Source organism: Hemitrygon akajei, chromosome 22, assembly GCF_048418815.1.
Source record: "Hemitrygon akajei chromosome 22, sHemAka1.3, whole genome shotgun sequence".
NCBI classification, from domain to species: Eukaryota; Metazoa; Chordata; class Chondrichthyes; order Myliobatiformes; family Dasyatidae; genus Hemitrygon; species Hemitrygon akajei.
The window spans coordinates 40,928,424-41,038,723 of NC_133145.1; the positions used below are offsets into that span (position 1 = coordinate 40,928,424).

At 39.5% G+C, this 110,300-nt stretch overlaps 1 protein-coding gene across 3 annotated transcripts; it reads left to right on the forward strand.

Moving 5' to 3' along the window:
- The first annotated feature begins 37,814 nt into the window (after positions 1-37,814).
- LOC140714652 (casein kinase I) lies at positions 37,815-86,889 on the forward strand. Of its 3 annotated transcripts, none has more exons than XM_073026073.1 (10): positions 37,815-38,203; positions 56,875-56,985; positions 62,071-62,219; positions 63,390-63,618; positions 64,105-64,275; positions 66,064-66,212; positions 70,130-70,298; positions 72,880-73,019; positions 76,787-76,832; positions 85,082-86,889. In XM_073026073.1, exons 1-9 carry the CDS (start codon positions 38,128-38,130, stop codon positions 76,817-76,819), a joined length of 1,227 nt encoding a protein of 408 aa, XP_072882174.1. In that variant the 5' UTR covers positions 37,815-38,127; the 3' UTR covers positions 76,820-76,832; positions 85,082-86,889. The 3 variants fall into 3 exon arrangements, with proteins under 3 accessions (XP_072882174.1, XP_072882173.1, XP_072882172.1); XM_073026072.1 differs by lacking the exon at positions 76,787-76,832 and adding an exon at positions 81,587-81,649; XM_073026071.1 differs by lacking the exon at positions 76,787-76,832.
- Positions 86,890-110,300: the final 23,411 nt, after the last annotated feature.

Consider the following 110,300-nt stretch of genomic DNA (forward strand, 5'->3'; position numbering starts at 1 on the left):
GAATAGTCACTTTTTAAATTGGTCTAACGATTTAATCATCAGGGAGGCTTCCTTACACTGCGGGATAACATCTTTTCTGACCGGGGGGTTCACTCTGCTTGGCATGTGAGACTTGTGGCTGTGGAATAATCTCAGTTCTCCTCTGTGGCAATTGTAGGAGTTGACTCTGATACTGTAGGAAGTGGTTCTAACCGCTCAGGACCCTTTCTTCTCCTTTTCTTAGCTTCTCTCTCTGATCTACTTTGATCCTTTTCTTTTTCTTTCTCATGTTCCTTTCTTTCACACCTTTCTATTTCTTGCTTACAGTCTTTCTATCTCTTCTTTCATTTTCAAATTCATGTCTTTCTTGTTGTCTTCTTCCTTTTTCTTCTTTCGAGGAGGTGCATCTTGATCTTAAGAAGGTGCATTTAGTTCAATGGAATATTCACTTATTAATCCTACTATTTGTCCCTTTACGATCTGATCTTTCCTATTGGTTTCCTCATCTACAACATCATCTGATGATCCTCTGTTTTTGTATCTCCATTGACTCCTTTCTTTTTGGTCTTCCATTCATCCAACTGGACTTTGGGCTTGGGATCTATTTTTACGAGCAGCTTTTGTCTCCCACTTGAAGTTTATGCAGTAACCTTAATGCATGCAGAGTAGATTTTGTTCCTTTATACTCACAAAAACCGAATTCTTGCAACTTTCCTGAAGTTCCTTGAACTCTCTACCCGCTTAAGACCAAGCCACATTTCACAAGCAACTGTCTGATTATCGTATCAGAGGTGATATCATAATCTACAGAAACTGTTGTATTCGGACCATTGCTTTTGTCACTTTCACACTCCCTCTAAGCAGCATAGTCTCTCCTTGGTCCAATATGTTTTCCAATAAGAGGCACAAAGACACCTGTTTCCCCTCTGTTGGGCAACGATTCATGGTGTACAGCTTGGAGACAGTTGTGGCATCATCCAGCATCTTTATTAATTTGTTTTCAGTTGACTGTGTTATGTTTGTTCTTAATAAAGTCAAACTTAGCATGGGCAAATGCTAGAAGACTTTATTTACAGAATGGCTTCAGCCCAACACTGAGACTGCATAAGCAGATCACTATTGAAGCTTCCAGTTTCAGGGTGAACCACCCACATTGCCCACTGGGAACTGAAGTTCTTTATTATGTACACACATCTTCCCCCTTTAAAGAAAAAAAACAAACACAATACTATGTTTTCATAAACCTGCAAGGAACAATAATCCTTTCCATCAAAGATATGTCCTTGAACTTCAATTGCAATGAGCAAATACAGGCCCTTATTCACCCTCACTTTCAATCAGTCTCTGAGGTGGCTTGATGAGCCTTGATCTGCTCCTTGTCTCCATAGATGTATTGCTTTCACTTGCTGCATTAATAGTGTCTCTGAGAACTCTGAACAACGTGTTCATTTTTTACATCTGCTGGTCCTTTTGATGTACTGACAGATGAAGTGCCACAGCTATGGATTGGAAATTGTGATCATAAATCTACACGGTTGTGGTGAACTACATATACCTGTCTGGACACGCCCCCTGCTGACTGCTCCTGTGGCTCCTCCCACAGACCCCTGTATAAAGGCGATTGAGGTCTGAGCCCGGCCTCTCTGTCTCCAGGATGTAGTATAGTGGTCACTCACTGCTTGTTCCTTCTTCTAGTCAATAAAAGCCGATATCTCGCCTTTACGTCTCAGAGTGAGTTATTGATGGTGCATCAACGGTTCCTTCTCAGAAGTGTCCCTCGCTTCATCTGGACCTGGTAAGAATGTGGAGTTACTTCTTCTTACACATATCCTTGCATGGACCATGTGCTGAAATCATGATCTCAGAGTTGCAGCAGATCCCCAGGCTTCAGGACTGGTAGGCTCTTCACAGTCTTATTGTGATACCGTTTGTTATTCTTTTCCTTTCACCTTAGCCAATTTGACCTTGTCTGCTGCTTTAGGTGTCAACAGGTTTTCGTGCGTTAGAAGGTTAGTGCATAAGTGTCAGCCCATCAGCATTTGGGCTGGGGAACGGCCATTCTGCGGTGGAACATTTCTGTAAATCATTAGACTTTTGTGGAAATCCTCTCATCCATCTTGTGCTTTCTTCACGAGCCCCTTCACTGCCTTGACCGAACTCTCTGCTAGGCCATTAGATTTTGGGTGACTCAATTAAGTCTCCGTCTTCAGGTAACTCTCTCCTCACCTTTTAATTTTTCTTTAAAACTCCCTCTTTTCCCAACCACTCTTTATTACTTGTCCCATTATATTATTATGTGGCTTCATGCCATGTTTCATTTGATTAAAATATTCATGAAATGTCTAGAAACATTTTACCATGTAAAGGGCACTACAAAAATGCACTGATAGCTGCTGCTGTCTATGGTAGATCCACTTTCTATCTCTATACTTTTATTGCATGAGAGCTGAGCATGTGATCATAGGTAGAATGTGATGACAAAATATTGAAAGTATGGTCGCCCTGCCCTCTTCCTGCAGATTAGTAGTGAAAAGCACATTTGGGCTGGTTTAATTCTATCCCTGGGTCCATTTTGAAATGATCCTTCCTGGAAAGATAATACCAAGCTCTGGTGAAAGATTCCGGGGCAGTGCTGAGATGGGGAAGGAGTGTGACAGAAAGTTTATGGGCAGGAGTCATCCCATCAGCTTTCCGTTCTCCATCATAAGCTTTGAACCAGGTGGGCAGAACCACAGTCTATGTCAGTTCCAGAACTGAGCAGAAGAAAGTCTGTTCGGGGACAAATTGAGAGAGGGGGTGATGTGTACTATACAATTAACTTGCTTCCTACTCTGACCTGTTGCTCCTGTTGAAATTGTGCCGTGATCTATTTAAATAACAACAGAATTCAATGCTTCCTGAAGTTGAGTAGCCATTGATAGTGAAGCCTGGGACCTTTCTACATCATTTAGCTCAGCTTTCCATTGCTTGGGACTCTGAGCTGTCATGGCGGTGTAAGGTACTGTGTTCAAAGTTCTGATTAAGGATAAATACGTAGGAAGTCCATCAGCAGCCCCCTATTCTCAATGAAACCTGGAATCAATTGTTTCTCATGTCCGAACCAAGGAAACAGCTTTAATATCGCACTTTGCAGCCTGATGTCAAAAGCAGTTGATAACACTGGTGTTTTGAAACATGCTGTTGTACTTCCCCTTCATTTTGTGAGGCAGAGCATGGGAAAGGGTTGAGTAAGTTAGTAAGCTAACCTCACATTTATGATATGATCACTGAAAACAAAAAATTAAGGTCCATCGGTTTGAAAATGGCCATGGGGAAAGGTATCAAAATATTCAATTGAAATTTTCACTTTCCTTCTTTTTGGTAAACAGAATAATGTTCTTCAAAATATGTTGCTTTTCCTCATGCCATTTTTAATATTCACATCTAATTCTTGCCTCCTTTGACTCTAACCTCTGAAGTTTGAGTTGTTAAGCCACTGCTGGTTTAAATGAAGAACAAAGTGTAATTTTCCATAAGACCATAAGACAAAGAAGCAGAATTAGGCCATTCAGCCCATCGAGTCTGCCCTGCTATTTTATCATGGCTGATCTATTCCCTCTAACCCCCAGAATTTTTCATACCTCATAATTTTCATTTCCCCAATATCAGGAGCAAGTTTGTGCATTTTGCATTTTTTACAATATATTCATCTTTGTAAAAAAGACTGGAGAATACAAGCATTTGCAAACAATAATTTTCTTTTGTGGGTTAAACTGGGCTTTGTGTGCTTAACAGCACTTCTTCTTTTAACCTAAAAGAAACAACAATGAATTTATATTAGTCTTTTACCATGGCTGTTAGGTAAAATGTAACACGAAGTCATATAGGAAATTATTTGTGCAGATAGCCAAAAGTTTGGTTAGGAAGATAAGAATGTATAGAACTGGAGAAATTTGGAGAGAGAATCCGAGAGCTACAAACATACAGCTCATGACAAGGATTGAATTTGGAAATGCTCATGAAGCCAAAGGAGGAAGAGGACAGACATCTTAGAGGATAAGAGTACTGATTTGATGTATAACAGCAGCCTCCCAACGTCTCTATAAAGTCGTCATAGTTTGCATGAGAATCTTTACAGAAGTTTGCACTTCAGGTCTAAACTTGTTTCTATTCTCACGCCAATCCACATGAATCCCAGGATTGTAATTAAAAGCAACAATTCACTCATCTGCTTCAAGACTCGGAGACAAATCATTGACCTGGATTTTGTGGTAGTGGAGAGCTAAACCATCCATGTTCATTGCAATTACTCAGTGAAGCGGACAGCAACTTCATAAATTGCTTTAAAAATGATTTTTTGAAAGGGCCTCAGTTTCATTTGCACAGTACTCAAGAGAACTGACACTGTACAGATTTCTTAAGTGATTTTTGTGAATGCTTCTAACTTAATGTCACCTATTAATCGGGTATAAAGATGCTTTGACACTGCCCTCCATTTACTGTTTCACACTGGCAATCTTTCCAGCAAAATCTTGACCTTCAAGGTCGATTTACATCTTTTGCCTCCACAGATGGAGATTGGCCACCAAGTTCTGTTTATAAAGTCCATCAACTTTTGGTGCAAGAATGCCATGTACCCTAAATCTAACATCTTACCCATCCAAATGTTGCTAACAATTGTGCAACATTCCAAATTGTCTTCCGGTGATATGTTCAATCTCATTGGTGTAAATAATGACTAATGTTGTTCACTTATAGAGGAATCAACTTCAACTAACAATGAAGGCTCACAATGAATGATATTTAAGGGGGCAGGCACAGTTTGTTGGATCTATGACAAATAAACACAAGTGGAAGAATTTTAATGGGGGTTGGGAGGTGGTGGTGATGTGGGATTACATGAGGTGACTGGCACAGTTAACAAGACTGAAGAAGTCGGTCCGATTGTGCTGGAGGCCTCGTTGCTATGGCTTACTGTTATTGTAAACCATTAAACTACTTTAAAATATTCGTGATGATCAACTGAATTTGGATAGTTAAAAAGAAGAATATTTAATCATCAGTAATTTTAAGACATTTTTGGAGTACGTTTAGTTGCCAGATCAAGCAAAGTAAATAAAAACGCTTATCTATACTTAGCCTTTCTATCATGATTGGTAACTTGATTCACGTGAACAGGATCACATCACACAAATTGGTTGTCGTAAAGCTGGGGACCCAGACATGAAAGATGTCCATCTCCTGTATGCAGCAATTGACCTCCACCTCATCTCTGACATTTGTATGGGTATGGATAACAGGAACAAGCTGACCTGCACTCTCCTCTTAGATGGTGGATCGCTACAGAACTGCCAACTAAAAATAAGTTAGTCCCAACCGATTGGTTTGACAAATATCAGACAATCTTTGAAGATGAGGAAATTCAGACCCTATGTTTCATTACTGGCAAACAATGGAAAGCAGGAAATAAAACTGGCCTGTTTTTATCGCATTATTTCATAGCAAACAGACTTGGTGCACTACATGCTACAGTACAGTAGGTGGTGATATCTTTCTGCACATGGAAGTTTTCTTGTTATTTGAATTTTTAGCACATAAGAGTAAATTAAGACCCTCAGACTAAAATAACACTAAAAATTAAACACAGTTCACAACTTTGAGATTTACAACTTCTAGATCTCCTTTTCATAACTAAATATGACGAAATACCAATCAATCAAATGCAAAACAGGACTAGCAGGTTCACAATTGGCATTGAAACCACTGTTTCCTGAACAATAAATCACTCCAGAACACAAAATGCACTTTGGTTGCATATACAAAATGTATCAAATTTACTCTGACAACACTTCGAAAATCCATAAGACCATAAGACATGGGAGCAGAATTAGGCCATTTGGCCCAATAAGTCTGCTTCTCCGTTCCATCATGGCTGATTTATTATCCTTCTCAACTCTATTCTCCCTCTTTCTCACAGTAACCTTTGATGCCCTGACTAATCAAGAACCTACCCAGTCCTGATGAAGGGTCTGGACCCGAAACATCAACTATTTACTCTTTTCCATAGATGTTGCCTGGCCTGCTGAGTTCCTGCAGGTTTTCGCTTGTTTGTGTAAGAACCTACCAAACTCTGTTTTAGATATACCCAGTGACTTGGCCTCCACAACATTCTGTGGCAATGGATTCCAGATTCTAATGCCAGCCAATGGCGTGGTGGCATCCGCACCAGACTTCCAGGTGAGTGACCCCGACTGCCCCCTTGCACTCTTTCATCTGTGCTAGGTTGAGCAATGAGCTAGCAACTCAGCCTTGCAAAACAAAACAGACAAAACTGCTAAAGAAACAGCTAGGTTGCTGCCAGATGCACCACAAGGCATGGAAGAGAACAACAATCCTCTGACTAAAGGAATTCCTCTTCAGCTCTTTTCTAAAGGAAAGTCCTTTTATTCTGAGGCTCTGCCCTTTGACCCTAGACTCCCTGACTACTGTAAACATGCTCACTACAACCACTCTATCCAGGCCTTCAGCAGGGTTTAATGAGATCACACCTTCATTCTTCTAAAACAGTAAATAAAGGCCCAGAGCCATCAAGAGTGCCTCATATGTTAACCCTTTCATCCCTGGGATCATTCCCATAAACCTTCCCTAGACACTCTCCAATTCCAGCACCTCTTTCCTGAGATAAAGGGCTCAAAACTGCTCACAATACTCCAAGCAACACACACAAAATGCTGGTGGAACACAGCAGGCCAGGCAGCATCTATAGGGAGAAGCACTGTCGATGTTTCGGGCCGAGACCCTTCGTCAGGACTAACTGAAAGGAAACATAGTAAGAGATTTGAAAGTAGTGGGGGGAGGGGGAAATGTGAAATGATAGGAGAAGACCGGAGGGGGTGGGATGAAGCTAAGAGCTGGAAAGGTGATTGGTGAAAGTGATACAGAGCTGGAGAAGGGAAAGGATCATGGGACGGGAGGCCTAAGGAGAAAGCAAGGGGGGGGGGGGTGGTGGGAAGCATCAGAGGGAGATGGAGAACAGGCAAACAACTAAATATGTCAGGGATGGGGTAAGAAGGGGAGGAGGGGCATTAACGGAAGTTAGAGAAGTCAATGTTCATGCCATCAGGTTGGAGGCTACCCACTACTTTCAAATCTCTTACTATCTTTCCTTTCAGTTAGTCCTGACAAAGGGTCTCGGCTCGAAACGTCGACAGTGCTTCTCCTTATAGATGCTGCCTGGCCTGCTGTGTTCCACCAGCATTTTGTGTGTGTTGTTTGAACTTCCAGCATCTGCAGATTTCCTCGTGTTTGCTCAGCGTTGTATCTTGCTTTTATCTCCAAGTTCCTTGCCTCTATCTGTGAAGACAAGCGGGGAAAGATTATTGAAATATGCAATCTGCAGATTCTCGTTCAAATCGCAAGCCATCCTGATTTGAAAATACATCACCATCCTAGATAACTGGATCTTAATCTTCAAACTCCCTCCCTAACAATGCTGTTCTTCACAAAAGGATTGCAGCAGCTCAAGAAAGCAGAGCCCGTCCACCATTTTTTTCCAAGTGCAATCGTGAACAATAGCCAGATCAGAAATGCTGATCAAGTCAACTAGTTCCCAAAGAGAACTCTGATAGGCCAATCAGATGCTTCACTGCTGCTCAGCGATAGAACACAAAAAAATCATTATGTACAATTAAGAACCATTTTTAAAATAGTAGAAATACTAGAGTCATGATGATCATGATGAAGTCTGCTGGAGAGAGACATTTATACACATGCTCTCCTCCATAACTCAGAGAGATTGAAGGATAAGTTTACAGGGTGACAAAACGTGACAGGAGCACTTGGAACTAAAAACTAATCCCTACCGGGAGAAAACAGCACCTGATCTTTCTGCACTGTTCTCCAGCAGTTTAAGGACTAAGTCCAGCTGGAACATAACTCGCAAGTGCTCTTGAAAGTCAGGTATTAACGCTCCCTGCCAACAACCAAGCATTGCCATCCTGGTCCCCTTCATGATAGCTTATGGAGAAGCATGTGACTTCCCTCCCAGAGATGATAGGTGTTTGTGCACTCGACTCTTGAAGGCTTGGCCCTCATTGTCGCAGATGTTTCCGACCACAGCATCTGGAAGGCTGTTCCAAATTCTGATAGCACAGTGAAGGAAGCTTCTATCCAGAGTGTAAGTTCTCGCATTGGGCATAGAAACAGCACGAGCAGGCGTAGATAAGCTTGATCGTGTGGTACGGCGTCTCTCATAAGATGACGGCAACATGGTGTGAAGGTCTGCAGGGCTGTGGTTGGTGTGCATTTTGTATGGCACAGTAGCTGCAGCAACCTGTCATCTGTCGTGTAAGCTACTGATGGCTAGCTTCTCATGAGCTGTGGCTTCATCTACACCTATAATCCTGAGAGCCTTTCTTTGAATGGCTGAGGACACTCTGTGAGGCATTCATCCATGATAATCAGGCATACTCCATGATACTTCGTACCATCACCCTCTCAAGACGATCACGGATGACTTTGGTAGTAAATTATAAACACGAGATTCTCCAGACGCTATAAATGTTGAGCTTTACATACAAAGTGCTGGAGGAACTCAAAAAGTCAGGCAGCATCTCTGGAGGGGGATAATCAGCTGATGTTTTGTGCCAAGGTGCTTCCTCAGGATTGGGAAATAAAAGAGGGTGGAAGGTGGAGGGAGGGGAAGGAGTACAAGCTGGAAGATGATAGGTGAAACCAGGTGGGAGGGAAGTCGGTTGGGTGGGGGAGGCGATGGACTGAGATCTTAGGAATGATAGGCAGAAGAGATAAAGGGTTGAAAAAGAAGGTATCTGATAGGAGAGGACAGTGGACCATGGAGGGGGCACCAGAGAGAGGTGATGTACAGGTGAGGAAGAGGGAGGGGTGAGAGGAGCACCAGAATGGGGAATGAAAAAAAGAGAGAATGGGGGTTGGGAGAAATTACCAGAACTTTGAGAAGTCAATGTTCATGCCATTGAACTAGAGACTACCTAGTCTGAATATGTGGTGTTGCTCCTCCAACTTAAGCGTGCCCTCATCATGGTAATAGAGCAGGCCATGGACCTCAGCAGGGATGCCCACATCCCAGGAAAATGTTGAAAAAAACTATATACCTTGCAACATTGGAGAGGGGGACATAAAACTTTATTAAGCTGATCGCAAATATTCGAGACCTTTCTCTGCCCATTAACCAAAAAAATGTATCTCACAACCAGATGCCTCAACCCATCAATCTACTTCTTTTTTGCTGGGAAGTCTAATACATGGGAAGTGTTTCAGGATGAGCAGTTGCTATTTCAAGCCGAGATAAGGTAAAATTTCTTTATGTAGGCAGTTGCAAGTCTTGGGAATTCTCTACATTAACTGTCTGAATTGACTATATTCAAGAGGGAGAATGATAATTTTTTTGACAGTAGAGGGATCCGAGGTTATGTGCATTTTCTTAAGTAATCCCTCTGGATGGAGGTAACTTGTTTCTACTCTGGTTTTGTGAGAGCTAGGTGACCAATGATCTCAAAGTGAAACCCCATATGAAAGGATATAGGGATCAAGTAACTTGAGGCGTAAGGTCTGTCGTGACCCCATCATGTGGCAGTATAGGTCCAAGGAGCCAAATATCCAACTCTTGCTTCTTATGTTTTAATGCCCCCATTGACTAGTATCCTAATTGCTCCTGTCAGGATGCAGAGTGGCTTCATAACTATGTATAGGAGTGAACAACCTCATGCAATCTGGATGATCATACATGCAAATATATAATGACTTCACATACTTAGACTCACGTAACTTTAATCATGCAAAAGCTGCAAGAAAAGTCTTGTGAATTTATGTCTACGTTTATGAAAGTTTCCCATAATGTGCAAAACGGTGGCGTAGCGATTAGCACAACACTCTTACAGCTTGAGGTTCAGAGTTCAGAGTTCAGTACCGGCACCTTCTGTAAGGATGTTTGCACATTTCTTCCTATGTGCACGTAGGTTTCCTCCAGGTGTTCCACTTTCGTACCACAGTCCAAAGACATAGAAACATAGAAAATAGGTGCAGGAGTAGGCCATTCAGCCCTTCGAGCGTGCACCGCCATTCAGTATGATCATGGCTGATCATCCAACTCAAAACCCTGTACCTGTTTTCTCTCCATACCCCCTGATCCCTTTAGCCACAAGGGCCATATCTAACTTCCTCTTAAATATAGCCAATGAACCGGCCTCAACTGTTTCCTGTGGGAGAGAATTCCACAGATTCACCACTCTCTGTGTGAAGAAGTTTTTCCTCATCTCGGTCCTAAAAGGCTTCCCCTTTATCCTTAAACTGTGACCCCTCATTCTGGACTTCCCCAACATCGGAAACAATCTTCCTGCATCTAGTCTGTCCAATCCATTTAGAATTTTATACGTTTCAATAAGATCCCCCCTCAATCTTCTAAATTCCAGTGAGCATAAGCCTAGTCGATCCAGTCTTTCTTCATATGAAAGTCCTGCCATCCCAAGAATCAATCTGGTGAACCTTCTTTGTACTCCCTCTATGGCAAGAATGTCTTTCCTCAGATTAGGGGACCAAAACTGCACACAATACTCTAGGTGCGGTCTCACCAAGGCCTTGTACAACTACAGTAGAACGTCCCTGCTCCTGTACTCGAATCCTGTTGCTATGAATGCCAACATACCATTTGCCTTTTTCACCGCCTGCTGTACCTGCATGCCCACCTTCAATGATTGGTGTACAATGACACCCAGGGTCTCGTTGTACCTCCCCTTTTCCTAATCGGCCACCATTCAGATAATCCCTTTCGGTTAGTCCTGAAGAAGGGTCTCGGCCTGAAACGTCGACAGCACTTCTCCCTATAGATACTGCCTGGCCTGCTGTGTTCCACCAGCATTTTGTGTGTGTTGTTATTCAGATAATAATCTGTTTTCCTGTTCTTGCAACCAAAGTGGATAACACATTTATCCACATTAAGTTGCATCTGCCATGAATTTGCCCACTCACCTAACCTATCCAAGTCACCCTGTATCCTCTTAGCATCCTCCTCACAGCTAACACCACCGCCCAGCTTCGTGTCATCCGCAAACTTGGAGATGCTGCATTTAATTCCCTCGTCTAAATCATTAATATATATTGTAAACAACTAGGGTCCCAGCACTGAGCCTTGCGGTACCCCACTAGTCACTGCCTGCCATTCTGAAAAGGTCTCGTTTACTCCCACTCTTTGCTTCCTGTCTGACAACCAATTCTCTATCCACATCAATACCATACCCCCAATACTGTGTGCTTTAAGTTTGCACACTAATCTCCTGTGTGGGACCTTGTCAAAAGCCTTTTGAAAATCTAAATATACCACATCCACTGGCTCTCCCCTATCCACTCTACTAGTTACATCTTCAAAAAATTCTATAAGATTCGTCAGACATGATTTTCCTTTCACAAATCCATGCTGACTTTGTCCGATGATTTCACTGCTTTCCAAATGTGCTGTTATCACATCTTTGATAACCGACTCTAGCATTTTCCCCACCACCGATGTCAGACTAACCAGTCTATAATTCCCCAGTTTTTCTCTCCCTCCTTTTTTAAAAAGTGGGGTCACATTAGCCACCCTCCAATCCTCAGGAACTAATCCAGAATCTAAGGAGTTTTGAAAAATTATCACTAATGCATCCACTATTTCTTGGGCTACTTCCTTAAGCACTCTGGGATGCAGACCATCTGGCCCTAGGGATTCATCTGCCTTTAATCCCTTCAATTTACCTAACACCACTTCCCTACTAACATGTATTTCCCTCAGTTCCTCCATACCACTAGACCCTCGGTCCCCTACTATTTCTGGAAGATTATTTATGTCCTCCTTAGTGAAGACAGAATCAAAGTAGTTATTCAATTGGTCTGCCACGTCCTTGTTCCCTATGATCAATTCACCTGTTTCTGACTGTAAGGGACCTACATTTGTCTTGACCAATCTTTTTCTTTTCACATATCTATAAAAGTTTTTACAGTCAGTTTTTATGTTCCCTGCCAGCTTTCTCTCACAACCTTTTTTCCCTTTCCTAATTAAGCCCTTTGTCCTCCTCTGCTGGACTCTGAATTTCTCCCAGTCCTCAGGTGTGCCGCTTTTTCTGGCTAATTTATATATTTCTTCTTTGGACTTGATACTATCCCTAATTTCCTTTGTCAACATGGGTGCACTACATTCCCTGGTTTATTCTTTTGCCAAACCGGGATGAACAATTGTTGTAGTTCATCCATGCAATCTTTAAATGCTTGCCATTGCATATCCACCGTCAACCCTTTAAGTATCATTTGCCAGTCTATCTTAGCTAATTCACGTCTCATACCTTCAAAGTTACCCTTCTTTAAGTTCAGAACCTTTGTTTCTGAATTAACTATGTCACTCTTCATCTTAATGAAGAATTCCACCATATTATGGTCACTCTTACCCAAGGGGCCTCGCACGACAAGATTGCTAACTAACCCTTCCTCATTGCTCAATACCCAATCTAGAATGGCCTGCTCTCTAGTTGGTTCCTCGACATGTTGGTTCAGAAAACCATCCCGCATACATTCCAAGAGATCCTCTTCCTCAGCACCCTTACCAATTTGGTTCACCCAATCTATATGTAGATTAAAGTCACCCATTATAACTACTGTTCATTTATTGCACGAATTTCTAATTTCCTGTTTAATGCCATCCCCAACCTCACTACTACTGTTAGGTGGCCTGTACACAACTCCCACCAGCGTTTTCTGCCCCTTAGTGTTATGCAGCTCTACCCATATCGATTCCACATCTTCCAGGCTAATGTCCTTCCTTTCTATTGCGTTAATCTCCTCTCTAAAACCAGCAATGCTACCCCACCTCCTTTTCTTTCCTGTCTATCCCTCTGGAATATTGAATATCCCTGGATGTTGAGCTCCCATCCTTGGTCACCCTGGAGCCATGTCTCTGTGATCCCAACTATATCATATTCATTAATAACTATCTGCACATTCAATTCATCCACCTTGTTATGAATGCTCCTCGCATTGATACACAAAGCCTTCAGACTTGTTTTTACAACACTCTTAGCCCTTATACAATTATGTTGAAAAGTGGCCCTTTTTGATTTTTGCCCTGGATTTGCCTGCCTGCCACTTTTACTTTTTACCTTCCTACTTTTTGCTTCTACCCTCATTTTACACCACTCTGTCTCTCTGCACTTGTTCCCATCCCCCTGCCACATTAGTTTAAAGCCTCTTGAACAGCAGTAGCAAACGCTCCCCCTAGGACATTGGTTCCAGTCCAGCCCAGGTGCAGACCGTCCTGTTTATACCGGTCCCACCTCCCCCAGAACTGGTTCCAATGCCCCAAAAATTTGAATCCCTCCCCCTTGGACCATTTTTCAAGCCACGTATTCATCTGAAATATCGTCCTGGCTAGTAGGCTAAACGGCCATTGTAAGTTGTCCTGTGATTAGGTTGGGGCTAAAACGGTGAGCTGCTGGGCAGCACAGCTCGATGGGCCGGAAGAGAAAAAAATTAAAAAGCAGATTAAAAAGTATTGTATTAAAAAGAGTAATACTGTATTATCTCAACAGATATGAGAAATCTTGTTTTTCTGTCTCCTGTGCTTTTTCTGTTCTTTGTAAATTGCTATCACAGTCAAAGATCCCGCACAAACACTGTGGTTTGCAGTTGCGTGAAATAGCGCCAAACTTCCATGGGATAAATGATTTAATGGATACATTTACCACTGTTTAAGTGTAAAACCACTGCATAAAGCATCATGCTGAATTCCATCAAGAAACTGTTTAGAAGGTTTTGGCCTGTTGCTGGATTGCTACACACACCATGTCTTATCTATATCACTGCAGAAATAGAAGAACACAACATGGCTATCCCAGTTACTTATATCTGGAACTTTGGCATTTATGACTGAGTACAAGAACTATTCTATTCATTTCAATGTAAAATATCAACACCTTTACTAGAAAGTCTGTGTGTTGTGTTATGTTTTGCATACATATAACTGATAGTGGATTATTTAAATGATCAAGAATTCTTAATCAAACAATACATATACAAGATTACATATTCAAATATTACTGAAATATTAAATACATATGTTGGATAGCATTACTGCCTGCATCATAAGCATAACAAATCTGAAAGTGTCATTGGCTGTTTAGATAATTGCAGAAGCTGGAAACTTGAAATATAGCAGAAAATACTGAAGACACTCAGGAAACATCTATAGTAAGAGGAATGGAGTTAACATTCATTCTGATTCTCTTTCCTCAGCTGCTCCCTAATTTTTTATATCTATAACCGCTCGCTATTATCTGAATGAACTTTTGAACTACAAATAATCGTTTCAAATTTCTACTATGATTGTTTTTGTCACTTGCCTTTGATATGCAGGTAATCAAAAGGTGACCTCTCCTTTAGCAACAGAAAATTAATTTTTTACCCAATATCTTCCAGGACAATTTGTTAAAACCCTGCAAGGAAGAGACCATTGTTCTCTAATCAAGAGAACCCAGAAAAAGAATATAGATTTTTTTTAGGAAGTTTTCAGGAGATTACATGAGCACAATGTGAAATTGAAGCAAATCAAATTGATATTTTTTAAAGTGGGAAGTGCAGTCCCTTGATATGAAAACTGAAGCTGATGACCAAACAATAGAATTCATTGCCAATGTGCCAAAGCTTGAAAATGTATCAATGTTAAGACCATTCTTGAGGACGTGGAGCAAGAAATGCATTTTCTTCTTGTACTTATGAGCGCACTCAGACTATTCTACCACTTGTTGAAAATGGATGTGAAGCAAAAAGTAGCAAAGCACATGTGTTTTGGGCCGAGACCCTTTGGCAGGACTGGAGAAAAAGAGATGCAGTAAATTTAGGAGGTGGGGGGAGGGGAGAAAGAAACAGAGATGATAGGTGAAACTGGGAGGAGGAGGGATGAAATAAGTAGCTGGGAAGTTGATTGATGAAAGAGTTACAGGGCTGGAGAAGGGGGAGTCTGAAAGGTGAGAATAGAAGGCCATGGAAGAAAGAAAAGGGGGGGGAGGAGCACTAGATTGAGGTGATGGGCAGGCAAGAAGATAAAGTAAGATAGGGAAAAGGGGTTGGGGACTGGTGAAGGAGAGAGCTGGTGGGGGATGGGGGCATTACTAGAAGTTCGAGAAATCGATGTTCATGCCATCAGGTTGGAGGCTACCCAGACAGAATATAAGGTGTTATTCCTACAACCTGAGTGTTGCCTCATCGTGAAAGTAGAGGAGGCCATGGATTGACGATTTGGAATGGGAATGGGAAGCAGAATTCAAATGGGTGGCCACTGGGAGATCCCACCTTTTCTGGCAGATGGAGTGCAAGTGCTCGGCAAAACAGTCTCCCAAACTACATCGGGTCTCACCAATGTACAGGAGGCCACAACAGGAGCACCAGATACAGTAGATCACACCAGCAGACTCACAGGTGAAGTGGCGCCTCATCTGGAAGGACAAGTCCGGGGCCCTGAATGGTAGTGAGGGAGGAGTTGTAGCACTTGTTGCAATTGCAAGGATAAGTGCCAGGAGGGAGATCAGTAGGGAGGGACAAATGGACAAACAAGTCACATAGGGAGCAATCCCTGTGGAAAGCAGAAAATGGAGGGGTGGGAAAGATGTGCTTAGTGGTGGGATCCCATTGGAGATGGTAGAAGTTCAGCAAAACAGTCTCCCAAACTACATCGGGTCTCACCAATGTACAGGAGGCCACAACAGGAGCACCAGATACAGTAGATCACACCAGCAGACTCACAGGTGAAGTGGCGCCTCATCTGGAAGGACAAGTCCGGGGCCCTGAATGGTAGTGAGGGAGGAGTTGTAGCACTTGTTGCAATTGCAAGGATAAGTGCCAGGAGGGAGATCAGTAGGGAGGGACAAATGGACAAACAAGTCACATAGGGAGCAATCCCTGTGGAAAGCAGAAAATGGAGGGGTGGGAAAGATGTGCTTAGTGGTGGGATCCCATTGGAGATGGTAGAAGTTCAGGAGAATTACGTACTGGAATGAAAAGCCTCATCCTGAGGACAGATGCGGTGGAGATGAGGGAATTAAGAGAAAGGGATGGTGTTTTTACAAGTAACAGGGTGGGAAGAGGTATAGCCCAGGTAGCTGTGATAGCCCATGTGTTTATAATCAACATCAGGAGATAAGCTGCCTCCAGAGATAGAAACAGTGAGATCGAGAAAGGGGAGGGAGGTGTCGGAAATGGACTAGCTAAATTTGGGGGCAGGGTGGAAGCTGAGGCAAAGTTAATGAAGTCGACGAGATCCACACGGGTGCAGGAAGCAGCACCAATGTAGTCCTCGATGTAGCGAAGGAAAAGTGGGGGACAGGCACCAGTATAGGCTTGGAACATGGACTGTTCTATATAGCTGACAAAAAGTTAGGCATGGCTGGGACCTATGCGAGTGCCCATGGCTACACCCTTTGTTTGAAGGAAGTGGGAGGAGCCAAAGGTGAAATGATTGAGTGAGGACAAGTCCCACTTGATGGAGGAGAGTGGTGGTGGAGGCCTAATTTTGCTCCTATGTGTTATGGTGTTGTAAACTGCGGGAGGGGGAAGAGGACCAACAAGGTTCACATTGACATGGTCAAACCATCGTTTGGGGACCTCAAAAGGTGCTGAAGGCACCTGAACATGATGGCTAATTTTTGCCCTCTGGCACTCCACACAGGCTGCAGTCCAATCACACACATCCTTTCAAAGGCTACGTCACACAAACTTTAGTGCAGCAAGTTTGTCTGGCCCAAATACTAGAGGCCATGTATGGAGTCAAAAACAGTCTGCCTCCAGTTTGCACATACTATAGGGCAAGGACAACTGGTTGAGAGAGATGCCAGCTTCCCTGAACTTAATGTCAGCCAACCATAGGCCTGTGACTGCTGTTCAGTAAACCTGGACCTCTAGGTCAGTAACCCTGGGTCAGCTGCCATAATCAATCCCTATGTGTATGGCCTCAATGGCTGGCCATGAGAGGCAATCAGCCAAAGGAATATTCTTCCCCTCCCTATGCTGTATATCAGTTGTGAACCCTGATATATAGGCCATTTGGCGTTGCTGATGTGCAGACTAAGGGTCTGATATTTTGGTTGTCATGTGCATGAGGGGGTTTGTTGTCAATGAACACCATATAGGGGAAGCATAAGTTCAGAGCTCACGGAGTGATGCAGTGATTAAAAATTCACCATGCCTGAAAATTCCTGTAGTTTTTTAATAGTGTGGGGCAGTGGGAAATCCATAATACTGGCTACTTGTGATGGAAGGGGTTTCACACCTTCTGTGGATGAGAAAGTCAACAGTTGCCAACCCAAACTGGCAATTAACAGGGTCAATAATCAAAACATGTTGGCTGAAGTGCTGGAAAAGTGTGCGGAGATGAGAAACGTGTTTGGATTTTGGCACACTGGTGACAAGTTATGATGTCCAGGTAAGCAAAAAGTCTGTTAATACAGAGTACATCAGGTGTCAGAGGCTATGCTGCATTTTTCAGCCCATGAACAGAAATTCAAAGAGTCCAGATGAGTTATCACAGCCATTTTGGAATGTCCTCCAAGCACACAGGCCGCTGATGGAAACCCCTAACTTCAGACAAAAAATTAACTTTCCAGCTGAACGTGCAGAAAAGTTTTGGATGTATGGGACCAGGTAATAATTGCGGTTAGTGGACGTGTTAAGGTGTCAGTAATCGCCACATGGATGGCAACAACCATTGGACTTGGGAAATTATGGAAGGACGAAACCCAAGGCTATTTAACCAGCACACAATGCCAAGTCTTTCTATGTAGGCAAACTCAGCCTTTGCAGGTTCCAGCTATTCTGGGTCCAGTCTACGCGCACAGGCATGGACTGGCGGGCCAATTGTAGAAATGAGACCGTAGTGGAGAACGCGGGGTTACTGAGGTTTAGGAATTTGCCTAGCAGTCTAGGAAACTCACGTGCAGTGGTGCATGCACTTGACAGAGTCATTGTGGGGAACTTACTGAGGGAGCAATGTATCGACCCAAAGTCCTTGACATCCACAAGTCAGCAGTTCCTAAGATCGACTAATAGTCCTTGGGCACACAGGAAATCTGCACCAAGCAGAGGTCTAGCCACTTAAGCCAGGATGAAATCCCATGTGTAAAGTCACCCACTGAGGCAGCATGTCACCTGTCATGTCCTGTAAGCCTAGATCCTGCTGCCGTTGGTGGTCTCCAGCGAGGTTTTGTCACTCTTTGTCTTCTCATCAATAGGCAATGCTGGCAGCACACTCACTTGAGCACCCGCGTCACAGAGGAAGCCCTGAAAGGGTGTCTGCAATGAACATAGACAACCCTGGCAGCTGGAACCCACAGTGTTCACAGGCTTCTGATGTCTCGATGCTCTAGCACTGTTGAAGTTGCAAGGCAGTCGGCACTTCCTAGCATTCGTACCAAAACAAGTGCAGCAAAAACACAGGCCTGGCATTGTTTGTGTTGTAGCTGTGGACAGCCTTAAGTTGAGGGCCTTGAGGACTGGGCTTATTGAGGTAGAGAATGAAGGAGGAATTATGCACCTCTGACTGGATGAGTGTAGGCTATCAGCCATTTTAGCAAGCTGCCCACAGTCCTTCACGGGTGCACTAGCGAGGGCTAGGCGAACTTGATCAAGTATTTGCTACAGAAAGAGTTCTTTAAAAATAAAACAAGGATGGTGATTTTCCAGGAGACACAGCATGATGTCCATTACCCCCATTGGCTTAGCATTGCCAAGGCCGAGCAAGGCAAGCAACTGTTTCGTGTGCTCAGACTCCGATAGTCCAAAAATCTGCAAAAGGTGAGCTTTCTGCGATCAGTATTTATCATGTTCAGGTGGGTGTTCTAGTAGACTCATCATTCTCACAGAGTCGCTGAGAAATATCTGGTGTTGTCGGCAGTGATTTCTTACAGCTCTAATTGGATCTCAGCCTGTACAAGCCAAGCTATACAGCATTTTGCTCCCAAACTCTGGCAGTTTCAAAGCAACTACGTTGGTCGACATGTTCAATAACACTGGAATCATCCTGGGGCATCGGGGGTCACCTGTGTAGGTTTCCGCAAATAAAAATGGTGGATGTATTTCTCATTTATTGTATTCTATAATCTGAACATAAAGCACAGTGACAGTATTTTATATAATTACGTCATCAGGTCAGACCAGCCTCATAAAGTGAAACCCCAACTCAATGTCGTTGGTTGTGAATTAAGTACATTTCCACCAATTACATTACCCTACAAGAGAACTTCAACTTCCTCAGTGGAAGGATTCAAGAACGTGGCTCACCACCACCCTCTCATAGATGGGCAATAAATACTGGCCTGTCAGCTAATGTCAGCATCTGTAAATTATTAAAAGAAAGAATATTTTGAACAGAGCTAATTTTGGATGAAATCCAAAAGGATAGCAGAGTATAGTTCGTGGAAAATAGCAATTAATCCTCACTAGATAGCAAATGCTGATAGGAAAAACTAGAGTTAAATTACAACTTCTGGCATATTCAGCATAAAATAAACCAGTTAAATCAGCAGTTCAAGTTTTAACTAGCCATCAATGAACCCATTCTAGGGAACTTGGAACTGGATTCTACTATTTACGGTAAAATAACAACTCTGAATCAATAATGCACTTCAACCTGAAACACCAATCTGAATGTTCCAGAACAATGATTTAAATCCAGTGGAACCCATGCTGGGTAAAGGGAAAAAAGAAAGTTTAAAGGAGGTGCAAAGAGTGATAAGAAGCTAATGGGACGGGTGAGGCAAGGGAGAGAATGCGAGGGGGAAGTAGAGAAAGGGGGAGAATAGAAAGCTGTTACAGCAAATTGAACTTGGCCTGAATACAACCTGTAACTGGCCAATAGTGCTCAAGAAGTCAGGACCAGAACCAGCCTATCCAGGAATCTCAAAAAGCAGGAAAAGGAGGCTGAGGTGGGAGATTGTGGAGGATTTTGGCCAGCTGAGTGGGGTCAAGTAAATACCTTCGCGAGACTATAAATTATATGCTTGTATTGCTTAATGTTGGGATCAGCAGAAAGTCGTGGAGCGGCCCCCGGCTACTTTTGTAGACGTAACACTACGTGTCCTCTAGCCTATACTTGTACACCCCAAGGCTAAGGTGTTTTTTCCCTTAACTTGCTTAGAATAATACTAAATATGGAAATGTTGAACAAACCATACCCATTAGAATCAACCACATAGAGGGTGCGTGTATGGATTGTAAGCAGAGTCATTGCTCTATGGAGGGACGGCTCGTCATGTCACGTAAATAAAGAGTCTCCTAATGAATACCTGGGTCTGAATCTTGTGTGGAAAAGGAAATTCCCTAACAGAGGTCAACTAGGATCTGGTGGAGAAGGCTCAAGGAGCCAAATGGACTACTCTTTTCCTTATTTCTTTCAACTTCTATAAAATAAATCTTATTAATGCTGAGACGAGGTGCAGAAGAGCTCCACCAAGATCCAACTTAAAGCCAGTGAAGACCCATTCATTGGTTCCTTCTCTCCTCCCCCCCCCCCCCCCACTTTGGTTTATTCACTTTCCATTAGCTCAATCCACCCTCAGCCATTGTGTAAGTCTGTGCTGAAGGCCACAGCCGGAAAGAGTACATGATGTATGCAGTGTGACACATCCTGTAATTATTTATTCGTCCCGCCCTGTGGGGGAGTGAACTTGTCTCTGTCAACAGCGGCCTACAACCTTGGTCAGCTTGTAGTTTTGGCATGTCAGTACAGAGCAACTTGATCTGCTGAGGCAGTTAAAAGACTTCTTATGGAGCATGGACTGAATAACAACTAGTGACACAACATGATACTGTTTAGAATAACCGTCTCATGCATTGTAGATTATTTCAACTGCTATAGAAGTGTGCTCACATTTTTCAATAGGATTTCAAGATTAGAGCTAAGCCATGAAACTTCAACTGTTGATGAAAGAAAAGAAAAAGCAATTCCAACAGCATCTCATTTTGAATTTGACTCTCACATTGTGGCTTCGTCCAACAAAGAAAACAATCTGACCAATTTTTCACTCCCAAGCAACACACTCAAAATGCTGGAGGAACTCAGCAGGCCAGGCAGCTGCTATGGAAAAGATTACAGTCAACATTTCAGAGCAAGACCTTTCAGCAGGACTGGAAAAAAGGAGGGGTAGAGTTAAAAGGTGCATGGGAGGGGAGGGAGACCTATCAAGGTGATAGGTGAACACAGGAGCGGGATGGGTGAAGTAAAAAGCTGGGAAGTTGATTGGTGAAAGAGATAGAGGGCTGGAGAAGGTGGGGTTTGATATAAGAGGTCAGAAGGCCATGGAAGAAAGAAAAAGGGGGAGGAGCACCAAGGGAGGTGATGGGCAGGCAAGGAGATAAGGTAATGAGGGAAAAAGGGATAGGGAATGGTGAAGCAGAGGAGGGGTTTTGCCGGAAATTCGAGACTGTGTGTGTGTGTGTGTGTGTGTGTGTGTGTGTGTGTGTGTGTGTGTGTGTGTGTGTGTGTGTGTGTGTGTGTGTGTGTGTGTGTGTGTGTGTGTGTGTGTGTGTGTGTGTGTGTACAAGCACCTACACACCTATCCACGCCTGAGACACAAACGAACATATTGATCATGAACCACAACATTTCAAATGACAGAACTTTGGGGATTTTTAGAGGCTGAAAGTTTGCCATTGGGAATGAGACGGAGATAAGCAAGTGTAGTGGTGGGCCAGTGGTCATGATTAGGCAAGGTGGGCAACGGAAGATTTGGTGAGGATCAATCAAAACCTTTGGTCAAGATGTGGTGGGAGATGGGTAAGGGGATAGTGGTGAACATCATCTGGATGTGGTCAGATGTGGGTTGGAAAACTGCAAAAATCGGGAAGTGTGTTTGAAAGCAAGTAGAGGGAACCTGGAAGGATTATTCTCTACAAATAGAAATATCAGAGGTGTACAAGAATTGGATAATTGTGAGAGTAGAGCCTTTAAGTCTTACACTTCTGGAAGTGGGATCCGTAGGTCATGGAACAGAGTTTATGCCATTTTTTGTTCAGCAACAGCTGAAAGAGGAAAGGTTATAAGTAACCTACAATGCAAATTTCACAATCCAGCACTGTTCTACTAAAACTTGGTTATCCCAGTAAAAAAGCCCAACAATTGTCCCACACAGGACAAATGAAGTTGAGTTTCCTCACAATAATCAGAGCACGGCATGATCCCAAGAACAACCTAATTAAATCTGCGTTGCGGTTCCAAGATTGACCTATGCATCCCGGCGTCCAGTTATCTTCTGAAATGATGCAAAATGAACCAGAAATCATTATTTCATCCAGGAATTATTGACTTTCAACCGCATGATGATAATAAAAACATTGGGATAAATTGGGTTGGACTCAACCTGCTGCCCAGAACCACAATGCATTTCCTGCCTACCTGCACTTCCCTTTCCTGGAGTTACAGGTTTGAATGGCCTGATGTTCCATAGGTAGCAGATCTCACCACAATTCCCTTGCAGCCAAAATGTCTAGTTGGTTGAGTCAAGCTTAACTACTACAAATTAGCATTACTTTTAGCCACTAAAGGGAGAAGATCCAAGGATGGCACTCACTGTGGTACTGAAGGAGTGCCACACTATCAGAAGTGCCCTCTTTTGGGTGAGGGAAATTTTCTCTCCGCCTGCATCACTGCCTGGTATGGAGCTCTAAAACACAAGTTCATAAGAGGCTTCAGAGGATTGTAGACTTAACCAGCCCCATCATGATCTTAAGTCGCCCCACCAATGAGGACATCTTCAAAAGGTGGCATCCATCATCAAGGACCCCCACCACCCATGGCATGCCCTCTTGTCATCAGAGAGGAGGTACAGAAGTCCTAAAGACACACACTCGATGTTTTGGGAACAATTTCTTCCCCTCCATCATCAGGTTTCTGAACAGACAATGAACACTATCAAACTATTAGTGTTCAAAAAGCTGAAAAGGTAAAAAGTCCCTGATCAGAGTTATATACAGGCCTCGAAACAGTGGCCAGAATATGGGATAAATTACAGTGGGAGATAGAAAAGGAACATAGCAAGGGCAGTGTTGTGATAGTCATGAGGGATTTCAATATGTAGGTAGATTGGGAGAATCAGGTTGGTACTAGATCCCAAGAGGGAATTTGTAGAATGCCTACAAAATGGCTGCTTAGAGTAGCTTGTAGTTGAGTCTACTGGGGGGGGGGGGGGAGCAGTTCTGGATTGAGTGTCGTGTAAAGAATCTGATTTGAGTAGAGAGCTTAAGGAAAAAGAACTTTTAGCGGACGGTAATCATCAGATGATAGAATTCACCCTGCAGTATGAGAGAAAGAAGATAAAATCAGATGTATCGATATTACAGTGGTGTAAAGAGAATTACAGAGGCATGGCAGAGGAGCTGGCCAAAATGGATTGGAAAGGAATATGTACTAGCAGGGATGGCAGCAATGGCTGGAGTTTTTGGGTGCAATGTGGAAGGCATAGGATAGATACATCCCAAAGATGAAGAAACATTCTGAAGAGAAGACAAGGCAACTGTGGTTGACAAGGGAAGTCAAAGACAGCATAAAAGCAAAACAGAGGGCATATAATATGACAAAATCAGTGGGAAGTTAGAAGATTGGGAAGCCTTTATAAACTAACAGAGGGCAACTAAAAAGACTTAAGGAGAGAAAAGATTAAACACAAAGTTAAGCTATCCAATAAAATAAGATATCAGAGTCAGAATCAGAATCAGGTTTATTATCACCGGCATGTGTCATGAAATTTGTTAACTTAGCAGCAGCAGTTCAATGCAATACATAATATAAAGAAAAAAAGTAATATTAAATAAATAAGTAAATCAATTACAGTATATGTATATTGAATAGATTAAAAATCATGCAGAAAACAGAAATAATATATATTAAGAAAGTGAGGTAATGTTCAGGGGTTCAATGTCCGCTTTGGAATCAGATGGCAGAGGGGAAGAAGCTGTTCCTGAATCGCTGAGTGTGTGCCTTCAGGTTTCTGTACCTCCTACCTGATGGTAACAGTGAGAAAAGGGCATGCCCTGAGTGCTGGAGGTCCTTAATAATGGACAGTGTCTTTCTGAGTCATCGCTCCTTGAAGACATCCTGGGTACTTTGTAGGCTCATACCCAAGATGGAGCCGACTAAATTTACAATCTTCTGCAGCACTGAAGGTAGAGAACTCACCTGAACCAGATGAACTACACCCCAGGCAGAGTCTATTATTAAGGATAAGGTTTTGGGGTACTTGGATGCACATAATAAAATAGGCCAAAGTGTTCTAAGTCCTAGTGTGAGGTACAATGCGCTGTTAAGACAATTTAAATGTCAGCCCAGATCGGAGGCGAGAGCCGATTTTGCTTGTTCTCCATGATGTTCAGTCCTCTCTCCAGGGTGCCAGAACCTTTTGCTGTTCCGTCTTTGAGTCAACATAAACGCTGGCCCAGATAGACTGAAAAGACAGGGTGTCGGTTGGGACTGAGAGCCAATTTTGCTTGTTCTCCGTGATAGTCATCTCCATGGTGCTGAGGTTATGAAGACCCCCAGCTGCAGTGCTCCATGCCAGCTAATATGATAAACTGATACATGAGGCTTTGGGCCTACTGCAGGCTGTTCCGGGGTTCGGATCTAAAGACTCATTTTTGGTTCAAAATGCTATTGTCCGCTTCAATTGTTTGCATGATTTGTATTTTTTTCTTTTTCTTGCACATCGAGTGTTGATAATTTATTTTGATATTTTATTCTTTTTTCTTTAATTGGATTCTTTCAGGTTTCTTGCTTTGTGGCTACCTGTGAGCAAGCAAATCTCAAGGTTGTGTAATTTATATATTCTTTGATAATAAATGTATTTGAATCTTGAATCAAGTTATGAATCATGAAATAGGCATGGTTTCCTTAAGGGGAAAACTTGCCTGACAAATCTGTTGCAAATCTTTGAAGAAAATACAGGCATGACAGAGAAAGGAGAGTCAATGGACATAGTTTACTTGGATTTTCAGAAGGCTATTAATGAGACGTCACACATGAGGCTGCTTACCAAGTTAACAGACCGTGGTATTACCTGAAAGATAACAGCATGATGGACGATTGGCTGACCGGCAGGAACTAAAGAGTGGGAATAAAGGAGGTCTTTTCTGGTTGGCTGCTGGTGACTAGTGGTGTTCTGCAGGGGGTCAGTATTGGGACCACATCTTTTTACACTATATGGTAATGATTTGAATGATGCAGTTGATGGTTTTGTGGCCAATTTTGTGAAAAATATGAAGAGAGGTGTAGGGGTAGGTAGTATTGAGGAAGCAGGAAAACAATCAGATTGGGAGAATGGGCAAAGAAGTGACAGATAGTATATAATGTCGGGAAGTGTATAGTCATGCTCTTTGGTATAAGGAATAAAGGCATAGACTTCTTTCTAAATGGAGAGAAAATTCAAATATCAGAGGTGCAAAGGGACTTGGGAGTCCCTATAGGTTATCTTGCAGGTTGCAATGGTAGTAAGGAAGGCAAATGTAATGTTGGCATTCATTTCAAGAGAATTAGAATATAAGAGCAAGGATGTAGTGCTGCAGCTTTCTAAGGCACTGGTCAGACTACTCTTGGAGCATTGCGAGCAGTGTTGGGCCCCTTATCTAAGAAAAGATATGCTGGCATTGTAGAGGGTCTGGAGGATATTCACAATAATCATTCTGGGATGAAAGTGTTAATATATGAGGAGCCCTGTACTCGCTGGAATTTAGAAAAATAAGGAGAGATCTAATTGAATCCTATTGAATATTGAACAGCCTAGATAAAATGGCTGTTTCCTACAGTGGGGTAGACTAGGACCACTGGACACAGCCTCAAAATAGAGTTGAGGAGGAATTTCTTTAGCCAGAGCGTGGAAAATCTGTGGAATTCATTGCCGCAGATAGTTGTGGAGGCCAAATCAGTGAAAATATTTGAATCATAGGTTCTGAGAAACACACAGCAAATGCAGGAAGAACTCTGCAGATCAGGCAGCATCTATGGAAAAGAGAAAACAGGACCTGAAGAAGGATCTCAGTCTAAAACATTGGCTATTCATTCATTTCTATAGATGCTGCCTATCTTGCTGAATTCTTCCAGTATTGCGCACGTGTGGCATTGGATTTCCAGCTTCTGCAGATTTTCTTGTGATGTTGACAGGTTCTTGATTAATCAAAGGGTCAAAGGCACAGAGAGTGGGAGGAGAATGAGGTTGAGAGGGATAATAAATCAGCCATAATGGAATGGTGGAGCAGGCTCAATGAGCTGATCGGCCCAATTCTGCTTCTATGTCTCTTAGTCTTATTTTGCTCTCTTTTTGTACTACAGTAGATTCCAGTTAAATAGGCACTGGTTAATCGGGGGCAACTGCTTATTTGGGCCAACTCTTAAACAACAAAAATAAATTGAGAAAGTAGCTGGGATTCCCTTCATTTATTTGAGAGACTATGCCGCTTAATTGGGGCAAGAGCTGATGACAAACATTTTCTTACTAGTGTTAGTCACATGCACGTGGTGTGGCTGTTAGACACTACACCGTGCATAGAGTGAACAGTTTTTAAATAGCTTCACTTGCATGTTCATGTTCAAAAAGCAGTGATTTTTGTCACTGGTCGTTGGCGAGTAATAAACAGTAAGACAATTCAAACTGTTTTGCTCTCTGCAGTTTCAAACATTCAGGCTTGGAGATGCCAGAAATGACCATAAGTGAAAATTAAATGATTTCACTACTTCAGCACTAAACAAAGAATTTGAAGGTATGGACAATGATCTCGTATGTTATAATGAAAATGAAGATTTGGAGGATGCAATTGTCAACAGCATTGTCTGAAGGCAGTCCATTATCTGCACAAGGTGTCTGCGCGAATTTTGTTCATTTATAGTCATTCAAAAAAACACGACTGCATACACAAATTGAATTCCTCTATAGAGAACTATTAGGAACTAATACAATTTTTTTAGTATTGTAGTAGTATTGGTAATGTAATAAGTTGTGTAACTCACTTAAACACATAATTTGCTACTCAGTTAAACTGTGGTTTGTTTTCTTTCAGAATTAGAATCAGGTTTATTATCACCAGCATGTGACGTGAAATTTGTTAACTTAGCAGCAGCAGTTCAATGCAATACATAATATAGAAGAAAAATAATAAATAAATAAATCTTATTCAGTATACTTTATACAGTATACATATATTGAATAGATTAAAAATTGTTCAGAAAACAGAAATACTATATATTTTTTAAAAATGAGGTAGTGTCCAATGGTTCAATGTCCATTTAGGAATTGGATGGCAGAGGGGAAGAAAATGTTCCTGAATTGCTGAGTGTGTGTCTTCAGGCTTCTGTTCCTCCTACCTGATGGTAACAGTGAGAAAAGGGCATGCCCTGGGTGCTGGAGGTCCTTAATAATGGACGCTGCCTTTCTGAGACACCACTCCCTAAAGATGTCCTGGATACTTTGGAGGCCAGTACACAAGATGGAGCTGACTAGATTTACTACCTTCTGCAGCTTCTTTCGGTCCTGTGCAGTAACCCATCCCCCACCCTCCATACCAGACAGTGATGCAGCCTGTCAGAATGCTCTCCACGGTACATCTATAGAAGTTTTTGAGTGTATTTGTTGATATACCAAATCTCTTCAAACTCCTAATAAAGTATAGCCACTGTCTTGCCTTCTTTATTACTGCATCAATACGTTGGGACCAGGTTAGATCCTCAGAGATCTTGACACCCAAGAACTTGAAACTGCTCACTGTCTCCACTTCTGATCCCTCTATGAGGACTGGTATGTGTTCCTTCGTCTTACCCTTCTTAGTCCACAATCAGCTCTTTCATCTTACTGACAGTGAGTGCCAAGTTGTTGCTGCACCACCATTCCACTAGCTGGCATATCTTACCCCTGTACCCCTGTCACCACCTGAGAATCTACCACCAATGGTTGTATTTTCAGCAAGTTTATAGACAGTGTTTGAGCTAGGCCTAGCCACACAGTCATGGGTATACAGAGAGTAGAGCAGTGGGCTAAGCACACACCCCTGAGGTGCACCAGTGTTGATAGTCAGCGAGGAAGAGATGATATTTAATACATTTTTAACTATTTCCATGTAACTTTGGCTAATTGGGGCAGACACTTAATTGAGCCAAAATGTACTGGTCCTAATGTGTTTTGTGTGTGTATATATATATATATATTTCATAGTTCTTACTATAATTTATAGTATATTTTATGTATTACACTGTACTGCTGCCACAAAATAACAAATTTTGCAACATCTATCAGAGATAATAAATTTGATTCTGATTTTGATTCTGGGGATTAACCTTGTCTGCTCTCCAATGTGAATAAAAGTATCCAAAATAACACACAGAATATGCTGGAGTAGCTCAGCAAGTCAGGCAGGATTTATGGAAAGGAATAAAGAGTCAACGTCTCAGGCCATAGGAAGAGTGAAGAAGCCAGAAAATAATTCAAAAAATACTCTTTCCAAGTACAGAGGAGTTGTCCCCAGTATTACTCTGTAGGAGCTGACAGTAACTCAAGGGCCTGGTAGCCTCAGTCTATGCTGTAACAATCACATATAATAATGGCCTGTTTATTTTTCGTCCCATGACCAATTGCACAAAAATACAATGCCTGGCAATCATCACATTGCTGTTTCTGCGATCTTGCCCTGCACAAATTAATTGCCATATTTCTCACATTACAACAATGCCTACATTTCAAAATACACTTTATTGATTGAAAAGGACATGAAGATAACTGTATAAATGCAATTTGTTTTCTCTTTTAAGCAACAACTTTTTTAAAAGTTGACTAATTTGTATTGAGCAGCATTGCATCTTTCACATCAATATTGAAATATTGCAAATCAAGAAACTTGGTATGAAGAAATGGGTCCGGCAGCATTTCTAGCGAGAAAAACAATTTAACATTTCAAGTCAATGATCTTTCGTCAGCAGTAATCACTGATGTGGACAACATGTGTGCAAGAGCTCTGATGAAAGGTCACCAGACTGAAACATTAACCCAGTCTCTTTCTCTAGCATTAGTCCCAGACCTCTTACGTACCAGTACTTTCCTCCCAATTGTCATAAATAAATAAATATTTGTTCAATTTGAAGTTTATGGTCATCTGACCGTGCATATATACAACCAAACAACTATGCTCTTCCAGGCCACAGAGCACCCACAAAACGTATATCACACACAGAAATATTACCATAAATAAACTAATAAAATATAATTAAGTGTATGTACTACACAGCACAGGTAAACAGTATAGTAAATAGTGAACAGGTTACTGTCTTAGTGACAAGACCTCAGTGATGTCAGTTTGAGGTGTTATGATCGCAGCCCCCTCCTTGAGAATCGCAAGATCGCTATTAATTCGGGTCTTGGACCCAGGAAATGAGAGAGAATCCTCAAGGTTTTGGAATGTGTCCTGGCCCCTCAGCAAGCCAAAGCCACGGATAACAGCCATTGTCTCTTGGAGACACCTTTGTGGATTGGGGACTGGGCTACGTGCAAGCCCTCAGGGCAACGTGGGCTGGGTGACGGGGAGAGATTGCATCATCCACCAACCTGATTGACATCTGAGACCCCGTGAGTCCAGATAAAAAGAGGGGCTGTAGAGACGGCCCCTCAGACACACCAGAAGAGACGCTAGCGATCCCGTATAGCAGGCAGTCATTTGAAGGAAGCCACGTGTGTTCGGTTCTCTTGCCTGGGAGCCGGTGGCTGATACCACAGAGACGATTTTCTTGAACTAACAATGGGGAACCAACTCCCCCGACACATCGGATCGGCCTCATCAAAAGACCCGGGCAAGTTTCTCTTCTCACAAATCTCTCTCTCTCCAACAAGTGAAAACCCAGCGGTCCCCAAAGACTAAAGCCTGCATGAACTAAGAGACTTTTATATTTCCATCGGACAATATATTATACCCTAGACAAACGATAGAGCCATTTCTTATTGATGATTATTACTATACCCGCGCTTTAGATTGAGTATTGACGACATATATTATCTGAATGTTTGTATTAACCTTACTTTTGTGCCCCTTTATAAATAAAGACTTTTAAAAATAGTACCATCAGACTTCAACGGACCTCTCCATCTTTGCTGGTAAGTGACCCAGTTACGGGGTTCGTAACAGAGGGAAGAAACTGTTAAGTCTGGCAGTCCTGGTCCCAATACTTCTGTACTTCCTCCTGACAGTAGTGGATCAGAGATTGTGGGATGTGGGGTAGGGATCTTCAGCAATGCTTTTGGCTCTCGGCCTGCAATACTCCTGGTAAATGTCACAAATAGTGGGGAGGGAAAGCCTGAAGATCCTCTCAGCAGTTTTTACTATTCTCTGTATGATCTTGTGGTCTAATGCCTTGCAGTTTCTGTACCACACAATGACACAGCTGGACAGGACACTCTCAATGGTACTCGTGTGGAAAGCTGTTAGAACTGGGACAGTGAGCCTTGCACACCTCAATCTCCTCAGAAAGTATAGATGCTGCTCTGCCTTCTTGACTACTGTGGAGCTGTTGTGGGTCTGGGTTAGATTATCCCTTATGTGAACACCAAGCAACCTTCACTCTTAGATAGATAGATAGATAGATAGATAGATAGATAGATAGATAGATAGATAGATAGATAGATAGATAGATAGATAGATAGATAGATAGATAGATACTTTATTCATCCCCATGGGGAAATTCAACTTTTTTTCCAATGTCCCATACACTTGTTGTAGCAAAACTAATTACATACAATACTTAACTCAGTAAAAAATATGATATGCATCTAAATCACTATCTCAAAAAGCATTAATAATAGCTTTTAAAAAGTTCTTAAGTCCTGGCGGTTGAATTGTAAAGCCTAATGGCATTGGGGAGTATTGACCTCTTCATCCTGTCTGAGGAGCATTGCATCGATAGTAACCTGTTGCTGAAACTGCTTCTCTGTCTCTGGATGGTGCTATGTAGAGGATGTTCAGAGTTTTCCATAATTGACCGTAGCCTACTCAGCGCCCTTCGCTCAGCTACCGATGTTAAACTCTCCAGTACTTTGCCCACGACAGAGCCCGCCTTCCTTACCAGCTTATTAAGACGTGAGGCGTCCCTCTTCTTAATGCTTCCTCCCCAACACGCCACCACAAAGAAGAGGGCGCCCTCCACAACTGACCTATAGAACATCTTCAGCATCTCACTACAGACATTGAATGACGCCAACCTTCTAAGGAAGTACTCTTTACTCTCTCCACAGCAGAGCCATTGGTGTACAATAGAGAGAGGTCAACCTGTGCCTTCCTGAAGTTCACAGTCATCCTCAGGCTGTTGTTCTCACAGAACTTGACTTGAACTACCTCCTCTCTGTATGCCGGCCCGCCATTGTTGCTGATGAGTGCAAACACTGTTATATCATCAGTGAACTTGATGCAGTTTGAGCTGAATCTGGCAGTGGAGTCATGGGCCAGCAGCGGGCTGAGCACACGGCCCTGGGGGGTCGGGGGGGGGGGTGGGGGGTGGGAGCACCAGTGCTCAGCATGATGGAGCTTGAAATGTTTGCTGCCAAATCAGACTGACTGAGGTCTCTCCATCAAGAAGTCCAAGATCCAGTTACAGAGAGGGGTGCTGAGTCCCAACAAGGACAGCTACCCTTCAGCTTCTGAGGGATGATTGTGTTAACGGCCAAGCTGAAGTCAATGAATGACATCCTGGCGTATGAGGCATAATATTCTTGGTGGGACAGGAGGGACTGGAAGGCCGATCATCAGTGGACTTTTTGGAGTGGTAGGCAAACAGGGAAGAGTTGAATGTAGCTGGAAGGTGGGATTTTACAAGATCCATTACCAGCTGCTCAAAGCACTTCATGATTGTTGAAGTCAGTGCCACTAGGTGGTAATTATTTAGGCCAGTTCCCGTTGCTCTCTTGGGCACGAGAGTTATGATGGCTGCCCTGAAACCTACAGGAACATTTCAGAGAGATAATAAAATATGGCCATCATTCCAACCTGCATACCTTAATATTACAATCCCAATAACTCATGAGCTGGTCATACAATCCTATGGGTTTCTAGCTCTGTCCTCATACCCAGCAAGAGAGAAAAAATAACTTATATTTGGTAGGATATTTCATATCCTTAGATCAGTTTGCGTACCACAATTACTCTGTTTTTCTTATAACTGGTACTTACGACTGTCCGATCTGAAAAATTGTGACACATTTTGATATAGAAACAAAACCTGAAGATGCTGGGAAAACTCAGCCAGGCACGGAACAAGTGTGGAAAGAGAAATAGGTCCTTCAGGTTTGAAGGCCAGCGACGTGGACATGGTTGGATGTCAAACCTGTAGACCAGTGAGGAAGAGGGTTGGTGACCGCTGTCAGAGTCATTGGGGTGTTTCGGATTGAAGTTCCATGTGGGCAGGAGGCAAGAGGACCAGTAGCCCCCTAGGTATGCAAGGAGGCAAGACCAGGGATCAAGGCCTAGCGTTTGGCGTCTCATCATCAGCAAGTCTGAAGCTTGACCCCTGACGTTTGGGTCCTCATTCATCGCCATTAGTGAGTCCTGGGTTGATACTGAATATCAAAGGCCGGAAGTCAATTGGAAGTCCAAAAGTCAAGGTCTGATGGCAAGAAGCCCTAACCTGCGAATCTCTGCAAATCCGCTGGGGAAGTTCAAGTCCCAAAGTCTGCGAATCCACAAAGCCGCTGGGGATGGCCTGTCCTGGGATTAGAGGTCTGCGTGTGCGCGTGATGGGAGATAGGATTGTTCTGCTGCTTTTGCTCTGTTGCTCAGTATCTTGTCCTCTGTTTCGTTCTGTGTTGTTCCGCTGAGCACGATGGGCGTGCTATGCTGGCGGAGGAACGTGCGGCAACACTTGCGGGCAGCCCCGAGCGCGTCCTTGGGTGTGTTGTTTGTTAGTGTGAGTGATGCATTTCAGTGTACACATGATAAATAAATCTGAATCTGAATCAGCTACCAGCGTACTTTGAATCCAGTGCCAAGAACAATATCTTCTCCTGAGTACCTGATGTGGCTGTAGAATAGTTCAAACCATTAAATCAACCAAGTGAAGGATCTTCTTTCTGCAGATCACTTGCCAGGCAGGCAGCTCTGTGACTATTTCAGTAGCTGCTGAATGCCTCTGGCATCCACCAATGAAAAATTGCCATTCCCTTTTAGGGGCTTTATGATACCTTTAAGTAGCAGTCACTTCCCCATATTTATCACCCTCCCAATTAGCCAGTTACCTGTCGGTGTGTGAGTGGATTGGGGTGAGGAGCTCAAATGTAATTTGTAGTGGCAGCCAACTGATTAACACTTACAGGAGGTATCGCCTAAAACTTGGCTTTATCTTCCCACCAACTGCATGGAGCAATGTCTGCCCATCTATTAATAGTGGGGCATGTGGTTCCTACCAACATTAACCCATCAGTCTCGGCCCGAAACGTCAACTGTACTTTTTCCCATGGATGCTGCCGGGCCTGCTGAGTTCCTCCAGCATTTTGTGTGTGTGTGTGTGTTGCTTGGATTTCCAGCATCTGCAGATTTTCTCTTGTTTGTGATTAACACATCATATTGGGAAAAAACAAAAAGTTGTTGAGCATTTAAAGACAGAGGTCTACGTGATAATTTCTTCTTAGAATTGCCAGTTTAGATACAAAGTGCAATGTTTATGCAACTGATTAGAACCTCCCCTTTCCAGCGTTGATTGATTTCCTCTATGTTTCTGGTCTTACCCTTTGTTTACACACTGATTTACATTTCTGGACCAATTATGCAGCGCCCATTAGATGTATTTAATAGGATTACTATCATACCAAATATGAAAATAGCTTCTGAAAGGTTCGTTAAAACCTTCCTGACAGAAACAGTTAGCAGCTGCTCAATTGCATTCAAACCCAACTCACAATGCACAGCACCTTCTCTGGCTGCTGTCATGGCAACAGCTGAACATCCAGAAAGCATACCACATCCAATCCACAATCAGGTCATCAGACAATAAACACCACCACCACAGAAAAGCACAAACAGATAGCAAAAGACATACACAGAGAAAATAAATTGGATTTACCTAAAAGAGTCAAGTGCCCTTGGACAGAAGACGCTTCTTTAATGAAACGTCACTTTTAAGAGTCGCTATAAACAGAAATCTACACTTAACAGTAAAACTCCACTGATTAAAAAAAAACTTAACAATGAGGTAAACACAAGAGATTCTGCAGATGCTGGATATCGAGAGTAACACATATAAAATGTTGTAGGACTCAGCCGATCAGGCAGTGTCTATGGAGAGGAATAAATCTCTGTAATTATGCAAAATTAGGGGTCTCAGCCCAAAATGTCGACTGCTCATTCCTCTTCATAGATGCTGCCTGACCTACTGAGTTAACAATGAGATGTATAAAGAGAGATCTAAAACAAGCTTCTTGTACTGAAAATAATAGTGCCTTTACCAAAAGGGGGGACAAAAAGAAAACCAGGCCAACAAAGAAACATGAGACAACATTTAATGATGACTACAGGACTAAATAAACAAATAACAGAGGAAATGAGCAAGACAGAGAAAAAGAGGCCTGGATATCAGCAGGGCTGGTTATGTCTGTGAGAAAAGAAACAGATTCAGCGTTTCAAATCAGAGACCTGAAATGTTGATGATCTTTCACTTCCCACATATGAAACTGACGTGAGTGTTTTAAACATTTTCCATTTTTGTTTCATTTTCATTTGCATTTTCATTACTGTGAACTTTTGTGTAGTTCATACTAAAGCAGGCTTCCTCTAACTCACAACACATGTAATTTATTGCTTTATCCATTTAAAAAAAATTGTCAAGGAAGAGTGCCCAGTGTACTTTTACAGTTTTACAACCCTATGGGCTTCAAAGTATCTCCACCACTTTCTGCCCTTGTTCTAGGTTTTCAGCATCAGCAGTTTTCTGATTGTCAGAAGTGGACTAGAATCAGTTGGAGACACTAAGTGAGACTAGCAACAGAACTAAGACAATTCAGTCCTCCAGCTTCTTTATAATGGTTGCTGTAAGACCAGTCTTGACCCAAAAGTATAATCTTAGCGGTTGTCCAGCAGCAGTGATAGGGGAGTATTAGTTAGTCCGATGCATATCTTCATTGCACAGCCAACAGGAGTATCCCTGCTCTTCTCAAGTGCTTAAGAAACATTATTTTTAAACCCAGTTGGCTCATTTCTTTAAAAATGTAGCTGAGTGGGCTGCATGTAAACTAGGAGCTCCCAGAAAGCAGCAAGCCCAATGACTATTATAATCAGTGTAACCAAATTCTACACTATATCCTAAAGCAATCTTGCTTCATTAATGTCATGCCATATATTGGCACAGAGTCGACTGTACTTCCTAAGAAGGTTGGCGTCATTCAATGTCTGTAGTGAGATGCTGAAGATGTTCTATAGGTCAGTTGTGGAGAGCGCCCTCTTCTTTGTGGTGGCGTGTTGGGGAGGAAGCATTAAGAAGAGGGACGCCTCACGTCTTAATAAGCTGGTAAGGAAGGCGGGCTCTGTCGTGGGCAAAGTACTGGAGAGTTTAACATCGGTAGCTGAGCGAAGGGCGCTGAGTAGGCTACGGTCAATTATGGATAACTCTGAACATCCTCTACATAGCACCATCCAGAGACAGAGAAGCAGTTTCAGCGACAGGTTACTATCGTTGCAATGCTCCTCAGACAGGATGAAGAGGTCAATACTCCCCAATGCCATTAGGCTTTACAATTCTACCGCCAGGACTTAAGAACTTTTTAAAAGCTATTATTAATGCTTTTTGAGATAGTGATTTAGATGCATATCATATTTTTTACTGAGTTAAGTATTGTATGTAATTAGTTTTGCTACAACAAGTGTATGGGACATTGGAAAAAAAGTTGAATTTCCCCATGGGGATGAATAAAGTATCTATCTATCTATCTATCTATCATATGATCCTGGTGACCATGATTGCTCTTGGCAAATTCTTCAGCGGAAGTGGTTTGCTATCGCCTTCATTCTGGGCAGTGTCTTTACCAGATGGGTAACCCCATCTATTGTCAATAATCTTCAGAGATCGTTTGTCTGGCGTCAGTGGTCGCATAACCAGGACTTGTGATATGCAGTAGCTGCTCATATAACCACCCACAACCCGCCCCTATGGCTTCATGTCACCCTGATCGGGGTGATAAGCAGGTGACCTGCAGACTAGTGGAGGAGAGGAGTGCCTTTCTCCTCCTTTGGTAGAGATGTATCTTCACCCCACCACCCCAAAATCTTTAGGCTTCTTATCAACGTATTCAGGAGAATGTATGAAGGGTCCCAGCACCAAACCATCAACTGTTATTCTTCTCCATAGATGCTCCCTGACCTGCTGAGTTCTGCAAGCATCTTGTGAATTGAGAGTTGTTGGGTCTGCACTTTGAAGAAAAAGGATACAACCTCTGAACTTGAAAGCAGTAAATTAAAGTCCTGAATGCACCTAAGTCTGTATCCATTATTAATGCATTCTGTAATAAAACAGAAACAACGGGAAATACTCAGCAGGTCAGCAATATCTATGGAGAGACAAACAATCAATGTTTCAGATCAAAGATCTTTCAGTAGAAAAGATTTTAATGCATTATAATGAATGTTCAGCTTCTGCAATTTGGTTCTTAGTTCCTTCTCTCTTCTAAGATTTTCTTGGGCTGTCTTGTGTTCAAATGCATAAACGCAGACTGTACCACAAAGGAAGTGTATCTCTTGTGGGTTTCTTCTTAATAATAAAAAATCAATAAACTGTAGCTTTACAATTATAGGATTCCTCTACACATTTCATCATTTGCAAAAGATCTTAAATTCTGGGAAAATAAATGACTGTACCATACTCAGCTCTATTGCATAATATTTGCAGAAGTCTTTTGAGAAAAATAATGTTCTAACATCATCTACTTTTTTCTTGAAAAGCTACATATACATCAAATCCCCAACCAGATAAAAACAACATAAATGTAATGAACTTAGACAAATAGTTAAAATTATGAGCAGGGTGCAATTTGAATACAAACAGAAGAATGGATAAAACTTCATGAGCACTAATAAAACTTCAGAGGAAGAAAGTTATGGAACAGCCAATTTGCAGATTGAGTCAACTGAAGCAGCGAAGGCAGTGCTATTTAATATCTATACAAGCTGAATGATTAACTGTTTGAAAATGGAAGACAGGATTTTAATAATCAGTAGATAAAGTCTAACTCTGAGAAAGCAACTGTTCAAAGATGATTCAGATGAATTGAATGGTAAGATATTATTAAATTTGCTTGATTCCTCTATAGAAACTAAACAAGAAAAAAAACCTTAACCTTTGGCGGGAAAGCACCCTTGCAGAACCTGAAATGATACTTAGGGTCCCTGATAAAGTAGGAATGAATTGCCAGCTCATTTGTTAGTCTTTTAAATATATTTATACTGATAGCTTTTTCGTATGGTTGATGATTTCATCCTTTATTGGTAAGGCAAGGTGTGAGATCAGCTGAGCAGAGAATAAAATTTTAATTAACAAAATTTGCATCTAGTTCTTGTATTTGCACGATGGACCAAAAATGCATCTAATATACCGAGAAATGTGTACATCTGCTTTGCTAGGACAAATGGTTCATGATAACACACTTGTCTGTGTCATACTGGGGATAATCACGTCTTGGAAACTGTAATCTGTTAAGGTTAGTCAGTGGGGAACATTGCACAAACAGTTCCCACATTCAACAGCTTCTCTCTCGAAGTAACAATCACAGAGACTTGTGACGTCACCGCCGTTGGCTTCGCCCTACCCAGTGGCGTCAGACGGCGGATATGACGTCAGTCGGTTGTCTCAGTACAGTAATGGCGAAGTAGAGCCTGAGAGGGAGAGGGAGAGCTAGTGATTAGAATCCGATGCAATCCTGCGTGCAGGCGGACAGAATGACATTAAAACTTGGTGGAGCATAATCTGCAGTTTCTAACGTGTCGTTTGGTACAGATATTGTCGGGGCGTATTGGAAAAGGAGCGAGAAAAGTGATGGTGAAAATCCTTCTTTGAGAAAGACAGGGAGAGAACTAAGAGTTTCCCACAGTAACCGGGTTAAAATCAAAAACATTCATTGGGTACCAGGAGAAACCCCAACCATGGAGCTGAGAGTGGGAAACAGGTACCGGCTCGGCAGGAAAATCGGCAGCGGGTCCTTCGGAGACATTTACCTGGGTAAGAACTGAGTGGATATTGGAAGGAAGACAAGAGAGAGAATAGTGGTCATAATAACCCAGTTAAAAAAACAATGTGTATTATATCTCGACATGTGTCACTGGCCCAGAGTGGAATGTATGTGGCAACAATTTAGAAAGATGAACTGTCATTCCCACAGTCAATCTCCCTATCAGTAAATGTGCATCTGGGAAGATTGAATGCCGGTGATCACATATAGAAAGAACTGATTGAGTCCACATCAGATAACCTGTTTCAATAATCGACCCGTCAAAGAAAAGAGTATCAGATAAATTTTTGCTGGAACAACAAATTACTTATGGGAGTGTAACGAAAATAGCTGCTTTATTTTAAAAAAAAAGCTCAGCTGATCTCTGAAGTAATAATACTGCTGGGGATAGAAGCTGTGTGAATTTGAGAGGATGGGGTTGAACTAAGCTTTCGCAAATTGCAGAAGTCGCGATCAAGGCTTTGCTGTTTTCTAAAGAAGTGTTTCAAAGTAATTGTTTGTGTAGAAGAAATGGATTATGGGACCTCAGTAAATAATAAAATTTGTTTCCTGGTGCAGCAACAACATAACCCCGTAAGCCAGGAGTATCGGTTGTTTTGCATTGGTAATTGGTATAGTGGTCACAGATTGTTTCAGATCTAAGCATATTATTTATCCAAAAACACTCAATGAATGGTCTATTATTTAAATATTGAGCCTGTAATAGGCGTTATCTGGACACGAGCCAGAAAACTTCTCCAATTGCTTGATGTTGGGGGCTAGTGCGTTGCTGCCAATGTCATGTATAAATTTTGACAGAATCTTGCCTTTACAGGATAAAACATGGGGCTAACCCAGGTATTGATTGAATGTGACTGAACAGTAAGGCCTGGAAGCATTGAAGCAAATACATTTTTTCTTAGAAGGATGCTTATTCCTATTTAGATCTGGATGACCACTGAGTGGGCATGTTATAGCACTGGACTAGAGTACAGAGAAAGGAGCTTGTAAGGGCAAGAGAAGTGGAAGATATTTTATTTCGTTTAAACTAGTAACTTCATACAGTATAAAAGACCGACCTTTGTGTTGATTTTATCAGCTGTATCTGTCATAAAATAATTGTAACCAGTAGGCCTTCACACCCAGAATGCTGAAGAAACTCCATCTATGGAGGGGAATAAAAAGCCAACATTTTAGGACAAGACCTTTCATCAATACTGAATCCGAGCTGTCAGCTGTTTATTCCTCTCCATAGATGCCACCTGAATTGCTGAGTTCCTCCAGCATTTTGTGTGTTGCTCAAGATTTCCAGCATCTGCACAATCTGTCTTTAGTAGGCCTTCTGTTGTAATTAAAGCATGTGTTTGGGATCTCCTCGGTGTGGAATGAATAATGATGCATGCCAGTTCTTAAGGTTGAAATGTTTTTGTGCAGTTCATATTCAGCAGAATTTATATTAAACTCTGAATGGGGAGAGACATTTCAAATTGTTATCCTAAAATGGAGAAACTTGTTGATAGAAGCATCTCCTCCCACATGCCATTCCCAATGACTAGTGCTGCTGTGTGAATCTATCCAACTATTTGCCTTGCCTCAAGAACAACCTCAGATGCAGATCTCTGAATAGACCATGAATGTCTTTGTATTTTTGTTTGTGTGGTTTTTGAATGCTGTCCGATTTACCTATTGCTGTCGTCTAAAATTTGCTATGTAAATCAAGGAGGGCTAGTTTGAAAACACCAAAATTGTTACTGCAGTTGATATTTTACTGTTTATCACTTTTGACTTAATCATTGGAAGCTTCTAAGTTCTGGTTTGCGTTTATGAACAATATAAACGTTAAGGTGTGCATTGTTTCAGGAAATGAGTCACACACGTGCTCCAGGTCAGAATGTGTTTGGTGGACAGACAAAATTATATTGCAGAAGCCATTTGTTTCTTAACCATCAAGGTGGCCCCAACATTTTATTACAGTTGTAAGTAGGGATATTTGATATACTGTGTAACTTTTTTAAAATATTAAGGATTTAATTCTAGTTTTTCTTTAGTCATTTGTGGCCTAATTATGACATCTCTGGATATTGGGTTTAGCCAGTTCTTGTCCATTTTCTTTACAGAGCTAATCTTGGAAACTTTTCCTCTATTTCTGTGTGGCAGGCTGGGTGCTGGCAAGGAGACTGCACTGCAATAGGGAAATATCCCTCCCTACAAATAGCAGAAAATAACTCATTTCAAGTCTTTTTCAAAATTGCGTGGTGAAATCGATCAAAACCAGTGCATATTTAAAAAAGTACAGATTTAGGAATTAATTTTCAATATGTGTTTGTCAGGGTCTTTTTGTTGTTGTGACTTGTGCTTTCCCTGCTATTTCCCCTCCCCCTCAAGGCCTTGATTCCTTTGTTTCTTTGTCCTGGAGCTGTATTGTGTAATTTGTTGTATAAAACATTCAAAATGGCTTCAGATGATTTACAAGAATATAGCAGTGTTGGACAGAAAGTTTTTATTAAAACCGGTTTTCTCTATTATTTGATTTATAACTGAGAATTCCATTATCATTGTAATTTATTCTATTTCCATTGTTTTCAAGAACAAAAAGATGTTGCATTCGGTGAATTGACCTCAAAAGCAGAAGTATCCTGAAAGTTTTATTTAAATACTGATACCAGCCTAGCTGATGCCACAGAGTATTCTAATACCACCAGTCTCTACCAGCTGGCCATTCCCCGCTTTTTACAAATGTTATGCGTTCTTCAGATTAGATGTGTCTTTTATGTCCATCAAGAAAAGGAATAGGCAGCTAAAGCACAAAAGAATAAAAGCAAGCTTTCATCATATTTGGTTGCAGCATGTTGGAAAATGAAGGTTAATGAACATCTGCAGGATTCAGTCTGGTCAGGAAAGGGGCCACCTTGATGGTTCTAAAATTTCTTGACTGATTTTTAAGTATTGAATTGAAATCCAATAACCTCCAAATTAGATTTTTGCAAGGTTTGTGATCTGCTGTGGGAATGAAGATGTTTCAATACACCTGTCCACTTTTGTTTCACGGTATATAATTATGTGTTATGTGACTTCCCTAAGTTCAGATTTATGTTGGGAGATTTCCCAAGTCTTAGTTTTATCTGGAAATCAGGATGAATTTCAGTCTTGCTTCCTCATTTAGGAAGGTTTTAGTTTCTGGTAATTATTCTGAAATATTTTCTTGCGGTCACTTAGAGCTTTACCAATCTGTTTTGATGCAACATCTGTAGTATAAAACTGGATGAGATAGTTTTCATTTTGCAGTTGCACCAGTATATGAATTTCCATTTTGAGATTGATATTTTCTCTGCAATTGTAATTTTGGAGGTTATGGATTTCAATTCACTAGAATCCAAAAATTAACATTTATATCATTTTTTTAAAAAATCCTTCATGGTCCTGCCATTTGCTAATCTCTAGCCTTCTGAATCATCCAGTTCTCTAACTCTTCAGGTCAGAAATGGGTATCTGGTGTAAACAATGATTCCTTCTAGGAGAAAAAGCTAGTGTTTTTTTGTCTGTTTGATTATATGCTCTATGAAGGTAATTTGTTAACTGTTTACATTTGGTTACTTTTAGGCAGATGTGGCTGTTTGCGCTCATCTGAACTGTGTTTTAATGTGAGACCCTTAAATCTCTTATTTGGAGAGTTATGCAGAATTATTTGCTGAAGACATTTGACATGGACCCAAAGTAGGATTCGCTATTAAGAACACAATTCTGTGAATGTATTCCGGAGGTGGGCAAAACAACAAATACTGAGGTCAACGTTAAAACACTTTCAAATAAGTGCTGTACTGTAACTTGGGAATGAAGTTGAGGGGATAAGTGTCATTGTTTACCGCTGATTTTTTTGGGGGGGGAAGTAGAGGATGCATCTTGCTTTAAAGTTGTTTCTTAAACGCAACAGTTTCAAATATTTGAGAAACTAGCATGTGGTTCAAGAGGTAACCATAATGCTCTCCAGAAATAAATTATAAAATATAAGAAATTTTAAGGCTGCAAAGGGATCAGAATTATTATGTTAAAGCAACTTCCTGATTGTAATTTGACATCTGAATGCCAACTAAAGCCACTACTGCTGTCCTGATTATTTATATTAAAAAAATGTCTAGAATCCCCAGTAACATAAATCATCAACAAGATATGCTAGGTGCTGTAAATCTGAAATAAAAATGGAAATTTCTGGAAATACTCATCAGGTAGTACCTGTGCAAAGAGAAATGGAGTTAACGTTTTGAATCCACAGATTTGTCTATGCCAGCATTTTGTAATCTTAGGTAAAGTCATGGTTAAAACAACAGTCGAGCCAAATTCTACATTCCACATTTCCTTTTAAGCTATTGTTTATTGACTACAATCCAGTTTAGTGCGTTTAATACTTTCTCCATATTGTGTTTTCATTGATTGCTTTAAAGACTGTGTTAACAGTACAATGTAAGATGATTTATTCTAATAATACACATTCAGTACACCTATGGGATATAACAAGTTAGTTTTAACAATTTTAGATTAGTTTTTTCCTTACAGAGGAAATGATGGTGAGAATGTGTTTCATGTCTGTATTCTTGCCCAATACACACTTTGTTATGGGAACAGGAAATGATATATGTTAATTCTCTTTGCTGATGATGAACTTTAAATTACTGCTTTGGGCACCAATTGAGGAAGAATATTGTGAATGTGTTTGTATTTAATTGTATTTCAGTAGGATAGTTGAGTGCAGTTTACTCAAAAAATTAAATACTAATATGCTTTAGAATTATTTGTGAGATACACCAACTAAAATTAGTTCTGTTTTAGCACCAGTGTTAAAACTCAGGAAACAGTTGGAGTGTCTGTTTTTGGAAATGGTATAATTACCAAATAGATGTCTTGCAATGATTGGGAGGAGGGGAAGTGGATAGGCACATGGGCCTTTCCAACCAAATATAGTGACTATGTCTGGTGTTCAGTATTGCTATCTTTAGTTGGTTGGTTGATATGTGAGTGGCCCTAGATAACTGCTTCTTTTGTTATTAAGGAGAGAAAAATGACTGGTTTCCTTTCTTTCCCTGAAAAAGATAAAATTTGAAAGTTTTGACATGTATCTGTCTTATCTATTTCTTGAAATAGGAATTTTTACTAGTTAAAGTACACACAGTACTTTTAATAAAGCACAGAAGCTGATTTATAAAATACTTTAAAAATTATTTTGTTATTTTTTTTTGTCAGTAGCTAGTGTAATTTGGAAACCTTCACTTGGCAGCCAGTGTTTTTTCCAATTTGATTAGATAAGTAGACAATAGAACAAGTGTGAAAGCAGAAATTCTTGGCATCTGTTGCTGAAAATAATGTGTGGTAATCAGCATTTTTGTGCTATAGTGATTGTTATCTCCAAAATACTTACAGGTAAATAAATATAATTCTGGACTTTTTGGTGAAATTAGGCCTAACAAAAGATGAGACACTTCATTTAGGTATTTGGCAATGCATGATTCTGTGAATTTATATAATCTGGCACAGATATTTGCTGAATAATGTCAGAAAGAAGGGAAGATGTGATTTTTCCCTATGGCTGATGTGAGGCAGTTGAGGGCAAGCACAGATTTGTCTTTAACATTTTTATCTTTTGGTCTCTCCATTATAGACAGCACTTTGATCACTTTTTTGTTTCAGAGTACTGGTGACGTTTACAAAGTAATACATCATCATAAATCTTCCAGGACACCAAATAACTCTTGAGGTCCACCAGCAATTGAAACAATTAAAATTGACAAATTTGGTTCATCTGTCAAACATTTACCCTCTGCAAAGGTAGCTCACTGTGTGCAAATTTCAGCATTTGCTCTCGCTACTTAGCATATGGATATATAGATATGCTGATGTCATTCATATTCTGTCTTATATTACAGCTCACCCTACTTGTAATTTATTTTGAGTAATCATTGGCATTATGCCACATCTTTTCCAATTGTAGATGTAACCTGACCTGTCCATCTGCTTTCAGAGGTTAAGGGCCCACAATTCCATAATGTTTTCTTTTAAAGCCATAATTTACAAAATCAATGCGACATACTTAATGGATCCTCATTTTCCACTGCATTACCCTTGGGCTTGCAGCCGCCACCTCTTCTCTGTACAATAGTACATTTTTTAATCTGCCCTGCAGTCTTCACAGAATCATTATTTTTATTTGAAATTCTAAGGGTTTTATTCTTAAAGGGCTAAAGTAGTACACAACATCAGACAATACAGTGGATTCTGGTTCATTGAGACCGGTACATTTTGGCCTAAATTGGAGCGGCTGCCCAATTAGCTGATTTCATTGAAGTAGTTAAAAAATTATTTTTAAAAAATGATAAACTACCATTTAACTGAGTAACAAATTATGTATTTAAATGAAATACAGAAAAAATTAGAACACCACCAATACTGCAACAGTACTATAAAACTGTAGATTAGTTCCTAATAACTAACAACAGACAAATTTATCTAATGTATGCTACCACGTTCTTTTGACTGACTAAATGAACAAATTCATCGCAGATAGCTGGTGTAGATAATGGAATGCCTTCCTGTAATAGTTTCGACAATTGTATCCTCCAAATCTTCATTTTCATTGTGACATTCAAGATGATTGTTGAGAAATACTTTAATTCTTCGTAAAGCCTAACTTGTTGAAGTACTGAAATCATTTTGTTTTCACTTACAGCAGTTTCTGGCATCACCAAGCCTGAATGTTTGAAACCACAGTGAGCAAAACACTTTGAATTGTCTTGGTGCTTATTACTCGCCAACTTATCAGTGACACACACACACACACACCATTAACACTATTTAAAAACTTCATTCTAAGCACAGTGTAACTGCAACACAAATGTGCATGACTGATGCTAGTTAGAACCTTTTTGGCAAGTCATCTGTCCAACTTAAGTGACATAGTGTCCTAATTAACAAAGGGCATCCTGGCTATTTTCTTGATTAGTTTTTCTGTAAGAGTTGTCTCAAATAAGCAGCTCCCCAATTAACCAGTGGCCCAATTAATTGGAATCCACTCTATTTCAATGCCTCAGCCTAATTTTTCTTGGCGTAGCACTGAAATAGTAGTGCTAAGCTAAAGCTTTTATTAATAGTAAATGTTAAAAAGTAAACATGAAATGTTTCTAAATAATGCTAAACCCATGCTATATACCATTAGTTCGTTCATTTATGTATAGTTTGATTTTATTTTAGAAAATGCATTTTGTCCGTGAGTCCCATATAATTTAAAATTGGTTTTATGGAGGCTTCAAAAAAGTTTTTTTTTGTGCAATATTATGTCTGATGATACTTTATTTTAGCTGTAATAAGCCCAGACAGAGGACAGAATTGCGACACCACAAGAGAGAAGTCACGTATAAGGATGTGGCATTTTTGTTATCATTAATGTATCCAAAATAACCTGTTATTTACGCTTCTTGGGCGTGTTTAACAATTTGTTATCCAGACAGACTGATGTCAGCCAAAGCCTTAAAGTATCTTGGCAATGGAACAGATAATTCTGCCCATCATGTTTTCTTGCATTCGCACTTCCTGTGCCTTTTTCAAGAATCTCCTTTCAATGGAAATTTCTGAGCTACGATTTTTTGGGAGAATTCCATTTCTTTGTAACCACTTTGAATTCTATCTTTATCTTTTTAATTCTTCAGTATAGTACCTTCTCATTACTGCCTTGGTGACCAGAAAAATCTCATTGTAACTAATTCTTTGTCATTATGAAGCCCTTTAGTTCAACTGCAAATACATTAGCCCAAATGGAAATAAAATAATCCTGGAGAATTATCGCTGCCCATTTGCTGTTCCTTCCCCGTTTTTGCCTAAAATAGCATCTGGTATTCCAGCTCAATTATGCATTTTGAGTATTTTTTCTTTTTATTTAACCCCAGACATTCTGCTCTCTTTTTCTTAAGCAGCAAATACAATCTTTCTTCCTGTTTTTATCATCTTATACATTGCTTCCAGTTTTCATCCCAATTTGTAAGGCTGTTTGTTGTACTGGAGTTAATTTTGTTACCATCAGCAGTTTTCATGTGTCTTTTTATTCTACAGGCTAATTAGTCATTAATGTGCCATATTTCCTGTATGATTTCTGTTTGGATATTTCCAGTGTATCTATGTTTGAATATTCTAGTCTATAAGACAAGTTGTGTTTTGATAAAGTAAGTCACAGAGGGCTTGAAGGTATTTGAACAACTTAAACCTTTTGATGATCCTTTTGACTTTTGTCTGCTTATCATTTGCACCTAATTACATTCAGCATAGAATTAATGCCAAAGATAATTTTTTGATAATTACAGGCTAACTGGAGACTAGGTCATGAAATCCATAAGAATGCGTAGTTGTTTCTCAAGAAACATGAGGTTTTATAATGCAGTGACTAGTTAGAAACATTGGATTGGATTTAACAAGCCATAGTTTTAATACAAGATTATAATTAAATTGTTCATTACCTTTAAAATGCTTTCTGGTGCATACTTTAGGAAAGGTGTGCAAAATGTTGAACTACAGTGGATTCGGGTTAATTGGGGCACAGCAGGAACAATGAATTTTGGCCTAATTAATTGACTACCCCAATTAGCAGAAGTTAGATGGAAATAGTTAAAAAGGTATAAAAAAAAGATGAACTGAGTAACAAACTGAGATACCAGTCAAATGGGAACGCTAGAAACTCTGTTAATTCCAAATACTTATCGATGGAGGAATTCATCCAGTGTACACAAACAATATAATCACTGGCACCTAGTGCAGATAATTGAATGCCTTCATTACAGTGCGATCAATGATTGCATCCTCCAAATCTTCTGTTTTATTGTAACATTCAAGGTGATTATCAATAGATTGCTTAATTCTTTGTAGTGCCTAACTTGTCTAAGTAGCAAAATCATTACATTTTCACTCCCAGTCATTTCTGGCATCCTTAAGCCTGAATGCTTGAAAGTGTATTGAGCAGAATAGTTTGGAGTTGTCTCCCTACATATTTTTTACAAACTGTGTGACAAAAAATAACTTTCTTTTGAAGACAAATGCAACTGGCATTTTTTTTAAAACATCGCTTAATGACCACGCACATATGTGCAATTAATGCTAGTTGGAAGTCTCTTGCCCCAATTAAGCGGCAGTGTCCCAAGTAAACAGAGCTAGAAGGGCCGAATGGCCTACTCCTGCACCTACTGTCTGTTGTCTATTGTCTAAACAAAGGGAATCCTGGCAATTTCTCAATTGTTCTTTAAGAGCTGTCTCAATTAAGCGGCTGCCCTGATTAACTGATGGACCAATTAACTAGAATCAAGTAAAGTAGTAAGACCATTTACAAATGTTAAAATAAGTTGGTCTCCAAATTACAAGTTGAAAATTGCATGGATCGATATGCAGACAGTATGCAAAGTTTAAGCTTATGCATGTTTCCAGAAGCATGATATTTAGTTAGAGTAGTTCATTATAGGAAAGATAATTTGTTTTATTACAGTATTTACTGTTCTGAATCAACTAGATTATTTAAATTACTAGTTGAGAACTGACTCACACCTCTGAATTTATCTAAGGTATTTCCATATATGATTTATTCTCAGTTTGTTATTCCCCTTCTGGGACAATTTAAGTTTTGTGCTTTTGGCTCCTAATCATTTGGGAAAGCAACTCCTGAGATTAGATAATATGCAATGTGACTTTCCCTGCAATTCCACCCCCCCCCCCACCCCCCCCCCCAAGAGCTGAGATTCCCAACCTTTTTATATGCTTTGAACTAATCCTAATAAGCAAGGGGTCCATAGACTCCAGGTTCGGTACCCCTGTTCCAAAGCATCTGCCCTCCAATCAGTGGCTTGCTGATTTCCCAATTTTGAATTCCTCTTAAGACTTAGGTTATGACTTTGTAGGAATTTTGCTGCTGCTTACTTAATTGCAAATGATTTGGTAACTTTGACAAGCTAAAATATAAGGTCTGTATGTTCTGGTTTATGGGAGATTGGATTTAAAACTGAACTTTATGCAAATAACCCCAACTCTGTTCTCGAGTTCAGTCCTTGAATCACTTCACCAAGATAGTTTAAAGCCCGTGTCTTCCCCAAGCTTTCCTCTAGATGAGATAAAACATTATGATCCCCAGGAAATCTCTTTTACTAAGTAATCTCTTTTACTCTTTTACTAATAGATGTAGCACATTACATCTATTAGTTACATAGCAGTTCTATTCCATTTCAAAATGTTCTATGTTCAGTCTTTGTTGTTTAACCACGTAAGTGTGTGTGCGCATATGTGTATATAGGTGTGTGTGTATTATTATGTGTGTTTATAGCTCTATCTCTGTGCATGCATACCTGTATGCGTGTGTTTGTGTTTATATATGTCTGTGTGTGTATACATCCACACGCATACACCCTATAAAAAGCATTCACCCTCCACTCCCTTTGGAAGTGTTCATATATAAATGTTTCACAACATTGAATCACAATGGATATAATTTGGCTTTTTTGACACTGATCAACAGAACAACTCTTTCGTGTCAAAGTGAAAACAGATCTCTACAAGGTGATCCTAATTAATTACAAATATAAAAATACAAAATAATTTATTGTATGTATTCACCGCCGCCTCCTTTACTATGACACACCAAATCATCATTGGTGCAACCAAATGGTTTTAGAGGTCATGTGATTAGTTAAATGGGGATCTGCTTTTGGAGACCTGTGCACAATCAAGGTGTTTCAATTGGTTGTAGTAAAAATACACCTGTATCTGAAAGGCCCAGCTGCTGGTGAGTTAGTGTCTTGGCAAAACCTATATCATGAAGACAAAAGAACACTCCAGGCAATTCCACGAAAAGGTTATTGAAAAACACAAGTTGGGAGATGCATACAAGAAAATTTCTAAGTTACTGAATATCCTTTGGAGTACAGTTAAGTCAATCATCAAGAAATGGAAAGAATATGGCACAGCTGTAAACCTGCCTAGAGCAGACTGAGTAACTGTGCAAGAGGGGGATTAGTGAGGGAGGTCACCAAGAGACCTATGACAACTCTGGTGGAGTTACAAGCTTCAGTGGCTGAGACAGGAGAGACTGCACGTACAACAACTGCTGGTGAAAAATTTTGGTAAAAGTTTGTGGGATGGCATGTGGGAGACTCTGAAGTCAGCTGGAAGAAGGTTCTATGATCTGATGAAACCAAAATTAAGCTTTTTGGCCATCAGACTAAATGCTGTGTTTGGCATAAGCCAAACAACACACATCACCAAAACCACACCATCTCTACTGTTAAGCATGGTGGTGGCTGAATGCTTTACTGCAACAGGCCCTGGAAGGGTTGTGAAGGCAGAGGGTAAAGTGAATGCAGCAAAATACAGGGAAATCCTGGAGGAAAACCTGATAGTCTGAAAGAAAACTGAGACTTGGGAGAAGATTTGTTTTTCCAGCAAGACAGTGACCTCAAGCATAAAATCAAAGGTACACCGGAATGGGTTTAAAAACATCAAAGTTAATATCTAGGAGTGGCCAGTTCAGAGTCCAGACCTCAGTCCAATTGAGAATTTGTGGCTGGACTTGAAAAGGGCTGACAGGACTTCAATTTTGTGATGAAAAATGAGGAAAAATAGCAGTGTCCAGATGTGCAAAGCTGATAGAGACCTATCCACACAGACTCAAGGCTGTAAATGCTGCCAAAGGTGCATCTACTAAATATTGACTTGAAGGGGTGAAATCTGTGCAATCAATTATTTTGTGTTTTATATTTCTAACTAATTTAGATAATTTTGAGGATCTGTTTTCACTTTGACATGAAAGAGTCTTTTCTGTTTATCAGTGTCAAAGAAGGCAAATTAAATCTGCTGTGATTCAGTATTGAAAAACAATAAGACATGAAAGCTTCCAAGGAGGGTAAATACTTTTTATAGGCACTGTGTATGTGTATACATATATAAAGATTCAACCTGTTTAAATAATTCTTAAAGGTCACATTATCATGAATGTTAGTCATTTTTGGTGTTGCTTATTTAAACAAAAAAATTTCCTTTTCTGCTAACTCCACTTAAGCTGTTTACAGTTTTATTTTAGATTTTCATAAAATATTGTATCTTCAATGGAGTATATGAATCTGATTTTTTCTAATTTTTTATGTAATAAAGATATGACATTAGTCCCATAGAAGGGATTTATTTATTAAGAAACCAAAGTACTCCTGACATTTAGATAGCAAATTAAGCTCTTCCAGTCTCAGAAGATTGGCCCTTAGTTGCACCCATCTGCACAGTTTTCTGTTCATCTCTGATTACCATCACAAAATTAGAATTTTGACCTAAGAACTAAAATTAGAGATGGTCACTAAGATGGTCTTGTCTTGGTGACAAGAGTTTGGTGAGTTGATGTGGTGAACCTGCAGGAGATACATAATGCGGCAATGTTTAGTTGGAGTAGCTACCCAACCCTCCGGACAAGTGTAATGAAGCTTTGGGAACAACATGTCCTCAGGCGGTGTACTGCTGAGACCCTACCCATTTCCCCTTCTCTCCCACTGCTATGCCTTTACTGGAACACACCCATGTGGTCTCTGGCAGCAGACAAAGTTGGGTGTTTTACACCTTGATTTGCAAACGAATTTGATATTGGAGATGGGGAGGAGGATTAAATAATTTGCTTTAAATAATTAGTAAATTACAGATTGTTGGGGGGGATGGGGAAGATGCATTCCAGTGTAATTTGAAATTAAGCTTGCCATTGGATTACATGGACTTCCATGATACTGCTACTTGTCATTCAGCACCCCCGAGCTTGCATCTGCTTCCACCCTTGCATAACTGGCAACAGTTGAATACTAGCAGTTGACTTTGGAAATGGTGGCTGCAGCAAAGTTGATATGGTGTAATGGGTGAAACAGTGAGCAGCTGAGCTTGAGTATGGTTTCAGTTGCACCGTTAAGACATGGTCAGTACTCCCATCACAATATTGACTTTAGAGTTACAAATGTGGAGCAGGGAGGTGAGCCATTTGTTGAACTTTTGGGAATTTTGATGGTAAGTAACTTAGTAGTGCTCTTGAAGCTCAAATAAAGTGCTTAGAGTTTGTGAAAATGTCACTAATTGACATTGTATATTGTAGCTGGTAAGGTTTGCAATATTATTGAGGAAATTGGAATGGAGCTCTTGCCACTTGAATTGTCAGGCCCATTAATAGAAACAAATGATGATTAGATCAGAGATACTTCTGGGGATTGTCCACACGAATAGTTTATGCCTTCATTGAACATTTACAGACCATCCCCAGGTAATGGATAGGGTCTGTTTTCAAAGGTTCAATTTAACATCAGAGAAACGTATAAAATATACATCGTGAAATGCTTTTTCTTCGCAAACATCTACGAAACAGAAGTGCCCAAAGAATGAACAACAGTTAAATGTGAGAACCCCAAGATCCCCCCCCCCCCCCTGGCAAAAAAACAGTAAGCATCAGCACTGGCACCGAGCACTCAAGCGTGAGCAAGGCAATAGCAAATACACATACTTGCAGTTACCCCAAAGACTTCGCGTTTCATCCGGCATTCGACATACCATAGGTTCTCTCTCTCCCTAATAAGGGAGAGGGAGGTGTCTCCGTTTTCCCAGCAAGCGGGGAGACTTCAGTTTGCTGGTTTACGGTGTTAAAAGCCTGTTGCGTTGCTTCTTTCAAGCTCTGTGCCTGAAGAACACAAAGATCTTGAGTCTTGGGGCCCACAGCAGTAGATTTTCCAACTCCCCTGATGACACACAGGTCTTCTGGCATGACACCAACCCTCAATCCGCCCATCTCCAGAGCCCCGAGATCTTAGGCTTCCAAATATGAGCCAGACTCTCAGGCCGAACCTTTGGCATGCCAAACAGCAGTCAGTCCTGAAAGTGGAATGGGTCCCATTCCTGCAAAGAACCGAAGTCTGCATGTAACTCGAGGTCAGAGCCTTCAAAAGAGCTCTGAAAGGGGAAAAATAAAGATATTAAAGATGGAAAAGAACTGTTTCTGAAGATGCAGCCAAAGGAGTCGGCATTGAGTGCCATCTTAACTCCGCCTCCATCATCAGAAATCTATAAGTCAATTTTGACTTAAGTGGAAATATTCAGGAACGTCATTTGATACGTTAATCATGTCTCCACAGTATTGTAATGAATGGTATCAAAAACAAGTGAGTCTGATAAGAAAAATAATTGCTGAAAAATGTGGTGGGGAGAGGGATAGAACTTGTTCTGCCATACATAAGAATTTAAAGTTAAAAGTAAATTTTATTTTCCAAGTACATTTATGTCACCCGTACAACCCTAAGGTTAATTTTCTTATTGACATGCTCATCAAATCTATAGAATAATAACTAATATCGAACTCTTAACAGAGTCAATGAAAGACCACCCAGCTAAGGCATTCAGCTACAGTGCAGAAGACAACAAACTGTGCAGATGCAAAAAGAAGAAATAACTATATAAATAAATAAACAATAAATTTCTCAAACATGAGATACAGTCCTTGAAGCTGTGTCCATTGGTCTTGGGATCATTTCAATGATCGAGTAAATGAATTTGAGTAAAATTAACCCTTTTGTTCAAGAGCCTGATGGTCAAGGGATAGTAACTGTTCCTAAACCTGGTGGTGTGAATCCTGAGGCTCCTGTACCTTTTTCTTGATGGCAACAGTGAGAAGAGAGCATGTCCTGGGTGGTGGGGGTCCCTGATGATGGATGCTGCTTTCTTCTGATAGCTTTTCAAGTAGATGTGTTCAGTGATTTGGAGTACTTTGCCTTTGATGGGCTGGGCTGAATCCACTACACTTTGTACAATTTTCTGTTTAAGGGCTTTGGTGTTTCCATTCCAGGTTCTGATGCAGCCAGTCAATATACTCTTTGCTAATCACCTATAGAAACTTAGTCGAAGTTTCAGATGTCTTGTCAAATCTCCACAAAACCCCAAAGAATTAGAGACACCTCTGTGCTTTCTTTGTAGTGGACTTATGTATGGGGCCCAGGGCAGGACCTCTGAATTTAAAGTTACTAACCCTTTCCACCCCTGATCTACCAATGATTACTGGCTCATTACCTCTGATTTCCTTCTCCTGAAGTCTTGCTGTTGTCTTCCTTGGTCTTGCTGTTATTGAGTGAGAAATTGTTGTTATGACACCATTCAGCCAAATTTTCAATCTCCCTCCTATATGCTGATTAATCACCACCTTTGATTTGGCCTTAGACAATATTGTCATCAGCAAACTTGAATACAGCACTGGAACTGTGCTTAGTCTCAGTCATAAGTATAAAGCAAGTAGAGCAGAGGGCCAAGCACATGTGCACGTGCTGATGGATATTGTGGAGGAAATGTTGCTAATCTGAATTTACTGGGGTCTGCACAAAATGTTATGGAAGCTCATTCACATGTAGGCTTGACCATAACTCACGCGTTTCTAACCCAGTGATGAACGATTTTCCGAAGCTCGCACCATGGAAGACCATTCAAAAGAGGCAACAGTAAAAAAAAAACATTATGGGAATCATATATAAGCCTCCAGATAGTAGCCAAGATAGGGGCTGAGATTGCAAAGGGAGCCGGAAAGGACATGTAATAAGGATAATGTTACAATTGTCATGAGGGTCTTCAGTATGCAAGGTGATTAGGGCAAATCGGGTTGGTGTCAGATCACAATAGAGGGCATTTGTTGAATGACTATGAGATGGCTTTTTAGAGCAGCTTGTGCTTGAGCCTACTCAGAGAAAGGCTATCTGAGATTAGGTGTTGTGTAATAAACCAGTTTTTATTAGCTCAGTGTAAAGTAACCTTTAGGAGGCAGTGATCATAATATTGAATTTATACTGTAAATTGAGAGGGAGAGGCATTATGTATCACTGGAATAAAGGGAATTATAGAGGCATGAAAGAGGAGGTTGCCCAGCTGGATTGGAGGGAGATACTGGTAGGGATGACGGCAGAACAGAGGTGGCTGAGGTTTCTAGGATTAGATCACAAGCGGCAGAAGAAACAGTTCTCAAATGGCAGGGGTAGGCAACTGTGGCTGACAAGGAAAGTTAAGACTGCATGAAAGCCAAGGAAAAGGCATATAAGGTAGCAAAAGTGAGAGGGAAGTTGGGTGACTGGGAGGCTTTTAAAATCTAACAGCAGGCAACTAAAGAGTAAGAGTGAGGTGAGAGTTGATATTGGACCACTGGAAAAAAATGCTGGTGAGTTAGTAATGGGGAACAAAGAAATGGCAGATGAACTTAAGTATTTTGCTTCGTCTTTACTGTGGAAGACACTAGCCAGAGGTCCATTTGTGTCAGGGAATAGAAGTGAATGCCATTGCTATTACAAAGGAAAAAGTGCTAGGCAAACTGAAAGGTCTTAGGGGATAAGTCACTGGACCAGATGGACTACATCCCAGAGTCCTGAAAGAGGTTGCTGAAGAGATGACAGATGCATTGGTCATGGTCTTATAAGAATCGCTTGATTCTGGCATGGTCCTGGAGGACTGGAAAATTCCAAATGTCACTCCACTCTTTAAGGGGAGAGGAAGACAAAAGAGGCCAAATTATAGGCCAGTTAACCTTAACCTCAGTGGTTGAGCAAGTGTTGGAGTTCAATATTAAGAATGAGGTTTCGGGGTACTTGGAGACTAATGGTAAAATAAGTCAAAAGTCAGCATGGTTTCTGTAAAGGGAATTCTTGCCTGACCGATCTGTTAGAGTTCTTCAAGGAAGTAATGAGCAGGGTGGAGAAAGGAGAGGCAGTGGATGTTATTTACTTAGATTTCAGAAGTCAATTGATAAGGTTCCTCACATGATGCTGTTTAACAAGATAAAATCTTATGGTGTTTATAGGAGATATGCTGGCATGGTTAGAGGAATGGCTGACAGGCTGGAGGCAGTGAGTGGGAATAAAAGGGGGCCTTTTCTGGTTGGCTCTCAGTGACGGGTGGTGTTCCCTGGATCAGTGTTGAGACCACTACTTTTCACATTGTTTGTCAGTGATTTAGAGAGTGGAAATTATAGCTTTGTGACAAAGTTTGCAGATGATATGAAGATAGGCAGAGGGGTATGTTGTGCTGAGGAAGCAATGCTATTGCAGCAAGACAAATAGAAAAAATGGGCAAAAAAGTGGCAAATAGAATACAGTATTGGGAAATGTATGATAATGCATTTTGGTAAAAGGATCAATAGTGCACACTGTTATTTAAATGGGGAGAAAATTCAAACATCAGTAGTGCAAAGGGACTTAGAAGTCCTCATGCAAGACTCCCAGAAGGTTAATTCACAGGTTGAGTCTGTGGTAAAGAAGGCAAATGCAATGTCGGCATTTATTTCAGGGGGAATAGAATATAAAAACAGGGAAATAATGCTGAAGCTATATAAGACACTAGTCAGGCTGCACTTGGAGTATTGTCAATAGTTTTGGACCCTTTATCTCGGAAAGGATGTATTGTCATTGGAGAGAGAGTCCAGAGGAGATTCATGAGGATGATTCCAGGAATGAAACAGTTAACATATGAGGAGCGTTTGGCAGCTTTGGGCCTATATTCACTGGAACTTTAGAACAACATGTGAAGTTCTCATTGAAATCTACTGAATGTTGAAAGGACTAGATGAGGTAGAAATGGAGAGGATGTTTCCTCTGGTGGGGATATCCAGAACTAGAGGGCACAGCCTCAAATTTAGCGGGGGGGGGGGGGGGGTCAGAGATGGTGGGTGACCTTCTGGAACACAGGTAAGAAGGATTTTTTTTAGCTAGAGAATAGTGAATCTGTGGAATACACTGCCAATAACTGTGGAGGCCAGGTCCGTGGATATGTTTAAAGTGGAAGTTGATAGATTCTTGATTGGTTGAGACGTCAAGGGATATGGTGAGAGGGCAGGTCTATGGAGTTGAATGATATCCGGGATCAGCCATGATGAAATGGCAGAGCAGGCTCGATGGGCCAAATGGCCTATGTCCTATAGTCTAAGAGTAGAATTTTTCTGGACTACTCAGGAATAGCTAAACAACTAAAATGTGAAATGCTGGTGTATTACTCATTCTGAGAGGATTAAAGTAGTTTCCCTCTTTGTAGTTCATTGTTTCACAAGTAATTTTTCTTTTTAGAAAATGCCTTCTCGCCTTCTAATTTGACTTGAAATAAGATGAGCTTTGTTTAGTGATGTTGTTTGTGTTCTGTGAATATGATGGGCATGTTATGGTGGCGACACTTGCAGTCTTTCTGCCCCAGCACATCCTTGGGTTGTGTTGTGAACTCAAACAACACATTTCTTTGTATGTTTCTATGTTTATGAGATAAATCAATCTGAATTTGAATAGTGAAAGCACTACAGTCCCTACACAGAAAACCATAGTGAACCACTGTCTATAGTTGATCATATTGGCTGCCCAAGTTGATCAGTGACAAACAATGTCTCTAGTCAGCTGACAGTGGAGCTATGAATTTTGGTGCCTCTGATTCTATTTGGACACAGCACTTTTTGCAACTCTCTGATAGTTTCAGTTCTTCAGTTGGCTGGCCCTTCAAGACAAGTGTGCTGCGTTAGCCAGTTGCTTCACACTGGTGTATCAAGGACGTGCTTTTGTCTTCAAAGCAGTAACTGTGACTTCATGTGGTGTTCCTTGCTGAGATCGGTATGAGCCTTTCACTGATGGATTAAGGTTTTGTTTGTTTCTCACAGGAACCGACATTGCTGCAGGAGAGGAGGTAGCCATCAAGCTGGAATGTGTGAAAACCAAACACCCACAGTTGCACATTGAGAGCAAGATCTACAAGATGATGCAAGGAGGAGGTAAGTTTTTTTTCTTGCTCTTTCCATATATCTAGACTCTACATTCAGTTAAGTGGTTGTATTAAAATATGCTTATGTGGTTTTAATGGTGGCAGTGCAAGGTAAAGTACCAAACTGATTAAAAAAAACTTCCCTGCTGAAAAGTAATTATTTTGCATTCTTTTTTCATCTCCAACTTACTTCCTTACCATTTGTCTGCCTATATAGTAGAATTGTTTGTTGCTGTGACCCAGTTAATTGCATATGGGATTTTGATTCTTGCTTCCAGATCGTTTAGGACTTTGTGGTACTAAGCTTGATCAAACAAATGAGAAAGAATGTTAGATTTACAATCACAATATATTCTAATATTCCTTTCCAAGACCGTATTTTGGCAAATTTGACAGTTTGGGTGTACTCCTACTACTTGCATACAGAGCCTAAAAAGCAAGTCTCCAGAGATCAAGACAGCTAAGAGGTGGTCGCAGGAGGCAGAGAAATGGTCACAGATTGCCTTAAGTCAAGTCTGGAGATGAAGAATGCTACAAGAGGTGCCTGTGTGATCTCCAGAAAGCCATCTCAAGGGTGAAGTGGAGATTCCGGACTAGACTGGAATCAACAAAGGATGCTCAATAGCTGTGGCAGGGTTTGAATGCCATAACCTCCTACAAAGTTGAATCTTTTAACATAGGGATGGCAGAGCTTTCCTTTCAGATGAGCTCAATGCCTTCTATGCTTGCTTTGACCATCAGAACATGGAGGAACCATTGTGCACCCCCATGTATCCTGATCATATGGTCTGAGGAGACGTGTGGGCTGCCATCTAGCGAGTGAATCCAAGGAAAGCATCCGGTCCAGATGGAATATCTGGCTGAGTACTGAAGACCGGTGTGTTCAGAGATATCTTCAGCCTCTCGCTCCAGCAGTATGTGGTACCCAGCTGCTTCAGGCAGACATTGATCATATCAATGCCAAGGAGAGTGTGATAATCTGCCTCAATGACTATCGCCCAGTGGAACTTATCTACAGTGATAAAGTGTTTTTGAGAGTCTGGTGTTGAAGCACATTAGCTCCTGTCTGAGTAGCAACTCTGATGCATTCTAATTTTCCTACCAAAGCAACAGGTCTACAGTGGATAGCATCTTGTTGCCTTCTCACACAACCCTGGAACAACTGAACAGCAAAGATGCATACATCAGGATGCTCTTTATTGATTACAGCTCAGCATTTAATACCATCATCCCCCTCAAAACTAATCCAATAAACTCAAAGACCTGGGCCTCAATAATCTCTTATGCAATTGGATCCTGGGTTTCCTCACTTGCAGACCCAAGTCAGTTCGGATTGGCAAAAACACCACCACCACAATCTCTGTCAACGCAGGAGCACCCAGGGATGTGTGCTTGGCCCCTTGCTCTACTTGCTGTACACCTATGACTGTGTGGCTGTGCAGTTGCAACATCAAGTACAAGTTTACTGATGTCACCACTGCTAAGGGCTGCATCAAAGCTGGTGATGAATCAGCATACCCAGAAAATTTGGCTGAGTGATCTAATAACAACAACCTCTCAATGTCATTAAGACAAAGGAACTGCTTTGTAAACCTCAGGAGAGGGAAACCAGAGGTCCATGAGGCAGTGCTCATCGGAGGATCTGGGGTGGAGTAACTTTAAATTCTTGGGTGTCATTATCTCAGAGGACCTGTCCTGGAATCATATAAATGCAGTTGCAAAGAGAGCATCACAGCTCCTCTGCTTCCTCAGGAGTCTGTGGAGATTCAGCACATTACCAAAAACCTGGCAACCTTCTATAGATGTGTGATGGAAAGTGAGCTGACCGGTGGCATTACAGCCTGGTATGGGAACACCAATGCCTTTTGAGCAGAAAAGATGTAAAGCCTTCCCAACCATTAAGCACATCTGCATGAAACATTGCCATGGAAAAGCAGCATCCGTCATCAAAGATCCTCACCACATAAGTCATGCCCTTTGCTTGGTGCTGCCATCAGGTACAAGTACCTCAAGACTTCCACCACCAGGTTCAAGAACAGTTACTACCCCTCAACCATGAGACCTTTGAACAAAAGGGGACACTCGTTCAATTTCTGGTGTTCTCATAATCAATGGTCTCACTTTAAGACTCTTTGTCTTTAAATTTCATGCTCCTTATTTATTGCTATTTATCTATATTCACATTTGCACAGTTTATTGTTCACTGGTAAACATGAGGAAATCTGCAGATGCTGGAAGTTCAAGCAACACACACAAAATGCTGGTGGAAAGCAGCAGGCCAGGCAGCATCCATAGGGAGAAGCACCGTTGACATTTCGGGCCAAGTCCTGACGAAGGGTCTCGGCCCGAAATGTCGACGGTACTTCTCCCTATGGATGCGGCCTTGATGACACATATGTACTCTGATAATAAATTTTACTTTGAACTTTGAATCTACACAGAGTTGCAAATGTATTTTGGTGCACCTAAGGTCACAGCTGTAGACAACAGCTGCCATTACATTCCTTTCATTCCCAGCCTTAATGCATATCCACACTGCAATGTCTTTGGTCCATATGTTGTAAAAATGTGTTGGTCAGGTTCCAAGCCTGAGGTACCTACAAAGGATCCTCTTCCATCTTCTTATCCTCCTGTCCCATTTGAATGCTGTGCCTGTTAGCTAAGATTGATCGTTTAAATTGGGCTCTTATTTTTGACTACATTAATCAACAGGAGTTATATTTCAGAGGAGGAAACAGCTTACCCAAATTGTTTGCTCTGTTAAAGAATAAATAGGGCACTATCTGTTTATTGTTGGATATTGACATCTTGAATTCAAAAAAAGTCTTACATTTTTGTAAGGGAGCAAATGTATCTTAAGTGGATTGTAGTTATTTCAGAAATATTCCACACTAAGTATTTATCACTGATAATTATCTTGTATTCTACCATAGGGAAATCTTTTCTGAGGTATTGTTGCTTGGTAACCCACTGTTATTTGTGTATTGTTCATTGGCTGTCAGTCGCAGATAAATTTCAGTAGTGAGTTTGAGAATCATGCCAAATTCTGATTAGGGAAGAGAGCTGTTAATCTATTTAATTGTTTTTGTTGCTATTTAATAAACCAGCCTTGCAGCCTGCAGTTGTGGAAAAGAAGTGATGTAACACTCGCATTGGAAGGGGAGAATTTATGTTTCCTCTGTTAGAATTGTGTTCTTTCTTCAGGGAACTTTCCCCAAACACTATAGTGTTTGAACAGGTTGTGAACAAGGTAACCAAGTATAATATGGAGCAATTAACATCTCTGAGTATAAACTTTGCAAGATCAGCTTCAACAGTTATTGTAAGGCATTGCTCTTTTTAAATAGAACAAGTTGTTAAGAAAAATCTGATGTGCTTGTCTATTTAGTGTGAATCTTATGACTTGAAAATTTGGCAAAATCGCTAGTCCAACGCCTGAACCACTTGGCCACGCGCCACATGGATAATTATATGCGTTAATTAAATTTCATGCATACACACAAAGAAATTTAACAAAAACTTGAAACTCATGACTTAAAAGACTGGGTCATGATAAAGGCTGAGTTTAGGATGGGAATTGCAATTAAACAAGATACAAATAAATGAGTGCGACCTTGCTTTCTGTTGGCAAGTGGTTTTCTCTGGTGAAGTTAAGCAAACTATGGATTGATTTTAACTATAACACCCTTGTTATTTCAATGTTTTAACCACTCAGAATCTCAAGACTATATGTGGTAACGTGTATATACTCTAATAGTTTTACTTTGAACTTCATATTGTGGAAGATCATTTACTAGGTTCATTTCTTTTCAACTGTTCTTCTCACTTTCCGCAAGCTTTCTATCTGAATGCAGCCTAATGTACAAGATCTCAATGCTGGAAGTTGACACAACAGGTCTTCATACAATATAAAAACTTTTTTTAAGAGTGAAGCCTTTTAATTTTACTACTCAGACTGTACTATGGATCGTTGTGCAGATGGATTCATCAAAAGTTGAATTAATACAAATTTCATGTTTTCACAAGTCCGACTATATGTTTACTTCGTTCATACGCAATGATAAATTTAACTGGAAGCTTTCCTGTTCTGCCTATTGTTAAAATTGAGCTGGGTCAAAACAGTGGTACTTTATAAAAAAATTTGTTAGACCTTAATAGCGTATATGCTCGAAGTATTTTATTATTTTGTCCAGCAAAGTTAAGAACTATTTTTAAAAATAATAAGGTTTCTTGGGAAAATGTAGTCTCGGCTCAGAAAATGGTAAATGTTTGTGGACTGTAGAAATTGAGTTAATGCTGCTTTTTCTAAAACCACGGTATCAATTTGAGTCTTATGCAAAAGGTTAAGTTGCATTTTGAGGAGGTTAATTGTTAAATCATTCCATTTTCTTTCTTGTAAGTTGATGATGTAACTAGAAAACGGCAGAGCAGATGTCTGATGTCTGAACCATCAATCAATGGTTTAAAAATAAAAGCCAAATTTTCATAGAAATAAATGTAATTAATTGCTCTGCTTTGTTATTTTGAAATGCTGCAGTTAAATTTATTTTCCAGCCAATTCTTGCAGAATGTGTGGCTGCCATTTCCCTTGACGTTTGATTGGTTTTATCTGACAATCAGCAGCACTGTCAACAAACCTCATGGTCCATTCCCCCACGCTCCTGCCTCTGAGTGGGATCATACCTCAAGCGCAACTCCTGAGCAAAGCCATGACTGTTGACTGGCATCAGAAATCATTGTAATGAATTGTTAACTAATCCTGCAAAACATTAGTTCCTTTTGGTGTTTGGTGTCTTAACTTCTCCCTTAGCTAAATTATCAAATCAAGTAGAATCAGTAGTTTGAATCTTAAGCCATTTCTTTTTTTTAAACATCCTAACTTAGATCATTTAGTTAACAGAAATCAAGGAAACCAATAGCGTGAAATGACTAAGAAAATGTTTTTGAACCAATTTGAATAATCCTGTCTATCAACTACCTGAAAATTCAACCAACTTATAAATCTTGCTCAATAAAGTAAGGCTTCACAGTTAATAATAATGCAAGATTATAATTGCTTTGTGCTTTCTTTATACTCAACTTTTTTCTTGTACAGTTGGGATCCCAACCATCAAGTGGTGTGGTGCTGAGGGAGATTACAATGTGATGGTGATGGAACTGCTTGGACCAAGTCTTGAGGATCTCTTTAACTTCTGTTCTCGTAAATTCAGCCTTAAGACAGTCCTCCTCCTTGCTGATCAGATGGTAAGAAATAATTCTACATGTAGCTTTTTGTGATTGTGGAATTGACAACAAAAAGACTGAAAGCATTATTTTTCCTTTCCAATTTGCACCCATTTTCAATATAATACATGATTTTTTTTCTTTCCAGCAACTGCATTATAAATTGAGTGAAAAGATTGTGGAAAAACAATGTAGTGTTGTAGGGCTTCAAGTAGTAAAAGATGGGTTTGTGATTGCTGTTTCCCATCTGTGTTCCTGGTTTCAGCTGTGGAAAAGTGCTAAGTGGAAACTAGGTTGCTTCTCGACCAGAAAAGGAGCAAGAATGGAAGAACCCCTCTCCAAGAACCCCATCTGGCTCTTGATTGACTGCACAGGTGTAGTTATGTTACCACTTTTTGCATCAATGCAAATTGTTTTGGGTAAACATTGATGCAGAAGTGACAGGATATCTGGGGAGTCCAACACCAGTCTGATTCCCATGTAAATTTAAGATGTGCAGTTTGAGGTCCATTATCATGAGAAAGGAGGCACTTCCAGCTGTGCTCCCCAAACATCGAAAATTAGCAATGCAAGAACTTTGGTTACTTTCAAAATTCAGAGGGGCCATACTATTTGCGTTTTCTCCTTTTGCATTTCATTTCATTGTTGTAGTCTACTGGTAAGCCTACATAATTGCAACATTATTTACCAATGAGCAAACCAAATGATTGGGGAAGCATGTTTGGGGTAACATGATTAAGAGGGAAATTACTGTTGTAAGTGATGGATGAGGTGAAGGAAGTATGAGTCTTAATAAATGGGTTTCCAAGTGAATAACTTAAATTTAACACCATTCCTGTTCATATTAATAACAGCATTGGATTAGGAATTTTGTAACATGGCTCCTTTTAACAGCTGCATAATTGGAGTTTTGTCTCCCAACTAGAATCCAGAGTTAATTTTTATTTTAAATCCCTACTTTGCCTTTTATAGGATAGGTTGATAGGGATTGGGGGAAGGTGAATGGAAGAGATGAGTAGTCCTGTGCCATTCAAAGAGTCTTCCTGTACTGCCAAAGCAGAAGCTTGAAGAATGACCTTCCCCATTTTGCCAGCTATGAGGGGGGTTTGGATGCAAGGGTTGATTTAATTTTTATTTAAAGGTGCTGTTTGACATCTCTGTTACAAATCTCCTTTGTCTCTTTGTATTTAGATCAGCAGAATTGAATACATTCATTCAAAAAACTTCATCCATCGTGACGTGAAACCAGACAACTTTTTAATGGGACTGGGAAAGAAAGGCAACCTGGTCTACATTATTGACTTTGGGCTAGCAAAAAAATACCGGGATGCACGAACACATCAACATATACCATATCGTGAAAATAAGAACCTCACGGGAACAGCTCGATATGCTTCAATAAATACACATCTGGGAATAGGTATGTAAATCAGTGTTCCTCTGTTATCTTGTGCATTAGAAATGCTTGAATTTTTGGTTGTTATTCTCTGCATGTCATGCGCATGTTTGAATGGTAACAAGATCTCAGTTTATTTTTCGAGTCAGCAGAGAATTGATTTATCTCACTGCTCCATGATGCAAGGTTTTATGGCATTATGAAGCATGACAGGCTGTTTTTTGTTGCCAAGATGTTGTGGTTATGAGCAATTAATTTGTATGAAACATTTTGAAGATGCCCTGAAACATGTTACAGCATGATAGCAACATTGTTTTCTGTCTGACAAAATATAAATTTACTAAACTTTAAGATGTACTGAACTTAATATTTTGCATTGTAACCTTTTCCAACAAAATCCAGTTTGTAAATACATGAATTTTTGGTGCAGGTATTAACAGTTAGTTTGATGTATATTCTAATTGTCATTTAATAACGTCCCAAACTGATGTTCGCATTTTTTTTTTCTAGAGCAAAGCCGGCGTGATGATCTGGAGTCTTTGGGCTATGTTTTGATGTACTTCAACTTGGGGTCATTACCTTGGCAAGGCCTAAAGGCAGCAACAAAAAGACAAAAGTATGAACGCATCAGTGAAAAGAAAATGTCAACACCCATTGAAGTTCTCTGCAAAGGTTACTCATGTAAGTATAAATATTGAGGTCATAAAAAAGTGTCACTGTAAAAGCATAGTCTAATAGTGATGTGCATAGAGATCTGTGAGGGAAAAGCCATGTTGAAATGGACAGTTGAATTGTTTTTTCTTTTTGTCAGATGATTCTGAGTTGTTATAATAGTTTCTGGAAAGCAAGCCATAATTCATCATTACAACATAGTAACTGGTTCAAATTTGATCAGTTCTAAAATCGGTGGTGGTGAAAGAAGCCCTCAGAATACCTATTAAGCATTACACGTTTTAATTGTGAGCTGAATTTCTATTTGTGCTCGGCCAAATCCTGTGAGGTAATACTAATTTTTCTGTATATAACCATTATTTAAACTCCTATAAAACCAGCATTTATTGCTCATTCCTAATTGCCCTTGAAGGAGGGGTTTGCGAACTACTCCCTCTATCCTCTACAATGCTTTTGGTAAAGGTACTCCCACTGCTTAGATGTGCGGTAATTTCCAGGATTTAGATCCAGTGCTGATGAAGGAACAGTAATATGTTTCCCAACTATTGTTGTGCGATCTGGGGCCTTTGAGAGTGGTGTAGGTTACAAAGCCACAAAGCGCCAGTCATCAATGACACAAATGTTTAGAGGCTAAATAGAGAATTGATCAAAATAGTTTAGTTTTTCTATTGAGCCTGTGTTGTTGAAACTTTGGTCTTGAAGGCAAAGAGAAAATATTCCATCACGCTCTTAGTGGAAAAGCTATGAGGTAACTGACGATGAATTACTTGCTTTTGATTATCAAAGGCAGATGATTATGCTATCTTGTGTCGAAGATGCTCATTGCCTGAAATTTTGGTGGTACGTAAAGTATTTCCGTGTATCAATCATGATTGCTTACTGTCTCTATCTTGACAAAAGCAAGTGTAGATGCTTATTTTGTTGAAGACAAGTTAAATTGAACATTGTGCATCAGCCAGTGAACACCCACATTTTCTTATGTTTCTACTAAAGCAGCTGAAGAAAGTTGGATTTGGGAAATGGTTGCAAGGAGTGCCTGTGGATAGATTGCCAAAAATCACAATTGTTAACCTTTGAAGTGTGTACCCCTTTTATTTTGGTGTCAGCTTTACCAGTTATATCCTGGGGTGAAGTCTGGAATTATGGTCCTGGCAAAACCTGAACTGATTATTGACCGTCGCGTTTTTGATGAATCATAAGCAATATAAGTCCCATCAGTTTCAGTCAGAATAACACCCCTCTATCGCTATCCTCTATATAACACAAAGGGTTTTAGAAAATTGACCTAAATCAACACCTTTTGAAGGATTTAACTGCAAAAATGTGTAGAATAGGTGTTACATTGAAGCCAATGGGGAGAGGAACTCGTACAGATTTTCACTGGATTTTAAATTAGAGATCCTGTATTTTGTTATACTCTTACAAAAGTTTGTCTTTTATTTGAAATTTCTTTCTTTGCCAATCCCAACCCCCTTTTCACCTCCCCCCCCCCCCCCAATCATATTGTCGTTTCTTTGTTTAGGGAAAGGGTCTGATTCTTCAATATTGGTTTTGTAAATAGGTAAAATTAAAATAATATTTCTACTAATCAGTTTTAAACATTAAGTGTAGCTCATGTTTCAGATTTGACAGTAACCATCTATTGTAAATTTGACTGTATTTGATTGTCTTCCTCTTGTTAGATAATATTTAGTCAGTTAATTATGAGCCTATTCCATCAACAAGATATTAAATGAATGTAGAACGAAATTTGGGAAAATAACCAATTAATTGACTTTTTTTCTCATTTCTACACAGCTGAGTTTGCCACATACTTGAACTTCTGCCGCTCCCTGCGTTTTGATGACAAACCAGACTACTCTTACTTAAGGCAGTTATTTCGAAACCTCTTCCACCGACAAGGCTTTTCGTATGACTATGTCTTTGACTGGAATATGCTTAAGTTTGTATGTGTAATTCTGTTTTGGGTAACTGTTCAATATGTTACATAAAAATTCAAAGTTTAGTTCTGATTTGGTATTAGAAATTTACTTCATATTGGTTGACAACCTGTTTATTAAATAACATAATCCTTCTTGGTCTTGAGTCCTTTAATTATTTTGATCAAGGTGGTTTACTATTAGACAATAAGACATGGGATCAGAATTAGGCCATTTGGCCCATGAGTCTGCTCTGCCATTTCATCATGGCTGATCCATTTTTCCTCTCGGCTCTGATCTCCTGCCTTCTCCCCATATCCCTTCATGCCCTGACCAATCATGAATCTATCAACCTCTGCCTTAAATATACACTTAGACTTAGCTTCCACAGCTAATTGTGGCAATCAATTACACAGATTCACCACTCTCAAGCTAAAGAAATTCCTCCTCATCTGCATTCTGAAAGGCCGCCCCTCTATTTTGAGGCTGTGTCCTCTGGTCTTAGACTCTTGTACCATATGAAACATTTCTCCACATCCACTCTGTCAAGGTCTTTCACCATTCAATAGATTTCAGTGAAGTCACCCCCCATTCTTCTGAATTCCAGTGAATACAGACCAAGAGCCATCAAACGCTCTAAATATGACAAGCCATTCAAACTGGAATCATTTTCATGAACCTCCTTTGAACCCTTTCCAGTTTCAACACATTCCTTCCAAGATAAGGGGCCCAAATCTGTTCACAATACTCTAAGTGAGGCCTCACCACTGCTTTGTGAATTTTGAACATTACATCCTTGCTTTTATATTCTAATCCTCTTGAAACAAATGCTGACATTACAATTGCCTTCCTCACCACAGGCTCAAACCTAAAATTAACCTTTACGGAATCCTACATGAGGTCTCCCAAGTCCCTTTGTGCCTGTTTTTGTATTTTCTCTCCATTTAGAAAATAGTCAACTCTTTCATTTCTTCTACCAAAGTGCATGACCATACACTTCATGACACTGTATTCCATCTGCCACTTCTTTGCCCGTTCTCCTAATCTGTCTTAGTCCTTCTGTATCCTCCCACTTCCTCAGAACTACCTGCCCTCCCCCTATCTTCATATTGTCAGCAAACTTTGCAACAAAGCCATTAATTCCATCATCCAAATCATTGACATATAAAATGAATCAGTCCCAACACAGACTCCTGTGAGAACATTAGTCACCAGCAGCCAAGGAGAAAAGGCTCCCTTTATTCCCACTCTTTACCACCTGCCATTCAGTCACTGCTTTATCCATGCTAGAATCTTTCCTGTAATACCATGGGCTCATAGCTTGTTAAGCGGGCTCGTAGCTTGTTAAGCAGCCTCGTGTGGCAATTTGTCAAAGGCCTTCTGAAAATCCATATACAAAACATCAACTGATTCTCTGTCTATTCTGTTTGTTATTTCTCCAAAGAATTCCAACAGATTTGTCAGGCAAGGTTTTCCCTTGAGGAAACCCTGCTGACTACGGCCTATTTTATCATGTGCCTCCTAGTACCCTGAAGCCATATCCTTAACAATCAACTCTCATACCTTCCCAACCATTGAGGTCAGACTAATGGGCCTATAATTTCCTTTCTGTTATATGCCCTCTTTTTGGCTTTTATGTTGGCTTTGACTTCTCTTGTTAGTCACAGTTGTGTCATCTTGCATTTAGAATACTTCTTCCTCTTTGAGATGTATATATCCCGGGCCTTCCGAATTGCTTCCAGAAATTCCAGCCATTACTACTCTGCCGTCATCTCTGCCAGTGTCCCCTTCCAGTCAATTTTGGCTAACTCCTATTTCAGGGTGAATTTAGACATATTATGATCACTTCGACCTTAAGGGTTCTTTTACCTTAAGCTCTCTAATCAATTCTGGTTCATTTCACAACACCCAATCTAGAGTAGCTGATCCTCTAGTGGGCTCAACCACAAGCTACTGTAAAAAGCCATTTCATAGCCACTCTAGAAGTTCCACCTCTTGAAATCCTGCACCAATCTAATTTTTTCCAATCTATCTGCATATTGAAATCCCCCATGACTATAGTAACATTGCCCTTTGTAATCCTGATGTAATTTGTAGACCACATCCCTACTACGGTTTGGGAGTCTGTATATAATTCCCATCAAGGTCATCTTACCCTTGCAGTTCCTTAGCTGTATCCATAATGATTCAACACCTCCGTACCTATGTCACCTCTTTCTAATGATTTAATTTAAATTTTTACCAACAGAGCAACACCACCCCCTCTACCTTCCAGTTGACTGCAGTTTTGCCAGTCATCAGCCTCTCCTTAGCAGTCTCAATACACATTGCCTCTTGTTTGTAAACCAACTACAACCACCTCATCTTCAACACTATCACTCCAGTTCCTGTGTGTGTGCGGCCTTAACTCCTGGTGGAGTCGTCGGGGCGTCGTCATGACAAGCTTTTTGCACCGATCTTTTTGGTGATTGCTCATCATACTTGGGCATCTGAAACCTGGCGAAGCCCATCCCTCTCCAGGTTTTTTGGAGCTGGCTGGATTTGAACTTGGGAGCCTTCACTCCAAAGTCCGGTGCTGATGCTGCTACGCCACCAGTTTCCATCCCTCTGCCAAATTAGTTTAAACCCACCTGAACAACTCTAGCCAACTTGCCTGCAAGGATATTACACAGGTTCATGTGTAATCCATCCCTTTTGAACAGGTCATATTTTCCCCAGAAGAGACCCCAATGAATCCTAAATCTGAACCCTGGCCCCTGCACCAGTTCCTCAGCCAAGTATTTACCTGCCAAATCATACTATTCTTACCTAACTAGCATGTGGCACAAGCAGCAATCCAGAGATTACTACCCTGGTGGTCCCATTTCTCAGCTTTTTACCTAGCTCCCTAAAACCTCCTCACCTTGTTTACCTATGTTATTGATGCCAATATACACCAAGACTTACGGCTGCTCACCCTCTCCCTTGAAAATGCCATGGACCCAGTCTGCGATATCCCTGATCCTGGAACCAGGAAGCAACATACCATCGGGATGTCTCTAATGCATCAATGCTTTTCAATCTCTCATTAAGTGTCTAGATTGACTCTCACTACAGAATTTAAAAGTATGATCTCCAGTGCCACTTGGAATGCCAAAAGGAATGCAAACTTGGGAAAAATTATATTCATCTGAACCCCTCAAGCTAATTTTTTTTACTTTTGATTAAAGATCCTTTGCTAACACAGGAATGCAAATGGTTTCTTAGTTTGGATAAATGGACTTTTAACCAAAATCATGAAACTCTTAAGGTTATAGTGTAGAAGGCCATTAGCCCATTCTTGTTTTGCTGACTATATAACATCTACTGCAATCAGCTTTCCTTCTCCTGTTCATTTTTGTAATACTAGCTTACATCCGCAATTATTTTTTTGGTAAGCTGTTCCTGCCTTTTATAGCTTGAAGTGGTGGTCAAGATCTGTTCATTTTCATCTTAGTACTTTATGTCACTCCTGTTACACCTTCAACAATCTTTGGAAACCACATGTAGCTTCTCAAAACCATTATGCAGATTTTTGTCGCATTTATTTTGAATTTTTTGAGAGAGTCAGTTTTCCATTTTAAGAAATTCAAATCTACATTAACTTCAGCCGTGTTTAATTTCCTCTCTCCTGAGGAATGTAGTTTAAGTTACAAGTCCACCCTGAAGCATTTATAACAATCAGTCTTTCTACTGAGGGCACAGGGCTTCAGTTAAAGAATACCTACTTGCCTATTAAGGAACTGGTAGCATTGTGGATGTTTAAGTAACAAGTGTTCTTTTCTTAGGGGTCCACTCTATTATTAGTCCTATAAAAGCAGTGTGTTATGTAGATAATTTTGGAAATTTAGTTAAGCCGCTGGTTCTAAAAGATGGGAAATTGATTGACACATTTTTGCATAAGGTTTCTTTCCTCATTATTTCAGGGGGCCAACAGAGCAGCAGATGAAGATCGGGAACGCAGGGAGCGTGAGGAAAGAATGAGACACAGTCGAAATCCAGCAGCTCGTGGATTACCCTCAACTGCCTCTGGAAGACTGAGAGGAAATCAGGAAGTGGCACCACAGACACCGCTTACACCCACATCTCATACTGGTAAATCATTAACTGAATTTACTTCAGAAGCAGCTGCGAGAATGTCTGAGTCATCTGCTTTATTACGCGGATCATAATGTTGAAATCTTATTATGGATTGTTCTAAAAGCAAGGAAGCCTTGCATCTTTTAGCACATATTCATTCTTAAAGGTTCCATTGTCAGAAGAACAAATTCAGCTTTAGGGAAATTAGAGTGGTACAGAATGGAAGACTGACACGAATTGGAAATGATTAATTGTGTGCACTATATAAATGAATAAATCAGGAAGTTGTAATTGAAGCAAATACTTAATTGGACACAAAGCACTTTGAGATGTGCTGAGATTGTGAATACTATATAAATGCAAGAATTTGCTTTTCAGATAGCATCTAATTATGCATAATCTCATTTCTGTAGCTAAAACAGATTATCTCTGCTTGTATTTATGGTTATATAAATAATTGCTAAGAGCTTCAGTTTTGAAAACTAATAAGCACTTGTGTTTTGTTGATTAGTGAATATTGACATGCAGCCAAAAGAAAGGTAAGACAAGAATATTCAGGAATTATCTACAAGTTTTAAGTAAAATGTGCTGGAGAAATTGTTAGAATTTAGCTTTCCAACCTTTTACTTAGTCTGACCCTGTTTAAAATGAGTTTTCACATTGCATTGCCTGTCAGACGTTTTGAAGGCAAGGTTGGGAATCCCTGCTTAGAAACACGTCAGTAATGCCATTTTGGGAATTCTATCTTGCAATTCACTGCAGACATAGCAGAGGTCTACCAGTGAATCACATCTTGCACTGACTTGTCCTTCTCCCCACCCCCACCAACTTGAAACAAGCTTTATGCCTCCCTTTTACCGTCTTATGCATGATAAAAGGACAGTCATATTGTCAATCTTTAGACTTACGGTAGTTGTTCTTTAGTATCCTTTTGTTGCATCTGACTCCAGAACCCACCCCCAGTATTATAAAGTGGAGAACTGCACTGAAATCCTTTCATCTGCTTGATGCCAAATGATTATTTACATTTGGAGCAAGTAGTCCAGCATTGTGTATTCACAATTGGCAGGAAGATATAATTATTATGTAAGTAGGAGATCTTGTGCCATAGATGGAAATTGTGAATTCTAACTGAGAAAGATTCAGAGATTTTTTGGTAGAGATCATTAGGATGTTATTTTTCACAATTTTTGTACCTCAAAGATCATTGTGAAGAGCTTGCATTTTTTCAAGTGGATGCATTGTCTTGCTCTTGTCTTGCCTTCTGTTCTTTGTGGATTTGGAATCAGTATTTACTTCACTTCATTTAACAAAAACCACAGCTGAAACCTTGTGCGACTTATAATCTTTGCACTTAATGTATTTCTCATTGTCCGTAATTCTTCTTGAGCATTTGACAGCATTTACCAACTCAGTCTCCTTGGACATCTCCTTTATAACCCATATTTGTGACTGCTCTTGCCCAGTTCCATTTTATATCGTTACAATACTATTTATATTACATTGCTTTCAGTAGCTTCTCCTCTTGAATGCTTCCTTCCACTTAAGCTTATTTCTCCTACACTCACACACATTTGGTTTCCTTGCTAGCCATCATGTTCTAGAATTCATACACTGTCTAGTGTTTGCCATCCTGAAGTTAAGCTTTTTACCTGTGTGGGAAAAACCAGCAAAGATCTGGCATGGGATTTCAAACACTAGTTCTGCTTCTCCATCACCTTATTTCAACCCCAAGATTACGATGGAATCTGTGCCTCCCAATTGTGATGCTTTTTAAGACGGGTTGTATATTGCCAAGAAGATAAAAGGTCTAATGAAATTTGTATCTAATAGCTGCCCAGATTATATAAATATGTAGATGATTATGGCTTTGCAAGATAGCAGCTAGTCGTTTATGATTGAGAAAGGGAATTGCCATTGTGTAGTTAATTACTGCTCTACGAACTTACTGCAGCTGCCTGAGATATGGCAACTTTTGATTTTTTTTAAAAATTAAGTGCGCAGTGAATGATAGAAAGATCTCTCATATTTCAGTTGCACATTTAAATTGTGACCAGTCAATTTGTAGATCTCCATTTTCAAAATGCTCCATCTATACTTTACAAGAGACTAACATGTTAATCTTTTGAATATTTTGTGCCTATATTGTTAATTCACTCATATGGACTAATTACTGATATGGGCTTAATTTGTCAAACCAGGTTAAATCCAACACAGGATTTTGAAATACTGGTGTCTAAAATATTATGTAATTAAATACGTAGTTTATAACTGAACTTTTGACCATTTTTTTAATTGAATGTTTTAATTGAAATTTGATTCCTGTGGAAAACTGGAGGTTTCAAAATCATTCATGTGAATCTATAAGTTTATAAATGAAGCATTTTGAAATGGGTTTTTGAAATAGGATCATCTTCCATTTTCTGCACAACTAGAGAATGGGCTTGAAATTGATCTTTAAGATACCTCATTCCATAGAAATATTACTGATGCTCAACTGTAACTACTTCAGCTTAACAAACTTGGACACTCCCACCAGTCAAACTTTTGCCTATGAAGTAGGTTGTTATTGATGTCCTGCTGTTTTTTCCTTCAGCTAATACATCTCCACGCCCTGTCTCTGGCATGGAACGGGAGCGGAAAGTAAGCATGAGGTTGCATCGTGGCGCAGCTGTTAATGTTTCCTCAACAGATTTGACTGGACGTCAGGACACATCACGAATGTCAACATCACAGGTACATTCCTTGCAAAGCTTTAACTTGAATATCATGCATTTTCTCGTTGCTTTAAGGGATGTTTGAAATTCTGTTGGCTTTAGATGATGCTTTGGCCAACAATGTAGAAGGAATTAGAAGACCAACTGTTGTCAATAAAGGTGATCAAGGATATGTAAAGATATTCGTAAATACCCAGTTACTTCACCTCTGTCTTTTGGAGAAAGAGACATGCTGGTCTATGTGTGCCTCCCACAGCAGAAAGGTTATTTTTCAGGTAGCTTAATAAGACACTTAATTGTACAGGGCAACCTGGATGGACAATAAAATGTAATCGCAACATTTTAAATCGAAGAAAATTTTCTGCAAGTTTAGATGCAGACAGAATACTTACTTAGAATGTATAGCTGACCCTCCACTTGGCAGGGATTGGGGTTGCTTTATTCTAAATAAATTGCATTAAGAATATATTTGTATTCTCTATCCCAGATCTTCAGTAGTAGCTTGTGAATTCCATTAGGGCAAATTGCCATCTAGTTTCTTTGTCACATCTGTTGTCATGTTTGTGTTTGCATTCATTCATGAAAAGTTACACATAGTTATGCTTCACACATCATCTCTACATAAACAAATTTTTGTTAAAGTAAAATTACCTTTAAGCCAATTTTAACAAGTAAATCAAAGTGAAATATGTACACAACTTTCCCTGATATGTTCTGTCCCTGTTTTAAAGACTTGACTTGGATTTCTATTTGTCCTGATGGTCATTAGTTATCAAAGATATTTAAAAATACAGGAGGTGAAGTGAAAGGTTTCCTTTGGTTTAAGATGTAATGTCATTGATTGTTTCAATATCATAAACTTAATTTGGATGTCAACTGAAGAGGATGATTCCTTAAGGTTATTGTTATGTTTAAGGCATGATAAGCTTTGGAATCCATACAGAACTTTGGAAAATGTTAGCTGAGATTGGGCTAAGAATATTAAATAAAATATAGCTATGTTTTGATCTATCCCACTCATAAAATATTAAGATTCATATTTTTGTTTTCATGTTCTCACACTGTGGAACTAAAGTCATACTTCTGCAGTTCTTGCCAGCAACTTAATATGGGACTGATACTTGAATCACATCTGTCCTGAAACAGGATATTCTCTGCTGTTAATTGGTTTCTCTGACCATCAATAAAATACGTGCACTTCCATATCTTGCCATTATTCTTCTGCAAGACATTTAGCTCAAATGTAGATTTTGTTGAAATATGTATATGAAGGTGATCTTGCCCCCTCATTCCAAATATTGATCTCCCATGATTAAACCAATTGCAGCAGTTTATTTTGCCCACGAATTATGCTCAAAGAATACCTTGATGTCACAGAAACACATTGTCAATGCAACAAAAGATAGTGAAATCAGCTACTAACATGCCAGGTGTATTTGTTCGGCTCTGTCATTTATTGGCATTGTCATGGTGCCTGAATAACTTAAGTTAATGAATAAATTATTGGATCTTAAGGAGGCTACAATTCGTTATAAATTTGCAAAAATGAAATCTAGTTGCCCTGCATAGACAAATCTAGTTGACTACTGAAGCACAAACCATTCTCGTTATTCGCATTTATGAAGATCATTGAATATGAATTGTTGCATCATATACAGTGGGTTCCTGTTAATTGGGGCACATTGGGACTAGTATATTTGGCCCAATTAAGCTGCTGTCCCAATTATACGGTTTTATGGAAATAGTTAAAGTTATAAGTAAGATAAACTACTATTTAACTGAGTAACAAATTATGTATTTCAATGAAATATCTAAAAATCAGAATGCTACCAATACATCTACAGTACTATGAAAACAGTATTAGTTCCTAATAGTTATCGACAGAGGCATTGTTCCAGTGTATGCTGCGGTGTTCTTTTGGTTGACTGTTAAACAAAATTGGTGCAGACAGCTAGTGTAGATAATGGACTGCCTTCATGCAAGGCTTTCAACAATTGTATCTTGCAAAACATTTTCATTCTAATATTCAAGATAATTTTGGGTACCTTCAAATGCTTCGTAGGTAATTGACTTTTCCAAGCCTGAATGCTTGAAACGGCAGTGAGCAAAACAGTTGTGAATTGTCTTGCTACGTTTTTCTCACCAACTATCAGTGACAAATTCACTGCTTTTTAAACACAAAACACATACAAGTGACACTATTTTAAAAACTGTTTGCTATACACACAGTGCAGTGTCCTTAATGGCCATGCAAGAGCACATGACTGACACCAGTTAGAACCTGTTTGGTAACTTTCTGCCGTCCCAATTAAGTGATACAGTGTCCCAAATAAACGAAGGGATTCCTGGCTGTTTTCTCAATTACAGAGTTGTCCAGATAAGTGGCTGGCAATTAACCAATGGCCAAATTAACTGTACTAAAAGTAAAAGAGAATCTCATAATAGCACATTGTTTTGGGAAAACATTGGGGAAAAAATTGACTGATTGGAAGATCTTTGCTTTGCGTGTGAATCATGTATATATTACTCACTCGGGCAGTTTACATATATTTTATCAGAAATTTTAATTTACATGCTTTCTGCATTCAGTATTATTTGGTTTCCCTATAGACTCTCATAAGTACACAGATTTCTTTCAGTTCTGTTGTGCTCACAGCCCTCAATGAATAACCAAATAATTTACCTCTGCACGTGCACAGTCACACTTGCATGAGTGTGCACACAAGAAGACAACTGTACCTCTGAGCATAATTTTACAAACTCTTACAAGGTGGAAAGTAGTGACAAATACCTGTAATGGTTGGCCAAAGTAGTCTATTGCAATTTGTGGCTGAAAGAATGAGACTTTGAGAGTCCAATGTTTGTGTTCAACAATTTTAACATCTATTGATGTACATTCAAAAACAATATTTTGAAGGATTCCTATGAATTCAAGAACATTTCTGGTGTGGTGTAGTTTATGCCCTTAATTTTTTTTTACTAAGCCTTTCTTTTAAATTGATCATATTTTAAATGCAATTATGAGACAAAAAGCAGTTTCAGGCCTTAATAGGAAACTAGTAGGCTGATTTTTAATATAGAGTAATGGCTCTAGATGAGTTGGAATATTCTTGTGCTAAGTTTGTCATAGTTGTTCAGTTCCCTTTTCTGTATTCCATTTGCAGCCAACCTTACTTAAGTTTTTAAAACAAAGTAGGAAGTGGGTCACAAGAAAAATCTGTACTCTGATCAGATGGACCTCCAGAATAAAATTTTGCATTTCTGCAAAAGCCCTCATCTCATGTTTCAATCGTGGGTGTAATTTGAGAGCTCTATTACAATAAAAATAACATGTTGAAAGTTCATTTTGTGTAACATTTGCTTGGAGAGGGGAATTGCTGCCTCAAATGAATTCACTGTGGTGCATCAGAAATAGATTAACCTGTTTGTTGCATTTCTGCACTCTGTAGCAACACTTTTCAAAAAAGGAATGAGTGACTTTGAGTATTGTTGAACTGAACCATGCAGCCTTTTCTTTGTTGTTATGTGCGTGGATGAAAGTTAAAAGTCGTCAGTTCTGACATTTACACACAGCAAGTGGGTAGTTGTCAGCGGATATTGGTGAAATTGCGAATTTAGCTACACGCTTTAGAGGAAGTTGCACAGTGTCCTGATTGAGAGCCAAAAGTTATTTGCATCATCTGTGTTCTCTCCCTTTCCCACCCACCTCAAAACATCTCAAATATGACCTACCGTTACACGTAGTGAAATAAATAGACATTGTATTATCTGATTTTTCCTTTACAGATGTTTCTGGATGAGTTACGTTGGAGGTTGTGAGGATGCATTTCTGGTAATTGTAAAGAGAACTTGCAGCCCATTGGTGCCAAAAACAGGAATCCTTATTTAAAAAAATAATCCATTCATTCAATGAAAGTTTTGTGTCCAGTGTGATATGTTACACTTCCAAATAATTTAAATTTTCAAATGATTGTTTAATTTTTATACAGATAGCTTCTTTTTCTTGAGTGCTTATTTATCAAACAGGCCCAAAAAAGTTTCGTAAAAAAAACTTCTTGAAAGTCACCAACTTTTTAATGAAATATTTATGAAGTAATTTTGCTCTTTTAAATCTTCCTTGAGGATTGTACATCTTCCTCATTTCCCTTTTCACTTCTGTACAGGCCACTAATATGGAGGTGATAATCATCTCTTAGCTACCAGTGTCTGGATTATTTTCATGAAAATGGAAAAGTGCATTGCAACAATTTTGGGTTTGCAGCAGCCATGCTGGTTTGGCTTGTGGTGAACTAGTGTGCTCTGTATGTGTGTAGGCTGGTGATCTATGCTTCTCTGCTGATGATTTGTGCTTCAATCAGAGTGAAGTCTGCTTGCATACTATGCAATACTGAAATGATTTCTGAATGTTCTTGTCACATAACTCAAAGCACAAAAAGAATGGGCATTCTCCATATTACAGATGTGCAAACTCAGGATTTGGGCAATAGTAACAGTTTAGGATAAAGTGGGATTCATTTGTTGTCCTAAATCATTTGCTTGCATGTATAGGGATTTTTTGTTTTGTTTTCCATGGATTTTTGTATTAAAATACTTAACAGTTTGGATATTAATTACTAATTGTCATAATTTTACTAATTTAAAGTATTCTATTTTCTCTTATTCCCAACTTTTCGAATTTGAGCACATCAGAGCTCAAAAGCTAAAACATTCACATCCTATATGATGTTTCAAATGTTGTAACATACAGGACCAAGGATTGGAAGGTGGTTTTAAATGTGACAGGTTATGGTGGAGAGTAGGTCAAATTGCCTCGAGTTCTACAGCATTTTTAAGACAATTGTGAGAGCATCATAACAGTGAAGTATTAAATGGGTTAGAAATTGCTGTTATAGTGCCTGGGAATATGTTCTCCACAGTGCCATGAAAAAAAATCACATTTCCTGTGAAGAATGTCAACTTTGCTGTACAGATCTAAGGATGAACTTTTTTTAGAATACATTCACAGACTTCTAAGTGCAATATGGTCATAGAATATCAAAAAATAGATGATTCTATGATAAAGGCACATCTTGTAGTTGTGATCACAATAGTTTTTTCCCCCATTGCTGTATCTATCCTATAGAGCCCCCATTGAAGCTGGGGTTAATTAATGATGTTTATTACAGCAAATTGTAATCTTGCTACGTCTCCAAATCTTTCTATTCTGTGTTATTAAATTATAAGTAATGCCTTTTAACTTCCTTTAATTTTCCATTTACAACAAGCTTTCAACATTTTAAAATAAAATGGAGCACCTATTCAAATCGTCTTGGATTGCTCTAGGTCACTGTTGTCACGTTCAGAATGTAAAATATCTTAATAACCTTCATGGCAATGTTATCAAATAAATAGAATTAAGACCAGAACACATTATGAGTGATCAAAAACAAAACACAATCAAGGAAGTTTTTCTGCAGATACATATTAAAGTACAGTTGCAAGAAAAAGTTAGTTAACATTTTGCTATTACATGATTTTCTGCATTAATTACTCATAAAATGTGGTCTGATTTTCATTTAAGACACTAAATTAGACAAACACAATCTGCCTAAACTGATAATTGTACTGTTCATGTCTTTAGTGAACACATTATTTAATCATTCACCATCCAGTCTGGAAAAAATATGTGAACTCTTATATTTAATATCAGATAAAACCTCCTTTAGCAGCAATAACTTCCACCAAACATTTCCTGTAGCTGCTGATTATTTTGGACCATTCCTCCAAACTAAACTGCAATTCATCAACTTTTCTGCAATACCTTGCATAAACAGCACTCTTTAGGTCATTGAGAATTTAGAGATGCATGAAGCTGTAAAAGGCTACAAAAGCATTTCTAAAGACCTGAGTGTATCTGCAGAAAAACTTCCTTGATTGTGTTTTGTTTTTGATCACTCATAATGTGTTCTGGTCTTAATTCTATTTATTTGATAACATTGCCATGAAGGTTATTAAGATATTTTACATTCTGAACGTTACAACAGTGACCTAGAGCAATCCAATTCTAGAGCTGAATTGGATCTCAATTGGGTTAAGGTCTGGGTTCTGACTTGACTATTCTAAGACAAGAATTTTCTTCTTTGTAAGCCATTCTATTGTTGATTTACTCGTGTTTTACATCATTGTCTTGTTGCATCATCCAACTCCTATTAAGCTTCAGGTGACAGACTGCTACCCTGACTTTCTCCTTTAAAATGTCCTGCTACAATTTTGAATTCATTGTTCCCTTAATGATTGCAAATTGTCCAGGCCCTGAGGAAGCAAAGCAGCCCCCAAACCATGTTGCTTCACAATTGTGATGAGGCTTTGGTGTTGCATAGTGGTGTGCATCTCTTCCAAAAAGTCCAACTTTTGCCACATCTGTTCATAGAACATTATCCCAGAAGTATTGTGGAACATCCAGGTGGTCTTTTGCAAGCTTGAGACTTGCAGCAGTGTTTGTTTTGGAGAGCAGTGGTTTCCTCTGTGGTGTCCTTCCATGAACACCATTCTTGTTCAGTGTTTTTCTTACAGTGGACTTACGAACAGAGTCTTTAGCAAGTTCTAGAAATTTCTGCAGGTCTTTTGCTGTTACCGTTGGATTTTTTTTTTTACCTCCTTCAGCATTGCATGTTGTGCTCTTGGTGTGATCTTTGCAGGATGCCCACTGCTAGGGAAAATAGCAACAGTACTGAATTTCCTCCATTTGTAAACAGTTTCTTACTGTAAACTGATGAACACTCAGGTCTTTAGAAATGCTTTTGTAGCCTTTTACAGCTTCATGCATCTCTAAATTCTTCTAATGCCCTCTGAAAGTTGCTTTGATCAAAGCATGGCGCACGTCGGACCCCGTGATCTTTCTTTCTTGAAGAGCAGGCTCTGTCAGTAACCTGACTTTGTCTTTTTTATAGGGCAGGGCACCTCTACAACCCACACCTCCAATCTCATCTCATTGATTGGAACACATGACTCCAAATACCGGTAGCTTTTGTAGAAGGCATTACCCCAGTGGTTCACATACCTTTTTGAACTTACAGACTGTGATTGTTTAAATGGAGTGCTCAGTACTAACGAGAAGGAGTACAATTGTTAGTGTGTTATTAGTTTAGGCAAATTATTTGTGACTTAAATGAAGATCAGACTACATTTTATGAGTATTTAATGCTGAAAGGCAGGTAATTGCAAAGGGTTCACAAGCTTTTACTTGCAACTGTAGTTGAAGGTGGTTATGAGGCCGTAGGAAAGCTTTATTTCAAGAGTACATCCTCCCTGTGGAATGCATGGGTTTTCCCCAGGTACTACTGTTTCCTCCCACAGTCCATAGAAGGTTAGTCATTGTAAATTGTCCTGTAATTAGATTGGGGTTAATCAGGGTTGTTGGGCAGTGTAGCTCGAAGGGCCTACTCCTTGCTGTAGCACTAAATAAAATAAATAAAGCAAGAAACTTAAATTTTAGCTAATGTCATTGATTTGACGAATATGGTGAAACTGATTGCAAGCTGCAAAAATATGGTTATTTACATTCTTGTATCGTAAATTATTGGTGGCTAAGAAAGCAAGCAATAGCGGAAGCAATAGTCTTTTTTGTTTACTCCTGTGCATGATGGTTTAGGTGACAAGAAGATCATAGACGTAGAAGTAGATGACCAATATTAATACGCAATGGATGATAGTGTGGATATTTTGTTAATGTTAATCTTAGACAGAGATGCCAATCTTGTGTTTTAACTGGTTCAATCAGAGGTGATTGGGTTTGGCTAATATTAAAGAATTTGGGCAATGGCTTTATTCTTTCCCTGTGTTAACTGGGGGAAATTTCAGCTCTAAGGATATTTTGGGAGTAGTAGGAGATTGGTGATGTGGGAGTGGAACCTGCAGTGTTCCACATGATGTTGTCAATGTGCAGCTGAGAAATGGAATAGGGGTGAATAAACTTTCAAAACTCATCATCTCTCTGGTTTGACAATCAATATGATTTGATCTGAACTTTGTTACATTGCGGTATGAGGAGTGTATTGTTTTCAACTCGTGGAGAATAAAAGATTCACACCAGATTATTGTCCTGTTCAGTTGGTTTATAAGTGTACAGAAGTTTATAAACTGCTTTGGAAAGCCATTTGTAAGATGTTGCTTGGGTTTGTGCTTTAGTGTTGATTAGGAATTGAAATCTGAATTTTTAGTGCCTAGCATATATAACTAGAAATTGCCAAACAGTAGTTTATTAAGCTACTTTACCAAGAGATGTCCAAAGTTGGATAACCTTAATTTAAAGAGAACAATTATCTATTTTCTGTCTGTATTAGTTAAAATGCTGCCATTGCGTGTACCCTAATTTGTCCATTGGTGATACTGTCCTGGACATTATGAAGCAATTCGTTTATTGGTGTAGAATGGGACCTATTTTCTTTCAATAAATTCAGCATGGTCCCCATTTCCAAACTCTGCAATATGTCCAAAATGCTAATTTAAATGAATACATGATTACTTGAGTATTACAGCTCATTGTTTACGTTGGTTTTGTCTGGGTATGGCAAAGATTACAATTGGTTGTCTTTTCCCCCATATCAGAATAGCCTAACCTTCGAGCATCATGGCATGTAACTGGTCCACACGCATTGAAGGCAGCACTAGGTGAGTTTATCTCAATCCCATCTCTTTAAAGTAGAAGAGATTGAGGATGGAAGGCAAATTTTCCTAAGGATCAAATATAAATACTTTAAAGTGCCATGAGCTTTCCACTAATTACATTCTACATCCAAGATGCTTCCTCAGTTGTTTCAGGTAATTATTGATGAGTTCCTCTTTATGTAAAGGTTTGCAGGAAAAATGTGTAGAGTATGTGCTTTGTTCACACTCAACTAAACAGTGGATCAATACAAATTTGTATTTGATCCATGAAGGAAGAAGACACTGACTATCTTGGGAGTCTTCAGCTCTTATTGCAGTAAAGCTATATATTAAATATGGTTTCAGAATTCCCAACAATTTCAGAAGATTTCAAAACTAGCTCTGGGCAACTGGATGTTGATAGATGTGCAACTATCCATTCTGTGCTGCTTCCATGTGATAATACAGTGAGATGGCAAGGCTGGTCAAACTTGGCCTTTTTAAACAAATGACGGGATATTGATGAGCATAGATTATCCAGCAAGTTGTTTAGCATGTCTTTATATCTGGTTCAGTCAGAGGAGGTGGAGTTGAGCTGAATTCAGATTTTTGTGAAGGATGTCAGACAGTGGCTTCAGTCTTTCTAAATGTTTGCCAGTATGAACAAAGCTGAGAACTAAATTTATATTTGTTGGACATTTGGGTTTATAAATATGCATGCACTTTTGAAGTAACATTAGTAGTAATAACATTTTTAAGGGTCAGGGTGTAGGGCATCTTCTGCTTCATTTTTACACTGCAGGTCTGTTTATGAAAAGCTTCAAGCATGGACATTGAAAGTATTTCAACATCTCCATGCTAAAAATGGAAGATCAGGTGGATTTTTTGACTATTGCTTGGTGCTTTACCTTAACCACTGCAGTTCTTTAACCTGCTTGTAATCTTGCACCCCTCCCTCAAATTGCGCTGTGGCTTCTCAAATATTTTGGCGTTTGCATTATCCGGTTTGAGTTGATGCAGACCACTTCTGATACTTGATCTTTTGAAAGTTTTGGCTTGACCGGTTTGATCCGCTTGTGAAGTCTTGTTGCACAATGTCCTGCTCTGATCCACTGCATAGTTCAACACTGAACTTTCTGCATGAGAGAATGTTGCAGTGTTGCTGTACTTTTGTGTTTAAAACAAATTTGATGGGAGAGAGATGTTATTTAAACTAAAATTCCTGTGTACATTTACACTGGTTTTGTGCTAATTTACATTGGCTCCATAAGTGAATGGACAATTAAAGGTAGCATTCTTTAATTATCAATGATTGCATAAAGTTTAAAGCAACTACTTTTTTTTTTAATTAAAGAAAAAAGTGGTAGCAATGAGTATTGATACAGACTTTCAGAGAAATAGCCAAAGCTGTTTCTTGAATGCATTAATTTAAATTTTAACTTCTCTTTAGTTCTTCCTTGTAAACTCTTCACCAATACTACAGAAGCAGCTTTCACGAAACAGTGACCGCTCTTTTTCACTTTTATAAATGCTTATAACTATCATTGCAGTATTGGGAGTGTATTGAAATGAATATTAGCTGTTCAATTGCACACTGAGTTGCAAGCTACCAAGTGATGTGCATAAATCTGTAAATTACTCTTAATTTGACATCCATCCCAGTTTAGGACGGTGAAATTTTGACTATTTGGAATTTTGTGTAATCATTGCTAAAATACATTTAAATATGAATGTACATCTAAAGTTTAAATACTGGAGAAAATTAAAACCATGACTATCATTTAATCGTTATAAAATGAACGTTAATGAATAGTCTGAAATCCTTAACCCTTTGCAGTAATGCAAATTAGTCAGTTGTTTGTCCCCTGCAGTAAACTATCATTTTGACACAGTTTTGTATAGTTTTCATTAAAATGATTCAAATTTTCTGATCATTATATTGTTATGGTTGTCACAAATTACCTTACAGAAGATGGTTAATATTCATTAAAGGCTGAAATACCTTTTCATCCAAGGTAAAGGGGTAAATGTCAATTCATTTTCCTGCAAATCTGCATTTACCTGTTCATCATGCTTCAAGGCTGAAGAATATTTTAAGTCTGTTAATGATTTTGCTATAGAATATTTTACATGCACGTGTGTGAAGCCTGCAAATCCCCAAAGTTAAGTTCAAAGTGATTATTACAAAGTTGTAAACAACTTTATTTTAAATGTATATATGTTTAATTCATTTGGAAATTCCATGCTTTTACAACTAAGAAATGATTAGTACTGTATTTAAACACCTTTTTCTGTGTTACCATTGTCAACTTTATATTTAAAATATACTTTGAAGAATTCCAATGGAAGTTCAAGAAGCAAAATTTTATTTTGTAATTTCAATGTCAAGGTATTGATGGTATTTCAGCTGAATTCCATATTCTGTATCTGAATGGTACTTAATCCGTACTTGCGACAAACAGACCTCTTAAGTGTACTATAGACCCAAAAAGGGATATACATATTGCCATACAAAATACCCAAAAATGACATTTCATCTGTCAGTTAAATTTTTGAAGTAAGTTAGGAAGATAACTTTATCAATAGGGAATTAGTTTTTTTTAAATAAAGTAGAGCTACTTTGTCAATTATCCAGGCTTTTGAGCAGCTGTCTGGTATTGTTTTGAACTGCCCTAATAGGCAAGGCCCATATGTGCTGGTCCAGGGTCAGCAAATGCATGCTTCCTGTAATCTTACAATTTCAATATGTTTTTTTGAGTTCAAGATGTCACTGGCAAGGTCAACATTTATTGTTCATGTCTATTTATGGGGATTTTATGATTCTGTAGAATTTCCATTACTTGGCAGTTCAACTGTTGCATTTTAAGATTAACCCTAATGGACTTGACATTTTTGATTTTCACTCTTCGCTACTTCTGATTATACAGTGAAATACAGATAGTTTACAGGTCCAGAGGTTTGTCTTCATTCAACTGTCTGGCATTCCTGTGAATTTATTCCTTAATTGTATTTTTATGGTCTCTGGATTTGTTCACAATTTTTGTACAAATATTTGCAGAATTATCAGAATTTTTTCTTGTTATGTCCACAAAAATTCGGGTTATGGTGGCTTGACCCTTTTGTTTCCTAAACCATCTAGTATACCAACTAGCCTGTATTCTCTCACAGAAGTTGCCAGCTCTTTAATATATGTACCAAATATTTTTGAAGTTGATGTTTTGTTTGTGCTATGAAAATTTGGATATCTGCTGGGCTCTAATCATTTCATGGAGAAAGTGTTGAGGAAAGCAGATACTTAGTTCAAATTCTGCTTTTTATGTATTTTATTTCACACATTGTTTTCTGTATTTCCCAATCAATATATATTGATAGCTACTCAGTACCACTGTGGGGAAAACTATTGGACCTTACTGCTTATGAGGAATTAATTTAGTTTCTGTTTGTTTCTTTGGATAGATCCCAGCCCGGGTGACTTCCAGCGGCATCCACTCCGCTGTTCCTCGATGAAAGTGACTCAACCATGGAGGGTGGACAATGCATGGCTGATGTCCCATTATAATCTTGAAACTCATGACCCCCTACAAAGCCAACCAACAAAGAAAAGCTCTTGATACCTTTAAAGTGCAGGAAGGAAACTTTAAAAGTTTTTTTTAGGAACATCTTCGCAAGGAGACCTTTTGCCTGACTGCAGTATAAAATACAAATTAAAAAGATTGTTCCCACTGTCAACAGCAGGGGCTCTAAAGACGGTTTACAGAATTTACCGCAAATAGAATAGATATCGCCATCCCTTCTCCTTCCATGATTGGCGTTATGTAGCCTTTTATTACTCTACTGTACAACTGTAGACCTATACCTGGTTTAAATATTTTGTATCACCCTGCTAAAATTGAAAGCAGCATCTATGTAGATAAGTAGAATGTCGTCCTGCTTTTATGTCTGTGGTGCTCTATAGGTTTGAGAATCTGAAATGGAATTGACTGACTTGAAAAATCCTGTAATACATAGGGTTGGCAGTGAGTGTTTGTGAATTTAAAAAGCAGCTGATTTTATTTAAAGCTTTTTCCAGTCTTTTGTATTAAACTTGAGTTTAAAATGTTTTTGGTAGTACACTGTAACAATTAATGTTTTTTGGTTTAGTATCTAGATTTGTTTGCACACTTTTAACTTCCACATTTTATTTTTGTCATAAAAAGCTGAATGATCATTAGTGCCATTTAGTCTCTTGTGGAAGAGGCTGACAACTTAACTGGCAGAAGCAGTGTGGAGTAAAAAGGCAGTGCCAAGGCTTATCAAAAAATGTGACCTTAAAAATGAAAATGTGGAAGAATAAAGATTTTTTTTTTAAAAAGTAAAGGTAAAGCTGTGTTTTGGTGAATTATTTTTTAAATTTCTGATTAGTGTTGGTACATAGTTTGTTCTCGGGAATACTTGTCCTAAGGACTTATAGCATCTCCATTAATCATTTAGGCATAGAGAAGTATTTTAAAAAGCTGTGAAGGATTTGTACAGTTAAAAATGTGAATTCTGCCATTAGCTTAAAGGGGGCTGATGAAATTTTACATTCCAGTGCGCATGCTTCAAAACTTGTATCTTGATTTTTGTTTTAATGTTTATACGTGACAATAGTGAATCCAGCTCAGTTTTTTATTAAGCTAACTGGGTTTCAGCCTAAAGTGAAATTTTATAACATTCTTGCCATTGGTGTAGCTTCCAGGTGGCACACTGAAGGAATGGAGGAAGTAGAGCCTAACTCATGAATGGGTGTGCGCTTCATCAAATGCACAGCTTGGTTCCTTTGTTCAGTTCTTTTTTTCGTTTGTAACAGTCACGTTTGTATTTCACTTCGGCCTCTTGGGAGGCGGCATGAAAGGATATCTGGCGAACAGTAAGAAATGCCTTACCATTTATGCATGCGCACTGACGTGTTAAACAGGAGCACAGCTAAGCTGGCATTGCTGCATTAAGATTCTTCCTTTCATTTCAGCAGTCCCATCATTTAATTTTGTATAAATGTGTGTGGTTAAATTAATGTTTCCCATGAGAATCAATGTTTTCTTCCTAACTGGTGGTGCCTCCAAGACAACGGGCTCTTCCAATTTTTCTTTTGTGTGGATGGACCATCGTTATCTCAGGTGGCTGGCTTCCCCTCTGTAGAATGTCTGTGTATAACGTGTAATGGTAACAAAATACTGGTAACCTATTTGTATTGCAGCTGTATTTGTGTACTTTAAAAATGTAAATAAATTCATAATAACTTGTAATGGGTTCTCTGATTTGTTCTAAAATTTAAAGTTTGGAAATCTTACCTTACAGCTTTGAGTATTTTGGTATTCTATTCAACAATGAGCTAAACACCAACCTTCCCTTCTCTAAGTTATGTGGTAAATATGTTTTTCTATTGGAACCATGGATATGTTTATAATTGAAATGAAAGCTTTGTTCCGTCATATCAAAGAAAGAGGGTTGTTCAGTTACATTCAACATCAACAAGACTTGAGTGCTTTAACAAATTAACACTTCATCTTCAGGAGAATACAGATTGTTGAAGAATCTCTCCTGTGTTACCAAATGACTGTCACTGAACTACAATTTTTAACAAATTTCCACTTTTCCTAGGTATGGGGGGGGGGGGGTTGGGGTAGAATAGCTTTCTATGGTTAATAACCATCTAGTTATTGGTACATTTCCCTTGGCCAGTATATATCGTGGCTGGGCTAAATTACCCTGCAACATAGCTACCAGAATGATTATAATTGTTTGTTTTATAAGATTTTAGTATTATTGATAATTTAAATGGACTTTTTCTTTGAAAAGCAGTTTTAGTGCACTTTAATTACTAATACACAGCAATACACTTTGTGTAATGACAGCCATTTGTATTGATTTAAAAATTCTTGTTTAATAATATCATGGATATCTGATAATCATGTATTATTAATCTGTTTAGAGCAGCTCTTATAGTAAGTATTGAATAGTTAAATATTTTAATTATTGCATTGACATACAGATTTTTGAAAAATCTAAAAACCTGTCCTAAGTTTCTACCAACTGGAAAACATTCATTTAGAGTACTGGTTAGTTCCATTAACTTTTCTCAAAAATGGTGAATTGTAGATATAGGCTAACCACATAAAATTTCTTGAATCACTTTTTGTTAATTTGTTCCTATGACTTTAAAAATTCATGGTGAATTTTGGCACTCATGGGAATTTGGATAGTCTTTTTTTTACCTTCATATCTAATAATTAACTATGGGCGCAAATATAAACTGCTTAAGGCTAAGAACAGTGGATCCTGGTTAATTGGGCCATTGTTTAATAAGGGCAGCTGTTTATTTGTGACAATTCTTAAAGAACAAACCAAATGGAGAAAATAACTGGAATTCCCTTACTTTATTTGGGGACCCTATGCTGCTTATTTGGGGCGAAAGACTCACTGAGCAATTTCTATCTTGTGTCAGTCATATGTGTTTGGCCATTAGACATTACACAATGTTAAGACTGATAATAGGTGAGAAGCAAGCAGTAAGATAATTCAGAAATGTTTTCCTCAATGTGGTTTCAAACATTACAGCTTGGAAATGCCTGAAACAGCCAGGAGTGAAAATGAAACAATTTCACTACTTCAACAAGTTAGAAACTGAAGGTATCAGTAATCATCTTGAATGTTACCTTTGGTCCTCCATTAGACACTCAGCCCTTACCTGTGGCTCCAATTAACTGCATGTGACAGCAGCGACACCCTAGTACAGTGCTTTGACAGGCAGGCTAAATCAGGTGAGGGAAGGCAGTGGATCTCGTATCCCAAAGGGATAGGGACATAAACGCAAGAAAATCTGCAAATGCTGGAGGAACTCAGCCGGCCAGGAAGCATCTATTGGAAAAGAGTAAACAGTCGATGTTTTGGGCCAAGATCCTTCACATGCCTGTCCTAGCACGTGAAGTCAGCTCTGGTGGACTGGATGAGTAACCACTTCGGCGAGACCCAATGGCCCTGGAAGGCAGTTCTGCAACATTACGAGAAACTGAAAGGCATAACAAGGCACCGAAGTAGTCATGGTCGTCCACTGCAACCATGGAAGACCCCAGTTGTGACGTCTCATCCCACTGGACCTGGACTTCCAAGGTCAAGAGAGTGGAACTGCCCCAGTGTTTTCAGACTTTTCCTGTTTTAAAAACTCCCATACAGGTTTCCTGTCATCATCGGATATGACAGACAATGTGTTCAAATTTGTTCTGTATTTTATTCAAATACATAATTTCTTTCTCAGTTAAACAGTCGCTTGTCTTTTTTATACCTTTTTAAACTATTTCCATGAAACTGGCTAATTGGACCCAAAAATACTGGTCCCAATTAACAGCATCTGCTGTATACCTGAGATATGCATCTCCTGGGGGACACTGCTCTTGATATATTAAAACTTGACACCTTTAACTTCATTAGTATAACCCTACACCTGATTGCTAATCTACATTTGGCAGAAATATTTAAATGTTGTAATCTCATTGCCTGGGTGGCCTGAGAGCACCAGAAGATATTCCCTACACTAATACTGAGTTTATTTTTTATTGATAATTTTGTAGAGAAGGCCAGGCATGCTGTGGAAGTTATTCAGTTTTTCTGTGTTCTTGAAGGACATCTTCAAGGCCACCCAGCAATCCCCCAATTTAATCCCTGCCTGATCATGAGACAATTTACAATGACCAACTAACTTACCAACTAATACGTCTTTTGGATTGTGGCAGGAAACCCATGGTTATCGAGAGAGTGTACAACTTCCTCACGGGCAGTGGCGGGAATTGAACCCTGGTCGCTGGTACTGTAAAGCATTGTGCTAACCACTCACTATGTCACCATGCTGCTCATAAGGAAGTGAGACTGGGTTATGTAGAGTCTAATAGCATTGTTGAAGCAAGCCTTGTTCTTTTATGTTTTAGTCTTTCTATTTGTAAAACTGGATTACAATCCTGACATGGTGACTGGTTTAAAGCACTGCTTGGAAGAAGGAAATAACTACAGAATGTCCACAAATTAATGTTAGTACAGTTGCCCCTCTTCTACATGGCTAGTGTTTCCTCTCAACAATCTCCTCTGATGTCCTCTCCTCCTTTGTGATGTTTCATTAGGATGGATGGAAAGACTGTGAATGTGCTGCTTTAGAGCGGTTAGTGGGAGGCCATTAGTGTCTGCTGCTTTAGAGCTTGGGGCATTCTGGGATTCGGAGTTCAATTCAGCGCTGTCTGTAAGGAGATTGTACGTTCTTCCTGTGAACCACATGGCCATTCTCTGCGTGCTCTGGTTTCCTCCCACAGTCCAAAGAAACACCATTTAGTGGGTTAATTGGTCATTGTAAATTGTTCTGGCCTCTAGTTGTAATGGAAATGTGGAAGTTAATTTGCATATTTCAAGGTCCCATAACAGGAATGAAATAAATTATTAGATGAGATAATGGACGATCATTGCCTCAAAATATCTGTTTCTCTGCAGTTGTGGTTGAACTGATTAGTATTCCAAGCATTTTTGTTAATGGGAGTGGGTCTGGGGGAGCGTTGATTGGTTATTCTGGGGTTGAGACATAAACCACGGAATTTTTCACTTGTACACATGAAAAGCAGGGCCTTTAGCAGCAGGTAAATTGTTACCAGCTTTTACTACCTTTTATTGCTATGAAGCAGTCCATTCTTCTTACTGTAATTGCCTTCTATTCCTTTTTTGCAAAGTATATTCTATTTCTTACAAAATTTATAAAAATCTGGTGATTTTTAAAAAATTTATCCATATAAGTTGGGTACATAATCTTATTTTAGTTTGTATAAAATTGCAAGAATAACAGTTTAAAAACATGGTTGATTTTAGAATTGTACATTATTGAACAATGGTCACTAAGTTAAGATTTACCATTCAAGGTTGTGTTTTCCATTGATTAAATCTATTCATGGCATTATTTGCAGCTGTTACTGCTAATTAACATGAACACTTGTACATGCTACAGTTATCTGAAATAAGGCTTTGCAAATTTAATCACATTCTTTAAAAGCTGTGGAAAATGCCAAAAAATATATCAAAAATGAAGGACATAATTGGGAGATCTGTGGGCACTAATGGTATCAGAGTTCTTCATATCCAATTCAGTGAATGTTTTATTGAATTATCGAAGGAAAATATCTTCCAATTTGTTTAGCACAATATATTGAACATTAGTTCAGTTAATGAAGAACAGATGCATTAATCTGACTGTGGAAAGCAGATGTACAGAGCTTACTGAGAGATGGTTATTAGCAATGGGTCAATATTTTCATCTTGATATGCCCAATATGGCATCACTTATTGGAGCAGCAATCATCATTATGAACAAATATAGACAGTTTACTCTTCAAATAATCAGTGGTATCTATGTTAAATAAATTTTAATTAAGAGAATCCCTATGCAGATTTGTTTGCTTTGATGATAAGCTGTGACATTTTATCTGTTCATGAAGATCCTTCCCTTTTCTCATGAATTGCAACCACAAGTATTTTATTTTCCTGTAGGGGTCGCTGTGTAACAATGGAGTGAAAGCTTAGGTAACGGTTTCCTCTCTCCTTACCCAAGGATGTCAAACGAGCTCCTTCAGTTGTTCAACTTTCGATCTACAGTGGATTCCGGTCAATTAGGACAAGTGCATTTTGGCCTGATTAAGTGGCTACCCCAATTAGCTGGAGTTTCATGGAAATAGTGAAAAAGTGTTTTTTTTTTAAAAAAAGACAAACTGAGTAACAAATTATGTATTTAAATGAAATACAGAGCAAATTAGAACACTATCAATAGTACTGCAGTACTATAATACTGAGTATTAGTTACCAATGGAGGAATTTATCCAATATATGCAATGAATAAAATCATCACAGATACCTAGTGCAGATAATGCACTGCCTTCATACAATGCTAGCGATGATTGCATCCTCCAAATCTTCATTTTCATTGTAATTGTCAATAGATACCTTCAAATCCTTCGTAGATCCTAATTTGTTAAAGTACTTATATCATTTCATTCTCACTCCTGCTGTTACTGGCGACGCCAAGCCTGAATGCTTGAAACGCAGTGAGCAAATTGTCTTGCTGTTTATTTCTTGCCAACCATCAGAGACAAAACTTAGTTCTGTTTGAACACAAACACATGCAACTGATGCTACTTAAAATAGTGGTTTTAAACATGGTGTAGTGTCTCATGGCCACGTAAGTGCACATAACTGATACTAGTTGGAACCTGTTTGGCAAGACTCATGCTCCAATTAACTGACATAGGGTCCTAAATAAACAGCTGTTCTGAATAACTGATGGCTCAATTAGTTCAAATTTGCTGTGAGTCCTGTGGTTTGACTCTACAAAAGGATTTCTTTAGACTACAGATCCTTGTGTGAGACGGCACATTTCTGTAAAGCTTAAATGGTGACATTGTCAGGTTTTATTTAGCCATTATGTTCACCTCTGCTGACTGCAAGAATTAGCAATTTGCTCAGGAAACTGCGGAGTACCAGGTGGTTAAACATTGTTGAAATTATCTAATGGAGTATAAGGCCCAAAAATTTGTAAAAGCTTTTTTGATCTAAATTCATTTAAGCATGTACCATATTATCCTTGTGTCATTGACTTTGCATTTGACATTTAAACTTGTTCAAAACAAATGAGGGAATAGTTATTACGTCTGTCTAACTTTGTCATGTATTACAGCTGGTTAAATTACTAACCAATTTTTAAAAAAAGAAATTTTATTTACACAACACTATTCAAGCTATTTCAAGATGTTTGTTTTATGTGTGTGTACGTATGTAAATATATATACATATATGTGTGTATGATTTTGCTTTATAACAGCAATTGAATTTATTCACATTGGCATTTTGCTTCTAGGCCACATTCTGCTTTTGAAATTTATGAGGATATGAATAATCCTTTGATCATCAATGGCAGAGATTTGTTATTACATACAAAGAAATTTATATTCTGCATTATTTCCCCACACTTGAATGACATTCAGAAAAAGCTATCAACATATGGAAATGGTTGTGTGACACTGATAACGAAGCAAAAAAGCTAAGATGTTTGTCAACATTAATGGAGAACAGGAGTTCAAACTAGGTTGGTTGGCTGGATCAGCAATCAATTATTGAAACAACACTCTGGATGTTGACACAAACAGTGGATTAAATTTGTTTTAACTTTGGCCTTTTAAGACTTGAATCCCAACTAGATTAGAAGAAGGGTCTTTGTATCAATCACAGAAGTAAAATAGAGCTTAAAATGAAACAAGAAACAAAATGTTTTTGCAATGTATATATACTCTGTGTTAATTCAAAGAAGACAGTACTGATGATGAGCTGTGTCCTGATAAAATTTCGAAATTTCCCTGTAAAGATTATTTTCTAGTTTTGTTCTAAGCAATTTAATTTCCTGTTAATTTATTCATTGTGCTAATACAGATTAATGTTTGTATTCTCTGTATGATTTTATACATGGTTCCTCAACATAGGGTGATTAAATTTATGAATCTATTAAAATAATAGGTTCAATGTAAAATATATTGTGTTTTATTAGCAGATGTTTTTTGTTTTGATGATTTAACTTTTAGTGTAAGATTTTAAGAGGAACTGAGTGTTAGCTGCAGTTTCCTGTGGCTGGGCAGTTTATCATCAATGATCATCAATGTTCAGCCTCACCCAGTGAATCAACAAGAACTTCATACTCAGAAGTGCTACTGGATCACATTGGTTTGGTGCCTCTGACTGGAATTGCCTGGCCAAATGCATTTGCAATGTGACTTTCACCTTGCAGAAACTGTGCACAACATTCTGGAGAACCTACCAGGAAAAGGCGATGGTGCCTTTAAACATGTTCATCACGGAACTGATCAAAGGCTAGAGTCCTCCTATTAGCAAGACCCAGTGCAAAGAAGCCTGCAATCTAATAAATAATCACTTGCTTTTATTTTTTAAAAAGAGAGAGTTCATTAACTGAGGATTGAATCTTGGGCATTCTTAGCTCTAGAGGATTCTCCATGTATTCGCAGAACATAAAAAATTACAGTACAGGGCCTTCACCCCTATGACGTGTCGACCTTTTAACCAACTCTAAGATGAATCTAACCCTCCCCTCCCACTCAGCCCTCCATTTTTCTATCATCCATGTGTCTAAAAGTATTTTAAATGTTCTTAATATGTCTCCTGTTACCAACACCACTCACAACTGTTTTTAAAAAATTGCCTTTGACATACCCTCCCCACCGCCCCCATACCTTTTCTCCAATCACCTTTTTAGCCACTTTCACTCAGAATGAGGGTTAGGATTCAAGATTTAGTTGTGACCTTAAGGATGAAGGAAAACTAGGGGAAAGATGGCTATTCCAGGATAATTAGTGGTCAACAAAGAGGGAAGTGCAATGTTATTCAGTGGCCATTTTCTATCTTGAGGATTAATGTCAAGTTAAGGTGAAGGCAGGGTTGATGTCTCTTTAATCCCTATGAACCTCCGTTCTACATAGCCTGCAGCATGAATGTAGTTTCTATTTCTCATCATCCACTGTGATGGCATTGAGTTTGCTGACTGCGTTCAGAACCAAATGAAGACCATACGCTTATCGGATATAAACAGTCAACAGTATTCTCACTACATGTAGATTATACTGTAACTACCCAATCTTACGTTCATTCTGCATACTCAGTTTAGCAGCCTATAGCCACTCTGTGAGCAGTGAACATCAAGGAGAAGATAATTCCAGGTAACAATGTAGTTTAAAACACAGTCCATTTATTTTAAATCCAACAACTTTTTTAAAACACATTAAAAATTCTCAGAGGATTTCTACCTTAAGCATTTACAAATTTCAAACCATTTCTAAATCACGGAAGTGTTTCCTAACCAAAGCATAAAGCACAAGGGATTTCCAAAACACAAGTACAATTCCTATAAACTAAAAAGACACACCATAATGCAAACAAACAAGTCATCCATTGCAGAAACTGAAGCTGGTAAAATGAATTCTAGTTCACCCCATGTTTCTTCTTGATGTTCCTTATACCAACACTAATAGGCCTGACATGCTCTCTTACATTTATTCCCTTTCTCTTCCACAGGTGACTTCACAAGCATATCATATTTCCTCAGATATCCTTTTAACACATATGGTTTTAAAGCATCTTTTGGAGACATAGATCTTAGCTTAAAATTCACAGTTCATAATTAATATTGTAAAGGTAACTTCCAACTTTGAGCTTTCCAACTATAAACACATAGGTTACTGATATGCTGTTACGTACCCCGTAACTGGGTCACTTACCAGCAAAGATAGAGAGGTCCGTTGAAGCCTGATGGTACTATTTTTAACAGTATTTATTGATAAAAATACACAAAATAATATCAATGCAAACATACAGATAATATACGTTGTCAATACTAAATCTAAAAGCACGGGTATAATAATAATCAATAAGAAATAGCTCTATTGTTGTCTAGGGGATAATGTATTGTCCGATGGAAATATAAAAGTCATTTTAGTTCAGTCAAGCTGTAGGCTGCAGCCTTTTTGGTTGGAGAGAAAGACGGAGGTTTAACTTGCCCATTCCTTTTATGATGTCAATCCTTCGAGAGTCGTTGGGGGACTGATTTCCCCTTCGAGGTTAGCTAAAGCCGTGCTTCCGTGGCAAGACCCACCAATTCCGAGGCAAATGGAAAAGGACGCACGTGGGCTGGTTCCACTGGCTTTTGCTGTTACGCTGTTACAGGAGTTCTAACATTTTTTCTGGTGCGTCTGAAGGGGCTGTTCCTCAGACCCTCTTTTATCCTGACTCACAGGGTCTCAGATGTCAATCAGGTTGGGACGATGCAATGCCTCCACCAACCCCCCCTCGGTTCAATGCCTGGGGGCTTCGATGCATTGTACAGTATTCAATACACAATCCCGTCTCCAAGAGACAACAGCCGTTATCCATGGTTCCGCCTTTCGGAGGCCAGGACACATTCCAAGCTCTTTGTGAATTCTGCATGTCTTTCTCTCATTTCCTGGGTCTCCTGACTCGAATCAATAGCGATCCTGCCATTCTCAAAAAGGAGGGGGCCACGGGCGTAACAACGCTAAATTATATTATCCATTTATCTGTTAGCTTTCTTGAACTAAGCAACTTCAGAGTCAGCTTGTCTGTTTGAAACAACCCAAAATAAACAACCTATTGCTTATACTTTACTCATAGCAGTAATTACTTCTCACAGAAAGCATATCTGTGCCATAAACAGCGCTTGTTTGCAAAGCTGTGTTTTTAACTTCAAACTGATTACCGCTTTTTACCTTTTAAGAATTGAAGGCTGACTTCCATTTACAATCAGAAACTAAACAAACTTATTTGAAAGTTTACTTACATGTGTTTATGATCTTACAAGTGGCAGATGCTATGTTCAGAAAGGCAAGATTAGCAAACAACCAAGAGGCCTACTAGCCAGGAGTGGATATCCATCACAACACATCAGGCCCATCAGAGCAACAAGTTAGGGATAATTAATGCTATGGTCCCACAGAAAACTGGATTTAATACAAAAATCACTTTCAGCAGCTATCACTGCCCCTACAGATTGATGGCGTTTCACCAGGGTTTCAAAATTAAAAAGTGCCCAGTTCACAGTTCTTGAGTTGTAAAAATGAAGAGTAAATGCTTTTTACTTAGGGAAGAAGAAGCTATCAAATAGCAGCAATTAGCAGTGCTGGAAGTTTTACATTCCACCTGTATTTTCTGTAAAATAAGAGATGACATTGCTACTGTTAATGCAACTCATATACCTAGTTCAAATATGTTTCTTTCAAATTTTCAAAGCAATTTAGGATAAAAAATGTGCAAGAAATCAACAGCAGTCTTCATGATTTTTTTAAATTATTGATCCTCTATTCCTGAAAACGGAACTTAATCTTTAGTTGTTTAGCTCATCACAAGCACCATTCAACAATCAGTGTTGAAACAAACTGGATGACTGAGATCAAAATTAGTACCCATTCACACCACAAGCCAAATCTCAGCTCGTGTAAGAATTCACCTGATAGGGAACAGAGTTGTTACGAATTCAACTCCATTGAATCTGGGTTGGTCCGTTCAACTCTGCAAATAATCTTCTCTTAAGTACCTATTCACTTACCTTTTGAAAGCCCTGATTTAACTGTTCCTTCCTCATTTTATGCACTGAGTTCCTGATCATAACTACTTTCAGAGTAAAAAAAGGTTTAAGATCTTTTCACTGAGACATTCATAAGTGATTCAAGGACACAGACAGAATGATAATGATGCTCTTTATTTCCCATATCTAAACCAGTCATTGCTTCATACAACTCCACCATTATCTCCACTTCAAATTGTTAATAAACAATGCATTATTTCATACTGTTTGAAATAATAAAATCTCCAATTTTCTTTTTCCTTTCTTTTCTGGGGTAAAGTTGTAGGTGTACTGGGTCTGTTTGGACCAATAAAGAGCAAACTTGAGACTTAAATGGAAACACTCGGAAAGTCTCACACCAACAGTTGAAAGTGACCTAAAACATTAACATTTGACCTAAAAAAATCAAAGTCTACATGGACTTTAGTAAGACTTTTGACAAGGTCTCACATAGGAGGCTGATCAAGAAGGTTCAGCCACTTGGCATTCAGGATGAGGTAGTAAATTGGGTTCAACATTGGCTTCACAGGAGAAGCTAGAGAGTGGTAGTAGACGATTGGAGGCCTATATCTAGTGGTGTGTCATAGGTGCTGAGTCCATTGTTGGCTGTCATTTATATCAATGATCTAGATGAAAATGTGGTAAACTGGGTTAGTAAATTTACAGATAACACCAAGACTGGGGGCATAGTGGACACCACGGAAGGCTATCAAAGCTTGGAGTGGGACTTGGACCAGGCTGGAAAAATAGGACGATAAATGGCAGGTGGAATTTAATGCAGACAAGTGTGAGGTGTTGCACTTTAGGAGGACAAGTAAGGGTAGGATTTACATGATGAATCATAGGACACTGAGGAGTGTGATAGAATAGATCCATAATTTCTTGAAAGTGGCATCACAAATACATTGGTTCATAAAGAAAGCTTTTGGCACATTCGCCTTCATAAACCAAAGTATGAGTACAGGAGTTGGGAAGTTATGTTGAAGTTCTATATGATGTTGATGAGGCTTAATTTGGAGTATTGTATGCAGTTCTGGTCACCCACCCATCATAAGATTGAAAGAGTACAGAGGAATTTTACAAGGATGTTGCTGGGACTTGAGGACCTGAGTTAAAGGAAAAGGTTGAACAGATTAGGACCTTATCCCCTGAAGTATACGAGAATGAGAGGATATTTGATACAGTTATACAAAATTATGAGGTGTATAGATAGGGCAAATGCAAGCCGGCTTTTTCCATTGAGGTTGGGTGAGACTAAAACTAGAGGCCATGGGTTAAAGGTGAAAGGTGAGATGTTTAAGGGGAACCTTCTTCACTCAGAGGGTGGTGAGAGCGTGGAACGAGCTGCCAGCAGAAGTGGTGGATGCAGGTTCAATTTCAGCATTTAGGAGATGTTTGGAAAGGTGTATGGATGGGAGAGGTATGGAGGGCTATGGTCTTGGTGTAAGTCGATGTGACTACACAGAGTAATAGTTTGGCTCAGACTATGCTATGACATTGTTCCTATTTCTGCAGATGCTAGCAGACTTGATGCTTGTGGCATTTTAAATTTCAGATTCCTAGTATCTGAAGTTTTCTGATTTTCTGGAAGTTTCTTGCCCGTGGATCTCAATTCCATATACAGAACTATTAAGCATTTTGGTGTAAACACACAGATTAGAAATTTAGTGAATACTGTAATCATGTTTTTTTTTCAAAAAAAGATCCAAATTTAGCAGACAGGCCCCGCAGATTCTGAAAGTGTTTTCTGGATCATTTCACTGGGTTCAAATAAGTTCTTTCAGTTATGCATAAGTAGATAAACAGGGAGAAGGAGTGCCTGATTATGGTGATAATCAGCTTTCCCACTGATTGACCTTTCCACCACACACAGTGGTGCATTGTTGTAATTGATTTGATTTCCATGCACTGATAAAGAGAATACGTTGTGTTATCATCTGTTGTATCTCAACATTTTAAAAGGCAGGAGAAGAAATCCCACTCTCACCAACCGGCCTGGAATTGCACAGCTCTGAAATCCTCCACCTGCCCTTTGATGGCATTGCTTTTGTGCCAGGCTGCAGCTGTGTATACTCCATGTCTCTCAGCCAGGGCAAACTACTGCAGATGCTGGAATGCTGAAGAATCAATAAAAAAAATTGCCCAAAAATTAAGCAGAGATGCTGCCCAAAGTCATGAGGACAGGAGACTCAATAGAACAATACTTGCCCCTAGGAGCCCAGTTGATTCCTCTGGCTGGAAAGATCTATCACCATCCTGTCAATCAATACCTTTGGGTGAAGATCCTGACACTCTCCACAGGGATTACAATAGCTCATCAAGGCAGCTTCCCTACTGGTCTTGATAGTCACCTCAAATTCCACAAAACTGGTTTGAAAATGAGCCACCATTCTATCTGAAAGGTCTGCCTTAGGAGGCGTACAGAGGCTTTTAACTGGTTGCGTGGTATTGAAACACCAATGGCCAGGAATGGAAAGGTCTACGGGGGGGGGGGGGGGGTATATAGTCCAGCCCATCACATGTAAAGCCCTCCCCACCATTGACCACAGTTACATGTAGCACCGCCATAAGAAAGAAGCATCTGTCATTAAGTACCTTGCCACCTTGCAGATCATGGCCTCTTCCCGCTACTACCACCGGGCAGGAAGTACAGCAGTCCCACACCATCAGTTGCAGGAACAGTTATTACCCCATGACTATCAGGCTCTTGAACTGGCGTGGATAACTTCAAGCACCACCGCTCTGAACTGATTCCACAACCTGTAGGCTCACTTCCAAGGACTTTGAAACTCATGTTCTCAGTAATATTGTCTACGATGCACCTCGTTAAAACTACACTGAAGACTCGTAGAAGACATCCCGAGCTGAGCTTGAAAAAGCAGCCGCTTTTCAGCAGGAGTCTCTGATTGGTCAGCAACACGGGCACAGTAGAAGTGTTCCTGCGCAGGTCCAGTGCGGAGGCGAGGTAAGTAGGTAAGTTTATTTCTTATTTCACTCTTGAAGGAATAGTGGGTATGTCTGCAGGGCCAGTGTTCTGTTCTGGGTATCAGATGCAGGATTTCCGGGAGACTTCCAGCCTCCCCAATGACCACATCTGCACCAGGCAGCTCCTTTGAGACAGTATTAAGGAACTGGAGCTGCAGCTCGATGACCTTCAGCTTGTTAGGGAAAGTGAGGAGATGATAGACAGGGGTTACAGGGAGGTAGTCACCCCGGGGCCACAGGAGACAGATAAATGGGTGACTGTCAAGAGAGGGAAGGGAGAACGTCAGATAGAGGAGAACACCCCTGTGGCCGCCCCCTCAACAATAAGAACTCAATTTTGAATACTGTTGGGGGGGGGGGGGGGAGACACACCTGGGGAAGGCAACAGCAGCCGTACCTCTGGCAGTGAGTCTGGCCCTGGGACTCAGAGGGTAGGGAACTGAAGAGGATGGCAGCAGTAATAGGGGGACTCTATAGTTAGGGGGACAGATAGGCGATTCTGTTGATGTGAAAAAGAAACACAGATGATAGTTTGCCTCCCAGGTGCCAGGGCCCGCGATGTTTCTGAATGCGTCCACAATATCCTGAAAAGGGAGGGTGAGCAGCCAGAAGTCGAGGTACATATTGGTACCAACAATATAGACAGAAAAAGGGAGGAGGTCCTGAAAACAAAGTAGAGGGAGTTAGGAAGAAAGCTGAGGAGCAGGAGATCAAGGGTAGTAACCTCGGGATTGCAGCCCATGCCACGTGATAGTGAGGCTAGGAATTGAATGAGTTGGCAGATAAATGCGTGACTGAAGAATTGGAGCAGGGGGCAGGGATTCAGATTTCTAGATCACTGGGACCTCTTCTGGGGCAGGTGTGATCTGTACAAAAACAACAGATCTGTTGGGAGTGGCTTCAACTAATATGGCGGGGGCATGGGAACCAGGATGATAGAGCTGAGGATGAGTCAGCAGGTCTACAAGTAGATGTTGGTTGTAATATGAATGTAAGGAAGGACAACACAGTGATTGGGTACAAATGCAGACGATGCAAAAAGAGGCAAAATTGAAAAGGGCAAAGACTGCAGGACTGAAGGTGCAGTATTTGAATGCACGTAGTATTTGGAATAAGGTGGATGAACTTACGACGCAATTAGAGGTTGGTTGGTATGATGTTTTCAGCATCACTGAGTCGTTGCTGAAAAAAGGTCATGAGTGCAGACTATTATCTAAATGTGGAGAAAATTCAAAGATCGGAGGTTCAAAGGGACATTGGAGTCCTCGAGCAAGACTCCAGAAGGTTAATTTACAGGTTGAGTCTGTGGTAAACAAGGCAAATGCAATGTTGGCATTCACTTGAAGGGGAATAGAATATAAAAACAAGGAGATAATGTTGAGGCTTTATAAGGTACTAGTCAGGCCGCACTTAAGAGTATTGTCAACAGTTTTAGGCCCCATATCTCAGAAAGGATGTGTTGTCATTGGAGAGAGCCCAAAGAAAGTTTACTAGGATGATTCCAGGATTGAAGGGGTTAGCATACGTGGAGCGTTTAGCAGCTTTGGGCCTGTACTCACTGGAATTTAGAAGAATCCACAGGGATCTCATTGAAACCTATCATATGTTGAAAGGACCAGATAAAGGTGGGTGTGGAGAGGATATTTCCTTTGGTGGGGGTATCCAGAACTAAAAGGCACATTCTCAAAATTGAGGGGTGACCCTTTAGAAGAGAGATAAGGAGGAATTTCTTCAGCCAGAGAGTAGTGAATCTGTGGAATGTTCTGCCACAGGCAACTATGGAGGCCAAAGCCGTGGGTATATCTAAAGCAAAAATTGATAGTTTCTTGATCGGTCAGGCTATCAAAGTATACGGCAAGAAGGCAGGTGTATTGGGTTGAGTGGGATCCAAGGTCAGCCAAGATGGTAGAGCAGACTGCTTGGGCTGAATGGCCTAATGGCCTAATTCTGCTCCTATGTCGTACGGTCTTGATTTTGGAAGCCGTCGTCATCGTGGCTATCCCTCGAGGTCAAGGATGATGGTCTTTGTTCTGTTTCGACAGAGCGAAGACGCCTGTGCATGTATTTGTTTAACGTGTACTTGATGTTGCACTCCAAGAAGCACACGGTACTTCACAAATCAACCAACTGATTCCAGTGGAATGGAAACCACGACAATCAGAGCTGATGGATTTAGTTGAAGCCTTCATCCGCCTTCATAGCCGTTGAGTTCGAAGTAACTTCATCCGCCTGTTCCACCATTGAGGTCTTGGTTGGATTGTTCTTTGTCCGGGACCTCACCCTCAACCTTACCGCCATGGGTGACCCTACCAGGAGTACAGCTCCAGACGGCATCGCTCTCGGGATCTCAGGACCACACAAGCTTCTCCACCACGACAAGGTGACAATCCACGGAGAAGATTTTGGAAGCATTGATGTGGAGAATGGCACCCAATTCAGGGCCAGAGACAGAACAGAGTAAAATCTTTACTGGAACCAAGGTGGGAAAACTGGAACCAAAATAGCTTTGAGTGGGCATGAAGGGAGCAGAAAGCTGACGTTCAGCCATTGCAAGGCAGGGGGAAGTTTGTCAATCAGGAACCATGCTGTTCTTATGGCAGGTTTAATGACAATGTTAAAAATATTGATATTGGTTCTTTGTGAGCAAAGTGTCGCAAATCTCCATGACGTAGGTTAGAGTGAGTGATTTATCTTCAAGTGACTGTTAAGTGACACAAACCTATTACTCATTTACTGATACATTATTGATTTTTCTGACAGTTGATTCTTCAGAGTTCTGCATTAGACTGAAATAATCACATGTACTCTGAATGAGAAGCACTAAATGTGTGCTCTGGAGAATTTGTTGAAAGTATAGCATGTAACAAAAATGAAGAGCCATGTTTAGAAACAAAGATGAACCAGTTATATGAGACAAATAAGGATGTTAAATGAAGTGAGTTTTATCATGTGGAATATAGCAGCCTAATAAAACTGTGGTAATACAGTCAAATGTGTTGGCTGCATTAACAGCCAGCACATTCAAAGCTGCACAGGATGTATTAGGAGCAGCCCACAAGTATTGCCACACAGTCCAAGCCCACAATGTTCCAGCAATGTTCCAGCCACAAGCAGCAACAACCAAACAAGCACTTTTCCTATCCCTCGCACCCTCCCACCCACTCACACACCCCAAAAGGCCTCCAAAGCCAGCACAGGCCGCCTCTTGGTTCCAAGTCCTTGTCCCCAGAGTCTCAACTTCACGGATGTTGGGCCTCCAACTTTGGAATCACTGATTTACCCTCCAGGCCTTGATTTTCAGACTTGCGTGAGTCTTCAACCCTCAGTGACCTGGGCCCTAGTGACTCTTTTAGACCTCTACCTTTGGTCTTCATCCTTCAGGTTTCAACTTTGGCTTTGCCCAATATGAAACTTCCACTAACTCTTCCCCAACCCCACTACTTGAATAAGTTTTTGTTAGATCTTGCCGCTTATGTCTATATATAACCACTCATTTCCATTCTTTATGTGTGGACAAGGGTTATGTTTTTAAAAAGAACTAGTTGGTGTTTAGCTTAAATTTACAGATATGTCGTACCTACCAATATATTTGTCATACCTAATCTACAGAAAAGTTCTCCGCATTATTCTTGTAAGGTTAAATGTTAGTACTGTTTTAAAGAAAATTCCAAGTTTAATAGTACCATCAAATTAAATAGAAACTTGAGTTTTTGGTGAGATATGTACTTCTTGTCAAACTGGTTAATACAGAAGCTAGCAGCTTACAATTGACTTAGAGCAGTTTGGAAGCATGACCATTTACTTGCCTTTTAATAGTTTGTCTAAGTACGATTGACAGTTTCAGTATCTAGTAGTTTGGAAAATCTCAGCTGATACACACAAATAACCAAACTAATCTTTTACTTAGTAGCATGCATTTGCAATTGTAAATAATCTATTTAGATCTACAACCCCCTGCGGTCTCATCAGTCTCCAGCCAAAGTACTATTGAGCTTTGGATCTGCATAGTGATCTACTTACCTTAGAACAACAGTAAACTCATATCTCAGAACAGACCATTATATTATTAAAGTTCTGGAGGGTTCAACAGCAGAAATTGTGATCTTTCCCCTAATGGAGAGTCTTGGACTAAAAATTTAGGATTTGAATTTACTGCGTTTTTTAAATGTTAGAAATGCTTTAATCTTGCCCCATCATTGAGATGTTCTCACAATCTGTGGATTCACTTTCAGGCACTCTTTATCTCGCATTCTTGATATTTATTGCTTTTTTTGTGTTTGCACTTTGGTGTCTTTTACACACTGGTTAAAAACCCAAGCTGGTGTAGCCTGTCATTGATTCTATTATGGTCATTGTTTTATTATGGATTTATTGAGTACGCCCACAAGAAAATTAATCTCAGGGTTGTATATGGGCCATATATGTACTCAGATAATCAATTTACTTTGAACTTTGAAACACAATGTTATTTCATTATATTAGTTCTTATCAAAGTGAAAGACATTTGAACTTAAGAATGACACTTCTTCAGAAATAAAGCTCCTTTTAGTCACCATCTGTCAATGAGTCAGCTCAGTACCAACCTGACAACCACGTTTTCCACTTTGTTTTGAAGTGCAATTATTTGATTCACTTATCAATGGATGAGTCATGTTCATTAAGCTTTGGATGGACATTGACCAGACAAGAAAAGGAGACACTATTTACTGCATGGAGTGGACACACCCAAGTTCAAAAATTGGAAAGTAAGGATACATTTCTTTTAAACACATCCACTTCAATATAATTTCATTAAGGCCCTTTTCTGTTCAAAGGGCATGGCAAGATTCAAGCCATTTATTTATCCATTTACCTGAATGATATAAGAGTTCTCATATATAAACCAAATATAACATCTCATTTGGAAGTCAACATCTCCACGTAGAGAACAGGTGTTGAATTGAATTGACTTGATTTCTTACATCCTTCACATACACAAGAAGGAAAAATATTTACGTTACGTCTCCATCTGAATGTGCAAATTATAGTAATTTGTAATAATTAATATGTACAGTAAGATATACAACAGAACAGTCAATATAGCTTAGAAATACAATTGTGTCAGTGTGAATCAATCAGTCTGATGGCCTGGTGGAAGAAACTGTCCAGGAGCCTGTGTGTCAATGTGCACTACCTTACTTATGCAATAAATTGAGGTTATCATTGCTATTATTTCAGATACATTGAAACCATTTATTGTGAACAAGGCATAATAAATCACCAGTATTAAATATGCTCAAAACCCCTCTGACCTTTAGCAGAGACAGCAGCTTCTAAATAGATACAGAGCTATTATTAATCAGCCACCACTGTTGTGACAATGTAGGTTATTACCAAGCATTAGTGTCTGCGCTGACAGCCATATAGATTTGCCTTTTGCAATAATCTATCCACTAATGCACTTTAATCCCTAAACTAAAGTGCCAAACAATTTGGTGCTGCAGTGACCCTTACTGAAGTTTTTTGGAGCAGGGATTTGATATTCATAATATTTTCTAATGACATTCACCTTCGGGCCGATCCAAATGATACCTGGTGGCCAAACCCAGCCCCATGTTCCTGTATACATAATGAAATATCCCTGATAGACTGGAGCTGCCGAGAGTTCAAGCAGATAGGAAATGCTTCCTAACTGTCGTTAGCTGGCTTTATACTATAGACGTTGGTATTTTATTCAGTCACAACCAACCATTTTTCAACTTAATAACCTTGTGTAGTTTTCCATTGTCATTGAGTTGGGACCACTGTGTTATTTATTTATAGTTTGAGAGCAGTTCAGCAAAGCCAGCATTCAGTTGTCCACTCATACTTGTCTTTTAAGATGACAATGGTCAAACGGTCCTGCCTACCACAGCTAATGATCTAGTGCGTCGCTGTTGCATGGCAAAGTGAAAACTCCTGGAATATATCCTTACTTCTTCCTTTGTCAACTCTCAAGCAAAGGTGGTACAACTTTCCTCAATGACTGAGTTATCCCAAGGTTTGGTTGTCCCACAGCAGGAAGGGTTGCTTGTTGATCTTCGATGTGCTCATATGTCATCAAGTTCAAGTTTATTGTCATTGAACCAAAGACATGTATACTGCCAATCAAATCATTTTTCCTCTGGACCAAGGTGCACAACACAGTAAATATAACTCACACACATAACACTTAAAGTAACATTACCTCTAGAAAATAAACAAATAACAGTCATTTGTGACACAATTTTAAAAGTACTACGTGCTACTGGTGATTTATGCGTGATGAGACATTGGTGGTGGTAGGGAGATCAGTAGCCTTACAGCCTGGGGGAAGAAGCTGTTTTGCATCCTAACAGTTCTTGACCGCATGCTGAAGGACCTCCTGCCTGTGGTGAGGCGAGTATGTGCAGTGAGGAGCGGTCAGTCTCCACAATCATCTCATTGGTCATTGTCTTTGCTGATGAGGCCAACCACTGTTGAGTCATCAACAAAGTCGATGGTTTGGTTTGAACTAGGTCATGCAGTGCAGTCATGCTGCAGGCTTAACATGAAGCCCTGGGTTGGGCAGGGGGTGGGTAGTGGGGTGTGCCAGTGATGGAACTAGAGAGGTTTCTGTCAAAACAGACTGACAGTTAGAGAGAGGTCACGGTGGTTACATACTTCGAACTAGCTCCCTTCTGGAAATGTGCTATAGGGCTATTAAAACAAAACTTCATACCACTTTAAATGTCTTCCTCCAGACAGTTAATCTGATCAACCATTCCAGTTAGCCCCCCCTCCCCACCCTATCACTGTAAACACTTCAAACCGCTTTTTATAATGTTGTTCACATTATAAATACATGCTGCATTTGTGCACATTTTCTACCATATCTGCAGTTTAGCTTTTAACATTATTTTATAGAATTCTTTATATTCATTGAAAGTTCTTGTTTTCTTTTGCATGACATGCCCTGGCCAACACACCACAGCAAATTCTAACACATGTAAATGTACATTGAACAGTACAGCACAGGGCAGGCCATTCGGCCCAGAAAGTTGTGCCAAACAGGCTGAAAAATTAATCAACAACACCCAAACACTAATCCCTCCTACCTACACCATGTCCATATCCCTCCATCTTCCTCACATCCGTGTGCCTATCCAAACATCTCTTAAAGCCTCTATTTGTCTCTACCATCATACCAGGCAGCACATTTCAGGCATCCATGACTCTGAGTAAAACAATTACCCCTCATGCCCCCCTTGAATCTATCGCCTGTCACCTTCAATGTATGCCATCTGGTATTAGACATCTCAAACCTGGGAAACAGATACTCCCTCTCCACTATACCTATGCCTCTCATAGTCTTGTAAACATCTATCAGATCTCCCCTCAGCCTCCGGCACGCCACAGAAAACAACCCAAGTTTATCCAGCCTCTCCTGATAGCACTTACCTTCTAAACCAGGAAGATCCTGGTAATCCTTTTCTGCACTCTCTCCAAAGCCTCATCCTTCCTATAGTGGGGCAACCAGGACTGTATTCAATACTCCATCTGTGACCTAACCAGAGTTTTATATAGTTGCAACATAACCTCTTAAGTTTTGAACTTAATGCCTCGACTAATAAAAGCAAGCATTCCATAAATATTCTTAAACTATGAACTTGGATTCCAAGATCTCTTGGCTTGGCAACACTGTTAAGGATCTTGCCCTAACAGTGTGCCGTCTCCTTGCATTTGCTCTACCATGGTGCAACACCTCACAGTTATCTGGGTTAAACTCCATCTGCCATTTCTCTGCCCATATTGGCAACTGATCTATATCATGCTTTTCCCCCCATTCATTTATGAGATGTGGGCATCACCAGCTAAGCCAGTATTGATTGCCCATCCATAGTTGCCCTCGAGAAGGTGGTGATGAGCTCCCTTCTTGAACCGCCACAGTCCCTGAGGTGCCACTCTTCTACACTATCCACAACTCTGCCAATCTTAGTTTCAACCACAAACTTACTAACTCGCGAGTTTACATTTTCATCCAGGTCATTTACATACATGACAAACAGCGGAGGTCCCAGCACAGATCCTTGCAGAACTCCACTAATTACAGACCTCCAGCTCAATTAAGTCTCTTCAATCAGACCTCACCTGTGATTAGAGAGGACACCAAGATACTGGTCAAGGGTCCAGCAATCTCGACTCCTGCTTTCTTCAATAACCTGGGGTAAATCCTATACGGCCCTGGGGACATATTTACCTTAATACTCATTAGGAGGCCCAACACTTCCTCCTCCTTGACCTCTAAACACCCTAAGTATTTACACACTGATCTCCTGGTCCTCCAAATCCTTTTCCTTGGTAAGTACTGAATCAAAGTACTCACTAAGTACTTCACTCACATTCTCCACATCCAAGCATTTATTACCACCTTCATCCTTGAGTGGGCCCACCCTCTTCCTAGTTATCCTCATGCTGTATATATAGAATGCCTTGGGATTCACCTTAATCCTACTTGCCAAGGACATCTCATAGCCCCACCTGGCATATGGTATATGGTGAGTAAAGTTATTCCTTGATCCTTTAATCCATTTCCTTTTCTTGCTTTCCTTTTTGAGGGTGTTCTTTGAAAACTCTTTGCCCAAGCTTTTAGTCACCTGTTGTTGCATCACGATGGATAGCTCTCCTGCGAAACACTGGCTTGTTTTTTTTTAAAACCAGAATTGTTATGCAACTGAAGGCCATTATTAGCCATGCAAAGGAGGCATATATTCTCCAATGGTCAGAGGTTAGAGTGCATATCCAGGGATTTTAATGAAGCAAAATGGGTCTGGTGTTTGTGTATGTAGAATATTTACTAAATTAATGTACAGCAATCCATTATACAATAATGTAGAGGGGCTCTCCCTTGCTATGTGCCATATATATTTTTTCACCTCACATGTCAATGAAGCAAATTTATCAGAACACAAATTAATTTGAATTCTTCCAGATACACATTTCAGACACATCACCTATTTAAAAATCTACTTAACGATGGGTGCCAATAATATTCAGCTCATTGGTTAGAAATTCAGCAAAAAGATTTTGATTTTAAATAAATTTATAGACTTTTGAGGATTAAAAAGTTTTAGATGACTCTTTTAATCCCAATGGCCCAGCAAAGCCAAGTAATTCAAATCACTCAAGTTACTTAAAATCCTTTTTAAGTTTATCAACAACCTGCAATTAGTTTGGACTGAGGAGGCATAAAGGGCACTGGGTATAAAATTGGACCATGATAATATCAATAAGACTCAATAATTTTAACTGGGTGGCTTGAAAAAGGAACAGAGGAAAATCTCAAAGATATAGTTAAAATAAAATTATTTAGTTTACTCATAAAAGACCACGAGTGAGGCTGGTAAGGCTACATTGATGGTTGTCTGTAAGCACAGGCTAGATCATTTTCTATCACTCTGTATCCAAAACACAGAGCATATTGGCCAACAGAATTTAATCAAAAAGGATCTAGCACTTTTCCAGTATACATGACAAATAAATTATTCTTGGGCTTCCAACTGGGTACAGGTATCAATCATAATTGACGTTTCGACAAAATTATAAAATTTGATCACCTCCGTCATTAAAATGATAGTCTTTCCTTCCAGCAGGGAATTAGTTATTTCAGCTTCCTGTCACAAAGCTGTTAGCTGCTGAATCCAGACCTGTGTGATTAAACTTGTTGTGTCACAGAAATGCAGAGTCATAGTCCCTTTGTGAGTAATCACCTTCAGACATAGTCGGGTAAAGTCAGGAATCAGAAGGCCAAAGCTACTTCAAATTGCTCCCTCTTGGAATCCCTATTCATTCTTTGAACAGGATACATAAAAGTATTTGGAAAATCAGAGAATAGTAAACTAAGAGAATTTATTTTTTAATTTTACAATCTAGTTTTAAATATTTAACTATAGCAGTGCATTGATGTTTCTGTAAGGACAACCCCTCATTAGAATCTGTCAGTATGTACATAGTGCCCTCATCGATCATAAAAAATCTAATGCGTAGGCACTGAAATGTTCTCATTGGAAATGTTGGCATTGGAAAAACACAAGTCATGAGAGAAATGCAGTGTCCATCTCTAGGTTTAGTTGTGGTTGAAAAACACTGCTTCCAGATATCAACAAAATAATAGGATTCAAGTGTTTTGTGTATCAACAGATTTCAACAGTGACTAAAATGGAAGGAGTGACTGAAAGCTTGAGCTCAGTGTTTTCCAATACCACTACAGCGTTCTGTACATTAGCTGAAATGAAGCTAATGCAGCTAAATTTCAGGTAGCATTCAGAACCCTGAATTAGCCTTCTAAATATGCACCAGGCAAGGCTGGAGTTAATTTACATCCTTAACTAACCGTGAGGAGGTGATGGAGATCCTCCTGCTTGAATTATTGCCGTTTTACCATTGCCAATACTCCCACAATGCTTACAGTTTGGGAGTTCCAGAAATTAGAAGCGGTGACAAAAGTAAAGAGGGGCACATTTCCAAGTCAGGCTGGCG

Excerpts from the sequence above, each read along its gene's own strand:
- LOC140714652 (XM_073026071.1), top strand. The coding sequence starts at position 38,128 with ATGGAGCTGAGAGTGGGAAACAGGTACCGGCTCGGCAGGAAAATCGGC. Across the intron at positions 62,220-63,389 it reads TCCTCCTTGCTGATCAGATG|ATCAGCAGAATTGAATACAT; the intron begins GTAAGAAATAAT and ends CTTTGTATTTAG. Across the intron at positions 63,619-64,104 it reads AAATACACATCTGGGAATAG|AGCAAAGCCGGCGTGATGAT; the intron begins GTATGTAAATCA and ends TTTTTTTTCTAG.